The sequence below is a fragment of the Giraffa tippelskirchi genome, chromosome 9 (genome assembly GCF_054371585.1).
Source record: "Giraffa tippelskirchi isolate mGirTip1 chromosome 9, T2T-mGirTip1v1.2.pri, whole genome shotgun sequence".
In the NCBI taxonomy this organism is placed as follows: Eukaryota; Metazoa; Chordata; class Mammalia; order Artiodactyla; family Giraffidae; genus Giraffa; species Giraffa tippelskirchi.
The window spans coordinates 103,736,048-103,880,226 of NC_137283.1; the positions used below are offsets into that span (position 1 = coordinate 103,736,048).

At 38.6% G+C, this 144,179-nt stretch overlaps 1 protein-coding gene and 2 long non-coding RNA genes across 3 annotated transcripts; 2 read left to right on the forward strand and 1 right to left on the reverse strand.

Annotated features, from left to right (window-relative positions):
* Positions 1-21,733: 21,733 nt before the first annotated feature.
* Positions 21,734-27,813, reverse strand: MARCKS (myristoylated alanine rich protein kinase C substrate). The gene is made up of 2 exons (XM_081529607.1): positions 27,302-27,813; positions 21,734-25,492 (listed from the first exon to the last, which is right to left on the reverse strand). Exons 1-2 carry the CDS (start codon positions 27,401-27,403, stop codon positions 24,593-24,595), a joined length of 1,002 nt encoding a protein of 333 aa, XP_081385733.1. The 5' UTR covers positions 27,404-27,813; the 3' UTR covers positions 21,734-24,592.
* Positions 26,032-28,002, forward strand: LOC145521253 (uncharacterized). The gene is made up of 2 exons (XR_014065268.1): positions 26,032-26,708; positions 27,078-28,002. It is a non-coding gene; the product is annotated as an uncharacterized LOC145521253 (long non-coding RNA).
* Positions 28,003-29,933: 1,931 nt separating this feature from the next.
* On the forward strand, positions 29,934-103,983 carry LOC145521252 (uncharacterized). Its single transcript, XR_014065267.1, has 8 exons — positions 29,934-30,523; positions 31,020-31,141; positions 34,640-34,771; positions 91,227-91,297; positions 93,131-93,231; positions 93,852-93,981; positions 101,554-103,239; positions 103,799-103,983. It is a non-coding gene; the product is annotated as an uncharacterized LOC145521252 (long non-coding RNA).
* Positions 103,984-144,179: the final 40,196 nt, after the last annotated feature.

The following is a 144,179-nucleotide window of genomic DNA, read 5'->3' on the forward strand; positions in this document are numbered from 1 at the left end:
GGATTATTAGGTGTTTAACACTTGCCTTCCACTATAATTTGAATGGAATATAACTGGGCCTTAAACATCACCATAGACACTTTGCTCTAAAGCAAACCTCCCCATGTTTATCATTGGTCTTGGAATCTAACCAAGGGAGCTTAGATACTGAATTGCTGACAGAACTCCCTTGATGAACTGATTCTCCTTGTTAAGCAGCCCTAATAGTGTCAGAATTCAGTTATTTTCCTATAGATAGTAATATGTTTATGTCAAATCGCTATACTCCATATCCAATTAGAAGGACACAGAGAAGCTTCAAAGTTTATTAATACCTTGTTAAATGACATCAGGTAGCTTTGCTTTGTAATTTCCAATTCAGCAAGATCTTACAGTGCAATGTGCAGGAAGTCTACAAACTTGAAGCCTAGCCTTTCCCGCTATAAGTTAAACCTGTTTCCTTATTGGTATAAGCAAAATACTTAATGATCACTCTCTTCTTTCACTATCCTTTCACAGCATTCAAGACTCTTTGGTCTTATTTTTTTCACCTCTAGAAAAGGATATTTAAAAAAAAAAAAAAAAACTTTCACCATTTTAAGGACTTGCCTGGAAACCAAATCTAACTTAAAAACTGAGTAGAGAATTCCCCATGATATCTCAGTGCTTGCTCCGTACCAGGCACTGTTTGTAATATTGTACTATTACATATGTTATTAGCTCATTTAATCCTCACAACAACCCTAAGAGATAATTCCATTATTGTTATTTTACGGATGAGAAACCTGAAGAGGCTAAGTAGGTTACCCAAGGTCACGTCATTAGAATTCAGCAGAGCAGAACCTTGCTCTTAACCACTGGTCGCCACTCCCCATCCCCTCTTTGAGCTTACTTATCTGGTAGCCAGATTTCTAAACACTGATGATGCATGTAACTTATTGCCTTCAGAACACTATTCTGGTAAACAGTGTTATTACAAGTTTATTATAGTGTTACTACAGGCTTGCTAACAGAACACACTCATCATCAGTGGAAAAAAAAATGATGCTCTAAGTGTGCCTATCCTGGCACTGGCTCCTCCCAGAGTGCTCCCACCCTGTTTTTTTGTTTGATTGTCTGTTTTGCAGATGGTGCCTTTGTTATTCCTTTTTCATGTTGAATACATTGAATTTCACTTTAACTCTGAGATATTGTCTGTACAGCATTTTTAAGGGAACTAAAATATAGAGATTGCATAGAAAACAGACTAGAATTGGTAGTCGAAAAGTAAAAAAGAAAATCAATAAAATTACAACATAAACAAAATATAGTGTTCTGAATTTTTCATAAGATAGGCTAAAAAACTTCCTCAGAAACAATTTGCTATACGTCATTCTTATTCAACCATTACATGGGACAAATGTATATTTTCAGATAATTGGGGCAAAGCTAATGACTTCAAAATGATAAAAGCCTACACAAACATAGTTTGAAGGCTAAAACCATATTTTCAGGAAGTCTAAATGTTAGTGTTTAAACTGCCCAGGAGTGCCTTTGCCCTTTGGATTGAGAGTCACTGCACACCAGTGGCCTCGTTGTGTCACTGGTGAGCTTTCCTATGGCCCCATTCTACCTCATATCTTGAACGTGCTTCCACTCAAGTGCCGCAGACATTCTTGCAAAGGCCACTGGAGGTCATGGCTTTTATCACAGAGAATCTTTTCCCAAGACATAAAGTATTCAGGATGAAAAGAACGCTCCTGGCTAATTTATGTTGCTTAGAAAGCTGAAACAGATAAAGGAATTGCCTCTAAAAATCACCACCACACTGTAATATAATCAGGAACTGGGTGAACTCAACAATAGAAGGAAGTTGAATAGGCTGACCTTTTCCAAGTTGTTTTTAAACTGACATGTGAGTGGAAGTTACTGGTGTGGTTTAGTTGCAGCTTCTGTTTTCCTAAGAAATTTGGAATTTGATCAGGGAAGTAGCCTTGTTCTTTAGACATAGAACAAGAAAGAATACACCCATCTGTCTGGGGTGTAGAGAGAGTAGGGGGTATTATTGTAGCTGGGATCCATTTCCCCAAAAGATACAAATAAAATTACCAACCAGTAACTTAAACAAGAAGTACTGTTTATCTCTTACTACTGACCCGCATAGTTCTACACATTGGTAGAGCTTGAGGGGAACAAGCTTTCAAAAGGAGTATCAGAGTACACTGAGTTAATAAAGGGTCTTCTTCTCTCAAGAAATTTTTACAGTTTAACTCAAAATTTTGCATTTTAAACATGTTTGAAAGTGTTTAACTTTCTTCTATCATCATTTGTCACTTTAAAAGTTATATCTGTAGTGTCTACAGAAATTATGACTCCCAGATTTTCTAACATGGTGCCAGAATACTGTGTAGGTAGTATATTGTGCTGTCTTTTCATGTAAATATATTAACAAGTCACCAAAAAGTAGGAGCTGTTGTTAAACCATGTGTTTAGCGTTGAATATAAAAAATACGGTCATTTGACCCATGCCTCTGTGTTGTAAGTGGACTTACCCAATTTATGCTTATCAGTCAAATAAAACCTTGACAATTCATTTCTAATAACCAACAGTCTATGGGGTCGCACAGAGTTGGACATGACTGAAGCAACTTAGCAACTTAGCAGCAGAAGCCGAACCCCAGTCAGTCATTCCTTGGATTGTACCTGCACCCAGAATCATCCTGTGTTTGAAATCTTTGACTTCAAGCCAAGAATCAAGTTGTTTTCTCCTTGTCTAACTTCACTGCCCTTATTCCCATTCTGGGTCCTCGCCATCTGCTCATTTCTCATTGTCTCCTATTTCTACTGAATTCCTGTCTAGGATTGCAGGGCCCATCACTTTTATACCTCTCACACCAGGGTCCTTCCCCATTCTTTTGTCTTTCTCCCATACCTGTCCCATCCATTGTCAACTGTGAATTAGTTCATTATTTTTTTTCTCTGTATCTGAGTCAGTGGAGAAAAATCTCATTGCCGTTGATGGCAGGATTGCAAGTGCAGATATTTTTTGACCTGGCTGATCTTCTTGTTCTTGCTTCTCTTACTCATTTCCTACAGAAATGCTGCCAAACTTTTTCATTCTCTCTAAACCTTCCCTCTTATCCTGAAAAACTCATATTCAAGGGATGACCTTGCCTCCTCTTTCACATAAAAAACAGAAACCATTAGCATTGACCCATCTCAATTTCTTCTCACTATAATTTACCAATATTTTCAGGCCTCTTTTCACCTTCAAGCCCTAGCATAAAAGCTACTCTGAATCATTCTCTCTCAGTACAAATTTTCAGTTCTGTTTTCTGAGCTCCAATAACGTTATGAATATAAATACTATGAAAATGATGGATTTATAGGAATATATCTTAAATTTCCTGCTGTCTATTAAACATACCTAATGAGATAACAATTCATATTTTAAGGCAAGACTTCCCTTCTAGGATGCATCATCTCAGTCACTCAGTCGTGTCTGACTCTTTGTGACCCCATGGACTGTATCCAGCCAGGCTCCTCTGTCCATGGGATTCTTCAGGCAAGAATACTGGAGTGGATTGCCATCAGGCATCTGTATTATGCCTAAACTAGATCTGTCCAATGGCAGAGATGCCTGTTCAACCATGAAGATCAAATTTTCTCCTCCTGGTGCCAGCCCTGCCGCTCCTTAAAAGGTGACCTTCTTTTCTCAATCCTGTAAAGGGTCATGATGACCTACTACTTGCCTTGTGTATGCAGATGCATGCGTGTATGCTAAGTCACTTTGTGTGTCTGACTCTTTGCCACCCTATAGACTGCAGCCCACCAGTCTCCTCTGTCCATGGGATTCTTCAGGCAAGAATACTGGAATGGGTTGTCATGCCCTCCTCCAGGAGATCTTCCTGACCCAGGGATCAGACCCATGTCTCATATCTCCTGCATTGGCAGTTGGGTTCTTTACCACTAGTGCCACCTGGGAAGCCCATGCATGTAGATACTTTCGGTGAATTTTATGTACAATGCCAAAATATTATTTCCCTTAAAGATAGCAACTGCTAGAGAACAGACTAGATCAGATGACCTGGGGAGATATTGGGCCTTACCTAACAGAAGGTCTTAGCTTAAATTCTTACTTGTGTCCTTATCAATGTTACTTGCTATATTACTTACATTCTGCTTATTTATGAAATTATTGTTTCTTGTACTACCAGATGTGTGACTGAGCTGCTGATAAAATTAATGATGATTAGATGACTTGAAATGATTAACCAAACATATAGTTTTATGAGATCAATGACTGTGTTAGTAAAACTTGAGATATGGGAAGAAGCAACAAAAGAGAAACATTTCCTGAACCATAACAGATATAGTAAGTTAAGACAAACAGTTCAGAGGCTTTTGGCTACTGTTAACAAGACCTAGTTCAGTCATAGCACATTACCTGTCAGTGAACCCCTCAGTTGACCTGGGAATAAGCAACGTGGGACAAGTTGGTCATGAAATGCCTCCCAAATCCTCATTGAAGTTAAGACTGAAAAGGGGGGGATTGTAAGAATGTTGCCCACTACCAAGTTCTATAAGAATCAAGTCATTATCCACTGCAGATGCTGACCTACAATACACCCTGACATGAATTCAGGGTGAAGATCTGAGCACTTTGTGCTCTGGGAAAACTGACAGAACTGGTCCTCAGATAGTCAGGGATTTTCAGGAGAAAACTTTTTGAACTCAGTTTCTTGCATCTTCCCGTATGTAGAAAAGCTCTTAAAGTCATTCACTAAGATATCTTTTCCTCACAAGGAGCAAGATGGGTGATTGATTACGTGCATGTGCCCCTTCTCTAAAATCATGAACATACTGGCCTCTCCCCTTACCTTTTTGGAATAGTCCTTTGAGCTATCAGAAAGACTGTTTCATGGGTTATAATCCTCAGGTTGGCTTAAATAAAATTTTCCATTTCTTTCTGAATTGACTATTGATTGTTTCATCACGTATCTTTAGGAAATGTAGCCTGTAATAATTATTATGTTATCATTTTTATAGTTTATCATTTTAAAATAAATAATACCTTCATATTATAAAAAATTCAAAAGGTAAAAAGAGAAATCACTGAACATTCTTCCTCTGGGTCTAGCTACCCAGTTTCTTGTGTATTCTCTAAAGACGTTCCTGGGTGCATGTAAACAATTAAGTACTCTCCTTCATCCGTACTTTTTATATTGACAGTAGTATCATATTATATACACAGTTATATACCCATTAATTAACAGTGCATTCCAGAAATTATTCCTGATCAGTATATAAAATATTACTTTTTGTCTTTTTGGTAGATTAAAGATGGCCACAAATTCTTTGCCATACTTTTACTTAAAGGAAAGAGTCTATTTCCCTTGCTTTTAATCTGGCCTGGCCTTCTCACTCATTTTGTCAATAGAATGAGGTAGAAGTAATAATTTCTAAGGCTGACCCTTAAAGAGAGCTACAGCTTTATGCCCTGGCCACACTCCCTCTTGGAAGCTAGCCATCTTGCTGGAAGAAGCCCAAGCCATAAGGAGAGGACAAATGGAGAAGAGCTAATGCTAATACACGATGATCAACAATCTCAGCTTACTTTCAGTCCAACAACCAGCACCAACTGCCAGCCGTCTGAGTGAGCCGTTTTGGGCAATACGGCCTCATTGAGTCTCTAGATGACTACAACCCCAGGTCATATCACATAGAACGGAACTTCCCCAGCTAAGCATGGTCACCCATCGAATTTTGAGAAGAAATCAATAATTGTTATTGTTTTAAGCCACTATGTTTTAGGGTGATTTGTGAATAGCAATAAATAACCCACAAGCTGTAGTATTCCATCACATATATATACATCCCCAGTTTACTCAACTTTTATCGATGGACATTCAGGTTATTTCTACTCTTGTTACCTTTTTGCTACTACAAACAATGCTGCAATTAATAATAATGTATATATGTCATTTCGCATGTATGGATATAATTGTGGGATGAATTCCTAAAAGTAGAATTGCTGGATACAAGGAAGTATGTGTCTATAGTTTTGATAGATATTATAAATTGTTATCATCAGAGATTTTGCTGACTTACACTTCTATCAAAAATGTAACAGGAAAGAAACTTTGTATTCTGTTACAAGTTAATCACTAATGGGATGCTGCCTTTAAGCTCAAATTATACATACATGATGGCCCTTCTCGGAGAAGGCAATGGCACCCCACTCCAGTACTCTTGCCTGGAAAATCCCATGGACGGAGGAGCCTGGTAGGCTGCAGTCTGTGGGGTCACTAAGAGTCGGACACGACTGAGCGACTTCACTTTCACTTTTCCCATTCTTGCACTGGAGAAGGCAATGGCAACCCACTCCAGTATTCTTGCCTGGAGAATCCCAGGGACAGCGGAGCCTGGTGGGCTGCCGTCTATGGATTCGCACAGAGTCGGACACGACTGAAGCGACTTAGCAGAGCAGAGCAGAGCAGATGGCCCTTCTTTGGGAAACCTGCCCCTCTGATAATGGACATTAAGCTAAAATGCCTTTGTGTAGCTCACAACAAATTCCCATGCTCACCTGGGAATGGCTGTTGTAAAGACCAAGACTTTGCCTTCTCCCTTTGGCTCAGATGGTAAAGAATCTGCCCACAGTGTGGGAGACCCAGAAGTGATTCCTAGTTGGGAAGATCCCCTGGAGAAGGGAATGGCAAAGTGAAGTGAAGTCGCTCAGTCGTGTCCAACTCTTTGTGACTCCATGGACTGTAGCCCATCAGGCTCCTCCATCCATGGAATTTTCCAGGCAAGAGTACTGGAGTGGGTTGCCATTTCCTTCTCCAGGGGATCTTCCCGACCCAGGGATCGAACCCCAGTCTCCCGCATTGTAGGCAGACGCTTTACCATCTGAGCCACCAGGGAAGTCCCACTCCAGTATTCTTACCTGGAGAATTCTGTGGACAGAGCAGACTGGTGGGCTACAGTCCATGGGGGTGGCAAACAGTCAGACACGAATGAGCAACTAAAACTTTCACTTTTAGTATAAAAGAAGCCTGAACTCTAACTCTGGAAAGAAAGTTCTTTGGAATTCTCGTCTGCCATCTTCTCAGTCTGCTGGATTCTAAATAAAGTCGCTATTCCTTGCTCCAGCAACCTGTCTCTCGATTGATTAGCCTGTCATGCAGCAAGCTTGTACAAGCAAGTACAAACTTGGACTTGGTAGCAACAATACTTGAAAATTCTCCCATAACTCTCAATAACACTGTGTTATCAGATTTGTTGATTTTTGCTAATCTAATAGATAGGAAATGGTATAATTTTAATTTGTAGTTCTAAGTGAAGTTGAATATATTTTAATATATTTCAGAGCTATTTATATTTTCTGTTAAGTGAAAGGTCCATGTCCTTTGCTCAGATTCTATTAGGATTTTTTTTTTAATTTATAAAAACTCTTCAGGGAATTTAATCCTTTATTTATAATAGAAGCTGTAAATATTTTCTCCCCAGTTTGTCCTCTTTCTTTTGACTTTGCTTAGAGTAGTTCTTGCTATGTATAGCTTTTTGTTTTTATGGGTCAAATCATGAGAATGGAGTCTTTCCCATTCTAAGAGTTTGAAATTGTGCCTTGGATTTTTCTTCATATTTTTATTTTAATTGTTTCTTTCATTTAAATCTTCTCTAAAGCATGTATCTAAATTTGTTTTCCAGTTGGCTTTCTATTGTATTTCCTAATCTATTTACAAGTCCTCCTTGTAGCTCTTGATCTCCTCAAGGGCAAGACCCTTGTCTCTTTATGGACATGTCCTAAAAGGCTACCACAATGGCTCATCTATAAGAGACTCTTGGTAAGTACTGATAACCATATGAAAGAAATTTTCATCCAGCCCTAGTTCCACAGAGAAAACCACTCTTTTTGACATTATCTGGGCAGAGTTTGTTAAGAAAGAACAAATATGCTACTTAAAAAAAAATTTATTTTAAACAATGCATTTTTTAAAAAGTCTTTATTGAATTCATTACAATATTGCTTCTGTTGTTTATGGCCCTGAAGCATGTGGCATCTTAGCTCCCCAACCAAGGATTGTGCCTGCACCCCCTGCATTGGAAAAAGTGAGGTCTTAACCACTGGACTGCCAAGGATGTCCCTGGATGCTATTTTTTAAACAAGTACATTGGAAACTCTAGGACTAAAGTCTCAGTGATGTAGGAATACTTCAGTCTTGTTTTTATCTGGATGTACAGTGTTGCTCCATGTCCTTGGTGATAGGTTCCAGGACCACTGAAGATACCAAAATCCCTCAGATCCTTAAGTCCTTTATATAAGGTGGCACAATATTGGCCTACAACTTACTCACATCCCCCCATATACTTATCTCTATGTTACTTATATCATGTAAATACTACGTAAATAGTTGACTATACGGCCAGTTCAAGTTTTACTTTTTGTAACTTCCTGGAATTTTTTTCCGAGTATTTTCTATCTGTGGTTGGTTGAATCTGAGGATGTGAAACCCACAGATACAGGAGGGCTGACTGTATTTCCTATCTATTAGGTGTAACTGCTCTTTCTCTTGATGCTAATTATTAACTTAATACCTCAAATGCCAAAGTCTTATTTTTCACCTTGTACACAGACCTCTTTTTTAAAAAAATATTTATTTATTTAAATTTATTTATTTTTGGCTGCACTAGGTCTTATTGGAGAAGGAAATGGCAACCCACTCCAGTACTCTTACCTGGAAAATCCCATGGACGGAGGAGCCTGGTAGGCTGCAGTCCATGGGGTCACTAAGAGTCAGACACGACTGAGCGACTTCACTTGCACTTTTCACTTTCATGCATTAGAGAAGGAAATGGCAACCCACTCCAGTGTTCTTGCCTGGAAAATCCCAAGAACAGAGGAGCCTGGTGGGCTTCCGTCCTTGGGGTCGCACAGAGTCAGACATGACTGAAGCGACTTGGCAGCAGCAGGTCTTCATTGCTTTGCACGGGTTATCTCTAGTCGTGGCGAGCAGGGGCTACTCTCTAGTTGTGGTGCAAGGGCTGCTCATTGCCGAGGCTTCTCTTGTTGCAGAGCACAGTCTCTAGGCACATGGGTTTCAATAGTTGTGGCACATGGGCTCAGTAGTTGTGGCTCATAGGCTCTAAAGCAAGGGCTCAGTAATTGTGGTGCACGGGCTTAGTTTCTCGGTAGCATGTGGGATCTTCCCAGACCAGGTAATGAACCTGTGTCCCATACATTGGCAGGTGGATTCTTATCCACTGTACCACCAGGGAAGTCCAGATACAGACCTCTAATAGAAGTCTGGAATGTTGGTGGGTAGGTAGGTACTTTATCACAATAATTTTAATGGTTCTTCACCCTGGTTACACGATCTCCCAACTCCTTGGTAGCTGTATAACTTTATAGAGAAAGTAAGAAAAGAAAGGAAAAAATAAAAACAAAAACCCTGATATAAACCTCTTAAAAAAAGATGTGAAATATATTTTAAACATTCTATAAACAATATGTAAGATATTCAAACAAAGGAAATGTGATGCTTCTATTGCTTGTTTTGGGTGCTGCATCTATTCTCGCAAGGAATGTCATGGTCTTAAATTCTATACCTCAACAGACACTTCTGCACCTTCAAATTTACCTAATTATCAAAACTTTTTACCACCTGGTTTCCATCCACTCTAGACTTCCAAGTGATTAACATTTTTAATGATTCCTTGTAATTGCTCTGATATGATAATGTATGCAAGCACATGTGCATTCAAAAATATTCTTTCTTCCTTCTTTTCATTCCTGTGTGTTTTGGTCAGAAGAGGAAATGTTTTAGGAATGAAGATATAATGAGAAATTTGAGAAACCACTGATATCACTTGTGATGAGCTATGGTTGAAGGGAACCCAAAAGGATGACAAGAGTAGTTCTTTCTTTCCAAATATGGCCAAATAATGATTAATGCATTTACTGAATTCCCCTTAAATGAATCAAGTACCTCTCTTCCATGGGTAAACTGTACTGTCTTTTCCTTGTGTTTCTCAAAAGACTACAATAAAAACATTCTCCTTAGAGGTTTACTTGGTTTAACTTTTTTTTCTGCTGCTTTTTATGTTAGTTGTACACACTTCACATAGTGGTTGAACATGTAAGAAAGATATATCTTTATCTTTGATGACTTGATGACATGGCTATCCCTATAGCAGATTGTATTTTTTCAGAAGGGCTTCCCAGGTGGCTCAATAGTAAAGAATTTGTCTGCAATGCAGGAGACCCCCCTGAGTGCAGGAGACATGGATTCGATCCCTGGGTCTTGAAGATCAACCTGCAGAAGGAAATGACAACCCAGTGCAGTATTCTTGCCTGAAAAATCCCATGGACAGAGGAGCCTGGGTGGTGGGCTGCAGTCCATGGGGTCCCGAAGAGTCAGACATGATTTAGCGACTAAACAACAACAATTTATTCAGAAACTATGAAGTTGTCTAATTGAAATTATCTCTAGTAAAGTTTGTTTAAATACAGCAGATCCATTTGTCAAGCTGCAATACTCCCCACCCCTCACCCTCCACCTCTGCCTCAGGCAAGTGGAGAAAAAGTGGAATTCTTAAGAAGTTCAGTAGATTCCCAATAGGGTAATGCCCTAGGAAAATAACAAATGTTAGGTTGCAAAAATAATTGTGGTTTTGTTGATCTTTGACGTTTGATATTGGAATACATTCTTAAATATATTTTAATGTGCGTTTCTCTCTTTATTTATTTATTTATTTATTTTTGCTAATGACTCATTACTTGTTGTGTATTTTATATTTATTTTAGACTAGGGAAATGATGTCAGACAAAAAGCAAATTCAAGCAATTTTCTTATTTGAGTTCAAAATGGGTCATAAAGCAGCGGAGACAACTCGCAACATCAACAACACATTTGGCCCAGGAACTGCTAGTGAATGTACAATGCAATGATGGTTTAAGAAGTTTTGCAAAGGAGGTGAGAGCCTTGCAGATGAGAAGCATAGTAGCTGGCCATAGGAAGCTGACAACAATCAATTGAGAGGATCATTGAAGCTGATCCTCTTAGAACTACATGAGAAATTGCTGAAGAACTCAACCTCAACCATTCTATGGTTAATCAGCATTTGAAGCAAATTGAAAAGGTGAAAAAGCTCGATAAGTGGGTGCCTCATGAGCTGACAAAAAATAAAAAAATCATCATTTTGAAGTGTCATTTTCTTTTATTCTATGCAATAGCAACGAACCATTTCTTGATTGTTTTATGACATACAATGAAAAGTGGATTTTATATGCAACCAGCAACAACCAGCTCAGTGATTAGACAGAGAAGAAACCTCAAAGAACTTCCCCAAACCAAACTTGCACCAAAAAAAGTTCTACCACTTCTTCAAGCATCTCAACAATTTTTTGCAAGGAAAATGCTTCCACAACCAGCAGGAGGCAGAAAATGTTTAGAGTTTGTCAAATCCCAAAGTACAGATTTTTACACTACAAGAATAAACCAATCCATTTCTCATGGGCAAAAAACGTGTTGATTATAATGGTTCCTATTTTGATTAATAAATATGTGTTTGAGCCTGGTTATAATGATTTAAAATTCACATTCTGAAATCACAATTATGTTTGCACCAACCTAATAGAATCTGATATATCTATCTCAAATGGTTTTACTGAATTATGTCCTGGCGATTTTGGAATCTTGATCATTGATGTGGCTAATACATCAATAAAAGTGGGGAAAATGTTAGTTGCTCAGTTGTGTCTGACTCTGCGACCCTATGGACTGTAGCCCACCAGGCTTCTCTGTTTGTGGAATTCTCCAGGCAAGAATACTGGAGTGGATTGACATTCCCTCCTCCAGAGGATCGTCCCCACCCAGGGACTGAACCTGGGTTATAACTAATTAATGTGGCTAATTATATCATTAATTAATGTGGCTAAAATATATCATTAAATGATATAATTTTCTATAATATACAATAATGTTGCTTACTATATGACTTTTGTGTTTATATCCATTTATAATATATCAAGGCATAACTTCTTTGAAGAACACTGCTTAATAAAGACCAATGAAAACTGAGGAGTTGATGGAAATTCTGACATTACTTCCACCTTCTCCCCCAACCACTGCTCTTACCATCCACAAGAAATTGTTCATGACCTCAATTTGGAGTCATCTTTTACTCAGGAATATCGCATCTATAGCAGGTATTTAGTGCTTTAAGATGGCGAAAATTGCTTTGACACTCCTCCGACCAAGAAGTTGTGTCCATGTCCTTCTTTCCGAGAGTCTGGATACACTCTGTGACTGTTTTAACTGAAACAGAATAGCAGGAGTGAGTTGTGCCAGTTTCTGAGATGAGGCTGTAATAGACTGGCCGCTTCCACTCCCTGTCTCTTGGAGCGTATCTTGGATCTTCACCTGAGGCAGGAGTTAGCTGCTGTGCAAGAAGCCTGACTATACTGACACAGCCATGGGTGAAAAGTACCTGCCAAGTCTTTTCTGGTCCAGCCATCCCAACCTGGGCACCAAGACCAGTGGTCAAGGAGCCATGTTAGGCCTCCTAATCCCAGCAAACATGCCAAGAAGAAAAATGAAGATCCCAGACCTATGGCCCAGTCTAGCCATCCCAGCAGCTTCCAGCTAGTCAAGCAACCCCAGCTGTGGCCATAAACATCAAGTATCAGACTCACAAGCTGTCCCCGCTGTGCTGGCTCTAATCCCTGACCCACAGAAGCATAGGCATCATGGATACGGTAAGAGTTTCACAGGTGTGTATATGTTTGTGTATATCAAATTTCGTCCTTTAAAAATAGACGGTTTATTATTTATCAGTTATATAGCAAAAAAGCTATTGAAAAAGAAAAAAATTAGATTATTGTTGTTATATACCACCTAGTTTTCAGGTGGTTTATGATCTGATAATAGACAAAATGAATATGTATCTTCTATATTTTGTTTGAGGTTTCCCTGGTGGCTCAGTTAGTAGAGTCTGCCTGCAGTGCGGGAGACCTGGCTTCAATCACTGGGTTGGGAAGATCCTGTGGAGAAGGAAATGGCAGCCCACTCCAGCGTTCTTGTCTGGAGAATTCCCCAGACAGAGGGGCCTGGTGGGCTACAGTTCATGGGGTCACAAAGAGTCAGAGTGACTAACACTTTTATTTAGTAAAATTAAAAATATAAACATAAACAATATATAAACTTAAAAGATATATCAAATAGTGTTTTTTTTTAATAATATTCAATTTGTTTTAATGTCTATGTGATTAAGACTATAAGATCATTGAATGTTTGACTTAGAAGAAATCATATTATGGATTGGTAGTAGTAGTGTTGGTATTGTTTTTAAGATGAGTGACTTTCCCACCAGAACAGATCTGAGGCATGCAATATATTCACTTGTGTGTTCCCAGATCCCAGTCCTTTCACTAGACCACAGTAGGTGTTTAACAAATGTTTACTAAAATAAGAAATGAAGTATGAGATAAATACTTAAATAGAAAACTCTCCCTTTGTTTTAATATCTTTATCTTGCACATCTTAAAACATGTTGCAAAGAGTTGCTGTGCACCAGCAGAGTGCATCTGAGGTATTCAATATTAAACCAAAAATTCAGATACATAATAACAGTGAACACTGATGAATACTTCCTAAATGCCAGACATTAGAGTTGGTGCATTCCTTCCTGCTACTTAACATTCTTTTTATTCTCAGTTTTACACACAAGAACAGTGAGGCTCAGAAAAATAATATACCTAATATTGTAAAAAGTTTTCATGTGACTTCAGCACCTAAGGGCCTAATACTGCTTCATTCTTAGACTTTTTTACACAATAACATTATTTACTAAATAAATTAACATAAAATATCAATAAATTAACTTTATTTTCTAAATAAAATAACACAATTTGACCACATTGACCACGAAGAATAGGACCTAGTGAAGAACACAAAAGCAAGAAAAGTCTGTAATCTTTATTCTGCCCATTTCTTCTTTATTGTAGGCCAGATTTATATGATGTTTATTATAACTGCCTGTTATGAAAGACTAATCAATGGTTAAAGCCAAATTAAAGATTCTCATATGAAGAATTTTCAGAGAAATAACTTCTGATCAAAAAAAATCTTCCTTTAACCAAATCTTAAACCTCATTCCATCATTGTTCTCTATAATCTTAAGAAGGATTCAAAAGATAGGATAGTATATTCCAAAGACTTCAGAGGGGAAATTCTGTTTAAAATTTTTAATGTTAATAGTAATGAGCACATTCAGATTTATGCCTGATTTTATATATATTAGATTTATAAAATATTTGTATTCTTGCTATGATTAATTTAGCATACATATATAAATTTCTGTATGAATTATATATATCTAACTTGTGAATATAGTTTTGATAACAAAATTGGTATACAGATCAATAAGAAATTAGGGAGGAAGCATGCTTTATGAGGAGAAGGCAATGGCACCCCATTCCAGTACTCTTGCCTGGAAAATCCCATGGATGGAGGAGCCTGGTAGGCTGCAGTCCGTGGGGTCGCTAGGAGTTGGACACGACTGAGCGACTTCACTTTCACTTTTCACTTTCACGCATTGGAGAAGGAAATTGCAGCCCACTCCAGTGTTCTTGCCTGGAGAATCCCAGGGACGGCGGAGCCTGGTGGGCTGCCATCTATGGGGTCGTGCAGAGTCAGACAGACTGAAGCGACTTAGCAGCAGCAGCAGCATGCTTTATGAGGAAGCATACTTTTTGGAGTAGGACGTGGCAACCCACGCCAATGTTCTTGCCTGGACAGAGGACCTGGTGGGCTACAGTCTGTGGGGCCACAAAAAGTTGGACAAGACTGAGTAACTGAGCACATGCTTTATGAACAGCTAGTTTTAATGAGTCTTCTTGATCTAAACAAAAAAGTATCAAAACTCTTCATTTTCTCAATGAATACGTTTATTCTGTGTTTTAAGTTATGGCAGAAATGTTTCACAGGAACTATTCACTTTCTATTACTGTGACTGTATTTTTTTTTATTAATTGTACTGGTTCTTTGTCCACTAAACATTAATAAGCATGAAGAATCATTGTGCTCTATATAAGAATGTTGAAAAATGTAAATTTTCTTAAAAATTTTCTTAGATTTACTTTCACTATAGTCTTGCAAATAAAATAAGCACTAGTATTTGTATATTTTTTGTTTATTTTAATACTTTTTTTTTTGGGGGGGCCACATAGTACAGTATATGGGATCTTAAGTTCCCCAATCAGGGCTCAAACCCACACCCCCTGTACAGGAAGTGCTGGGCCTTAACCACTGCACCACCAGGGAAGTCCTGTGTTTGTTTTTAATAAATACATCATTGGAGTGCTCATACATTTCATTTTTGGATCAAATGGAATTTTAAATTTAGAAGATATATACCAATATAGTTTTAAAAATTCTAATTAAAATGTTTTTATTCTCATTCCAAAATATCTACCAACAGTTTATATTTTTAAAATATTGATACATATATGAGTAAAAGAAAATCAGACATTTATTTGTACAAGTGTATTTCAATACTTGAACTATCTAGTGCCCCAGAGGTGGAAGGAAAATAACATTGTTAAGATAATTAATTTCTCTAGTTATAAATCAATATTTTATAACATGACCTAACCAAGTCCATATGCTTTTTTTCTGTATAATTTCACTGTGTTCTCTAATTTATAAAAATGTTATATATTTTAAATTATCTATTGCCTCATCCAGTGCTTGCCAATTTTTAAAAAGCACTGAAATAAGTAGCTCTAGGTGGTAGTTTGTTTAAAAGAGAATATTATCTTATGGTCACTTAAATTCAACTTTCTCAAACTTCTTTATAAAAGCAACCAATTAATCTTGCCATAAGAGCCTCTGGGCTCTACAGTGAGTACAGTTTTTCTTTAAAAATTGCCGATTTCATTGACCCATACTCCATCACAGAAGTTTTAGTATTTTGCCAGGGAAATTAGTAATGCCTACTGACCAATATGCCCTATTTAGTGTACCATTTCATCAAATGCTAACATGTATGTCTCTATGACTAGTGACTGCTGAGTCTCCTCATGCCAGACATTTTTCTTACTACGTGGAGTAAGGTGTTAAGTTGATAGATTTTGATGACATTTAAAATGATTACTCAGCAGTAATTATTGGGTAAAAGAAAAAAACTGCAATGTCTCCTGTTTCTTTGAAATTGTATAAACAGAAGCTTTCTTGACATGACACCTCAACTAAAATTTAGTAAAGTGAAGAAGTGAAGTGAAGTGAAGTCACTCAGTCATGTCCGACTCTTTGCAACCCTGTGGACTATAGTCTACTAGGCTCCTCCGTCCACGGGATTTTTGAGGCAAGAATGCTGGAGTGGGTTGCCATTTCCTTTTCCAGAGTATCTTCCCGACCCAGGGATCGAACCCAGGTCTCCTGCATTGTAGGCAGACGCTTTACAGTCTGAGCCACCAGGGAAATGTTCAAAATTTAGTAAGGAATGTTTCAACACTTAAATATGTAAATCCACTTAGTTTGAGTAAAGTAAATATCAAGTTACGTTTATTTTTTAAGCACATTCCCCAGTATCTTAATAAAATTTAAACTGATTTCATTTATTGGTTCTATAACTTTAAAATATAATCTACCATGAGTCCACCGGAGCATCAATTACATTGTTTATATCAAATAAGTTTAAATCTATGAATGTATAATGACACTAAAAAATAAATATATCATTGGTCATCTTTGGAGGATATTAGGGAACGAAAGCATTATTCTGAAAATCAGTAATTAGAAGGAAAAAAATCAAACATTTATTCTGCCTCTCCATAAAGAAATGTGCCTCAGGACAACCAAATGGTTGATGAAGGAAAGTTTCTTTTTATATAATTAGCTGCTCAAATAGTAGAAAAAGGAAAGACAATAAGAATAATGCCATTTTATCCCTCTAAATTAATTAATGGATTTAAGCAAAGATAAATTACTTCAAAAATCACAAGAAGAGAAACAACGAGGCAGGTTGCCTTCTGACTGACATACACACCATTGCCTATGACATAGTCCTTTGAACCTGAATATGATCAAGCCTCTTGATCTATTGATCAATTTACAGAAAATCCAAGAAATACAGAAAAGATGAAGGAATATATTAAATGACAACAAGAGGTGCAGTTGGCAAAATTCACACTGTGGAACTTATAGAACAAACAACTCAGTTTCTTGCACAAATAAATTGCAAGGAAAATAAACAGAGATGGATAAATTCAGACATAACATTACATAGTAGTTTTAGACATTTTTTATTTATGGCTGACAATATTTTTAATTTTATTTATTTATTTATGGGTGACAATATTTTAAAATTTTAGTTATTTATTTATGGCTGCACTGGGCCTTTGCTGCTCTGTACAGACTTTCCCTAGTTGTGGCGACCGGGGGCTGTTCTCTTGTTGCTGTGCACAGGCTTCTCCTTGTTTTGGCTTCTCTTGTTGCAGAGTACAGGCTCAGTAGTTGTAGCTCACAGGCTCTAAAGCATGGGTTCAGTATCAGTAGCCCATGGTCTTAGTTCTGGCATGTGGAATATTTCTAGACTGGAGATTGAATCCATGTGCCCTGCATTGGCAGGATTCCCAACAACTGAACCACCAGGGTAGTGCCTAGAAAATATCTTTTTTTTAAAAACTATTTGTGTTTTAGAGATTCTTCCTGTTGCTGTTATTCAGTCGATCAGTTGTGTCTGACTCTTTGTGACCCATGGACTGCAGCACGCCAGGCCTCCCTGTCCCTTGCCATCTCCCGGAGTTTGCCCAAGTTCATGTTCATTGCATTGGCGATTCCGTCCAGCCAGCTCATCCTCTGATGCCCTCTTATCCTTCTGCCCTCAATCTTTCCCATAATCAGGGACTTTTCCAATGAGTTATCTGTTCACATTAGATAACCAAAATACTGGAGCTTCAACTTCAGCATCAGTCCTTCTAGTGAACATTCAGGATTGATCTCCCTTAAGATTGACTGGTTTGATCTCCCTGCTGTCCAAGGGACCCTCAGGAGTCCTCTCCAGCACCACAGTTTGATGGCATCAATTCTTTGGCATTCTGCCTTCTTTATGCCTCAAAACTGTATGTGGCCACTGGGAACACCATTGCCTTGAATATACAGACCTTTGTTGGCAAAATAACGTCTCTGTTTTTCAACACACTGTCTAGGTTTGTAATCACTTTCCTGCCAAGAAGCAATCATCTTCTGATTTCATGGCTGCAGTCACCATCCACAGTAATTTTAGAGCACAAGAAGAGGAAATCTGTCACTGCTTCCACTTTTTCCCCTTCTATTTGCCATGCAGTTATGAGGCCAGATGCCATGATCTTAGTTTTTTTAATATTTACTTTTAAGCTGGCTCTTTCACTCTCCTCCTTCACCCTCATCAAGAGACTGTTTAGTCCCTCTTCACTTTCTGCAATTAGAGCGGTATCATCTGCATATCTGAGATTATTGATGTTTCTCCTGCCTATCTTGATTCCAGCTTGTAACTTGTCCAGCCTGGCATTTCTCATGATGTGCTCAGCGTATAGGTTAAACAAACAGGGTGACAGCAGACAGCCCTCTCGTACTCCTTTCTCGATCTTGAAGCAATCACTTGTTCCAAACAGGGTTCTGTTGCTTCTTGACCTACAGGTTTCTCAGGAGATAGGTAAGATGGTCTGGTATTCCCATCACTCTAAGAGCTTTCCACAGTATGTCATGATTCACACAGTCAAAGGCTTTAGTGTAGTCGATAAAACAAAGATAGATGTTTTTCAGAAATCCCCTTGCTTTCCCTATAATCCAGCGAATGTTGGCAATTTGATCTCTGGTTCCTCTTCCTTTTCTAAACCCAGCTTGGACATCTGGAAGTTCTTGATTCATGTATTGCTGAAGCCTAGCATGGAAAATTTTAAGCATGACCTTTCTAGCATGGAGATGAGTGCAATTGTCCGATGGCTAGCACATTCTTTGGTACTACCCTTCTTGGGAATTGGGGTGAAGATTGGCCTTTTCCAGTCCTGTGACCAATGCTGGGTCTTCCAGATTTGCTGACATAATGAATCTAAAACCTTGATGGCATCATCCTTTTGGGATTTGAATAGTTCTGCTGGTATTTCATTGCATCTACTAGCTTTATTAACAGCAGGGCTTCTTAAGGCCCACTTGACTTGGCACTCCAGAATGTCAAGATATTTCCTATCAATTCATTAATAAAGATTTAAGATAGAGATGTAATCTATTTTTCTAATTTTTAAACTATTGTTTCTCTTTTCTAGGGTAATATTAATAATAAAAACCTCAAGCTAGAAACCAGTCTCTCTTTCATTGAAGGAAGAGAAAAAGTAATCATGTAGAATTCTTTCCATCCTGACCTAAGGACAGCCTTTCCATTCTTACCCTGGAGTCCTGTATTAGTTTGCTAGGGCTGCAATAACAAATAGTAGACTGGGTTGGCTTTAACAGTAGACATTTATTTTCTCACAGTTCTGGAGACTAGAAGTCCAAAATCAAGGTGCTGACAGGTCTGGCGTCTTCTGAAGGAGATCTGCAAATCTCCTTGTTTTGCAAATGGTCACCTTTTTCTTGTGTCCTCATATGGTCTTTTTCTGTAAACATGTGTCCTGGGTATCTCTCTGTATGTCCAATTTCTCTTGTAAGGACATCAGTCACATTAAATTAGGGCTGACCCTAACACCCTTATTTGAACTTAATCACCTCTTTAAGATTCTGTCTCTAATAAGTCACATTCTAAGTCATATTCAACATGAATTTTGCAGGGATGATTCAGCTAATAACAAGGCCTTTCAAAATCTCACCATATTCGTTTGTAATATCAATGCCATGTGTGTGTGTGCTAAGTCACTTCAGTTGTGTCTGGCACTGTGACCCTATGGACTGCAGCTTGCCAGGCTCCTCTATCCATAGGATTCTCCAGGCAAGAGTACTGGAGTGGGTTGCCATTTCCTCCTCCAGGGGATCTTCCTGACCCAGGGATCAAACCCACATCTCTTATGTCTCCTGCATTGGCGGGCAGGTTCTTTACCACGAATACCACCTGGAAGCCATATTAACTGCTTAAAATGGTTTGAAATATAGAAAAAACTTCAGTGTTGATGCAAAAGCTAAGCCATCAAAGCTCATGCAATTAATTACAAAGCTACACTTTGCAAATAGTCTGTAGCCAAACATTTCTAATCATTGACTCTCACACCCTAATTCTCCAGACATGTGCCCTCCAATATGGCAGCCATATGTGGCCAGTGAACACTTGGAATGACTGGTCCAAACTGAGATGTCAGTCTAAATCCCTGAATTTCAAAGGGTTATTAAGGGAAAAACAAGTCAACTAAGTAATTTTTGTATTGATTACATGTGCAAATATTTTGGATATATAGATTATTAAAGTAACTTAATGTTTCTTAGTTTTTAAAATTATGCTTACCAAAAAGTTTAAAATTACATTGTGGCTAGAATTATATTTTATTGGATGGTGCTTTCCCAAATGCAGGTATGTATCATCTGAATTAAGACTTGCTTTGAGTCTTTCTTAGACCTCCAATTTATAATTCACCACAAATCCCTTCTCTTTTTGCATTCCCATTAATTACCCAGGGACAGAATTCTAGCACTTTATCCAGTCCTTAACACATATTTCCAACCTAAGAGACACTTGCCATTTGTTAGGAAGACAATCTGTAATGCTAACTTAACAAATTCAACTGAAATGTTATATTTATTGAAATTTCAAGTGATGAGTAATCCTATTGCCTTTCATCTTTCCCCTGAGAGAATAAGAGTAGTTGACAAAGATACTCTCGTTTCTCACTTACTAGTAGTACTAAAAAGTCTTATGTTCTAATTTCACCAAAACACTAGAACCGAGATTATCAGGGTTTCTAAAAATTTTAAGTGATTATTTTATGTACACGCAGCTGCTAGATCCTATGGTGGGATATGCATTTTGGTTTGTTTTTAAAAATGTTGACGAGTTGAGAGGAAGAACTATAGATAGTATTTGAAGATCAAGAACTTATCACTTTTTCAGGAACATAAAATATGGTTAACATTCACACCTTTTAGAAGTATTTATTTTCCATTTTAAAAATAGCATTGTTGGGTTTAATTTAAAGGAGTGCTAGAACTTGAATCCCCAAGGGGCACTGGCACATTCATAGACTGAAAGCATTTAAAAATTCCTGTTTGCTATACTTTGGTTTAAGCACTTTCATATAGCTGGAAAGTGGACAGAGGGGAAAAATGCTCAATTTGCACAGTGAATGATTACAGGAAAGACAAAAGCTAATGGCCCTGTTATTTAACCAACTTAACCTTTACTTAAAATTGTTTTTAATTTTCAAAGCTAATTGGGCTATATTAAACTATATGCCCCTCCCAGTTGGATTTACCTGATATATAGAAAAGCAAAAAGGAACCCTTCCTCTAAATCCTTAACCTTAATTGAAAAATTTTTATTGTTTATATTCATATGAGGGGGAAATGTAAATTACATTGTTTCTCAAATATATTAAATTCTATCAATAAAGTTTTTGACTTGTGAGCCTTGTAGCTCATTTTCAATGGATATAATTTTATATCCTAAGTATGATGTCAAGCATACCTTCTAAATTCCTTAAACTGAATAAGCTATACTTACCATCAACACTTAAGATGTAAAATTTTTCTCTAAAACTTGCATTTTATAGTTAAATCTGTAAAAAATCCTATTTTAGCAAGCTTGATTATATCAACTGTTAAAACTTTATTTTACAAGCAATAAGAATTGGATCAAATAATTATTATAATCCAGAGGAATTATTTTATAACCATAGCAAATGCCATTATACACACTGCCAATACAGATTTAATAGACAATACTGAACTGTACAAGAGTTATTTATTTTTCCTTAATCTCAAAGCTATTTTAGTAATACAAAAAGCCATATTAACATTTCTCCATTAGAAAACAATGTGATGTACAAAACTTTGGATGAAAAGATATATGTCAAATTTCACTTAATCATTTGGTGGAAAATCCCACTCCATCGATACCACCCAAAGTGTTTTAGGCAATGATTAAAATCAAAGTAAGCATCTTAATAAACCCCAGCTGTTAAAAAAACAGACCTAGCAATATAGTTGGCTACATAGTATTTTTGACTACTCCGGGTTACTTTTTAAAATCCATTTTTTTTTCTGAGTCTTACCACATACCAAGTGCTGTACTTGTCCAAGTAGGTATTTGAGGAAAAGTTGGTAATGTAGAAGACCCCATAAAGCAGTCCTTTGGTTACCATATTTGACTTTTAACTTTTAAACATCCTCCAAGATCAAGGAACCCCAACTAAAAGTACACACTCTTCCAAGGGTTATTTGATTTTATTAGTGGGGAGGGTGTTGGTAAAGAGGTCATCAACTATTATTTATAATCCATTATTCCAATTAAAAGCACATGTCAAAAACTAATTTGTTATTTTTCTAATGAGTTTAAGATTTGGCATTCAGTTATTACCAACGTGGTTCACCCTACAAGGCACACTGCTCAAAAACAGCAAAGCAGGTATGCATAAATGCTTTTCTTTGCATTTAGTGAAACCCACATTTATCTTAAAATGCAGTTGTTTAAGGTCCAGTGAAGAAAATAAATCCAGTTATGGGGTGGTAAAGAGCAAAGAAGGGTAACTAGTAAATTATTACTATACAAAGAAATTTTATTCTCTATCTTTTCCTTTGAATAACAAGATACTAACACACTATTTTCATTAAAAAAAAAAATGCTTGCAACTATTGAACTGAGGCAAGTACAAAGGCCCATAAACCAACAGTATCGTCCATTCATCACCATTATTTCTTTACATTAAGCTTGTTCTCCTAAAGTATAATGCATACTCTAAGCTATAACTTGGAAATTAGCCAAGCACTAAGCAATTACAATGGCAGGTTAATACACCATCAGTTTTTAAAACACATTCGGTCACTTTTCATGACCCACCTCCAGCTTGAATTGAATATATTCTCAGTATAAATTTGTTTTGGGATCTGCATGACAAAAAAAAATGTAGTTTTATGACATTTTCACATAAGACATTTAAATAGTCTTCAGATCATACCACTTTTGTATTAAATGATTCATCCTGACATGCTATATATAACTACAATAAAAATAACTTCAATTTTTAAAGAAAACTAAATGAAATAAACGTTAACAGATTTGACATGGAATGTTGTAAGATATTCCTGTATGTAATCTGATATTATTGATTATAAATTTCTGAGTTTGAAAACTTCAGATTATAAACCACAAGAAAATTTACTCTTGATGGCATGCAAGATCTTTTTTCAAAATGAAACCAGGACCTCAAAGTCTCAGTATTTTATCAGAACATAAAGAAACACAACAAATTTGTACATTTTATTCACATTTATTTTTCGCTTTTAGTGTGCTCACAGAAAATTAGAACACCTTAAGCAGGAGTTTAATAGCAATTTTTGTAAGCAAAGTTACATTCCATCTCTAAGTCAAATTGGTCAAAGCTTCTCCAGTATTTACAAAACATGATAGACAAGATGCTACACAAAACCATTGCATCTGAAGATTTTTTCCTTATTCTCAAAAGACGACTGGAAAAGAAAGCATTGTCTGCTGTAATCAAAAACATACCACAGTATAAACAGTAACCATTCCACTTATCACAGCTTGGTTGAGTTTAAAATTTGTGTTTAAAAGGTCCAAGATGACTGCAGTTTTACAAAAATGGGCAGGGTGGAAAGTTGCAAACTTCATGTGCTTCTGGATATCAAGATTTGTTTTTATACAATAGTCACAGTTAAAAACACCCTGCTGGTAATACATAATTACACTTTATTAAGGTCATAAACCAGCAATAAACAATAAAGCCTATACAACTTGTAGTTCTACTTAATCACTGACTGGTACAGCTAACATGAGATAAGTGAAAAGTTCCTATGGTTTAAATGAACTCCTAAGACTATGATCTTTTTAAAAATCTGGGTATCGGTGTTTTTTTTTTTTCTCTTTCCTTCTTAGTCAAGACTTGTAGTGTTGTAAACCTGCCTCACAAAATACATCGTAATAACTTTTCTTAAAAAAAAAAAAGACTAAGCCTTTACATCATCATTTCTAGTGGTACATTATCTTGGCAATGTTATGCACCACTTAAATTTCTCCATGGTGGCCCCTATCACTTCATCTGATATCCCTTTTTGACCCACCCATCTCCTTCATATATGGGCATGTCCATAGATTGACAAAGTTTACAATTTTGAATAAAGATGCAAAGTATGCAAAAAACATTAATACTGATGCAAAAAATAAAAATAAAAGAGAAACAAGGCAGAGGAAGGTATTTAAGCTCTCCTCGACCTGTTGGAATGGTGGTAACAGAATGATCTGAGATGGGATCTGTGGGGAGTGGGTTAAAAACAAAATCTGTTGTTTAAAAAAAAGTAAAATAAAAAAAGACATCTTTAAAATCAATCCCTGGTTGTAGACAAGTTCTCCAAAACCAGTACCTGGCACCACTCCAACAAACAAACGGGGGGAGAAAAGTTCTTCGATTATCTCAAAAAATCTTGCCCTTTTACTCGGCTGCCTCCGCTGGGGGCGCTTCTGGACTGCACTCGGGGTGGGCCTCCTGTGAGGGGGCTGCGCAGGCTGACGACGCCGGGGCGGCCGCCGCCTCCTCTGCGGGCGCCGCCTCCTGCTCTGGGGGCACGCCGGGCCCAGCGGCCGAGGGCACCTCGCAGCCGGCCGCGCTGGCCCCGGCCTCTTCTGCCTTCTCCTCAGCCTTGCTGGGCTCTTCGACGGCCTTAGCCTCCTCGCTAGCGGGCGGCTTCTCGGGCGCGACGGCAGCCTCCTCGGGCTTGGCCTCCTGCGGGTCGCCCCCCGCCGCCCCCTCCTCGCCCGCGGCTGCCTCCTCGGCTGGCGCCGCTGCCGGCTCCCCGGGGGCCGCACCCGCCTCGCTGGCGGCTGCAGCGGCGCCCCCAGAGGCCTCGTCCTTGCCGCCTTCGGCGGAGGCGCCGGCGGCCCCTTCGGCCTCACCGCCCTCGCCTGCCTCCTTCTTGTTCTTCTTGAAGGAGAACCCGCTCAGCTTGAAAGACTTCTTGAAGGAAAAGCGCTTCTTTTTTTTTTTCGGGGTCTCGTTGCTGGGCGAGGGCGTGGCCCCGTCCTCAGCCTTCGGCGAAGACGTCGAGGAGGCGGCAGAAGCGGCCTCCCCCTCGGCGGCCGTGGGTGAGCCGGGATCGACGGCCTCGCCCTCCACAGGGGCCTCCTTCTCCGCGGGGCTGGCCCCGGCGTCGGGGGCAGCGGCGGCCGGCTCATCTTTCTCGGCCGCGGCGGGCGACGCCGCTCCGCTCCCGGCGGCCGCGGGCTCCTCCTTGTCGGCAGCCGGGGCGCTGCCGTTGGCCTGCAGCTCCTCCTTGGCGCCGGGCTCGGCGGCCGCGGGAGAAGCGTCGCCGTTTACCTTCACGTGGCCATTTTCCTGCGGGGCAGAGAAAGCGGGAGGTCACTGAGGGGGCCCGGGCCTGTCACCCCCGCCCCCACTTCTGGGCCGGGAGGGTCCACCGTCCCTCCGGGCCCCTCAGGTTTTGCGCATCCTCTCCCTTATGGGGAGGCGCGGTTGGATGCCCAGACGAGAGTTCCTTGAAGACTTGGGGGCAGTGGTGTTTGGGGTGCCTAAAGGCACTGCGGGGGCCTCGACCGCGCAACAAATTCCGAGGCCTTAAGAGGGCCGAGTCCGAAACATGGAAAGCAAAGGGTAACCCACTCCAACCTTCGCCTCACGGGCTTTAGGATGAGTCATGTAATAAATGATACACCAAACGCCCGTTGGAAGGAGACACAGAGCCAGAGCCAGTGATCTCTGCCTAGGTTACACGTCCCCCTTTCTCTCTAAACTCTAAAGGCCTCTTCAAAACACCAAGAACTCCCAAGGGGGATCCCAGCGTTCCAGCCCGAAGCGCCTAGACTGCGCGCGCAAAGCCCCTAAACCCCAAAGACCTGGGGTCGGCAGGGGGCGCTGCGCCTCCACCAGCTGAGCTTGGCGCAGGCAGGCGCGAAGGGGCGGGGCCGCCGGGCCACCCCGCCCTGCCCGGTCGGGCCCTGCCCGCTGGCCGAGGCGCCCCCGAGCCCGGATAGCTCAGCCCAGAGTCCGCAAACAAAGCTCAGGTGGCATCCTGGTCGGCATAAAACCAACAAGACAGGGGGAAAACCATTATTTCAGAGGTCTTGTCTCTGCTTCCACGCCCACCTTTGCCTGTGATTCTGCGAAGCCCGGGCGCGCCCCGGCGGCTCATTTTGCATTTTTAACGGGTTCAAAGCCTCTTGGCAGAGCCTGCCTTTCCTATTAGGTTAGGGCAGGCGAAGCAACACGGCCTCTGCTCTAGGAAAAGAGGCGTGGTGGTTGCCTGGTGTTTGTGAAGCAGCCACCCTTGGCCGACCTCTCGCGCCCACCCAACTGTGGCCATCTGCCTGGGTTCGGGCAGCGCCGGGGCAGCCCCCGCAGTGGTCCAGGCGCCACGCACACCAACAATCTCGACTGAAACACACGAACTGCCTCCTGTTGACCATCTGGACAGGTTCTTCAAGGACCCACAGTCTTCCCACCCTAGGCAGACCATTTAAAAGTCAGAAGGGTGTGTAATTCCACAGACAACTACGAATAAAGACTGAGAACAGTGAGAAAAGCCCATCGAAAGGTAGTGAAACCTGCCCACCTCCAGCCAGCCAGCAACCTTTCCAAGAACCCAGGTCACGCCGCCTCGGTATACAATAAGACAGCTCTCCTTCCCTCCTCAGCCTTTCTTCACCGCCATCCCTACTGCGCTCCCCCCACCCTTCTCTACCCCCCCCCCACACACACACTCACACCAGTTTAGAAATCCTGAAGGCGACCCAGTCTCGACAACAAACACGAGAGCCACCCAAACACCTTTGTGCCCACCAAGCACAAACGCAACCTGGCTGGGGGTGGGGGTGTGGGGTAGCACCTAGCTAGTCAGGTTCTGCCAAGCTCCAAACACGCCATTTTAAACGATTTATCACTTCTTTCCTCCCGTCTACACAAGAATTCGCCAAGATTCTCTGGGAACCATTACTTTGGGAGTCGGGGGAGACCCCACCTATGAGAAATTGACAATTTGGCTATCGCTTTCCATTCAACTTTCACACTGGAATCTGGCCACGCTTCTCTCCGCCGAATGCGCCTCGGGCACGACCAAGGAAGGAAGGAGAAGCGCCAGGACTAGAGAAAGACACCAAATAAATAACCAGAACCACAGGTAGAATTTACCTGCCCATTCGCTTTAGAAGGCGACGAGGCCACAGCCGCCTCCCCGGGCCTCTCCGCGGTGGCTTCTCCCTTCGCGGCGGTCTTGGAGAACTGGGCACCCATGCTGGCTTCTTCAACAAAGAAACTCAACAGATCCAAAGGGGGAACAAAGAGCTTCGGGTTGGTGTAACGACGGGGCAAGCGGCAGCAGCAGCGGCAGCAGCAGCGGCGGCAGCGGCAGCAGCACACACACCGGAGGGAGGGGGGAGTGGGGGTGGTGAAGAGGACAGAACAGAACCGATTAAATACACGCCGGATAAAAAAATTTTAGTCGTAGAGATCAAAAAGCAGCAGCGCAGGAGGGAGGGGAAAAGGGTGGAAAAGTCGAGCACAAAAAAAGGAGCCCAAGTTGTAGTTTTTTAAAAAAAAGAAGTAATAAAAAAATCCCAGATTTGTAGCCGCACTGTAGACAAGAGGAAAATGGAGAAATCTCCCTGGTTGCTAATAAGATGCGGGGTCCAACGCCCAAGTGCACAGATGAATGGGCTCGCGGGCGCTGACGCGGCCCCCGCGCTCACCGGCCAATCCGCGCGCCGCACACAAAGCAGGGGGCGGGGTCTGCGCGCCCGGCGAACAATGGAGCCGCGCTTTGCAAACGGTTTGAAAATCAGCCTCAGACCGAGAATTAATGTCCTCCAAATAAATAAATCAATTAAAAAATACATGCCTTTCGCCTCCTTCTGCTTGAAAATAATAATGCAGTACTGAATTGGCTTGCTTTGTTTGCAATTAATTAACGCGGGGGGGTAATTGTGGATGAGGGCGGAGAAAGCGTTAACTTGACTCGCTTTGGCTCTAGTCGGTCTATAACCGTGTCTGTCTCCTTCCACTCCCTCCCCTCCCCCATCTTCCCGTGTGTTTATGTGTATGTGTGTATGTACGCAAGTTTTTAAGACAATGGTTGGGATTTGGGTGCAGCATGTTTTCTGTGTCTGTTCTATATAGGTTTCACGATCTTGCACAGGGTTTGTTCTTCTAACTGTTGCAAATGTGAAATCGCCCCAAATCGAAAGGTATTTAAACCAAGAAGATCGAATTTCATCAAAAGAGATCGCTAGTTAGAATTAGGTCTGTAGGCCAGATGTGGAAAATGCAAAACCAGCAAGCAGACGAAGCCACACTCTCTTCTCTATCCCACATTGACATGAAATAAAATATTTCGAGATTGGCCTCTGCGCTCATCAACCCTCGCCCCTCCCCCATCCCTTATTAGTGATCCCCCCAACACACACACAGCAATATAAAGTGAGAATCATGAACAAAAGATCGATAAGGCTTGCATTTTATCACTGTATGAAATGACGGTTTTCGTCTATGGTGAAATGAGACACAGTCTAGAGTGTGCGAATCCATATTTACAGTTGGGATGCGGTTCGCGTCGCTATGAATCTTTTTCAGTCTACTGCCAGGATCAGATGGACTCTTTTTTTCTGAACGTGTGTGAATGTGCAAGCAAGCGAGTGGGCTCCTGGAAGGAAGGGAGGCAGCAGCGATGAAATTCTGAACATCCGGATTGATTATTACAATTTCTAAGGAGAAATTACATATTGAGAAATAGCAAGAAGATCCCTGAACGCTCCAAGCCTAACTTGGGTTAGAGAAATAGCTTCTATAAGGAAACCCAGGGTATCTCCAACTGCACCTCTGGTCGCGGAAATACCAGACGCTATTTGTGCGTGAAAGACAGCGCGCTGATTAAATAATGGAGGGGGAGAAGGTAGGGGCAAAAATCAAGGATACATACACTTATACATCCTCTTATAAGCATTCTCCTACCACCTACATTTTTGCTCCCAAAGTTTTCACTCGTGTCCAAATCAGACTACCTTTTTTCGTTTACATTTAGTGATCTCGAAAAGAATAACCTTTCGTTTATGGAGGTGAGAAGCAGTCGAAAGTATGGTTCATTTCTCCTGGTGCTGGCTCTGAATTCTCAAAGTTTTATTTTTCTGCTCATTGTAGGGACATGGGTCACACTCTAGAGTGAAAAAGACGGTTAGTTCAAGCCAATAACTCTTTGTTCAAGTATTGCTTTGAAAGTCACCAAGTTGCAGATCTTTACAAGCTTAGTCTTCTCACTGTCCACTTCTTCAGATGCATCATTATTCCATCACGAAGTCATACTCCCCAGAGCCGACGTTAAGGCGTTTCCGTCGAGGTGTATCTTGCCAAACATGTTATCATCCTTAAGGGAGCCCGCTGGCCTGGACCAGGACCCCAGCCGCCGCGATGGATACGAATCCCTTGTAATAGCGGAGTTCCAACTCGAAAAGCAAACCGGTTGATTCGAAAACCACCATCCAGGCGATTCTCAATAGCTCTTTTAAACCGTTGACATCCACCCACCCCCAACGTGAATCGTGCCCCTTTCTTCTGCATCCCCCTCCCTGTTAAACTTGGGGTGATTGCTAGCTAGCTGTCAGATTTTTTTCCAGACGTGTTCTTAGCCCTCCATTTGGGGGCTGCTTTTATTGCTCCTTTGTTACCAGGCTGCCGGGTAGCTTTCCCCCCTTTTCTTTCTCGAATGCCTATTTGCCTAGTATCGGCTTGTCTCCTTGACAACGGCCGGGGAAGATTCAGAGCCCAGGGCGGGGGGAGGGGTAAGGGGCGGAGCCGGCGAGAGGGTGGGCAGGGAAGTGGTAGAAGGGAAAGAGATGCAGAGCGAGAGACAGGGAGACAGACAGCAAAGCAGATGGCCGCGCGAGGGGGCGGGGCACAGGCGGGGCGTGGGGGGACCCCGAGCGTCGCGAGCGCGACGGAGCCAATCAATTCCCTCAGCTGCACCGGGGCGAGAAAACAAGTGTAAACACGTAGATTCCCTCGCCGGGAGCGGTCGGGTAGTTTAGGGTAGAAAAGAGTTTTCCTTAGATAGGAAAGCGCATTTTTAGCGCAGGTTGGAAAGCCGACAGGCCCCAGTAACTGGCAGCGGGAGGCGGTTTGCGGGACGCTGCCGAGGGTGGAGGTTGCTGAGGGCTGCGCCAGGGTCCCCTCAGACTCCCCCGGCGTCGGGCCAGACGGGGGGTGGGGCGGGGGGAAAGCCCGGAATGCTCGAGGGGGTGAAGGCGGAGGATGGGGGAGGAAGGAAGGCCTGGGAAATGGGAAGAGGTTGCTCTGTCTCGGAAACTACATAATGGCTGGGAAGGACTGCCAAACAGGACTGAAACCGGTAGGAAGTTGTACAATGTAAGTACACAGTTCCTCAGGAGTTCGGTGTTCACACACCCAGAGCTAAATGTTTCAAATCCTCCTCTAAGTTAAAAAAAAAAATGTGAAACAGAACACCATTCCATGTTCGATGCATGAGACAAGGGCTCAGGGCCGGGGCAATGGGATGACCCAGAGGGATGGGATGGGGAGGGAGGTGGGTGGGAGGTCCAGGAAGGGGAACACATGTAAACCCATGGCTGATTCATGTCAATGTATGGCAAAAACTATTACAATATTGTAAAGTAATTAGCCCCCAACTAAAATAAATAAATTTATTAAAAAAATAAAAAAATAAAGGTAATTTATGTAAATAAGACTAAGGAACCCAAGCGGTCATAGTGAAAATGTAAAACTGGTAACCACACACTAGGGTATTTCTAAGATGTTAACGACCTGTATATAGTTTTCTCTAGAAGAAGAACGCTTTATTTTGTTTAAGATATCTCAAAATTATTTTTTTCCCTTATGTTAGCAGTAGAAGGAATTTTTAGAGATGGTTCCACAGATTCTTGAGGGACTACTGTATGCCGCACATACTGATGTAGGCCTTGTTTTCCCGTCAGTGAACAAGAGAGAGAAGTTCCTGGCCTCAAGGTACTTACTTCCCAAGCCTCCCCCGCACCCCCACCCCACCTGCTGCTTGCAGGTTCTTAGTTCCTCACAAGGTATGGAACTCTTGCTCCCTTGCTTTGTGTAGTGGAAGGGCAGAGTCCTAACCACTGGTTTTGTTGTTGTTGTTGAGTTGCTAAGTCATTTCCAACTCTTTGCGACCCCATGGACTGCGGAACGCCAGGCTTCCCTGTCCTTCACTGTTTCCCTGAGTTTGCTCAAACTCATGTCCGTTATGTCCATGATGCCATCCAAGCATCTCATCCTCTGTAGGCTACTTCTCCTCCTGCCCTCAGTCTTTCCCAGCATCAGGGTCTTTTCCAATGAGTAAGTTCTTCGCATCAGGTGGCCAAAGTATTAGAGCTTCAGCTTCAGCATCAGTCCTTCCAATGAATATTCAGGGTTTATTTCCTTTAGGATTGACTGGTTTGATCTTCTTGCTGTCCAAGAGACTTTCAAGAGTCTTCACCAGCACCACAGTCCGAAAGCATTAATCCTTTGGCACTCAGCCTTCTTTATAGTCTGACTCTGTACTGCCAAGGAATTCCCAAGGAGCTTGCATTTTAGTAGATAGTCTGCTTTAGAGGAAGTGGATTATCTAGTTTCATCTCTTCTCTTACCAAATGAAGAAACAGTCCCAGATATTGTCAGTTGGTAGAAATGGGAATAGAGCTCACTGCCTTGATGATTCCAAGTCTCCAGCTTCTTCCACTACTTCTGGTGCTTACCTTCTTTTGATGGCACAGATTTATTGGTAAGTTGCTTATTCATTCCCAGATTACTTAATTCAGCTCCTGCTGAGTACCTGGAAGGTGCTAGACATCAGCTGACACCCCTGACACAAGGGAAGAGGATGAACATGTCTGTCCTCCCTTGTAACTTCGACTTCACATTATTATCTCTTAAAACTTCTTAGAATATGAAGAAAGAGAACAAAGGATGGAATTATGTGTGGTTAAAAAAGAAAAAAGATGAGGGCCACTTTCTAGATTCCATTAAATATACCTTTTTCATTTGACATTCATTTAGCATTCATTGAACATTCATTTATTCAGAAAATACAAGATCCCACTGTATTTATGGTGTTATGCTCTGTTTTTCATCTTAGATTTAATATTATCTGAACTTTAATTCCACATAAGTTGATTAGTTTGAAATATAGTGTGGCTCAAAGCAGACACAGCCTCTCATTCATTCAATAGGTATTTTTTGAGTTCCTATCACGTGCTAGGCATGTGAAACATATCAGTGAACAAAAGAGACAAGAAATCTTTATGGAGCTTACATTTTAGACTAGGGATAAAAACAAAATTTAACAAATATAAGTAAGCAATTTATCTTTTTACCTTTTCATACTGTTCATTGGGTTCTTGAAGGAAAACTACTGGAATGGTTTGCCGTTCCCTTCTCCAGTGAAAGAGAAGAGTGAAAAAGCTAGGTTGATACTCAACATTCAAAAAACTAAGATCATGGCAGCCTGTCCCATCACTTCATGGCAAATAGATGGGGGGAAAAGTGGAAATAGTGACATATTTTATTTTCTTGGACTTCAAAATCACTGCAGACGGTGACTGCAGTCATGAAATTAAAAGACACTTGCTCCTTGGAAGAAAAGCTATGACAACCCTAGACAGTATTATTAAAAAGCAGAGACATCACTTTGCCAACAAAGGTCTACATAGTCAAAGCTGAGTTTTTTTTCCAGTAGTCATGTACAGATGTGAGAGTTGGATCATAAAGAAGGCTGGGCGCTAAAGAATTGATACCTTCAAATTATGGTGCTCTAGAGTACTCTTGAGAGTCCCTTGGACAGCAAGGAGATCAAACCAGTCAATCCTAAAAGAAATCAACCTGAATATTCATTGGAAGGACTGAGGCTGAAGCTCCAATTCTCTGGTCATGTGATGGGAAAAGCTGACTCATTGGAAAAGACCCTAATGCTGGGAAAGACTGAGGGCAGGAAGAGAAGAGGGTAACAGAGAATGAGATTGTTGGGTGGCATCAGTGAGCAAACTGGGAGGTAATGAAAGACAGGGGAGCCTGATGTGCTGCAGTCCATGGGGTTGCAAAGAGCTGGACATGACTTAGCGACTGAACAATAACAAGAAGCAGATTATATGGAATACTAGCAGTACATTAAGTGTTGGAAAGGGGGTGGGTCCAGAACAACGTAAGGAGGATGTGCATGCAGGATTGAAATTCTATATAGGAGGGCAGGAAAGGCCTTGCTCGCTGAGAAGATAAACTTTGAGCAGATTTGAAGAAGTGAGGGAATTGATGAGGTGCTTCTAACCTAACAAGAGAAATAAAAATTGAACAAAAAGATCACAAATAGGTAAGTAATTATAAATAATCACATGTGCTCTGAAGGGAAATTTGAGTTCTATAAGATTGTTTAGTTTAGTTAAGAGGGTTTAAGAAGGCCACTTTAAAGTAGGAAACCTAAAGTATAAGTAGGCGTTAGCCTGGTAAAGTGGTGGAGGGTTGTGTTCAGATGGAGGAAAGCCCCTGAGGAGGGGAGAGTTCAAATGGATTTTGGGGGAAGGTCAAGAGATTGGTTTGGACATGCTTTTGGATGCCTGTAAAATATCCTAGTGAAAGAGGTAAATGTGCAGATGTCAGAGTCTGGAGCTCAGAGTTTGGTTTGGAGTGTAAATAGAGATATGTGATCATTCCGTATGTAAATACTTTCTGAAGCCAAGTCATGAAAGTATACCAAGAGAGTGCAGAAGCACACCCTAAATACCTTCTACCTGAAGAGGCTGGGTAGATATTTGTCAATTATACCTTAATAAAGCATAGCATAATATAACAAAGTAATAAAAAAATAATTGAACAGTAAAAAACAAAAAGAGAGTGAGGCTGGGTAGAAAAGGAGGCTAGCTGGCAAAGAAGACTGAGAAGGAACCTCTAAGAAGGAGACAGAAAACCAGAAGAGTGTGGGGTCTGGAAAATCAGTGAAGACAGTGTCTCAGGGAGTGGTTAGTTTTGTCAGATGCTGTTGAGAAGTCAAATAAAGACTGAGAAGTTTCCATTGGTTGTTGCTGGTTACAGAACAGTATTCTGTATGCAGAATATAGAAGTTACTAGTTACAGGCTGCAAAGCAGTTTTTATCTTATGTCGAAAGTGGCATCCAGATTTAGTATGTTGAAGAGTCAATGGGAGGTAAAAAGAAGATGACAATATAAATAGTCCCTTCTTTATGAAGTTTGACTGGGTAGAGGGTGTAGATAGACAGGGCAGTAGCTATAAAGGGATGATAGAATATTTTTTGTTTGGATTTGGGTTGTCTTGGATGGAAGATAATATAGCAAAGTTGACTGCTTTGAAAATTAATCCAGTAAAAGGGAAATGTAACCGATATAACAGTGAAAAGGAATAATGAATGGAATGAGGCCCCTAAGAATGCAAAAGGGGGTGGAGATGTAGGGCACATGCTGAAATACTGAATTTTGAAAGACTCTGCTCCTTTCCTGTGACAGGGGAAGAAGAGGATGGTCAAGACTGACTCCCAGGAAGATGAGAGAGTTTCCTTCTGATGGTTTCTACTTGCCTTTGAAATTCATCAGCTAAGGGTGAAGAAGAGAAGTTTGAGTTTGATTATGTTACAGAAGGTATGAAATAGTAATTGGGAAGCATAGTATTGAGACTTTTGGGTGTAGTGAGATTTTAAAGCAGTAATGAGTGCCCATTTGATGTTGATAAATCCCGATGATGATTACTCAGTATATCAGTTTCTCTCTTGGTAGAAACTCTTTAAAAAAAAATTATTTAATTTTGGCTGAGTCTTTGTTGCTGCATGCAGACTTTTCCTAGTTGGCGACGAGCAGGGGCTACTCTAGTTGTGGTGAGCGGGCTTCTCATTGCGGTGGCTTCTTTTGTTGCAGAGCACAGGCTCTAGGGCGTGTGGGCTTCAGTAGTTGAGACTGTAATAAATATAACTATTCAGTTAAGAGTTTGTATGAGGGCTTCCCTGGTGGCTCAGTGGTAAAGAATCCACCTGCCAATGCAGGAGACAGAGTTTTGGTCCCTAATCCGGGAAGATCCCACACACCGCAGAGCAGCTAAGCCCGTGTGCCACAACTATTAAGCCTGCGTCTTTAAAAAATGATGTTAACCTTTAGAAATCACTTGTTGCAATCAGTAAATTGACAAGTTTTTATTAAACTACTGCTAAACCAGACCTCTGTAAGACCCCCTCCGTGTAATGGACATTTCAATGTCTTCAGTGCTCTGTTGGGCTTTCTGATGGAATGATTGGGAAGGATGCTGATGTTCATTTGCTCAACTGGTATTTGTTAAGCTTCTACTTTACACCAGGCACTGGGTAATAGTGCTTTACCTATAATAGCTCACTGAATCCCTAGAGGTTACATAATATGCTCAAATTTTTTGTTGCTTGTAAGTGGTCTGGGCTGGATTGGGTTGTGAATCCAGCTCTTGGTGGTTCCAGGGTTTGTGACAGTGTTTCCCTGGATACCATGCTGTCTTAGAGTAAGAATTTTATGAGATGTTTCCATTTCTCCTGGAGGTTATAATAATGCCCAGGAGACACTAAAAATTAACCAAAAGGCATTCAAGTTCATTTATGCATTGTGAGAGAAATACTTAGGGCCAGGTATAAAATGAGAATTAGTATTCAAAAATCACACACACACACACACTCAGAATCTGACAAATCAGATTCTTGAACCTGGCACCATCCTTAGAAACTTTATCCATAATATAGTTATTGCAGAGTAGATATTGGTATAATTAAATTAAAACACTTAAAAAATTAAGTTGCACTCAGAACTTACCTTTATCTTTTCTGGAGCCAAAAATGTGAGTCTGGCTGAGGGCAGAGTGAAGCCATTGGAATGTAGGTAAAATAGAGTGTAGAACTCAAGAGGAAGTTACTGTTGGGAAGGAAATCAAGACATGAGATGTGTCTGGGAGCTGAGACCAGAGATGAGAAGGTACAGACCTTCACAGCACTACTGTGGGAAGACTGTGAGCGTTCCTGGGAAGAAAATTACAACAGAGAATGCAGGGGTGATAAGAATGGGGTATTCTTCCATTAAGTCTGCAGTTGAAATTTGATGTACATTTTGATTGTATGTGCTGCATCGCTCAGTCGTGTCTGACTGTTTGCAATCCCATGGACTGAGGCCCCTTCGCCAGGCTCCTCTGTCCATGGAATTTTCCAGGCAAGAATACTGGAGTGGGTTGCCATTTCCTTCTCCAGGGGATCTTCCTGACCCAGGGATCCTACCCACGTGTCCTGCATCTCTTGCATTGGCAGGCAGATTGTTTACCATTGTGTCACCTGGGAAGCCTCTTTAGTTATATGATAGGTTTTAAAATGTAAAGCAGTATTATGTATATTTCATTTAATACTCACAGTAAATTCAGGCATCAGTTAATTCCCAGTTATAAGAGAGCTGAATAATTTGCCTGAACTCCTACTTATGGCTGCTCACACCAGCCAGTATCTTGTGGTCAGCTGGGACAGGCAGGGACTGTCTCAATGGCCCATCCTGCTGTCTCTGCCCTTGTGTAGAGGGCTCCCATTTTTCCATTCCCATTCCACCTTGATAACTTAATAAAAAGAGAGTCATGCCACATTTTAATTGATTTTGAGTTTCATTCTGATCGCTTCAAGTATTACTTCTATGCTAGTGACATTAAAATCAGAAATTCCTGTCCTAACTGCTACCCCACATTCCAGATCTGTATTTTCTGTGATATCATTACTGATCTGGGCATTGCTGTGGGTATTTCTCACCACTCTCTCAAACTCAGGTTATCATTTTCCCACTTAAACTAGCATCACATTATGAAAGGATTTCTTTAGTTTTCTTGAAGACATTTTTGACTCATTCCTCTCCTTCACTTTCCAGGCTAAGAATAGAACCATATGTAAGACCTTCTTCAGGATTCAGTATGACCAAACTAGTCTACTACCAATTAGAATTAAAAACTAAAACTAATGGTTCCATGTTATGTATGTATGTATGACTGAGTCCCTTTCCTGTTCACCTGAAATTATTACAACATTGTAATTGGCTATTCCACAATACAAAATAAAAAAGTTAAAAAAAAAAAACTAAAACAAACTAACCATCTAAAACAAAACCTGAAGCTTTTATGTGTTTGGTCAGCCCATAAACTTCTCTTTCCATCTCTACTATCTTTCTTTCACATTTTTGGACACAGTTTTTCTATGTTGACTATTTTCTCTTTAAAATTACCATTCATTAGACTTTATAAAATATAAAAATATTTCAGTAACAAGGAAAGTACTGGGATTTTCATTGTATAATTTATTGAAACTCAGAATACCCCATAGATCATCTTTCTCAAGTTATGTTGATTTTTTTTCCTTTCAAACATCTTTCATATTTTCTCAATACGTGATAAAACTGAAGTCAAGGTTTTTAATGCATCTGCCTAAATTACCTGATTGCTAGTTTCTCCCCTTTGTAGGGCAGTCTGTGCCACAAATATCTCCCTTCTACCTCCATTGATCAAAAACTGACTTTCAGTTACCCAGGATCTAAGCCTCCCTGCGTGACTTCCAAAATACTTTATAATCTGCAAATCTCCAGGCAGAGGATAGTTTGAGAGCCAATTTATTAAACTCTTCTCTATAATTGTTTCATCTGCCTTCTGGCAAAGAATTAGTAATTACGAGTTTTTAGTATAGCCCCATTAAATATTCTTTGTGGAGAGAAGGTTGAAGAACTTCTTCAAGGTATCTCATAATTTAAATCAATTTAGGAAGCAGTTCTCCATTGGCTTCTCTTTTTTAGGGGTGAAAAAGGAGCAGATTTCAAGGGGATGGTAGACTGATCTCTCTTTTTGACAAAGAGAGTCTTAACTTTGAACTTCTCATGTCCTTTTCTAGTCTCATATGTTTGACCCAACCGTAAGAACAATTGCACCAGAAGGGGCGAAATGTCCCCCTAAGAGGGAGAGAAGAGAAAACAGCAGCTAAAAAAAATCATAGACATCGCCTTCTGAGTATGTGGACAAGAACAGTTTTTCCTTCTTCACGAAAAAATTTTTTATATCTGTAACATTTCTTTTTCTCACATTGACACTTAATTTCCTTGGCTGGATCTCTCTCTCTCTTTTTTTTCTGCATTATTTTTTAAATGTCCTAAGTACTTATAGTGAATTTAAACTACACAATGTCTGTTAATTGACTAAAACAGGTAATAATTCTCCCTATATTCTTTTTTTAAAAAATTAATGTATTTATTTTAATTGGAGGCTAATTACTTTACAATATTGTAGTGGTTTTGCCATACATTGACATGAATCAGCCATGGGTGTACATGTGTTCCCCATCCTGAACCCCCCTCCCACCTCCATCCCCATCCCATCCCTCAGGGTCATCCCAGTGCACCAGCCTTGAGCACCCTGTCTCATGCATCGAACCTGGACTGGTGATCTGTTTCACATATGATAATATACATGTTTCAATGCTATTCTCTCAAATCATCCCATCCTTGCCTTCTCCCACAGAGTCCAAAAGACTGTTCTTTACATCTGTGTCTCTTTTACTGTCTCACATATAGGGTCATCGTTACCATCTTTCTAAATTCCATATATATGCGTTAGTATACTGTATTGGTGTTTTTCTTTCTGACTTACTTCACTCTGTATAATAGGCTCCAGTTTCATCCACCTCATTAGAACTGATTCAAATGCATTCTTTTTAATGGTTGAGTAATATTCCATTGTGTATGTGTACCACAGCTTTATTATCCATTTGTCTGCTGATGGACATCTAGGTTGCTTCCATGTCCTGGCTATTGTAAACAGTGCTGCAGTGAACATTGGGGTACACGTGTCTCTTTCAGTTCTGGTTTCCTTGGTGTCGCTGGATCGTACGGCAGTTCTGTTTCCAGTTTTTTAAGGAATCTCCACACTGTTCTCCATAGTGGCTGTACTAGTTTGCATTCCCACCAACAGTGTAAGAGGGTTCCCTTTTCTCCACACCCTCTCCAGCATTTATTGCTTGTAGACTTTTGGATAGCAGCCATTCTGACAGGCGTGAAATGGTACCTCATTGTGGTTTTGATTTGCATTTCTCTGATAATGAGTGATGTTAAACATCTTCTCATGTGTATGTTAGCCATCTGTATGTCTTCTTTGGAGAAATGTCTGTTTAGTTCTTTGGCCCACTTTTTGATTGGGTTGTTTATTTTTCTGGAATTGAGCTGCAGGAGCTGCTTGTATATTTTTGAGATTAATTCTTTGTCAGTTGCTTCATTTGCTATTATTTTCTCGCATTCTGAAGGCTGTCTTTTCTCTCTGTATATTCTATTTGTATTCTTTTCATTAGATGGCAAAAAATATCTGAAATTTTGAATTGACAAAATTCATGTTGTTATAATGTGATGTCTTGAGAGTATCTCATAATAAGCAAAAAACAATTATTATATTTTAGACATCTGTTTTTTGATAATAATTTGATATTTAGTTGATTCATTCAATTTAATGGGAGAAAACAGTGAAAAATTATTTGACACCGGATAGGCAAACATATTCTTATGTCTGTATCTTTCAGCTTAATTCTTTTTTTAAGTCTTTAATGAGTCTTTAGGATGACTCCATGAAACACATTAATATGTAGTTTATGTCACTGTATAAATATATATGTTCCATCATATATTATTTATATTTGAATTATATATATCACATGTAACTATTATAGTGTATGACTATGCATGGGGTAAAATAGGAAATTGAGAACATTGATTTCCATTGCCACTGTATCGACACTTATAGAAACAAGCAGCTTTCCTTTGAAATGATCACTTTATCAGAACACCCATCAAACAAATGCCAATCTTCAGATCAGTTTGGGGAACATTCCTCTTTAGTTGGAACCATATAAGAAACTGCTTCAATACTTCATAATTGTGTTTTATGATAAATTTTATTATTATAAACTGCATTATCAACTTGGATCACTCACTTTAATAATACTAACACCTTCTAGGTATGTGAAAACGACTTCAATTAAGTTTTAAAGTATAATTTTATTCACTGTGCTTTTGGTTGTCTCTAAAATTAATACTTGTCTTCAGAGAGTATGTCACTCTTGGGATGAAGTCGCTGTAGTATAGTGGAACTGCAGTATTTCAGGACATGGGTTCAGTTTCAGGGGCAATCAATTGGTAGCTATGTAATGACCTTCAGTAGTTGACAGGTTCCCTGAGCCCTTCACAAGATAGAGATAAAAATTTGTATCTTAAAGAGTTGTTGGAACAACAGACTGATTTTTGGAACAACAGACTGGTTCCAAATAGGAAAAGAAGTACGTCAAGGCTGTATATTGTCACTGTGCTTATTTAACTTACATGCAGAGTACATCATGAGAAACGCTGAGCTGGCTGAAGCACAAGCTGGAGTCAAGATTGCTGGGAGAAATAGAAATAACCTCAGATACGCAAATGACACTACCCTTATGGCAGAAAGTGAAGAAGAACTAAAGAGCCTCTTGAGGAAAGTGAAAGAGCAGAGTAAGAAAGTTGGCTTTAAGCTCAACATTCAGAAAACAAAGATCATGGCATCCAGTCCCATCACTTCATGGCAAATATATGGGGAAACAGTGGAAACAGTGGCAGACTTTATTTTGGGGGGCTCCAAAATCACTGCAGATGGTGATTGCAGCCATGAAATTAAAAGACGCTTACTCCTTGGAAGAAAAGTTGTGACCATTCTAGACAGCATATTAAAAAGCAGAGACATTACTTTGTCAACAAAGGTCCATCTAGTCAAGGCTATGGTTTTTCCAGTAGTCATGTATGGATGTGAGAGTTAGACTATAAAGAAAGCTGAATGCTGAAGAATTGGTGCTTTTGAACTATAGTGTTGGAGAAGACTCTTGAGAGTCCCTTGGACTACCAAGGAGATCCAACCGATCCATCCTAAAGGAAATCAGTCCTGAATATTCGTTGGAAGGTCTGATGTTGAAGTTGAAACTCCAATACTTTGGCCACCTGATGAGAAGAACTGACTCATTTGAAAAGACCTTGATGCTGGGAAAGATTGAGAGTGGGAGGAGAAGGGGAGGACAGAGGATGAGATGGTTGGATGGCATCACCAACTCAAAGGACATGAGTTTGAGTAAACTCCGGGAGTTGGTGATGGACAGGGAGGCCTGGCGTGCTGCAGTCCATGGGGTCGCAAAGAGTCGGACATGACTGAGTGACTGAACTGAACTGAACTGAAAGAGTTGTTAAGATAATGTATTATTGTTGTTTTAAGTTGTACTTTGTAAGAGGTTTTCTGTTGGGATCGGAGTGAAAATAGGCAGGAGATAAGAAGAATGTATTGAGATAGTACATGTAATAGCCTGGGACTCCCTAAGTCCTAGATAAATGGTGTATGTGGGGATTCTTTTTCATCTTGGAATAAGGGGGAATCACAGAGCTGTTATTAAGAACTTGTTTAAGTAAGTACTTGCAGTGAACCCATATCTTCACTTTTCCCTTGTGCAGAATTCCTGAAGAGAGAAGCTGACTTTAGAGACTAGAGGTGCTGGAAGGCAATAGAATTGGTAGTTGTCTTTTTCTTCCAGTAAGTCGGCTGCTGTCATGAGGGAGGTGAGATTATATTTCTCAATTAATATTAATTTTAATTAGCATTTAGAATTTTACATGATTAAGCAAATGCTGTATCTCCACATTTTTTTTTATAACTATCTTTTCTTAATCTGTGCTTTTCCTGAAATATCCTGCAAACCAGCGCTGTTTAATGTAAGTCAGTGTTTTGCCCTCTTCTCTGGGACATCGCTTTATCTGAGACTTAGCTGGGAGAGACAGCAGAGAGATGCCAGAATAAACAGCAATTTGAAAAATTCGAATTAGATTTTTTTTTAATCCCACCCTTTTCATAGAAAGTACAGATAGAGTAATGAGTTTCTTCAGGTTCTCTCTCTCTCTTTTTTCCTTGAGTGCTAATTAAAAATCTTATTATCAACAATCTCTTAATTATTTATTTATGTGCTGGGTTTTTCTTGGCAGTATGTTGTTATCCATATGCAAATTTAATTTCTGCAGTTTTTTCTTTTTCCTCCAGTTTTGAGAAAATATTAAAAAGAGATAATTTATAACAAACTATGGTCCTTGCTATGATTATCATCATCATCATGATTTCAAAATGTAAAACGTGTATACCAGGAGGTAGGAAGCATCAGACATGCTCTCTGGTGTAGCAGTTAAGAATTTTACAATCACATAAACTTAGCTTTGGGTCCAGGCTCTGTGAGACAAGCACTGGTATCATTTCAGTGATAGGATAGATACCAAGGCATGGAAAGCTTGAAGTGATTTTGCTTAGATCACTCTGAAAATAAGCAGTGAAAGTGTTCCAGGGGCCTGGAAACTGAGTTTAAAAATGCCCTTTCCCTTACAGAGCAAGAATTTTAGAACTTCATGGAAGATTGGATATCAGATTCAAATTGTGTTCTTGCTATGCAGAACCACCAGTATCATGTGATTCAGAGTTGATGTCTGGCCCAGAGCATCACTGCCCCAGAGCACCATGTAGCAGTGGTAGCTCTCCAGAGTTATTGCATCCTCAAGGAAAAATTACGGATTTTTATTAATAGATCATGCCTATATCCAAGGACAGCTTTAAAGGTTGGATTTGTGTATACAGTCGTCCCATAGTATATGCCTAGGTTTATATCCAGGACCAGCCTTGGATATCAGAATCCCTTGAGGCTGAAGTTCCACAGTCTGCCATTCTGTTTCTGAGGATTCCTCATCTGTGGACTCATCCGACTGCAGATCTTAAATTTAGTATGTGATCCCTGGTTGGTTACATTCATGGATGGGGAACACATATGAATACCTGAGAGCCAACTGTCATTGTTGTTCAGTTGCTAAGTTGTGTTGCGACCCCATGGACTGTAGCACGCCAGGCTTCCCTGTCCATCACTATCTCCCAGAGTTTGCTCAAACTCATGTCCGTTGAGTCGATGGTATCATCCAAGCATCTCATCCTCTGTCACCCCCTTCTCCTCCTGCCCTCAGTCTTTCCCAGCATCAGGATCTTTTCCAGTGTGTTGACTCTTCCCATCAGGTAGCCAAAGTATTGGAGCGTCAGCTTCTCCTTCAGCGCAACCCTTCCAATGAATATTCAGGGTTGATTTCCTTTAGGATTGACTGGTTTGATCTCCTTGCAGCCCAAGGGACTCTCAAGAGTCTTCTCCAGCCCCACAGTTCAAAAGCATCAATTCTTCAGCACTCAACCTTCTTTATGAAGTGCAGCTCTCACATTCAAACATGACTACTGTAAAAGCCATAGCTTTGACTATATGAATATTTGTCAGCAAGGTGATGTCTCTGCTTTTTAATATGCTGTCTAGGTTGGTCATAGCTTTTCTTCCAAGGAGTAAGCGTCTTTTAATTTCGTAGCTGCAGTCACCATCTACAGAGATTTTGGAGCCCAAGAAAATAAAATCTGCCTCTGTTTCCAGTTTTTCCCCATCTATTTGCCATGAAGTGATGGGACTGGATGCCATGATCTTAGTTTTTTGAATGTTGTGTTTTAAGCCATCCTTTTCACTCTCTTTCATCTTCATCAAGAGACTCTTTAGTTCCTCTTTTCTTTCTGTCACTAAGAGTGATATCATCGGCATATCTGAGGTTGTTGATATTTGTCTTGGCAGTCTTGATTCCAGCTTGTGATTCATCCAGCCTGGCATTTCATATGATGTACTCTGCGTATAAGTTAAATAAGCAGGGTGGCAATATACAGCCTTGACGTACTCCTTTCCAAATTTGGAACCAGTCCGTTGTTCCATGTCCAGTTCTAACTATTGTTTCTAGACCTGCATACAGGTTTTTCAGAAGTCAGGCAGGGTGGTCTGGTATTCCCATCTCTTTAAGAATTTTCCACAGTTTGTTGTGATCCACACAGTCAAAGGCTTTAGCATAGTCAATGAAGCAGAATACCTGAGAGCCAACTGTATTAATATATTCATTGAAAAGAACAGGGGTATAAGCAGGCTCACACAGTTCAAAATTTTGCTCTTATAAAATTTTCAGTGCTTTTGTATTAGCCTGACCTTTATAAAAACTAGAGCTATTTAGGTAAATATGAAAAATAAGGAAAAGAAATGAGTGAGTTACAAAACATAGCTCTAGACTTAAGACTTTATAACTCTGCTAGCCTATTACCTGACCAAATAGTTCTGTATAAGGTGGGAGCTATGTTAATAAAAATACTGCACATTGCTAATTCTGTTTTTTTTTCTGTAAAAATGTTTAATGAGAAGAGATATATGTTTGTATTGCAATTTTTAAAATGGGATAGGAAAATATAAAGTAACTGAAAAAAATTCCCTTTCACTTTTCCTTATTTTAGGAATTCCTTTACTCTCTGTTAGTTGCTTGTAATATTTCTTTTTGAGTTTTATTCCTATTCATTTTCATGCTCACAGACCAATATGTACATGAGTTTTACAAATGGAATGAATGAAATTATTTTCTATAATCTATTCTATTCTGTGACTTTTTAAAACTTCATATCTTCAAGAATGCCCTTAAGAGTCCATGTAGAAAAACCTCATTCTTTTTTTTTTTTTAACCTCATTCTTTTTAAGAGGCACATTATGTTTCATAGTTCATATGGAAGTATTAAAATGTATTTAGTTATTCTATTTGTGAATATTTAGGTTGTTTTAAATTTGTCTCTATAATATCATTGGCTTCCCTGGTGGCTCAGATAGTAAAGAATCTACCTGCAATGCAGAAGACCCGGGTTCAATTCCTGGGTCAGGAAGATCCCCTGGAGAAAGGAATGGCTACCCATTCTAGTATTCTTGCCTAGAGAATTCCATGGACAGAGGAGCCTGGCAGGTTACAGTCCATGGGGTCGCAAAGAATTGGACATGACTGAGCAACATTAAAATATATATATAGATTTGTCCACATCTGTAAGTATTTTTGTAGGATGGCTTGTTAGAATTAATATTATCAAAGGTTATGATTAGTTGTCAGAATCTTTAACATATTGGTAGATGTTGCCAAATTGATCTATGAAAATATTTCAGTTGTTTGTTTTCAGATGTATAGTGATAAAAATGCCTATTTCCCCATTCCATTGTCAAAACTGCATAACACCAATTGTTTGGTTTTTTTCCTTATATGATGAGAAATTACTCATAAGATTAGCCACTCTTCATATTCTTTGATCAGTTTTTCTTTTGCTCATTATTATTCTTTTACCTTATTATATTGAATTGTTTGTTATTGATTTGAAGGAGCCTTTTGTTTTCTACATATTATAGCAACTAGCCTCTTTCTGTTATGTGTTGCAAATATTTACTTCCAGTCTGTCTTCTCTTTTAACTTTTTATGTTGTTTTTTCTCTTATGCCTTCTGGGTTTTCTGTCTTGTTTAGAAAGGACTTTGTTGCCTTAAAAATGCATATGTATTCTCCTGTATTTCCTTCCAGTTTTCTTAAATTCAACTAGTTAGTATTTGCCTAAGTTCAACTAGTTAGTAACAGAATATTTGCCTAAGTTCAACTATTTAATAACAGAATAAAGATTAGAATCCAAGTCTTCTGACTGGTGTTAACCCACCATAAGGCAGCTTCTTCTTCGTGCCCATTCTTGGTGCTATCTCTCTCTCTTTTTAAACCTGCCTTCATGTTGAATAATGAACCTGATTGAAGGAAATATAGCATAAGCTCATAAGTCTCTGAATCTTAAGAAATTGGAACAGTGGACTCTTAAAAGGTTAAAATTTCTCAAATTCAAGTAATACTTAGGTTGATAGAATTTTAGAATTTATTTTTAACCTAATATTTCTTTAAAGGCCTCACATAAGTGAAACCTCAGCAAAACTTCTTAAATACCTTCGTCTCAAATTTCACATACAAAATAAAGCTATAAAATGTCATCACATTCATAACATTGAGAGATATTATAATTAAGGTTAGCATTTGTCTTGCATTTAGTGTTGTTGCAAAACAGAATTGTTTGATCACCGTCAACACTTGACAAAAAGGTGGAGTTTTAGCAATTATTAGTACAATGTGACTCTATCATCAAATGTTTTGACACTAGAATAAATCTGCAAATTTCAATAAATAAACATGATACTAGGGATCTCTTATCAAAAACTTATATGGAAGTAGATTCTGACTTAATGATGCATCCTAACAGTTTCTACAGGTGGTTAGTCAAGAAGCAAGCCTGATGCATTGTTTGTGTCCCTTCATTATACAAAGATCTCCAGCACTTTCTCTAGAATAAGTAGGTGTGTATGCTAATTCCATGTCATAAAAAGAGTAACTCTGAAAGATTTAACTACCTTTGTATCATTTTTTCCCTATTTTTAAGCACAGGACCTCAAGTAAAATGCAGTTATGCCTGTTAGATTAGAACAAATATAACAGTAAAAATTTGAAGTGTGTAGTGTAGTCAGCACATTTAAATGTTGATCCAGTCAAAAACAGATTTGATGGTGGCTTAGTCGCTTAATTGTGTCTGATTCTTGTGAACTCATGGGCTGTAGCCCACCAGGCTCCTCTGCCCATGGAATTCTCCAGGCAAGGACTGGAGTGGGTTGCCATTCCTTCTCCAAAGGATCTTCCTGATCCAGGGATTGAACCTAGGTCTCCTGCATTCAGGCAGGTCTCCTGCATTGTAAGCAGAGTTTTTACCGATTGAGCCACCAGGGAAGCCCAAAAACAGATATAGTAGGTAATAAAAATGTGACTTGTTCTAAATACAAGAAGGTTAGGAAAGACCTTGTCTGAAAATCAAAGATAGGAGGAACCAGGTTGCCCAGAATGGAGGCCAGTTGAAGAAGTGAAGATCACAGAATAGAAAAAATATGGTTTGTCTTGACTCAGGAGGTACCTGAATTTCTATTCCTTGTGGAGACAGTCATCAAATACTAGAGAAGGTTTGGGTATCTTTTTGAAGCAATCTGTGAGAAGGAGGGTTCTGACATGCTTGTTTTGCAACGGGATTGCTCTTACCTTAATAATGAACCAGTTACGAACCTTCCATGACACCTGTTGTGCAGAAGCCAAGGGAGTGTCCCACAAGCGAATTATGGGACTTAAATAAGTATTGCATTTTAGTGAAATCCTTATATCACTCTACACAGGGGTCTCACAGAATATTCTGACTCCTGCTTTTGGTGTCTGTGGGTCTTCTCTGGTGAAACTGATAATGGGAAGTCAAGGTGCAGAAAGTGATCCAGTACGTTAAATACCATTTCTGCTTTGTCTTGGTGTCTTTAATCTAGGTTCTCTTGACAGGAAATTTATTATTTTAAAAAATATTTCATTTTAAAAATGAAAATGTTTACAATAATTGTGTGTCAGCTTCAATATTTCTACTATGTGTTCCTTGTTCTCATTGCTGTTCATGTGAAACCCTCAAGCTCAATCAGGCAAACCTCCACTCTTTCATGAGGCAACCACACATGGAAAGAGAACACTTATTACCTGATACCTGATAGACAGGAGTTGCAGATAGCTCTCTCAGGATACCAGTGTCCCAGCTTTTCACTGAAGAATTGATGCTTTGTTGGCTGACCCATGTTTTCTCTCCTAAAGAACATTTGGAAAAGAGCTTTGCCTATGTAACTTGCCTGGTTGGCAATTTTGTTTCTTTCCTAGCCAAGAAGCAGGGGATTCATCAAACCAAATTTGAACCTTCAGTTCCACTTGAAAAATCATGGTGGTTGGTATAAGAATCAGCAAAGTCTTTGAAGTTCTCTAGCATGCAAGACAAATTGTAATTTGCTTCTTAACTGAAATGTAACTTTCCTTTTGAGTTGTTTGGTATCCTTAGCACAGAGTTCCCAGACTTCTGTAACCATCATCATGGGTATTTTTATATTAAAATTATACATTATGTTTCTTCTTTCTCTTACTAGGTATGTTTCATCCTATATTTGAATAATTAGGCCTAGAGAATACAAATTTAGTCTTGAGTTGAAGAAATTGAAGTTACAAAAATTTGAGATTATTGAGAAAGAAGTGTTGTATTATCCTATTGCAGAAGTGTCTTATTATCCTCATGCTGTATTTTTATATCCAGTAGAGCACCAGCAATGGAGTTTAGTGTAATCAAATATGATAGAAGTTCACTAAAAACATGAATCTTCTATAGAAATTACCAATTAATGGAAATGGATATTCCATTTAAAGTTACTATATATATATAAAATATTGGCTATATTCTGTGTGCTGTACAATATATTCTTATAGCTTATTTGGTTTATAATAGTAGTCTGTGCTTCTTAATCCTCTATCTTCCCCATCTCTCTTCTGTCTCCCCACTGGTGACCAGTTTGTTCTGTGTATCTGTGAAACTGTTTCTGTTTTATTATATTCATTCCTTTGTTTTATTTCTTTGGATTCCACATATAGGTGATAGTGTATTATTCTTACTCTATCTGATATATTTCACTGGGTGTGATATCCTCCAGGTCCATCTATGTTGTTGCAGATGCAGAATTTCATTCTTTTTTATGGCTAAGTGATAGTCCATTGTGCATGTGAGTGTGTGTGTGTATGTGTGTGTGTGTGTATGTGTGTGTGTTTGTATACCACATCTTCATTTTCCATTAACCTGTTGATGCACGCTTGAGTTGCTTCCATGTCTTCGCTATTGTGGATAATGCTGCTGTGGGCATTGGGGTGCATGTATGTTTTTGAATTAGCACTTTTCTTTTTCTTCAGATATATGCCCAGGATTGGGTTTGCTCGTCGTATGGTTGCCTGTTTTCAATTTTTTGAGGAGCCTTCATGCTCTTTTCCATGGGGCTGTACCAGTTTGCCTTCTCACTGACAGTACACAGGGATTCCCTTTTCTCCTCATCTTTGCCAACACTTGTTGTTTGTGGTCTTTTTATGATGTCCATTCTGACAAGCATGGGGTGATATCTCACTGTGATTTTGATTTGCATTTCTCTAATGGTTGGTGATATACAGCATCTTTTCAGATGCCCATTGGCTGTTTATATATCTTCTTTGGAAAAATATTTATTCAAGTTTTCTGTCGGGTACTGCTTTTTTGCATTTCTTCTTGCTCATAGCTTTTACTGTCTGGTGGGTCCCCAGGATTTCTCTTCACTCTACTGTTGGTTAAGTCTATGCATCTCAAATGCCCCCAGTCAGGGAATCTTCTAGCAGGTCAGTCACTACCCATAGAGTATGTCTGTTGGACCAAGCTCTAGCACCAGGTTAGCACCAGCATAGAGATTGATGGTTATCCTGGTTTAGTAGTTGTTCCAGACTCTGCCCCAAGCAAATGTGACCAAGGGATTGTTGTCGTGTGATGTCTGCATTTGAGAAACTTCTCAATGTGTTGTGTGGTCACACTTGGCACCAGTGTAGCTGGCAGAAGAAAATAATCACTCCAGGAGAATGACCTTTGAGGTCACTCCTATCTCTAAGAGTCTCTGACTAATTCTAATGAGATTTAATTCTGAATGAGATTCAGTTAGTATGTGTTGGATGATTGCTGCATGCCAGGTGTTCTTCCATACACTGTCTCATTTATGTCTTGTAACAAACCAGGGAGTTATTTTTACCTTCATTCATTGAATCTAAGATGCTACTCATTATAAGCCAAACCATTATTTTATGTACCATTAAGATTGAAAGAATATTACCAGTTAAATTTTGACACAATATTCTCTTATTCCTTAGCATTTGATTGAACTGTATATATCAAAAGAGCTTTCTTACTTATATAGACATAGTTTCTTATTACATATCATTTGTTATGCATGGAAAAGAAAATAAAGTAAATTAGTTAAGGTATCCTGGAAAAAATAAATATGGATATTCAATCAATCAATCAACACATATTTATTTAGTGCTTCTGAGTTTAAAGATTTTAAAGTGCTGCTATCAGACTTTTCTGTGATGACAGTAGAGCTTCCTATAACCTGGAAGTGATGGCATTCTCACTGCACCAGATAGAGGATCATTCTTTAGTGAGAGTTAGTTAACCAACCCCTCCCCTCTATCATTGATCACTAACTTCACACACTGAAACATTGACTTCTTGTTATGCTCACAGAAAACAGAACCCATGACGTGCTCACAAACTTTTAAGTTGAAGTACCATTATTGAAATTCATGCAATGTGATGTAACAGTGTGTGATCTACAATTGAAATAAATGATTACTTCTATGAGATTAAGAAAAACTGTAAGTTAAATATGAGCATATGTGGTAAGAACTGCCTCTCTTCTAATAGCCCTGCTGACTTTAAGATCTTTTATGCTCTTTCTAAGCCCACTATTGCCCTCACAGGTTGGCCTGTGGTAACTTACTCTGTGGGAGTTTTCTTTCAGAGCACAATCTTGTATACCAAGAGTTAGCACCATTTTTGTGAAAAGGTTCTGATATATTAGTTTTCTAAGTTGCCACTAAACATACGACTAAACAACAGAAATTCATTTCTGTTCATGTTTGAAAACAACAGAAATTAATTCTCTTATCGTTTTGGAAGCTCTAAGGAAGAAACTGTGCCTCTTTTTGAGTTTCTGGTGATTGCTGACAATCCTTGGTGTCCCTGGGCTAGTAAATGCCTCACTCCAGTCTCAACTTCTGTCTCCACAAGATTCCTTCCTTCTGTGTATCTCTGTGTCTTTTCTTCTAATAAGGACACAAGTCACTGATTTAGGGTCTCTGCGTGAGCGAGCTATTCTAATATGACTTCATCTTAATTTCATCCACTAAAACCCTATTTCCACATAAGATTGCATTGTGAGGGTTGAGGCTGACATGGATTTTTGAGAGATTTTGTTTCTGTTGAACCCATTACAGAGGACCAACTTTGTGGTCACACAAGAGCAGCCATAGACAATACATAAACAAATGAGTGGGCCGTGTCCCAATAACATTTAATTTATAGACACTGAAATTTGAATTATATATAATTTTCACATGTCCTGAAACATTGTTCTTTTGATTTTTAATGCAACAATTCAAAGACATTTTGTTGGCCATATAAAAACAGGCGGGGGGTGGGGCTAGCCAAATTTGACCCACATGCCATAGTTCGCCAACATCGGATACATAGTATTGGCCAGCAGACAGAGGTAACAGTAGGGTAGTTTTTCTCCCTTCTGCTCTTAAACAAAAGACCAAATTCTGAGAAAATCTGTTTGTGATTTACATCAAGCAATTTTTGTTAGATAGCTTCATGTTTCAGCCGAGAGGAAACCAGACTGATCAACAGTGATGGCTGTTTGGCAGTATCATTCCCGGTATGCTTGCCAAAATTTTGGTGAGGATTTTGCTGTCAAGATTAAGAGGTGATGCAGGCTTAAATAAAGAACATGACCTGGAGTCTTTATGTTGAAGGATTAGAGCATTTCCCTCATGGACTCATAGTACTGTTAATGCCAAATATTTGAGTATGCTTTTAAGGTGATTTTAAATTAAAGGCATTTTTTGATTCAATACTACATGGCATTCTGGTGAGATGTTGTCAGTCCCTAGATACTCATTCAAGGCCAGATATTAGATAATACTCTGCACATCTGAACAGACTTTATCTTCTAATGCTAAGAGTTGTTCAGTCATTCAGGGACAAAAATAATCTAAACATTCGGGTTTATCATGCATATTGTTTCTAGTAAGATTTCTATAGTAAAAATGTGTTGAGGCTGTTATTAAAGATTGTGATTATCTATCTGCTTTTTCTAATTATAAAACCAATACATGATCTTTGTAGAAATTAAACTAATGCCTGAAATTAATAATATATAAAGTGAAAGTTTCCCATAATCTCAATTCTTAGGGAGAATTTTTGAAGAGATGTTGGTAGTTATTTTTCCAAAAATTTCCACCCCATGTTATTATGGAAAGCAAATGAAAAAATACACTGAATAGATATTTTGTATGTTTTAAAGAGAATTGGGGACAAATTTTATGAACATAAAGACAAAGTATTATTAGATATAAATACCTAATTACACATTAAACTCATAGTATGCTGATAATAAGATGTGAAAAAGTCCTATTTCCTGATCTTAAGACATTTATCTTTGGCTTTGTTTTGTTTCCAAAAAGTAGAGAATGACCCAGTATAACTAATAACTTTCATATACACATACATAATGAAGTCCTGTTATTTGGACATTTATTCTGTCTTGAGTTCAGTGGTGGGTCTTTTCTCTCTACTGTAGAGAGACTAAACAGATACCCAACTTCTTTGATGACATCAACATTTTAATGAGGTTTCCCCATCCATAAAGCATATTAGCAAACATTTTATCTGGCTGGGAATTGAGAAAATCCTGTGAGCTCCAATTTGGTGTAGGGAAGAGTTGATTGCCAGGATCTCGAGTGGATTTCAGTGATGACTGGTGTGGTTTATGCACTAGCAGCCCGGAACAGAATGGCTGACTTACCATCATTCCTAACTAACATGAAAGTCTTGTATACAAAAGTGGATAGATAATTCTCCACTTGTGCACAAAAATGGGTAGATAATCTTAACACTTAACAGTATGCCTACAAGATGCCAACGTGCTCTAATTACTAGTGTCATATGGGCTTTGGGACCAGACAGACCTGGGAATGAATCCTAACATTATTATTTTTATCTACGGGGAGCCATAAGTTACTTAAACTGAGTTTTGGTTTCCTTATCTACAAAATGGGTATAAATAGTACCCACTTTGTAGGAGTGTTATAAAGATTAGTGCTATTGTCAGTAAAGCACTGAGCCAGTGTCTCACATTTAGGAGGAGCACAAATAATTTCTTTTTTATTGCTACTATTTGAGACATCTTTAGATGATTGAATCCAACCCTCTTATTTAACAGAAGAAGAAATTGGATTCAGAGGGCTTATTGCTCTTAGGTTGCTTAGGTAATTGGTGGCAGAACAAAAAAGATAATTTTGACATACTGATCCTTTTTCAGTTTTCTTTCCATTATTCATCTGTTTATTCTTTAGTCACCATTTATTATGTACCCCTTAAGTTCCAGGTATTGTGCTGAACCTTGAGAATATAAAGGAGAATAACATATAGAATGTGTTGGAAAGCTTACAATCTAGTGAAAAAAAAATGCATGAACAGATAAATTATTGGTCAGTTTTTTAGAGGCTATAATGGAATGATTTTATACATATTTATAAAAAGTGGTAAAGACCGTGGTCTAACTCAGCTTTGGGGAACCATTAAGGCTTCATAGTGGCAGCGTGATATTTGAGTTTAGCCTTGAAGTATGTTTTGAAGATTGCAAGGCAGTTATGTGTGTGTTTAGGAGAGGATCGGTGGTTGGAAGTGGTATTTTAGGTAAAAGAAATAGCCTGTGCAAAAGTGATGCAGGTGTTATATTGTGGCATATTCATGATAGCTTTGATAGCTTGATGTGGTTTGAGTTGTGGGAAGAGGTGAGACCTGAGTATGTAACGCAGCATTTCTTATTCTACTGAAATGCTGTCATGCATTGTCTGGCAGCTCGTGTACTAACAAGAATTAAGTGTATATAAGGGGACAAATGAACGTCTGTGAACTGGTTTGGGAAACTGCTTACAGTTAATAGCACTGGTCCAACTTCAGAATAATGGGATGAAAATAAACATTTGGAACCCAAATTGTACAAAGCAACTCCTTATAATGGTTATCTACACATAGTAGGTGCTGAATAAATACTGGCTAAATATTTTTACACAGTAGTCCAGTTATTATAGAGTTACTTTTGATATGAAACTTTAGGATAACATAATAATGTATACAGTTCCATAGAGTACAGTAAAACTATATTGACCTATATTACAGGTCTTTGGTTATTACCATTACAATCTGATTAATGTTGTTTGACTCATTTTCTTGAGACTTAATCAAGATAAATTTGATTTTTGATGGTTGCTAATTGGGCAAGGGGAATAGTCTACCTATGTATCCTTATTTCTTTACATTATATCTCCATGTCCAGTTGAAATTTATGTGTTGTGTGGTTTCCCTGGTAGCTTAGACATAAAGAATCTGCCTGCATTGTGGGAAACCTGGGTTCGATCTCTGGGTTGGGAAGATCCCCTGTAAGGAATGTCCACCCAATCCAGTAGAATGCCTGGAGAATTCCATGGACAAAGGAGCCTGGCAAGCTTTAGTCCATGGGATTGCAGAGTCGGACACAACTGAGTGACTAATGCTTTTTTCTTTCACTCACTCTTTTACTACCTTTGTCTATTCCCTGTTTTTTATTTTGTGGAGGTGACTTACAGACTTTTTTTTGTTGGTATGTGCGTGATTAAAAAGTCCCACCATGTGTCTCTTTTCAGTGTAATCTAAATTATATCATCTTTAGAAAACACTTTGTTTCAGTCTATTGCTCTAGACTTGATAACCTAACATAACCATTTTCCACATTCCTTTTTATTTTGTTGATTCCATGATTTGTTATATTTCTTCTTGGTTTTTCATGGAGTTTTCACTGGGGCATGTTTATTGTGTTGCTTTATTGTGTTGCTGGGCATGTTTATTCAGAAAATCTTACAACTTTGTGGTATAATTCTGAATATGATTTGATTATAGATACTTTAGGCTTTGTTTTGTTGAAAAGGGTTTCTTATTTACATTCACTAATGTATATTAGTCAGGATCATCCACAATTCAAGAATAAGAATATCTAGACAGACTAGAGGGAGCTGCTCAGAACTTTGCTGTTTGAGGGGCAAGGGGAGGTGAGGAATGGGCAAAGAAGTTGATGTAAAATGTCAGTGTCAGGGTTTAGTAAAAGAAATGTCAGGGGGTCTCTGATAACATTTTTGCAATTGGTTTTATTTTTTTAAGGATTTATGCTGTAAGTTTATTTACTAACATGCTAAGTTCAAGAGTTTGATCCTTTTTTCAGAGATTGCATCTCTTAAAATGCCCTTCATATCTGCCTCGTGGATTATTCTTTAAGCAGTTGGTGTCTTACAATTAACATAAAGAAAGATGCAGCAAATCCAGACCTAAAGTATAAAGTCATCATAGATGGTAACCTCCACCTGTTTTCTGCTGAAATTGGTATATTCTTCCCTGAAGCCTCCTCATTGTGCCTCCTACAGACCACAGAGGTTGTGAACCTCTAGATGCTCTGTCCCGAAATAGCCTGTTGGAAGTTCTGCGAAAGGCACAGAAGCTGAGGGTGGAAGCACACCAAGCACTCCTTTCCTCAAGACTTTGTTCCCCTGTGTTGCAGTTGGTTTTAAAAAACTTAACCAAACTATTGTTTACTTCCTGGGTCATCTTTAGGGATTCTGAGTCTTAAAGGATTTGCTTGGTCCCAATGGCTCAGTCAGTAAAGAATCTGCCTGCTTTGTAGAAGACCTGGGTTGGATCCCTGGGTCAGGAAGATCCTCTAGAGAAGGGAATGGCAACCCACTCCAGTGTTCTTGCATGGAGAACTCCATGGAGAGAGGAACCTGGTGGGCTATAGTCTATGGGTTGCAAAGAGTCAAACACAACTGAGCAATGAACACTAACACACTTGGTTCCATTAGTTGAGTAACTTTTTTCAAGTAAAATGATAACTGCTCACAAATACAGTGTTTTAAAGTCTTAGAGGTCTTTTGAGCATAGGAATAATTATTCCTTGAATAAGTCACTGAAGAGAAGTTTCTAGAAATTTATGTAGCTATGGCAACCATTTTAGACAAAGGCATCAGTTATCTTTTGCTACATAACAAACCACTGTAAAATCTACTTGTTTGAGAAAACAACACTTGTTCCTTCTCCTGTTTTAATAGGCTGTCCTGATTAAGGTTGGAAGGTTGAGGATGGCCTCATTCACTCACATGGCGGGGACTCGTCTGGATGATGTGGGATGATTGAAATGCCTGAGGCCTTTCTCCATGTGGCATCATCCAGCAGGCTATCAGGTCTCAGTTCAGTTCAGTCGCTCAGTTGTGTCCGACTCTTTGCGACCCCATGGACTGCAGCACGCCAGGCCTCACTGTCCATCACCAACTCCGGGAGTCCACCCAAACCCATGTCCATTAAGTTGGTGATGCCATCCAACCATCTCATCCTCTGTCATCCACTTCTCCTCCTGCCCTAAATCTTTCCCAGCATCAGGGTCTTTTCAAATTAGTCAGCTCTTTGCATCAAGTGGCCAAAGTATTGGAGTTTCAGCTTCAGCATCAGTCCTACCAATGAATATTCAGGACTGATTTACTTTAGGATGGACTGGTTGGATCTCCTTGCAGTCCAAGGGACTCTCAAGAGTCTTCTCCAACACCACAGTTCAAAAGCATCAGTTCTTCAGTGCTCAGCTTTCTTTATAATCCAACTCTCACATCCATACATGACCACTGGAAAATCCATAGCCTTGACTAGACGAACCTTTGTTGACAAAGTAATGTCTCTGCTTTTCAATATGCTGTCTAGGTTAGTCATAACTTTCCTTCCAAGGAGTAAGCGTCTTTTAATTTCATAGCTGCAGTCACCATCGGCAGTGATTTTGGAGCCCCCAAAAATAAAGTCAGCCACTGTTTCCACTGTTTCCCCATCTATTTGCCATGAAGTGATGGGACCGGATGCCATGATCTTTGTTTTCTGAATGCTGAGCTTAAAGCCAACTTTTTCACTCTCCTCTTTCACTTTCATCAAGAGGCTCTTTAGTTCTTGGACTTGTTCATAAGATCCTAGCAGGAAAAGAACACAAATACCGGTGAGCCTTTTTCAAGTGTCTGTTGTGTCATGTTTTCTAATATCCCATTGGCCAAAGCAGATCATGCAGCAAAGCACAGATTCTCCCTTCTTGATGGCAGAGACAGCAAAAGGGGCTTGCATAGAGGGCTTAGAGAAGTTTGTAATCATTTTGAAATTGATCTCAGCCAGTTACCATAGAAATTATTCTACATGTTTGTTAAGAGGTTGTAACAGTGAACAAAGCTGTCTATGGCTTCAAAAATTGCTACATTCACATGCAATATTTGCTGCAAGCTAAGTCTGTAAAACTTAAAAAAGAAACAAAACAGCTATCAATTTATAAGGCATATAAAATTTATACCAATTTTAAGTTCTTCTGAATTTAAGAAGGAAAATAAGAAAATCCACTAACATTTCTATATTGCTTTTCATTTTACAAAGTACATTCACATATATTGCTTTAAAAAAATATTTCAAGCTTCTTGGAGAAGTATTAGATCATTATCCTCATTTCATAGGTGTACACTGATGCCTATACATGTTAAGAATCTTACTCAGAATCACTTAACTAGTAAGAAAGGTGGGTTTTGCACTTAGTTCTTTTGGTAGCCTTGCCTCCAAGCTGTACCCAGGAGTCCCTGGGGGTGCCCCATTGATCATTTAATGCAGCAAAGGACAAATAAAAGTAGTTAGTAGTCATCTCTGTAAGTTTAAGCCATACCACATATATATATATATATCATGCTCTCATTCAATGAAAAGTCTGAAGATCTATTTTTTTAAGGAAAAATATGTATATAAATGATACTCTCATTAATAACGTAGTGATTTCTTTTTCTGTCTGTTTCATTTCTGCAGACTGTTAATATATATTCAGTTATTTCCACATTACGCTTATATGTTTACTGAATTTCACAAATTTTTCTGGATCCTAAATATTAACAGTTCCTATATCCATTTTACTGTAAGAAACCGGTTTATCTTATATACACACATATACTGAAATTATGCATATATATGTATGTATGTATGTATGCATATATGTCCATATGTATAAATAAATATCACGTTATGTCTTTTATTTCACCCTGCACAGACATGGTTTTCCGACAGAACTTGTAGACTTTCCACTCATTCAATGTATAGCCCCAGAGACAAGCAGGTTCCCAAAGATTTTTAAGTGAGAGATCAACATTGCTTAAGCCTGTACTTTCACACAGTATAATACCTTACATACTTGATGGGAGGTTCAGATGAGGTAATATAGGTAAAAATCATTTGTAAATGCTTAAAAGCTATAGAAACATGAGCTATTAATATGAGCTTGCCTTAAGGAAATACCATTAAGAGTAGCCAACATAATTATTTTAAATTCTTAATTACTGGATTTACACAAATTCAAGGATTTTTGGAACCACTCTCTGTACCTTTCCTATTTTTTTAGGCTCACTGACAAGAAATATCCCTGGTCTGGGAATAATCATAACTGCTTGTGACTATACAGAGCTAGGGACTTAGTCTAGCAGTGAAATTTTATGGTTAACTTCTCTTCCCCATCACTGGGCCTCACCCCCCAAAAGAATGGAGAGTGCCTGCAGAATCTCCTCAGGGGTCTGTTTGAGAGGCAATTAACATTCCTACCTGACCACTCTTCCCTTCACACTGTGCAGTACTTAGACCCGTCCTCACCCTTGGTCTGGATTCTTTTAGTGAGTCCTAATTATATTCATGGCCTGACTTTCAGGCTGAAGTAAACTTTATAGCCAATTTATGGGCTATTTTCAAAGAAATTTCGTAGTGTTTTACAGGGACTTTATTTACTTTCAGAAGACTTCATCAAGGTATTCATTATAAAGAACCATATAGGTTTGCTTTTCTACTCTTTTCCTTCATACTGCAGCCTCTACAGGAAATTACCTTGCAGGCAGAGGCTTCACGCAGAGAAAAGATGTCTCCCTATTCAGTGGAAGTAATTTCTGTCTTATGTGTTACTTTGACTGTCATAACATTCTCAGGCATGAACTTCACTCTCTTGATTAATATTTATAACCTCCTCTTTAGGCACCTGTAATGTCAGTGCCTGTGAGGGGTGGGAAGCTTAGTAAGTACATGGCGGGTAGAAGAGTTGATATGGTTAATAGTTAAAGAGACTGGGGTCGTCAAAAGGTCCCACTGTCAAAGGAAGCCCTGGGTCTAGTTCTGGCTGCTCTAAGTATTCCTAATTGGAGGTGACATGACCCACTGGACTCAGGGCAGGAGATCCCAGCCCTTTGCTGCTATATTTGCTTGCTGCTGTTTGCTCTGTGACTTTTGGCAATTCTCTTATGTTTGAAACCTTTATTTCTGCAACTGTAACATGAAAAGTATCTAGATGGGGCTTATTATCAATAGGACAAATGGTCTGTCTGCGTAGCCGCTCTCAAAGCCTCCTGCTCTCAGAAAGGTTAAGGCTAGAGTGTTTGCCTCCGCCTGGAGTGAAGAGATTTCCTGGAGCAGTGTAGAATTACAGGCACTGGAAAGACATGTCTGTATCTATCACTCCATGGGCTCTCAGATACTGCCCACTTCTGGAATGACACAGCTGTGTTACACACCTCTAGTAGATCATGATGCAAGATTTGGGCAAACTTAAAGATTAAGGAAACACAAGGGGATGGAGTGTCTATTGGATCGATAACTGCTCATGAGTCATTTACATAAACTTTTCTACTCTTTGTCATTGACATAGCGGGTGATATTCCCAGGTGACTCAGTGGTAAAGAAAGTAAGTGAAAGTGAAGTTGCTCAGTCCGACTCTTTGTGACCCCATGGTCTGTAGCCTGCACCAGGCTTCTCCATCCATGGGATTTTCCAGGCAAGAGTACCGGAGTGGGTTGCCATTTCCTTCTCCGGGGGATCTTCCTGACCCAGGGATCGAACCCAGGTCTCCTGCCTTGAAGGCAGACACTTTACCCTCTGAGCCACCCGCCTGCTAATGTAGGAGACGTGGACTCGATCCTTAGGTTGTGAAGATCTCCTGGAAGATCTTCCTGGAGAAGGAAATGGCAACCCACTCTAGTATTCTTGGCTGGGAAGTCCCATGGACAGAGGAGCTTGGCAGGCTACAAGTCCATGGAGTTGCAAAGAGTTGGACACAACTTAGGGACTAAACAACAACAGTTTGATAAATCACCTTGTTTTTTGTGTTCATTTTCATTATTCATTAGTTAGTTAATTCATGGTTACTCAGTCAGCACATATTCTTCTAGAAGCCAGTATGTCTGAGACACCATAGAACACAATCCTAATTTGGGGGTTCAGGTCTAATGCTCCATGAATTTTTTCTCTGATACTCTCAGTTGCAGATAATCTTTCTCTGCTCTGGTTTTCTGCTTTCTAACTTTAGTATAGTACTTACCATGTAATGATACATATTGTTATTTGTGTACATGTTTCTTTCCAATACATAATTCTTATATATAATTAAATACCTAAACTGCCTAGTACATCCCCTTGTAGTTCACAGATAAATATGTAATGAGAAACATAGAAAAATAGCAATAATATAAAAAGTATATGATGTTATATGGGAATATGGTGCTACATGTGATATTAATAAATGCTTAGGGAATTAAGAGAAGGTGAATTGATGAGCAGAGAAAGATAGCTGGAGGAAGTTAAGGTGGTAACAGTCAGAGATGGAGTGAAGGCAATCCAGGTAGAGAAGAGGCATTAACAACTGACCCATGTATGGAAACCATACATCTTTGGAGAGTCAGGGGACATGATAGACAGTAGCCCCTAGAGGACAGGACATTGCAGTTGCCAAGCTAAGGCAATTAGATTCTTCTGAGAGCAAAGGTTACTACTCAAATATTTTTAAGAAAGTGATCTTTTCTTTTTGAAAAGATCAGAGAGGTGTTTTAGAAAGATTCCTCAGGTAGTGGTATCCAAGGTACTGAGACAACCTGGAACCAGGGGAAATTAGACGAATTAGTTATGAGCGCAGGAGTGAGTGAGAGTATGTGACCACCTGGGCACAGATGTAAAGGCTTGAGGCAGTGAGACTAGAGCGGACTGTGGAGAGTGGACTCCACAGAGCATGAAGCAGGGGTCAACAGGACAGTTGTGATCGAGGATAAGGAAAAGTGTGCAATAAAAGCTAACTACAAAGTTTTGTGTTTGAAAACAGTCATACCATTTGTAAAAATTTATAAAAATCAGAAAATAATTTTAGAGGGAAAATGATGCATTCAGCTTTAGACATTTCAGCTTGAGAAATGCATTAGACTGTGTGGATGCAGAGATCATGGGAGTTAAGCAGCTTGCTCAAAGCTCAGGATGGGAGCTTAGGAGGGAGGTCAAGAGTTAGGAAGTAAGTGTAGATGAAATAGAGTTGTCTAGCTACTTGTCTTTGTTATAAGCTCCTTGATGGCAGGACCAAGTCCTACTTGCTTTTGTTGTCTACCTGGCACATAGTAGGCATTTTGTGAATTATTTTTCTTGAAAGCTACATAATCATAGGGAACTCTGTGCTCCCAGTGCCTGTGATTGAGGTACAAAGAAAGCACTTAAATGTAAAATGCACAGAGCAGTGAAATACTCAGGAAACAGTCTCAGTCTTTTCTGTCTCCTGGGAAATATTTTAATAGTGCAAGTTACCAAATTAAAATTTATATTTGATTTAAATATAAAATAAGTTGAAAGGCTTTAAGCCAGTTACAGTTTGGATCCCTCAGTTAATTAGTATTTTGTACTTGCTGACTTCTCAGGTTCCTTAAAATTCTCAGAAATCTATGTTCCTCTAAGTAAGATGGAAAAAAAAAAACCTCGCTTAGATAAATCTACTAATCCTTGAAATGTTGAGAGTCCATTACAGCAAACATCTGCCTCCCCACCCCCCACCCCGCCATGTTTCCTCTTTAATTCGTCCAGCGCTGAGAAATGATTGCTGATCCTTGAGAAAGGGCACTTTTGGGTTCAGCTTCTGTAGCTTCTTAATCTGCTTCTCCCCTTCCAGCCTAGGAGAGCTCAAGCCATGCATCTTTCCAAGCGTGGAGGGAAGAAGTCCGCTCCCCCAGCTCCATCGGTTCTCAGAGGTGCTGGACTGATGCCTGGTCGCCCCTGGAGAATTGTGCGGCCGCCAGTGCAGCTGCGTTCCTAGTTACATGGTGACCAAGAAAAGTCCCTTTCTATGCACTGATTTCTTAGCCCATAGACACTGAGGCACCAGGATGTTATGGGGATTGGGAGGCCCTCTTCCCTATAAATACGTCCTCCTCAGAGTTGCCCCTCCTCATTGTGCTAGTCCAGCCTCTAGTTTACACTGTAACACAGCAAAGAGACAGCAGCTGTCGTTTCTCTCTTCAAGAGAGAGACACTCACCCCGGCTGAAGTGCAGAGAAGGGAAGGAGGATAGGATAGTAGAGAAGGGGCTTCTTTTGGTGACAGAGCCTTCAGTGGCAGAGCCCTGGATTAGGACACAGCAGAAGGTCTCCTCCTTCTGGCTGTGAGATACTTGACAAGTCACTCTACCACTCTATCTCCCATTTCCTCTTCACAAAATGAGCAACTCTAACTAGATGATCTCTAAAGCCTATTTCCTCTCCTAATATTCTAGTTTTTAAAAATTTTATGGGATGAAAGAAAAGAAGCATTCCAAGTTAGTCTTGTCATAATCCCATTGGAGTACTGGGCAATGCCTATTTGGCAGATAAACACTTCTTTATGCTTTTTAAAGTACTTTGGGCAGAAGCAAGTAAAGAAAAATTAAAGTTCAGAGAATGAAATTGATCCTGACGATTGTATTAAATTCAGGGAACTACAGCCTTGAAGTAGTGTTCATAAACTGGCCAGAACTTGAGTTCTGGGGAGGTAACCACTTCCAGGCTGAATTTGCAATTTATACTGGCTGGCCTTGAACAAGCAAGGGCTCCCAGCATGAAGGACTGTGATACAGCAAGGAGGTAAACTGGCTTTGAATTAAACTGCTCCATCTAGCTTTGCTTCTGGTTGTTAGGGGGTGTGCTGTCAGTTACCACTGTGAGGGAGCAGTGGGGTCTGTGTAGATACTTGGCAAGGGATGGCATCTATAGGGTCATGTGTGTTGTTTGTGCTGAAATTCCATAATATCCCCAGGCAGTTTAATTCTGTGGTAGAACCAACTTGAATAATTAAACAAAGTGAAGATTTGACAACGCTGTACTTGTGGTACAACACAGCTGTGATTCTATGAGCTCAGCTGAGAGAAGGAGTTGGGGGCATCTGTCATAGCAAAAGCATGCTTTGTAACAAACAATTTAGTAGACATCCAAAGTCCTACAGAACAGAGGCTACAAAGAATATGGTCTCTCAGGAGTGAAAGGGTGGTGGTGTCTGGGGAATGTTAAAGGGATAGTTGATGATGTTTGCTAGGTCACCAGCATCTTTTGAAATGAAACTGTGCCAGAGAAGAGGCAATACACCTTCCTTTCCTTTTATAAACACTTTTACAAACTTGTTTATAGATGATTAGTAAGGAAACTGCTTCAGGGAGGAAAGATCACTCTTTGGAACAACTAAAAGTTTGACACCTTTTTTGTGATAATCCTAAAGATAGGAAAGACTACAGACTATTACATGTAGCAGAAGTTTGTACCTATGAAACGATTTCTTCCCTGCTGCCTTTTCTTGTTGGGTAAGGCTTTTTAAAAAATTAAAAGTTTCTTAAGAAGTAACTAATTTTTCTGATGCTTGACCATGAGATCGCTATCCCCAAAGGACTCTCTTTTATCTTATCCTGAATGTGATGGCTCTTTGTGTTCCCAAGGAGTACAGGGGATGCTTCCCAATAGGTGTTTGCTCCCCAGTCACATTCATTCCTACAGAAGACATTTGTGCAAGTAAGAACTGGAGCATGTTAAGCATCAGAATAATTCTATTGCTTGGTATTTCCACAGAGCAGAAATGATCTTGGATCTTAATGTTTAATACCTTTGAACTGTGGGGTTCAGTTTCATAAATAGATCAGCATATGAGTCTAAAAAGCAGTCGTGTTATTTGCATATTTTGACTTCAGAAATCTCCAAGAATAATTTACTGTCATACTTTTGTTTTGTGATTAACATAACTGCAGTGACAGTTTGTTAAAAAAATCAATTTACATCAAAATTCAACTTTTTCTCACTTTTAACATGGGCAATGCATGTAATTTGAGATCACAATAAAATGAAATGACATATTTCAGATTTTATGGAAGATGTGTGAAAACAAATATTAAGTATTGATTTTTAAAAAGCTCTCTAAAGTCTTTCTTTGTATCTGGGCTGTCATGGCATTGATTTTTTTCTCCTTCCGTTTCTGTTTGTTTTTCACTTCTTAACTCCCTGACTCATCTTTTGGAGACATTCCCCTGTCTATGGAATGAGGTTCCAGTGTGAGTCCACATTCTGTTCCTTGCACGGTTTCTTTTTTGCGCAGTACATTCTCCTGGTTTGGTGACTGCAGCACCATCCAAACATCTGTCCATCTCTCCAGTTCCTCCTCCATCAGACTTCCTGCCTCTGCTGCATAACAGGCTACACAGTCCAAGTTGTTTTCCACAGAAAGTTCTTCACTTTACTCAGTTCCTGTAGTTGGCTGCACTCCTTAAAATGCTTAGCTGTTCTCACTCAGTGGATCCAGAACTCTGGCCTTTTTGTGTCCCTGACAGCACCCTCCCATTCTTAGTTCTCTGACACCTAGATATTTTCACTTGGTCTCCTGGTCTGAGCTTTCTCAACTTTGATCACTGCAAAATGTTTCAGAACAAAAATTTCTTTTCTCTCTGTTATATTTGCAGCCCACCTTGCTTCAGAATCTTTCATCAGATGTTTCTCATCTTTACCTTGATCTTTGATTTATCCATACATAATTTTTAGGGCAAAGCTCCAAGATTCCCACGACTTAAATATCTTCATTGTGCTGCTTGTACCTTTTCTATAAAGCCTTGCCTACTGTTGGACACATTCCTTCCACAGGCTTACTTCCAAGTGTGTTAAACATCTTTTCCTCTGTTCTGGAATGTACTCCTTCCTTTTCTTTGCCAAACTAGCACCTAGGCTGGGTAGTGGTTTAGAGCTTGGATGCTGGGGCCAGATTGCCTGGGTTCCAATTCAAGCTCCGCCATTTACCAGCTGATCCATGTTGTAGAGGACACTTGATCTCTTTCAGCTTCTGTTTCTTCATATATAACATGAGAATAATAACAACAGGCCTTACTTAATAAGGCTGCCGTGAGGAGTTTATGCACATGAGATGCTTAGAATGGGTCTTAACAGGGTGAGCACTGCTTACGTGTTCACTCTTATTCACCCGCATTCAGTGTTTCACTGCACTTTATACTCTAAGGTTGCATATGTCTGCCTAATCCGGTTTGTTTTCACCCCCTGAGGATCACACACAAGATTCTGTACATCAGAGTGGCTCAACAAATATTTGTTGAAATAATCTAGACAGTGTTGGGAGACAGCTGAATTCCTTGGATTTGGAACTTGACTTTTAGTTGTCTGAGAACGAAATAGTCATATGTCACTGTCATATGTAATATGACATATTGTATACATTTAATCTTTTCTTCAATTTTCAAAAGTACATAAATATATATGTAAGTATATACATAAATTATATACATATGGTGGTGGTGGTTTAGTTGCTAAGTTGCCCCTGTAAGAGGGTCTGATGTATGGTAAATGCTCAAAATATATTGTTTTAAATGTTTGAATAAATGAATGAATGAAGTGAATTGTCAGATTTCTCCAGGTTTAACTTAGGAACCTCTTAGGTCACAATGAAATAATACATTTTTAAGCTAAAATAATTTTTATTATTAGTAATAACAGTATATATAATATAGACATTATATATATATAATTATATATATAAAATATGCATATGTACAAAATTTAGTATATGTGATTAAGTATATATTGTAAAACTATATATATAGGGCTTCCCTGATGGCTCAGTCTGTAAAGAATCAGCCTGCAATGCAGGAGTCCCAAGTTTGATCCCTGAGTCAGGAAGATCCCCAGGAGAAGGAAATGACTGCCTGCTCCAGTATTCTTGCCTGGGAAATCCCATGGACAGAGGAGCCTGGTGGGCTAGAGTCCATGGGGTTGCAAAGAGTCAGACACAACTTTGCAACTAAACCACCACCATATGTATATAATTTATGTATATATTTACATATATATATTTATATACTTTTGAAAATTGAAAAAAAGATTACATATACATAATTCCATAACCAAAAATATCTATTTAGTGTATAATTTTTTCAGGTTTTTTCCTCCATGTGTAAGTGTAAATTTTTAAAACTAAATTGGATCATACTGTACTTAATATTTTATAAACTATGATTTTATTTAAAACTGTAGTGTGAACTAGATGTCTACTGTATAATGAGCGCCAAAAGTGGATTAATCAGGCCATCAAGCTTTTGTTCTTCTCTTTTGCCTTTACATTTACCCTTTTAGTCCTACTTTCTTACCCTTATGGTGTCTACTTCGAAATACTGTAATTTAAAATGCAATTTCCAAGGCATAGGGAGGTGAGGGTAGGTCTAACTTATACTAGAACATAATTAGCATTTCAGAAAATACACTTAATAACTTTGTTTTACTCTACAACTTTGATTTTCCTTTTACAATTATTTTTTAATAATTTTATTTTACATGAATCTATAGCTGAAATTCCCCATTGATTTTAGAACAAACACTGAAATTAAAGATTTAATAATAAAGTATAGATGTGATACACACCTAGATAGATATTTTCAAGGGGATCAAAAGCATTTTTTCTTTTTTCTATTCAACATCTATACAGTTCAGCTATATTGGGGGCCTCACCACTAGCTCTCTCTCCCTCTCAGTAAGTGTCAAGAAAGACCAAGGACACTTGTTACTTCTTCCAAATTCTGTTTTTGTTTACAAAGGACCCTCCATTTTAAAGTATAATGTCAAAATGGCTAAGCAGAAGGGCACTAAAATTGACAGAAAAATGACTATGATTTAACCAAGAAGCCACATACATTGTAACTGAGATAAAGTAATAGAAAATGTGCTGGATCAAGATGACAGTTTGGGCCACACTAATGAAATCCTCAGATGGTAACTCCTTCAGTGAGCATGCTCCTTCGCCTGGCCTTGTGACTCAGATCTGGGAGAGCCACAGCTCTGTGCTGGGAACCAGGAAGTGTCAAGTTGTCCGTAAGCTATCTTTGCGTTCACAAATATTTACCAGCCACCACCCTCTTCTCCTCATTGCTACAGAAATGAAAAAAACAAGGGGGAAAAACAATTGAGAAAGGAACATGATTTCAGGTTTATGAGGTATGAGAGATAAGGAATTAAGGGAATAGTTAACAGGACTTTTTAAAATTTTATTTTAAAGCAGTAAGATTTTTGACTCTCATGATTCTCTCAAACAACATAGCAAGTAAATGTTTAACAAAAACTCAAGGTGTAAGGAATAAATCTTAGGTAGAATCTATAAGTGAAATGTACATAAATATCTGATTTACAAGTTAAGCTGACTTTCTAGTCTGGAGGCTAAGAGAACAGAAGGAGGGAAAAAAGTAATAATATACATTACATTAGGGTTTATCGATGTAATTAGTTATGATAGACATAAGTAATATTTAATTAAATACCAAAAGTAACCAATCTTGGAGAAACAAACAAGTTTTATAAGATCCCTATACTAAACTATGCCTTTAAACAAAAATTACAGTGTATATACCAATCAGAGTGAGCTTGTAAGACTTTGAATTATTGTTTGTGGCATGTTTTCTTAGTCCATTGGTTAATATTATGCTCAAGTCAGAGGTATTTATTATTCCAAAGGTTTTATAAAATGAGTTTTTGGTAATGTCTCTATAGCTACTGGTGGAAAAGTACATTTTTGTGACATTAAATTTTATTTTCTTAGAGTTTGTCTTCTAAATATGTAATGTCTGAAGAAAATGACAATCTGAAAGGACAGTGCTGCTTCAGCTGGTCAGTTTCATTTCTCCCTCGCTTTAAATATGTCTTTCACTTATGAAACACCAACAGAATGGACTGACTTCAAAAGTGTTTATTTACTTTATAAAGAAACTGATTTTTCAACAGACTTCTGATATATCAAAAGGTCCTCGGGAATCAAACCTTATCTCTCTTTTTTCTCTCTCCCTGCCCTACTCTGTTTGGTAAAACTTGTAAATTGTTTCATTGACCTTGAACATTTTGTTCATATCCTTTGAAGAAAGGCAGAGATACAAAATAATGTTTTTGAAAGTACTATGTTACAAAAGAAAGAGTGCCTGTTAGCCCGTGTCCTGGATAATAATACTTCTTAGGCTTCTAATTTGGGAATGCACAAATAACCAGAATATTAAATCTAGGTAGAGTTTTAATGATAACTTCAAAATCCTTAGATTTACTAGAAATAAAAGAGATTTTAGAGACCACTAAGGTCTGCTCTGAACCAAAACAAGATATCAGACATTTTTTCTTATTGTAAATATAATATAGATGTTTAGTGCAAAGATTTGTGAAAAATAAAAAATTTATGTGTACTCTGTCTAGCTTGAAATATAAAACATTATCCTGATCAATATGTGGTTTAGTATTGTGTGGTTTTTCAACTTGATGTAAACGAGGATCATAATTAAGTGCCACTAGCAGTGTTTTAAGTTCTGATTGTTCCATACCTTGCCAACACTTGATATTGATGAATTTTAAAATTTTGCTTTTCTGGTGTATGGAAATGGTATTTGCAATATTATTTTGCATTTCCATGATAATTAACAGATTGGATGTCTTTTTGTATTTTTTGGAAACATTCCTATTTTCTTTTCAATGATGCCCATTTTTCTGTTGGGTTATTTATATTCTTCTTACAATATATAGAAAATTTTCATGAATTTTGCATAATAATTCTTTTTCAGTTATGTTTTACAAATATATTTTCTCAGACTTATATTTTCACATCCTTTGTCATACATATTATGGAGGTCTTATCTAAAATATGTAAAGTAAATTAACTTAGTGTGCAAAACTATTATATATTTACATAAACATATAGCCATCACCTAGATCAACATATAAAACATCTCCAGAACTGTAGTAGAATCCCTTTATACCTTGTCTCTAGTTAATGTTATTGCACTTCCCATCCTCAGGCTACCCTGGTGGCTCATACATAAAGAATTTGCCTGGAATGTGGGAGACCTAACCCACTCCAGTGTTCTTTCCTGGAGAATCCCGGGGACGGCGGAGCCTGGTGGGCTGCCGTCTATGGGGTTGCACAGAGTCGGAGACGACTGAAGCGACTTAGCAGCATAGCAGCGGCAGCAGTGGGAGACCTGGGTTCAATTCCTGGGTCGGAAAGCTTCTCTGGAGAAGGGAATGGCAACTTACTCTAGTATTCTTACCTGGAAAATCCCATGGACAGAGGAGCCTGGCAGGCTACAGTCCATGGGGTTGCAAAGAGACAGACATGACTGAGCGACTATCCTTTCACTTTTGGCCAATGCTCACAGTATTCTCTTCTCTACCACTCTGGATTGCTTTTTCCTGTTCTGTAATCTTAATGAGTGAAATTATATGGTATGTTTTGTACAATTGAACAGTCATATAATTGTATCATACAATAACCATACAAAATGTATTATTTTATAACTGGCTTCCTTCACCCAGTATTCTATGAGCAAGACATTGTATGTAAAAATATTGTTCTTTTTCATTGCTATGTACTATTCTACTATGTGACCATTTTACAATTTTCCATTCTACAGTTGACGCACATATGGGTTCTTGTGTTAGTCTATTAAACGTTTCTGCTATAAGCATTCCTGTACTTACCCTTTGATAGACAGTAGCCCTTACTGTCCTTAGATTTATAGCCATGAGTGGAATTTTGGGGCATAGTTGTATGTATGCTTGGCTTTAGTAGATATAACCAGAATGTTTGGCCAAGTGGTTACATTGATATTTACTTGGAATAACAGTATGTGAGTTTCAGCTGCTTTATGTCCTCATCAATATTTGGTATGGTCATTCCTTGAATTTTAGTCACATTTTTATCAGATTGGTCTATATGCAATCATCTTCTCATAGGTTTGATCTAGTAGATTCTCGTTTTCTCTTTAATTTTCATTCTCTTGGTGACTAATGATGTTGAAAAACTTTTTGTAGGCTTCTTGATTATTCATCAATTTCCTTTTATGAAGTGCTGCTGTCTGTTGCTCTTTTTTTTGGATTGTCAGTCTTTCTGATTTTGATTCATATTTCTTTATATATTATGGATTCAAGTCCATTATTATTAGATATGTAGTTTCTTCTTCTGGTTTATTACTTGCCCTTTCATTTCTACATGTTATCTTTTGAAAAACAAAAATTCTTAGTTTTAACAAAGTCTAATTTATAAATTTTTTATGGTTGATGCTTTTTAATGAGATCCAATTTGTAAATTTTAAAAAGTTAAAATATTTAACATTTGGTGTCAATATTGACATGATTGTAAAATTTTGTTCAGAGCTAAGCTAAACAGTATACTTTAAATACATTTCCTTTCTTGTACAATCTTTTGTCTTTTTTCTTTTGCTGATTTTTTGTGTGTATGTATACCTATTCCTAATTAAGCCTCAGACTTCTCAACAAAGCTATAAAATTTATTTCCGTATGTTCAATTTAAGTAATATGTATATTTCACTTCTTTCAAAAATCTTCCCTTTCAGCCTGATTTCTAAGTCTCCATACTATGCAGAGATTGTCTGCTAACCAAGTTAATCTACAATGGGCAAGTAGAAAGAGAAGTTAACCTCTGATGTTTTAATTCACTGAGATTTTGGGAGGGGTTGTATATTACTGTAGCATAACTTACCCTGTACTGACTGTCAATAGTATTCCTTTGCTGAAAATAACTGCTTTGTTGCAAGCTGAACTTCAGCCATTCCATGCTTTGCCTCTGCTATCAATCTAGGAAGTCCTTTGATCTCTTTTATTTTCTTGCATCCTTGTTTTTTTGAATCTCAAGTCTTCCTTTTTCTTATTTTACTCCATTGTTTTGGTGGCGCATATTCTTCAGTAGCTTCCTTATAAAAACTTGTGGAAAGTAAAGTTTTTGAGACTCTAAATGTTGAAATATGTCAGGATAGATATGGTTTATAGCTTAGCTGAATTAAGGTATTTATGTTAGCGATATTTCCTCTTCAAAATTTAGAAGACAGTTCTTTAATTACTTGCTGAAAGTGTTATTATTTGAAGTCCACTGACATTTTAACATACCTGTTTTCCTTTCCAGAAGTTTTCAGAATCTTCTCTTTGTCTTGAGTGCTCTGAAATTTCAGAGTGATATGCCTTGGTATACCTTTATGCTTTGTAATTGAATCTGGAAACCCATGTACATTAGTTCTGGAAATTTTCTTATATTGTTTCTTTTGTAATGTTTTCCCTACCATTTTCTCTGAGCTCTCTTTAGAATTCCTGTTATTCAGATCCTGGATCTCCTTGATTGATCTTCTAATTATTTTATCTTTTCTCTACCATTTTCAAACCCTTTATCTTTCTCTTCTTTTTTTTTTTTTTGGAGATTTTCTCAATTTTATCCTCCAACCTTTCTCTTAGTTTTGCTTTTCATATATATTTTAAAATTTCCAAATCTCTTTTATGTTGTCTGAAGGTTGTTGTCCTCCCTTTCTTCCTTCCCTATTTTTTCCTTCCTTCATTCTTTCTTTCCTCCTTCTCTCTCTCTCTATATTTTTAATCCTTTTATTGTTCTTCTGCTCCCTGCATTTTTTCCCTGTGTGCTTGTTTATTTTGTTATTGTTAGAAATTTTAATCAAATGTCTAAGAATCCTTGACTCTTCATTCATATTAGGAATGTCTGGGAACATGGGGTTCACCATGATAATTTTTGTTGTAGAATTCTGGTAGGTTCTATACAGCACATTTATTTAAGAACATTTATTTCAATTACTAGCTGGCTAAGGTGAAATAAAAAGTAAGAATGGATTTTGTATTTAGACAATGCTTTCTTAGCATCTATTGAAATCATCATGTACTCTTTAACATTTAATTTGTTAATATAGTTTCTGAATGGTAGAGTTTCTAACAGTAGTGTTTCAGAATGGTTTTGTTGTCTTTCTTCAAGGAGAAGCTGGGGTGGGAAGGCTGACAGTGCTGTCCATGCTGCCAATGTTTAGGTCTGGGTTTGCACTCTCTTTACTCTGTGCAATGCAGAAGTTAAGATTTTACTTTTCAAAACAAGGATTTGACGTAGGAAGACTGTGGCATATTTTAAGGAGTCAACTAAGTTTGTTGTTATTCTTAGACTTTCTGTGTTTAATATAGTTTTTGCTTTATCAAAGCCCAAATGGAATTACATCTCCTTACTAGCATGACATCTAAGGTATTTGGTTTGACATCATTTTAAGGGTAAGAAAAGGTATTTATAAAATGTTTTTTCAATGAGCTCTTCATCTGTGGTTTAGCTACTTTCCTTACCACAGCATAGCTTTCCACCTACTCTTTATTGTCACATGGCAATCAAAAGACCAACATTCTTTTTCCTTCTGCAATATTTTACTCTTTCACATACTTCCCCAAAGAAGAAGGAAGAGTTAGAGGCCTGTTCTAATCATTAGCATCAGTTGCAAAAGAGTGTCTGAGTTCCCTGAAACGCCAAAGAATATTTAGCTAGGATTTTTCCTTAAGCTAAGAAATTTTATGCAGAAGTCTTAAAAATTATTGGTATACTGAAAAAATGAAAAGCAGCCTAAAGGTATCATGGAAGAGACAGGTCTGGGAACCAAGCCAGGAAGTGTTAGGCTCACTTCTCACTCACTAGCAAGTCACTAGCCTCTCTGAGCCCTCGTTTCTTTGTACATAAAATAAGAAGGCTTGACTTCCCTAGATTGGTCTTGGTGGTCTTTTGGGACTCTAACATTCTTTTGTACTCAAAACAATAGCAACTCTAGGAAATATTCAGTAAATGGACTTGTGCAGTTTATTGCTTAATTAATGTAAACTTCATTAATGTTATAATATTTCAGAATTAAATATTTTTTCTCTTTTCGTTATGAACACTTTTGTTTTTAAATACATGAAATAGAAGGTTTCCTGGGGAACCATAAAATATCCCCAGAGTAGGCAGAGTAATATCCTAACCTAAGGTGTCCCATGTCCTAATCCCTGAAATTTGTTAATGTGTTACCTTCCATGACAAAAAGACTTTGCAGATACGATTACATTAAGGATTTATGTAGAGGTGGAGAGGTTATCCTGGATTACCCAGATGGGTAAATCTAATCACAAGAGGCCTTATATGTTAAAGAGGGAATTCATAGAATTCATAGAATGTTGGATCTGGAGTGCACCATAAATATAATCTAATGAAGTCTAGCACTCTCTTTTCACAAGAGAAGAAATTGTAACCCGTTGAGATTAAAACTGTGAGTTTCTCCATAATCATTGAGCTAAATTCCACTACACTATAGTCTTTCCAACCGAAAGTGCGAGGACACGAAACTGTTTAATAAATACCTTAGTGTGAACTATGGTGGAGTATGAAATTCAAATGCATCTTGTATGAGTCAACTCATTCTCACTTGAGAAGCAGCTTAACAGAGTGGATCTGATCTAGGATGTGTAGCGAGATTGCCTTTATGCAAATCCCATCTCTAGTACTTCCTAGCAGTGTGACCCTTGACAAGTTATTTAACCTTTCCATGCTTTTATTTCCTTGTCTGTAAAATGGAGATGGTAATACCACTAACTCGTAGGGTTGTGAAAAAGTGAAAGTTAGTTGCTCAGTCGTGTCCAGCTCTTTGTGACCCCATGGACTATAGCCTGCCAGGCTCCTCTCTCTGTGGAATTCTCCAGGCAAGAATACTGGAGTGGGTATCCATTGCCTTCTCCAGGGGATCGTCCCAACTCAGGGATCTAACCTAGGTTTCTGCATTGAAGGCAGATTCTTTACTGTCTAGGTTGTGGAAAGAGTTGAATATATTAATAACTGTAAGTCTCATAGAACAAGGCTTGGACCATATTTAACACTAAATAATTATGAGAAATTACTGTTTTGAGCAGCAGGCTTTATAATAAAGACATGCTATTTCAGTTAAAACATATTTCTTAATATTAAAAAAATTTAATTATTAATACTAATATTTGTTCCTCCTGTGGTTATTAGCCACCTCCTGTGGTGAAGGCATGAACACATAACCATGAAACAAGGGCAGAATGTTCTGGTAAGGCTGAAAGTCTTGTCTTCTTCCATGCCCCCAGACATTTTGTAGACAGTGAGCACATGACTATCATGAGTGCTCTTGCTAATTAAAGTCTCATTAATACCAAAGAACTGTACAGTGACTGGTTCTATACTGTCATTTTTGCAAGCTGCATTGTTTGAAGAACAAAGCAACAAAGCAGCTGATGTTCTGTTTCGTTTCTTCCATAATGCTGAGCATGGGTATCTGATAGAATTGCTTAGGTTGGCAAACTTTGTGAGCAGAAGTGCTAGATCTGTATGCATCTTCAAGAATGAGGCAGTTCAAAGCTAAAGTGAGCTGGGAAAGAAACAGGAAGTGAAAAAGTAGAACGGAAAGACATAGGTAGATAGAGGAAGAAAAAAGAGGAAGGAAGAAAGAAGGAGCCATGAAAGGACATGAAAGATAAATGAAAACACTTAAATGGAGAAGAGACTTTTAAGAGGCAGTTTGGGCAAACAGGAGACTGTTTTATATGAAGTGTTTCTGATGCCTAAACCTGTCTTCTCAAACTTTAATGTGCATTAGAATCACCTGGAGGACTTGTTAAACTAGTTTCCTGGATCCCATTGGCAGATTCTGATCCAGTAGCTCAAAGTGGAGCCCAGTAATGCAGATTCTAACAAGCCCAAGGGTGGTACTGATTCTGTTTGTCTGTGGACACAGAACCTTTGCATTAAACCATATTCACAAAAAATAAATAGCTTTTAGCATATTTTTAAGCTATATTTTATATGTAGTAAGTAGCACAGATATTGATGTACTTGGTTTTCTAATGTAAGTTACACCCTACTAGGTCATAAAAAGATCTATCTGTTCCCATATACTGTCTCTTCAAGGATACCAGTAGATTTTTTTTTTGAATGAAGTCCTAGTGGCCTGATGTTATATACCATCAGAATGATATAATGAACTTCATTAAGGTTTTTAGCTTTTTAAAGAACAACATGTATATCTATAATCTGGAATTGAATGCCAAAGAACTAGAAATACCTATATTACTATGATTACACCTGGAATTCTCCTGGTCTCATATAAACTATAGCCCATTTTCTATCTCTTATTTATGATCCCATTTGAAAGGAAGATATTTTGTTGTGTTATATTGAATTCTCTTCCCATTCTTTGGATTAGCAATTTACAGGATTTCTGTAATAGGTAATCTGAGATGTTGGGCAAGGAAGCTATTGAGTTGAAATTCTTGAGTGTGCTTCTTGAACTTCATGTGCATCTAAATCCCTAGGAATCTTGTTAAAAATGCATATTCTGATTCAGGGGGTCAGATGTTGGGTTCTAAGTTTCACTTGTGTAACAAGCTTCCAAATAACATCAATGCTGCCAATTTACAGCTCACATTTTCAGTAGTAAGGCCTTGTATGGTGTGTGAAGGTGGTTCTCAGACTTTAGCGAGTATCAGAATCAATGGAAGCCTTGTTAGAACACAAATTTTTGGCTTTTACACCTGAGTGTCAGAGTTAATGGGAGTGGGGCCTAAGAATTTACATTTCTAAGTTGCCAGATGATGCTGGGGAAAGTGCAGGGAAACACACTTTGACAACCACTAATCTATTAACCAATCTCTTCATCTTGCTGATACTCATAGATTTGCCAGAAATTTATACTGCTGATTACGATTGCCCTCAGATGTCTCTGATAAAGTCACCAATGATCTCTTCATTGACAAATCCAATAGACTTCTCTCAGTCTTACCTGGCTTCTCAGTGGCTTCTGACTTGTTACTATGCTCTTGACACCCCCATCTCTCTTGGTTACTATAGCAGTATTTTCTTTGTTTCCTTCTTACTTCTCTAACTCAGACTGTATTCTGTCTCAGATTCCTGTAAAAGTTTCTCTTTAATCCACCCCATGCTCTAATCTCACAAGTCAGCCTCTTATCATGTTACCTTAGACCACATCAGGGCTCGTCTAACCAATCTCTCTGCCTGGAATCTCTAAGCCTCTCTTCCCACTTCTACCAGTGATCTTTCTAAAATACAAGGGTGGGGATATTTATTACAGTGCTTAAAATCCTTTAGTAGCTTCCCACTTGTTCCCATTGTTCCCTTTGGATACATTCCAAACTCTTTAGCTTGGCTGATGTGGCTCTCTGCAATCTAGTCCTTATCTGCTCTTTTCACTTACATCATGCCTACTTTGGAATCTTAGTTCAGTTCAGTTCAGTCACTCAGTCGTGTCCACCTCTTTGTGACCCCATGAACTGCAGCACACGAGGCCTTGCTGTCCATCACCAACTCCCGGAGTTTACTCAATCTCATGTCCATTGAGTCAGTGATGCTATCCAACCATCTCATCCTCTGTCATCCCCTTCTCCTCTTGCCTTCAATCTTTCCCAGCAACAGAGTCTTTTCTAGTGAGTCAGTTCTTTGCCTTAGGTGGCCAAACTATTGGAATTTCAGCTTCCACATCAGTCCTTCCAGTGAATATTCAGGACTGATTTCCTTTAGGATGGACTGGTTGGATCTCCTTGCAGTCCAAGGGACTCTCAGGAGTCTTCTCCAACAACACAGTTCAAAAGCATCAATTCTTCAGTGCTCAGCCTTCTTTATAGTCCAACTCTCACATCCATACATAACTACTGGAAAAACCATAGCCTTGACTAGACAGACCTTTTTTGGCAAAGTAACGTCTCTGCTTTTTAATATGCTGTCTATGTTGGTCATAACTTTTCTTTCAATTTCATTGCTGTAGTCACCATCTGCAGTGATTTTGGAGCCCCAAAAAATAAAGTCTGACACTGTTTCCCCATCTATTTGCCATGAAGTGATGGGACCGGATGCCATGATCTTACTTTTCTGAATGTTGAGCTTTAAGCCAACTTTTTCACTCTCTTCTTTCACTTTCATCAAGAGGCTCTTTAGTTCTTCTTCACTTTCTGCCATAAGGGTGGTGTCATCTGCATATCTGAGGTTATTGATATTTCTCCCGGCAGTCTTGATTCCAGCTTGTGCTTCATCCAGCCCAGCCTTTCTCATGATGTACTCTGCATATCAGTTAAATAAGCACAGTGACAATATACAGCCTTGACATACTCCTTTTCCTATTTGGAACCAGTCTGTTGTTCCATGTCCAGTTCTAACTATTGCTTCCTGATCTGCATACAGATTTCTCAGGAGGCAGTTCAGGTGGTCTGGTATTCCCATCTCTTTCAGAATTTTCCAGAGTTTGTTGTGATCCACACAGTCAGAGGCTTTGGCATAGTCAATAAAGCAGAAATAGATGTTTTTCTAGAACTCTCTTGCTTTTTCAGTGATCCAGTGGGTGTTGGCAATTTGATCTCTGGTTCCTCTGCCTTTTCTAAAACCAGCTTGCACATCTGGAAGTTCACATTTCAAGTACTGTTGAAGCCTGGCTTGGAGAATTTTGAGCATTACTTTACTAGTGTGTGAGATGAGTGCAATTGTGAAGTAGTTTGAGCATTCTTTGGCATTGCCTTTCTTTGGGATTGGAATAAAAACTGGCCTTTTCCAGTCCTGTGGCCACTGCTGAGTTTTCCAAATTTGCTGGCATATCTAGTGCAGCACTTTCACAGCATCATCGTTTAGGATTTGAAATAGCTTAACTAGAATTCCATCATCTCCACTACTTTGTTTGTAGTGATGCTTCCTGAGGCCCACTTGACTTCACATTCCATGATGTACAGCTCTAGGTGAGTGATCACACCATCGTGATTATCTGGGTTGTGAAGATCTTTTTTGTATATTTCTTCTGTGTATTCTTGCCATCTCTTCTTAATATCTTTTGCTTCTGTTAGGTCCATACCATTTCTGTCCTTTATTGTGCCCATCTTTGCATGAAATGTTCCCTTGGTATCTCTAATTTTCTTGAAGAAATCTCTAGTCTTTCCCATTCTATTGTTTTCCTCTATTTCTTGGCACTGATCACTGAGGAAGGCTTTCTTATCTCTCCTTGCTATTCTTTGGAATTGTAGTAGACAGACTTAAAACCAATGAATTTCAGTAGAGGCTGTGTGATTTCATGCCTCTGCATCTCTGTTCATGTTCCATTCTCCTCCAAGAATTCCCTCCTTCCCATATTTGTTTAGGCAGCAGACATCTCAACTTTCATATGTCCCTCCTCTTTGTACTCTTGATGACCACCCCAGGAAGCAGTGACCACTTTCTTCTTGTGGCTACACATTATAATGACATCAGCTATACTTTATTGTACTTAGTATATGTGTCTGATTCTCTTTATTAGATTATCAAGCTCTTGAGAACAAAATTATTATTTTTCCAACTCAGACTTTATTTTCTTGGGCTCCAAAATCACTGCAGATGGTGACTGTAGTCATGAAATTAAAAGATGCTTGTCCCTTGGAAGAAAAGCTATGACCAACCTAGACAGCATATTAAAAAGCAGAGACATTACTTTGCCGACAAAGGTTCATCTAGTCAAAGCTATGGTTTTTCCAGTAGTCATGTATGGATGTGAGAGTTGGACCATAAAAAAAGCTGAGCACCGAAGAACTGATGCTTTTGAACTGTGGTGTTGGAGAAGACTCTTGAGAGTCCCTTGGACTACAAGGAGATGCAACCAGTCAGTCCTAAAGGAAATCAGTCCTGAATATTCGTTGGTAGGACTGATGCTGCAGCTGAAACTCCAATACTTTGGCCACTTGATGAGAAGAACTGACTCATTTGAAAAGACCCTGATGCTGGGAAAGATTGAGGGCAGGAGGAGAAGGGGACAACAGAGGATAAGATGGTTGGATGACATCACTAACTCGATGGACATGAGTTTGTGCAAGCTCTGTGAGTTAATAGCGAACAGGGAGGCCTGGCGTGCTGCAGTCCATGGGTTGCAAAGAATTGAACATGACTGAGCAACTGAACTGACATGTTTCTTGTTTGTTTTCTGAACAAATGAATGAATAACAGATTGAGGAGGCAGTGACTGATAAAGACATTGGGTGACTGTAGTAGCATATTAAGTCTGCTATAACAAATTACCATAAACTTGGTGGCTTAAAAAAACAGAACCTTAGTCTATTGTAGTCCTGGAGGCCAAAAGTCTCAAATCAAGGTGCTAGTAGGGCCACACACTCTCTGGAGGCTTTAGGAGAGATTCTTTCCTCTCTGCAGATCCTGGGGTCTGTAGCTTTTCCTTGGGTTGTGGCTGAGTCCCTTCTTCCCGTCTCTATTTTCCCTTTTTCTCCTCTTTCTCTTCTAAGGACGTTTGTCATTACCTTTGGGGCCAACGTGGTAATCTAGGATGATTTCATCTTGAGACCGTTAACTTAATTTCATCTGCAAAGAATCTTTTTCCAAATAAGTTCACAGTCTCAGGTAAACACACAGGCATAGCCTGTGGGGGCCACTCTTCAACCCGCCTCAGTGACTATGGGGAAGATAAGGATGGTATGCATAAACAGAAATAGGAAGGAGGCAGAAACTCCTCTTCTGCCCTCTGAATCCCATTTAATAACAATGAATAGAAGGTGGTAGGCACGCAGTCTCTTATTCTAGTTTTCTTTAAACCGGTTATCACCCACAGACAAACTCTTACTTCTTGAAAAAAAAAAAGATACGTGTATGTGTGCCTATGTTTTAGGAGGCATGGGTCAAGCACTAATATTCTCCTTTCTGCCTAAATTACACCAAATCCTCCTTAAGCTTCAAAAGAATAAAATAAAAAACAACAAAAAGCACAAGGGTCTCATCTATTAGTCTTTAAAAAGTAGCACTTGCTGAACTGATTTTTTGTTTTCTTTCACTTTACATTTGTCCTGAAAGAGAAGGAACTGTTTCATTTTTTTTGAATAGTACCAGGCCTTCTTCACCAATTAGACACTTAAATACTTTTGATGAAAATATTAATTTGTATTGGATGAGATCAAGGAAAGAAGTAGGGTTGGGATAAGCAGTTATGGAAATTATGGGGGTGGGAGACTGGGCAAAGGCTTGGGAATGCTGGTCCAGATTCCAGCCTCAGCACTTACTCTGCAGTTTGCACATGATCCCCCAGCACTGAAGCCAGGGTTTCCAGAGCAAACAGCTTTCATTTCCATTAGTGACTGACTTACGGCCGCCAAGATCAAACCTTTTCCTCTGACTTTGCAATTGAAGGTCGAGGGCTTTCTCATCTAGTCTACAGATATGGGAGAGCTCAGAAAAAGTGGAGAAGACAGAAAAATACAGGATGAAGAATCTATAGAGCTACATTTCCCTTTATTTTTCCACAAGACAGGAGAACAGCACAGGATACTGTAATTTGTCAAATCCCCAAACAAAACAAAACAGGTCTGTTGTTAATACTGACAAACGGTCACAGCTGCAGAAAAGTTTCCACATGAAATCTTTCAGTTCTAAATAGTCGTTTTGCAGTTTTATAATTGCTTTTCCAGGGTACTTTTTCCCCTCAGTGTTTATTCGTGCTAACTGTTTGTTCCGTGTTGCAAGGGCCCTCCTGTTAGTTAGATTTCTGACAGTGCTGCTTTCCATACAGTAGTTTTTAAATATTCTATTCAGTTTCATCAGTACATATATATCATTTCAATTGGCACAATAACTTTAGCAATGAATGTTTTAATTACATAGAAGAACTACTGTTATACTCCCTCACTGTACCCCCATTCTCAGCATTTGGGTGATACACCACCACCACCCACCCACCCCCCCGACCCTCAGAAGCTTGTGGTTAACTGTTGTGCCACAAATTAATGCAGTGAAGCTTGAAACCCAGGTTGTCATGCAGCTCAAATGTAGGCCAGGTGTTGAGACTTTTCCAAGTTTTTGACTATATTTTGGTTAAGTTAAATTTTCTTAGCTGGCTTGAATTGCTGTAAAAAGTGAGAAAGCCAGGCTGAAAGAACTGGTGTTTGATCATTTAAGGCTGAAATTTAAACCTCAAGTAAAACAGAATCCAAAACTGATTCAAAACAGAAAGAAAAAAGTTTTATGTGACTTTGCTGTGATGGAAACTGATGAGTTACACATTTTTACTGTTGATTCTTAGCTTGTCTTCCTCTTTTACCAGAATATATTCATCTCTTCAGGAGTAATACCATGTTACAATAAAACCACTTTCATTTTAACTGCATTTGTGATACTCAGACACATAGAGGTTGATGTTTAATTTTGCACTAACGAGAGTTTCCAAAGAATGGTGTATCAGCTTGTGAGATAAATGTTTAGCCCTTGTAAGAGAAAAGGAATCTCTGGGCCTTTGTAAAACACTTTACCAGCACAGAAATAATTTGAATATAAATAATTATAAAATCAAAATGACAGAGTATTCGTATCTGAAAGCAGAGTCCAAATTTTCTACTTGGCAAATTTTATAGACATTCAGAATTATTCAATATAAATTAAAGTAATAAACATTTAACTTAAATATCAAATAATTTTTATAATACTTTTTACAATGTGTTCACTTATTCAGATGAACTTTTATCTGAATTTGTAAGATATTACTGTCTTTGTACACAAATTTTCTAAAGATACACTTATTTACATGCATTTAAGCTATAATTTTACATATTTTATGGTACAGTTAAAGAAGGGAAAATAAACATATGAAAATGAAAATTAAACAATTCATTTTTAGGTATAATGTATTACAAATGGCTTCCCAGGTGGTGCAGTGGTAAAGAATATGCCTGCCTATGCAGGAGATAAAAGACATTTAGGTTCAATCCTTGGGTTGGAAAGATTCCCTGGAGTAGGAAATGGCAACCCACTCCAGTATTCTTGCCTGGGAAATTCCATGGACAGAGGAGCCTGGCAGGCTACAGTCCATGGGATTGCAGAGTTGGACATAAGTGAGCACACATACACACACACAGTATTACAGGTTCATGGTCAAAAATTAAGGAAATACAGAAGACTCTAAATAAAAACAAGACACTACTTCTAACTCTACCACTTAATAATAACCATTATTAAAATTTTTAGGATTACTTTTAACAGTTTTACATATATATTATCTTTTTAAAAAATAAATCAAGATTAACTAATGTGTCAATGCTGCTGTAACAACTGAGTATCCATATAGAGGAAAATAAATGAGCTTTGATCCATATCTCACTCCATACACAACAAATTAATTGAGATGGATCATAGACTAAACTTAAAACTGAAAACCAGAAACATAAAGCTTCAAGAAGAATAAAAGGAGTCTATGATCTTGGGACAAAAATTTCATGGAAACAACCCACAAAGACCATTAACCACAAGAGACATAATGTTTAATTGAATTGTGCAAATTTTCTTTGCTTGTTAGAGGTCATCATTCAGAAATGAGCAGACAAACCATAAACCAGGAAAAAAATATTCTCAGCACATAGGTGTGATAAAATAGTTACATTTACATCCAGAATATATAAAGAACCCCCCAAATCAAAAATAAAATAATACTATACAGTAACTATTGATGTATAACAAATCACTAAAGTGACCTGAAAGCAACAAACATTTATTATTTCATACTTTCTGAGGATCAGGAATTTGGGGGCAAATTAGCTGGGTGGTTCTAACTGAGTATTGCTTATGAGGCTGCAGTTAAAGTATTAGTTGGGACTGTAGTCAGAAGGTATGATTGAAGCTGGAGGATTCATTTTCAAGAGATGACTCATGTGGCTTCTAGCAAAAGACCTCAGCTCTTATGCTACATCAGCTTTTTTATAGGTTAATGTCCTTCTGATATGGCACCTGTCTTTTCCCAGAGTGACCAATCCAAGAGAAAGAGCAAGGAAAAAGTCACCATGCCTTTTATGTTCTGGTTTAGACATCCATACCATCAGTTCCACCATAATCTATTTATTAGAAGCAATAATAATTGTGCAATGAATCTGGACTTAAGATTTAAGAAGTTAGGCTTCACTTTTTGAATGGAGGAGTATCACTACAGACACATCAGAGAAGAAGATATATGTAAATGAGCAGTAAGTATAGGGACAAAAGTGGTCAGCTTCATTAATCGTTAGATAAATGCAAATTAAAGCCACTATAAAATACTATTCCAACCCACTAGGTGGGCTAAAATGAAAATGATTGGCAACACCAAATGTTGGAGAGGATGCAGAGCAACTGAAGCTCTCATCATTGCTGGCAAGAGTGTAAAATACTCACATACTTTGGTGAATTTCCTAGTGATGTCTTATAAAGTTTACACTTAACTCATTCCTCTTGTAATAGTTTCCTGAGAGAAGTAAAATATATGTCCACAAAAAGCATTAGACATGGGAATATTAAGTTTATTCATAAACACTTAAAACTGGAAACAGCCCAATGTCTGTTAACAGGGAGAAGGAAAAACAAATTTACACAGTAGAATTCTTACAAAATGCATATTTATACAATTGAATATTACTTAGCAATACAAAAAATGAACTCCTAATTTGAATCTCAAAATGTAACTATATAATGTAATTAATTATTAAGCAGAAGCAGCTAGACACGAAAGAACAAATATTGTATGATTCCATTTATATGAAATCCAAGAACTGATGAAACTAATCTATAGAGATAGAAATAAGGAAATTGTTGCCTAGTGACAATAGAGGAAAGGAATTGATTGGAAATGAGCAGGATAGAATCTTAGGGGGTGGATAAAAATGCTCTATTTCTTGTCTTGGATGATAGTTACAATAGTGTATGCAATTTCCAAAACTCATAAAACTGAACACCCAAGATCTTTGCATTTTATTGTATTAATAATGCTGTAATGAGATGATATAATGTTTTATTTACTGCTCTTTTGACTAAAATTACATTGTGTTATTCTATTTCCTTTATATTACTTTTTGAGAAAGTGTTGGGTGGCTACATATTGTTTCAGGATATTGACACCATGCAAATATAAGTATCATGATATGTATAAAATTATATATCATGATATGAATATACCAATATTGAATCTATAAATATTAAGATTAATCTCATATTTTGTAATAAGAATGAGTAAATTTTCTTATATCTCTAAGTATCTTGTTTTGAAGGTTAATGGTCTTTCATCATTAGATGTTTCTTACTGAATCTTTCCCTCTTCCTTCATTTCTCCTTCCCTGCCTGTCTCCCTCCCTCCCTTCCTTCCTACTTCCTCCTCCTCATCCTTCTTCTCTTTCTCTCCCATTTTGTGTGTATGTGTGGTTTTTTGGGGGGTTGGGGGGCATGCCACATAACTTGTGGGATCTTAGTTCCCCAACTAGGAATTGAACCTGACCCACGACTGTGAAAGCCCAGAGTCCTAACCACTAGGAAACCAGGGAACTCCCCCACTTTGTGTATTTTGCCTAACTTTTAATTTAAAAATACTTCAATTCTATAGAGAAGATGAATGATGAGTATCATGAAACGTGTATACCTTTCCCCTAGATTCACCAATTCTTAATGTTTTGCAACATTTGCATTGGATATGTGTGTGTGTGTAGGCACATACACTTTCTTAAGTTGCAGATGTTACTTCAGCATGTGAAAAATTCTGCAAAATCACAATAAAATGATTACTCTTAAGAAATTTAATATGATGCAATAATATTAATTATAGAGTGCTTACTCAAATTTTCCAAATGAGTCCCAAACTTTCCTTTATACTTTTTGTTGTTATTGTTTCAGGATCCAAAGATAAGGCATGTAGTTCTTTCCTTAGTTGCCTTTGATCTATTCTAGAACAAGCTGTCTACCTTTTTTTATTTGACATAACATTGATATTTTGAAGGATCTAAAATGATTGTTTTATAGAATGTTCCTTAGCCTAGATTTTTCTGATTAATTCCTCATAATTATTTTCAGGTTAAACATTTTTTGGCAAAAATACTATGAGTTATATGTATAATGTGTTGCATTATATAATGTCACTGTGTACCTTTACTGGTGAAGTTAAGCTTGATCCCTTGGCTAAGATATTTTCACCAGATCATTCTCTCTTAGAAACTTAACAGTAATCTGTAGGATGATCATATGAATATCATGTCCTCTAATAAGTGATAGTTTTAACTTTTGTTAGTGATCCTTACCTGAGACTCAGTTATTACAGTGATGGTTACAAAATGGAGGTTGTTCTAGTTCTGTCCTGTTTTTTACACTTTTTAGCTGCATTCTTTGGCATAATAATGCATATCTCTTTCTCCCTTCTATATTTTAGTACCATAGATTCTTTCTAAACAATTGTTTTATTTAATGTATTATACTCTCCTTTGGACCTTTTAGAGTTCAAATTGCCCCGAATTGGGCCAGTAGAGAATAGAGGTGATAATTTTAAGTCATTTTAGGTTGTTTTAGGTCATTCTAGGCTCCCCCAAAATTTCTTCATAGATTTTCTTTTTTTCTTGTTTTTTAAAGCTTTATTTTTATTTATTATTTTTGGCCGTGCTGGGTCTCCGTTGCTTCACGGGGGCTTCCTCTAGTTCCAGTGAGTGGGGGCTACTCTTTGTTGTGGTGCATCAGCTTCTCATTGTGGTGGGTTCTCTTGTTGCAGAGCACAGGCTCTAGGAGTACTGGCTTCAGTAGTTATGGCTCAGGGGCTCAGTAGTTGCAGCTCCTGGGCTCTAGAGTGCAGACACAGTAGTTGTGTTGCATGGGCTTAGTTGCTCTGCGGCATGTGGAATCTTCCCGGACCAGGGATCAAATCCTTGTCCCCAGCGTTAGCAGATTCTTATCCACTGCGCCCCCCACAGGGAGCAGGGACTACTCTCTAGCTGAGTGCTCTGGCTTATCACGGTGGCTTCTCGTGTAGAGCATCGGCTCTAGGGTGCACAGGCTTCAGTAGTTGCAGCACTTTGGGCTCAGTAATTGCGACTTCCGGGATGTAGAGCATAGGCTCAATAGTTGTGGCACACGGGCTTAGTTGCTATGTGGCATATGGGATCTTCCTGGATCAGGGATTGAACCCGTGTATCCTGCATTGACAGGTGGATTCTTTACCACTGAGTCACCGGGGAAGCTCCTTGTTACCTACCTTTGGTATTTTTCTTGAAAATCAATTTTGTTACCTTTGTTTTTAATGTCATTTGTTTGACAGTAAGTTTGTATAGTTTTTCAGTTTTAATAATATCTGTGTTTAACAACTGGCTCATCATATTTCCTGCCAAAGTTTAACAATTGGCTCTTAGAACAGGTACAAACCAACTTCAGTACCCGATCCCACTGTCTATTGCCAGTCAAGGTCTGAGCCTAACTTTTGAATTCAATATTAATTAAATGTCAATAAAATTATACTTAAAAACCAGATTGGAAAAATCTTAGCATATTTTTTTCCCCAGAGAAATCACTTTGTCAGCGAAATCAATTTCCTTCCCTCTTTTCCTTCTATGCTTGATGCTCTTAGTTTAGTAGTGTCAAAAACCATTAAACCATCTTCAATTTACTGAACTGGAAAGTGGGTAAGAACTTCAGGTAATTTGTGAAGGAGAAATGAAAGACCATTTAGGGACAAGAGGCCCTCGTGTAGCATCCTGTCCAGATATTCTGTAAGGGAACATACTCTTTATTGTGCCCAGCTTCCATCCCTTTTAGAATCAACTCCCCTTTTCCTGGTAAATGTCCTTCCCTGGTCTCAGCTCCCATAGTTTGTTCTTGGGCATTTTTGAACTGAATCTGGAAGAGTGATTCAGCTCTTCTCTGGAGGACAAGTATGATGAAACATGGGAGAAACTGGCAGGAGTTGTGTGACCAGATTTCCCCTCAAGTCTCAGTTCTCTTAGCACCATCGCGAGGCACCGCCGCATGTGCTCTGTGTGTCTCACGGTCTGAGGATGCGCCTCCGGAAAGTGAGATGAAGAAATTAGGGTTGAGCCCCAGACTGCGAGGCCCTAAACACTGATTCTTAAGAAGATAAACATAATCTGATTCAGCTCAGATCGACTTCATTAAGTGGTATCCTTGTGCAAAGAAGCAGTTTATATGCTGGGGGTAGAGGAGGAGAATCATATTTTTACCTTAGAGGATCTAGTGTAGTAGGAGAGAAGTGTGTGTAATCAAATACATATAAATAAATGGCGTGTCTTACTGCTTATCTATACAGTGAACACTTAGCAGCCATTTAAAATGATAATCTATATGTTCATACATTTGTGAAATACTACATAACTACTAAATCACATCTCTGAAGAGTATTGCTAGAGGAAAGAATGATTTTATGCTCATTACATACACACATATTATATATATATGTATATATATTCTACATATACACATATGCATATATACATATAAACATACATATACACAAAGCATGCATGTGTGCTAAGTCGCATGTCCGACTCTTTGACTCTATGGACTGTAGCCTGCCAGGCTCCTCTGTCCTTGGGATTCTCCAGGCAAGAATAGTGGAGTGAGTTGCTATGCCCTCTTCCAGGGAATCATCCAGACTCAGGGATCGAACCCACATCTTTTCTGTCTCCTGCATTGGCAGGTGGGTTCTTTACCACTAGTGCTGCCTGGGAAGACCGTCCAAAGCTTATATATGTATATAACTAAAATTAAAAAACATACATGATGGGGTGATTCCAATTTTACTTTTTTAAAATATATATACATAGGAAAAGGAAAGAAGGAAATACTATAAAGTGAGGAGTAGATGGTGGATTGTAAATGACTTGACTTCAACATTTTTTTCTGTTTTCACAATTTTCAAAATTTTCAGAGCGAGACTAATGTGACTGACACCAGTGCTCAAAATATTTTATTGTTGCTCAGTTACTGTAAGTCTTAATTTATACAGTGTATAAATCTTCTAGGATTAATACAAAATACCAGAGACTAGGTGGCTTAAACCCAAAAATTCATTTTTCACAATTCTGGAGTTAGAAGTCCAAGATCCAGGTGTCAGCAAGTTTGGTGTCGCCTGTGGCTTCTCTCCATGGCTTGCAGACCACCATATCTTGCTGTGTCTTTCCCCTCTGTGGTCACAGTGCCTTGTGTCTCTTCCTCATTTTATAGGGACCCTAGTCTGTTGGGTTAGGACCCCACTTAGAAGACCTCATTTAACCTTAATTACATTCTTAAAGGCCCTCTCTCTGAATGGAGTAACATCAGGGTTAGAACTTCAACCTATTGAATTTCTGGAGAACACAAGTCAGTCTATAACATGATTTCTAAAATGAACTCAAACTCAAAAAATTGATTCAAGATGAAACAATGAAAGTTCTCAAAGTAAAAGAAATTTTCATGTAGCTTATTTTAACTGGTGATTATTTTTAACATCTTTGTAGACTTGAAAATTAGTGTGTAGCTTCTAAATAAGTGTTTCCATCTCCATTTCCCATATCCACTACCCAAGTATTTTCTTAATTATATTGTCATCCGATTATGTGAGTACCAATGATATTATTGTTAAAATACGCCATACTTTAAAATATGAGTTTATGTTTGAAACTTTTTTTTTTACTTCAACACTTTAATTTTCTAAAACACAACCAGGTAAATTCTCTTCCAATTGAATTGATTTAATTACATTATAATGAATGAAATTTTACATTTAGACCTATGGAAATTCAGTCCTAATTATAAGAAGAATTTAGAAAACTTATTTTACCTGCCTTCTCAGTATAGATGGTGACCTGATGGTGACCAGTTTCTCTAAAATAAATGTGCCTGCACACAAATAAACATATATGTATGTGTGTATATACATGAGAAGTGTGAAAGTGAAAGTTGCTCAGTCGTGTCCGACTCTTTGTGACCCCATGAGCTATAGAGTCCGTGGAATTCTCCAGGCCAGAATACTGCAGTGGGTAGCCATTTCCTTTTCCAGGGGATCTTCCCAACCCAGGGATCGAACCCAGGTCTCCTACATTGCAGGTGGATTCTTTACCAGCTAAGCCACAAGGGAAGCCCATAGATAAAGCACATATTTTTCTCTGATTTAAAAGTAACATTTGTATGGGACTTCCCTGCTGGTCCAGTGGTTAGGACTCTGGGCTTCCACTGAAGGGGTCATGGGTTCTATCCCTGGTCAAGGAACTAAGATCCTGCAAGCTGCCCAGCCTAACCAAAAATAAAAATAAATTTAAAAAATTTTGTTCAGTGTAGAGATTTTAGAAAAAACAGAAAAGCACAAAGAAGAAAAGAATACACTTTATCCTAATATCCAGAGATATCTGATGTTATTGTTTTGCTATGTATTTGTTTCTGGCCTCCAAGATGGCATCTAACAATTCTCACCTCCCAACAGTCACATCCTTGTGTCGCCTCCTACCCTGTGGAATCAGACTGGTCAGTGTGAGCATTAAAATCACTTGAAAGTGACTGTGTGTGAATTCTGAGACTACACCATTAAAGAAACCACAGCTGCTGTTTTGTTCTCTTGAGAATCCAGTCACCATGTGTCGAGATACTCAGGCATCCCTAGAGAGGCCCAGAGGGAGAGGAACTAAACCCTCCCTCCAATAGCCAACATCAACTTGCCAGACACAGGAGTGAGCCACCTTAGCAGTGGCTCCTCCAACCCTGATCAGTCAGATAACTATAGTCCTGGCTAACATGTGCTTGCAGCCTCATGAGAGAACCTAGGTAAGAACTGCAAACTCTGCTCCTCTCAAATTCCTGGCCTATAAAAAGTGTGAGAGATAATAAGTGATTTTTGCTTTTAAGCCCTTAAGTTTTAGCATGATTCATTATACAGTAGATAAGTAGTAGAATATTCTTCTAGTTTTCTATTATATTTATTTTTTTCTTTTGACAAGTATTCATTGAACACTTGCTGCATGTCAGGGTTGACCCAGAGAAACAGAAAACAAGGGAATACATGTGTGTGTATACATACATGTGTGTATACATACGTGTGTGTGTGTGTGTGTGTGTGTATAAGATGTGTGGGTGTATTTATTATGAAAAACTGACCTACATATGCTCTCATGGTGGTCACTAGCAAGCCTGAAGTTCACAATACAGGCAGGCAGGAAGGAGAGGTCATGAGCAGGTTGGAGCCCTGCAAGCACAGGCTCAAGCTTGTCTGTAGGCAGCAGGCACTCAGGAAGGAAGATCTGGGGGAAGGGAGAGGAATTGGACTGCCAGCTGCTGTTTTGAAGTCTTTTAGCTCAGTGAAGTCGTAAGTTTTCTTTTAAAGGCCTTCCAACTGATGAAGCCAGGTCCCCTAGGGGTAATCTCTCTTTGGATTAATTTGAAGTCAACTGACTTGGGACTTTAATTGTATTTGCAAAATCCCTTCATAGAAGCACCTAGCTTAGTGTTGATTGAAAAACTCAGAGAGCAAGAGCAAGAGAGAGAGAGGAAGGAAGAGAGGTTTTTATTATGAGGAATTGGCTCACATTATTATGGAGGCTGGGGAGCTCTGTGATTTACTATCTGGGAGCGGGAGACCCTGGAAAGCCAGTGGTATAATTTAGGCTGAATCTGAAGTCCTGAGAACCAGGGGAACAGATGGTATAAAGCCCAGTCTAAGGGCTAGAGAAGATGAGATGAAGTGTCCCAGCTCAATCACTAAGGCAGAAAAAAGGGGCAATTCCTCTATCCTGTGCCTTTGGCCCTCGATGGATTCGATGATGCCCACCCACATTGGGGAGGGTAATCAACTTTGCTGAGTCTGTTAATTAAAATGCTGCTCTCATCCAGAAACTACCCTCAGACACATACCTGAAGTAATGTTTAATTTGGGCAGCCTGTGGCTAGGCAAGTTAACACATAAAATTAACTATCACAGCTGGTTTCTCTGGGCTTCCCCTGTGGCTCAGTAGTAAAGAATCTGCCTGTAATGCAGGAGACCCAGGTTCAATCCTTGAGTCGGGAAGATCCCCTGGAGGAGGATATGGTAACCCACTCCAATGTTCTTGCCTAGAGCATCCTGTGGACAGAGGAGTCTTTCAGGCCATAGTGCACAGGGTCACAAAGAGTCAGATGTGACTAAAGCGACTTGAGCATGCACGGACAGCTGGTTTCTCCCCATATTGTCACAAACCTGTTGGCTAGTTAACATGCTACTAGTTGACTAATTTTGTTTATTCAGATTCATATAACATGAACCAGTACATAATATCCTACGTCAGTTCTGTGTCTTCAATCTGTGACACGTATAGTTTTTTAGAAAGGTTTGTAGAAATGTTCATTCTGTTTTGTATACTGATTAATATATTTAAGTCATCAATACAGGGCTATAATAACTAACTTAAATCATCCTTAAAAATTAAACATTGTTCAAAGAAAGCAGTTTGCATTGTTTATTATCTATAGATTAATATTGTGTCTTACTTTTGCAGTGAGATTTTCTTCCCATTTTCAAAATATTTTCACATCCGTACCTTCCATGATTTCCACAGCATCCCTGAAGGTCAGTAGAGCAGTATACTAATATAAGACTTAGAAGGTACAAGAGTAAGGAAGACTGTTTCTATCTTAAGGAGTTGTTAGTCTTGTAGGGGAGAATAATATGTAAACAGATAGCTCTAAGAGAAGATTTGATGTGACAAGTCAGGTTATGACTAGCAGACAGGGATGGGTTTCGGGAACATGATGGCAGAAGAATCGGATTGAGCAAAGTTACAGAATATGCCTAAAATTCTTCACCTAGAGGGCATATAACCATGTTCTTGGCACAGGTTTGCAATGAAAAGTTGAGCCAGTGGAAAGTCATGAATGTAAATAACAAAAGAAATATTTGAGTCTGTGTCAAATAATATTTCTTTGCAACTAAGCAGAGAAGATATTATTTTACCCTGTGGGCTGCAGTCCATGGGGTCACAGAGAGTCGGACACGACTGAGTGACTAACACACAACCCTTCTAAGGTCTTGATTACACTATGAATTTTCTGTGGCTGAGAATTTTCATTGGGATTATTAATGACATTGAGTAACATTTGATTTGGGAGAGGACTGATATCGTTTAGTATTTGAAATATACTTATGATTATGTTCATTAATGAAATCTTTTAGTATTTGAAAACCTATGAGGCTGAACACAAGTGGAGCAGGACCAGAGAGAAAATAATAATGGCAGGAGTGTGGAGCTTGCTGACCAAGCTCAAGACAAGGCCTGAAAATGTATTCCTGGCCCTGGAGTGGCTGACACTACCAACATGCCTCTGGTGGAACCACAGTGCCTGCTCCTGGGACTCATCGTGCAAGCACTAGCAGACAAGAGAGTGCATTTCTTCCAGCAGGGTAACTGCATCCACTAATTGTAGTCAGTGGAGCCTACCATCAACAGGAGCGATAAATAGGCAAGCCCTGTCCTCTCTGTGGCAGGCGAATGAAACTAGTGGTCATTTACCTTACATATTTATCTTTTAAGAGGCATTTTTTGTTCTCCAATTGTAGCTAAATACTATTGTCAGTAAGTCAGAGTACTCTTGTCACAATATGCTAGAAACCTCTCACTCAACATGGTGGTTCCTCTACTGCTATTCTGAGGTGTTTTATGGGCACTGTTTTCTTAGATTGTGCTCAGGACTAACCCCATCAAATCAATGCATGTATACATGTATACACATATGTATATGTGTGTATGAATGTATTAATATGTATATGAAATTCCATCACAATAAAACTGGTTAGGTTGTAGATCTCTATGGGATGAAACTGTTTTGACAGCTTGCTTATTTCAAGTATTCTTTCCTTTAATATCTTAACCTTCCATAAACTTAGACTTTCTTAGATCTCAAAATACATAAAAGGTTATTTCTAATATCTGAAAAAATAGTTATTCTTGAAACTATTAATATTCAAAGGAAAACCATGAGGGAAATATCCAGAACTTAAAGGAATGCTCTGTCCTTTTTTTATATAAGTGAGTGAGTGAAAGTCTGTTATGTCGGACTCTTTGTAACCTCATGGACTGTACAGTCCATGGAATTTTCCAGGCCAGAATACTGGAGTGGGTAGCCATTCCCTTCTCCAGGGGATCTTCCCAACTCAGGGATCGAACCCAGGTCTCCCACATTGCAGGTGTATTCTTTACCAGCTGAGGCATCAGGGAAGTCTTTATATATATATATATATAAAGGACTTGAATAATAAATATAGGTAATTGCATAATAGAATTCAACTAGATGAATCAAGAAAGAAGCCTTTTATTTCATGTGTGTGTTACCTTAATTTAGAAACCCTTAATTAACTTGAATTCAGTAAAGTGAAATTGTAAGGAACCATATTTGCTTTCTTAAGATTTCTCTACAAGAAGAAAGACAAATCATAGAAATGGGCAGGCTGCATGGTGATCCAGTTGAGAAAAGAATGTGACCTCACCATACTTCTGCTAAGAGTCTGTGAGTAGATCTAAAATTCAAACAAGAAAAAGCAGCTCATTTCAAAGACTTTAAAAGGCAACAGAATAATTGCATGATATTTCTTAGGATCAATGTAGATTAATATCAGTATGTCATATTTTCCCACTTATATCTGCACAACCAGTTAATTGTAATTGTCATCAATGACTCTAAGGCACTGTAACATTTTCAGTCATAAAAGGGATTAAAGCAGCAATTTTTACTCTGTTTGCTAAAGTAGGAAATCTATTAGAAAATATTAGAAAGATTATCAGCTATTAAGTTTGAAACAGAAAGGGATTTCATTTAAGTCCCTCTGATGTCTTCATTATTTCAAAGTTCTTGTTCCTCTAACTTTAGAAAATCACTGCGTTAACTTTCCATTTTGTTTAAGTCTAGGTATTGCTACTTCTAAAATAAATTTCAGTAGCTAAAAGCTTAATCTATTTAGGAATTACTAGAACGATTTCCTGAAATTCTGAAAAAATTAAAAGTTTCAAAATAAGAGTCTTGTGGATTTAATCACCTTTCTGCTCCCAAATTAATTATACATGTAGTCAGGATCAAATGATCATGTATATACTGTATGTATTTTGTTTGTTTGTTTTTACCATTATCAGTGCTAATTCACTCAACAAGGGACATCCCAAATGTGTGGAAAAAGAGCCAGACATCCCATTCTAGATTTGGTGTGAATGACAGGTTTGACAGGAAGAATATGATTTACAAATTGAAGAACAGAATATCAAAGTGAGTAGATATTTGAAAAAACATTTAAAATATACTATATAGAAAGCTGATGAAAATATTGTATTAAAAATAGGAGCTCTCTCTTTAGTTGATTTATGTGGTCTGTATTAGCTTTCTAATTTATTTTTTAATTGGAAGAAAATTGCTTTTCAAAATATATCATTATTTTATATTCTATAGTTCTGTGGTAATCTTCTGTTCTCATGGGCAAACTCAGTATAAAATGTGCACTTATTGGCAGTAAATTCCATCTTCCTCTTACACCAGAACTATTTAAAACTAACCAATACATTCCAGATTTTAGGTATATGTGCTGTGTGCTTAGTTGCTCAGTCATGTCCGACTCTTTGCAACTCCATGGACTGTAGCCCACCAGGCCTTTCTGTCCATGGGGATTCTTCAGGCAAGAATATTGGAGTGGATTGCCATGCCCTCCTCCAGGGGATCTTTCCAATGCAGGGATCAAACCCAGATCTCCTGTACTGCAGGCAGATTCTTTACCATCTGAGCCACCAAGGAAGTCCTTGTATACTGAAGTTGGTAGTCTATACCTTCTCAGGGGATCTTCCCGAACCAGAAATCAAACCAGGGTCTCCTTTGCAGGGTGAGCTACCAGGGTAGTGGTTATTTTTCCCCACAAATTAATTATTTTTGTAAAGATTCTATAATGTTTCCTTCTTATTGTAAGTATTGTGAAAGCATGCATAGAACCTGGCGGATCTTCCCTCTAATGAAGACCATTTTCTGCTGGTGATTAACTTGGCATCATCAAGCCTTTGGAGAAGGCAATGGCACCCCACTCCAGTACTCTTGCCTGGAAAATCCCATGGATGGAGGAGCCTGGTAGGCTGCAGTCCATGGGGTCGCTAAGAGTCGGACACGACTGAGTGACTTCACTTTCACTTTTCACTTTCATGCATTGGAGAAGGAAATGGCAACCCACTCCAGTGTTCTTGCCTGGAGAATCCCAGGGATGGCGGAGCCTGCTGGGCTGCCATCTATGGGGTCGCACAGAGTCGGACACGACTGAGGTGACTTAGCAGTAGTAGCAGCATCAAGCCTTTGGGTTCAGTTTCCTGATCTGGGAATTGAAGTCATTTACAATGGCTAGTTGCTAAAGATCCTTTTTATGATTCTATAAGGACAATTATTTTTGAAATTTTCTTTTAAAATAAGAAATATTGGAAATCTCAGATATTTTAGTGTAAGAACTTCAGAAAATAGGGATCGGGAAGATATTAATGGATGTTACCCTAAGATACACACTTTCATCATAAAAACATTCACTCAGAACTAGGTAAAATGAGTCTCCCAGCCTCAGTATCTGCATGTGTTTTTTTTTTTTTTTTTTTGGTTTTAACATGGTTTAATATGCTGTTGTGCCAGCACTAACAAAATGAGTTTTCAAGCAATAATGTATCCTCTAAGGAAAAAATTAAATGCCGATTTTGTCTGTGTAGGAAGTGTGTAGGCAGGACTCTCAACTTTCAGGAAAATTTCTGTCTTCATAGATATTTTTCAGCTACTCTTTGAATTACTTCCCTGAGAACAAAGAAAGGACTATGAAAATGGAGTTGTCACAGGACTTGCTTGATGGCAGGGGTGATCTGTGGCTGCCTCCACCTTTGCTGGAATTGAGAGCAGAATCTGAGAGGAAGACAGAGGTGATGTCACAGTGGGGCTGGGGAGGCAGTGGGAACAAAACCGCTTCAGAAAATTGTCTGATTGACCAGATCTGCGCAAAAGACCCCAAATAGCCAAAGCTGTCTCGAGAAAGAAAAAAGGAACTGGAGGAATCAGGTTCCATGAGGGCTATTAAATTGTCGACACCTGTTGTAAGTTGAATGAGTGCCACCAAAATTTGTCTGTTGAAGTCCTAATGCCTAGCACCTCTGGATATTATTTTATGTGGAGATGGGATCTTTACAAAGTGTAATCGGGTTCAAGGTCTTTAGAGTGGGCAGTTAATCCAGTATAACTGGTGTTCCTATAAAAGGGGGAATTTGGAAACAAAGACATATACAGGGCGAATATCATGTGAACATGAAAAAGGCCAAGGAGCAAGGCTTGGAACTGATCTTTCCCTCATACCCCTCAGAAAAAAACAACCCTGTCAACATCTTGTTTTTGGATTTCTAGCCTCTGGAATGGGGAGATAAAAAATTCCTGTTGTTAAAGTACTCAGTTTGTGGTACTTTGTTCAGCAGCCCTAGCTAAATAAAACAACACCCAACCTGAATAAATTTTAAGGAATAAGTAAGTAGCAGAAATTCTGATTTATATGAGTCATTCAACAGAGTAAAGTGAAATTTTGTTTGAAATGAAATTGAGAGTTTTTGTGATTTTTATTTGTGGTGAAAAGAATTTTACTAAAAACAATTGCATTTATATATTCACACACATGTTATTTTAAAAAGTTAAGCTATATATAAATGTACAATATAAACTGAGAGTCAACACTCTCTTCCTCCAGTTTTAATCATCTGCTTCATGCTGTTTGAAATCTAGCATTGTGTTTGTACAGTGCTGGATTCTTAATATTACAGTGTACAAACTTGAATAAAATTCTAGTCCAAGAGTAGAGTTTTGCTTAAACATCACATTTAGAGTCTGTGCTGTGGGACTATGTTGTAAGTTGAATCTTACACTTCTTTTATTGCAGCACCATGGATAGGCTGTAAAGTAGTTAGGCTTGTTTTTTAAATTCTATCCTATGTCACATGTTTAAAGTTTAGTATATTACCAACCAAGGGTGAATTTTTCAGAATCACCTATCATTTGAAGTTTTTCCTGACTTTGTTTTGTTTACTGCTTAAAATATTGTTATTTTAAGTAGAATAACTGAATATGTTTTATTAAAGCTCTTTCCTAGGAATCAGTAATAAATAAATAACAAATCAATACCCACCTTCTATGAAGTTTGAATCAGTTATAGCAGAGTGATACCCTTGTGATGGAGAATTCAGTGAATCATCAGCTCTCCTACTTGATATAATAGTGCAGGACTTGAGCTATATGAAAACCTCTGAATAGACAACACATATATTACAAAGTCCACATAAGAAAGCTCAAAGCTTTGTTGGCAGACATGTCTGAGTCCTCAGCTGGTGTTTGTGTACTCATGGTTTGTATGGAGTACCAACAACTTTTCTTGGTATAGTTCCTAAGTTCAAAGCAGAGAAACAGTAATAAAAAGAGGGCACATTTTACTCCTCCCATGCACAATGACCAGATTCAGAAGGAAAATTTAAGCACTCACTGACTTGCAGGGAATTGCAAACTATAAAATGCTACAGTAAGTTGAAAACAATTGCCTGGAGTCATTTAATAACAGAGAAAAGAGTTCTTTAGGTTTTGAGGTCATTTTTATATTAGAGTGTGATATTATAATTGATGCTCAAAGTGGCCTCAAGGCATTTTGAAAAAATGTTTCTTGTGGTCAATATTCCATATTTAAGGTAGTAGTTGTTGTTCTGTAGCTCAGTCATGTCTCACTCTGCAGCCCTATGGACTGCAGCATGCCGGGCTTCCCTGTTCTTTGCCATCTCCCGGAGCTTGCTCAAACTCATGTCATGTAGAAAGTTGTGTAATATGTTTAAGAATGAATTCCATTTAAAATTGTTAAAATATCAAAACGATTTGGCATTTACAGAGGGAAAGATTTGTAATACGAAAAAAATTTGCTGTCTACATAGTTGAGGTTTTATTAGTATACCAATTAAAGTATTTCCTTTGCTTAGATGCCTCTATTTATGATTGTGCCTTAACTTACTGGACCTTTATATGATATATAGAGTGTTTACTCCACTGGTTGAAAATAAAATGAAGTAATACTTAAATCTTTGTGGAAAGTGTTAGTCACTCAGTCGTGTCTGACTTTGCAACCCCATGGACTGTAGCCTGCCAGGGTCTTCTGCCCATGGGATTTTCCAGGCAAGAATACTGGTGTGGGTTGCCGTTTTCTTCTCCAGGAGATCTTCCTGACCCAGAGATTGAACCTAGGTCTCCTGCATTTCAGTCAGATTCTTTACTATCTGAGCCACCAGATATCTTTGTAGTACTCATATTTATTTAGGCACGTTGAAGTGTATTGTATCAGAATAAGGGATGCCTACCATATCAGCATACAGGAGAAGTTCACCAAGATGAATGGACTTCAAGTGAAGAGACTTTATTAAATGTATATCTCTCATTGTTGGAGCTCTACAGCTAAAAGAGAAACAAGAGACCATAAACAAGGTGGTGTACTTAGGCAATTTTACAGATACCTCCTTTTCCTCAGCATCAGATCAATTGGTACACTATTTTTCAAGTTATATTCAAATAGTCCAATAATGTTGATTTAGGATTGAAAAACAAAGGCCAAGACCATATCAGATGAAGTTCTCAATATTGTAATTAAACGAAGGCAGTATTTGTCATATTAAACAAAGAAACGGTCTTATAAAATTTACCCCAGGTTTTGAACAAGGGGCTTACACTTGCCTGCTCTTTGGTGATTCCGTGATAACACGTCTAAGTGTTAGGTGCTCCATGCTAACAAAGGAGAACAGCTTATTTACAACAGCCTTGCAGGCAGAGGTCTTTCAAAGTTCATATCATCTTTCCTTCCCAAGGAGCAATTGCTTTGCACATATGCTCTACAAATACCAAATACAAGGAACCTGGTTTTTAATTACAAAGTAAAATATCATTCTAAAGTTGCATAATTGGTGGTTGCCTTTTGCAATGCAATGAACATAAGGGAACCTGACATTAAATCTTTGATGTGTTGCCATGACATTTTCTGAAATTTTATTTTATGCCACTTTTAAGCTGCAAACTATGTTAAATTTGAATTCTTTGGTGGGTAATAGAGTGATGCAAAATTATAGAACCTAACTCTGATGTTGGAATGTCTAGGCCCACAGAGTGTATATTTCAGATTTTAGAAAAAAAGTAGATACAGAAATAGAGACACACTGGGGTCTTTATTCTCTCCTTATAGTAGTTCCATGTTTTTCTAGATATAGAGGCCATTTAGTCAGGGAGGGATGTCTCTAGCTTCCCCTTTGCATGAAGGGAAACATAATAGAGTGGAGAAAAAGACAGTGGCAATCAGTGTCACCACAGTTGAATGTGCAGGCCACTGAAACTGAGAGAGAAATGTCACAGACTATATAGTGTGTATATAGGTATGTGCAGGGGGTGGGGGTGGGGAACTGGTTTCAGGACTTCCTGTGGATAACAAAATCCACAGATGTTCCAGTCCCTTAAGTAAAAGGGTGTACTGCGGTTGGCCCTCTGGATCCACACATTCAACCAAATGCAGTATCCTTGGATGAGGGGACCAACTGTATTCCTCCATGTTGCAGAGTTGCTGGAGGAAGGAGCAGGAGCTATAGTAGGAGGATGTTGCTCTGGTTCTCTCTTCCAAAGTGCCTTTTGGAGTAAATATTATTTGCTTAGCAGGGTTCAGTACCACTGCAAATGTTGGCACAGCCCCATACAAACCAGAGGATATTAAACACTAGTTTTTCCCCTCTCCACATCTGCATTTTCTACACCTGCAACCTTTCTTTGTTCCTTACCCCGCAAAGATCTCTGACATTCCGAAAAGTGAAGAACCCAAATCTTAGAACTGAAAGACACTTTTCAAGGCATCTTCTGTTCTATCAGTGAGAGAGGAAAAGGCAATTAGGTATCATAATTATAATTTGGGCTTATACAAGTAAAACCTAATATAAAAAGCGGGATCATACTACTTGAAATGATTTTCAAAGGTTCAGTATGGTCCCAATGCCTTTGACGTCTAAAACCCCCAATACCAGCTAACCATGACACAGTAAATTTAGTAAGTGAATTGTAACTATTTTGTAGATTATTTTGAGCATGGTTGTTACAGAGACTTTAAAAATTGATTGTCTTGTTTTTAAATTTCACACCAATAGTTCATTTATGCACTTTAACTCCAACAGTCAGCTAAATGTCTGGAAATAAATTCTTATTTCTTTCTTCAGCCCCACCTAGATTGTTCTTGCCTTCCCCCTACCTGTCCTGACCTTCAGAGTGAGTCCAAAAGGTCAGTGTCCATGGGCTTATCTCCATGAGACCTCAGTATTATAATTTTGATTGAGCTTTTACTCATTTTCTTATATTTCACTGTGCCTAACAGTGTTTTGCACATAGCAATTGTTAAACATTTGCTGACCTCAGTTAACAGCTGCCCTCTTACCAACCTTAAGATACAATTTAGAATTTTTTTAGGATCAGGAACTAAGTCATCTGCTTATTGACCTCCTCCTACTCCACAATGATAAAATGCATTCTAAAATAGAGAGACTGAACTGACTTCAGTGCTTTGCTAAGAACTACGTACAACAGTATGCTAAAATTACATACAATAAACTGAATCACTTTGCTGTACAACTGAAACTAACACAACACTGTAAATCAACTATATTCCAATGTAAAATAAAAATTAAAAAGAATTCATTCAATAGCTAACATTCAGATTTTCCTGTATATCAGGCACAGCAAGGTCACTGTGCTGAGACTTATTTTGTGTGTGTGCTAAGACTTCTATAATCATGATCTTACTTATAGCTCATAATTTTGTTAAAATAGGCAACAACATTACCCCATTGAGACCCAGATTCATTAAGGGATTTGCTTAATGCTTTTCAGGTCATTAATGGCAAAGACTTGAAACCACGCACTTGACTGATTCTGTTGTGCCTATTCAAGCACCCAAAGCAAATCAAGAAGTAGGAAGTACTAAGAGAGGTTTTAGTGCATGGTTGAACAAACAGGTCATTTTGATCTTGTAATACTTTTTAAAAAAAGGATTGTAAATCCAGTAGTACGTCTATACTGCTAGGTACATAGCGGTGTGTAAGCATGCATGCTTAGTTGCTCAGTCAAGTCTAACTCTTTGCAACTCCAGAGACTGTAGCCCGCCAGGCTTCTCTGTCCATGGGATTATCCCAGCAAGAAAACTGGAGTGGGTTGCTACTTCCTCCTTAAGGGGATCTTCCTGACCCAAGGACTGAACCTGTGTCTCCTGCATTCCAGGCAGATTCTTGACCACAGAGCCACTTGGGAAGGCCCAGCTACATAGAAACCTTGTGGAAATATTAAACCATCTTCTAAATATGGCGTTTATGGAAACATGATATTTTAATTCAATTTTTAGTCTAAGAATTATGTTTCATTTGTATCAAGTGCTGTAATTGACAAAGTATTTTCATATATACTATGTTATTGGATTCTTACAGCTGTTGAGTTCAGAGACTATATATTATCTGGTTTTACCGTAGAGGATTTGAGTTTAAGAAAGTTGAGATAACTTTCTTCAAATCATACAGCAAGTAAATGTGTAAGAATTAGTTCTTTTTATCACTATAATGATTCTGGAATATCTCAACATGTAGTAATATCTCAACATATATGTGCATTTGTAGTCAAGAGTAACCTACTAAAAGTGATTACAATTTACTACTACTAATAATAGCAACTTTACCATTTGCCATCAAGAATAAACTACTAAAAATTTTTAGTTTACTGATAACAATAATCACCATTTTCACACAGGTTGAACACATGAAATGTCATCCAAACCAGGACCCTCTGAGAATGACAAGTGGCAAACTAATTGGGAAGTTGAGACAACAATCATAAATGGGACCAGCTCAAGGAAAGAGGGATGTGTGATTCCCCAATTGAAACAGCACCTGTCTTGTGCTGTCCTATTCTAAACAATTTGCATGGATTAATGCAGGAATTATACATATTTTTCAGATGAGCATTTTCTGATGTGTTTAAGGTCACACAGCGTTCATGGATTCTTTTCAGTGCTCTGTGCTCTACTGAATCCCTTTGCTTGCTTAAAAGTAGGGGAAGGGAGAGCCAAGGCCAAAAAAATAAAGACCTGGCGAAAGGCAGGCAATGCTTATGAGAATTTTGTAGCTGAAAGAGACAGCTAGTTGTTTTCTAATGCTAGTGGCAGAGTTGGGGAAATAGTTTGTGGGAAAGTGGAAGTGTTAGTTGCTCAGTAGTGCCCTACTCTTCAACCCCATGGACTGTAGCCTGCCAGGTTCCTCTGTCCATGGAATTCTCCAGGCAAGAGGACTGGAGTGGGAAGCCATTCTCTACTCCAGGGAATCTTACTGACCCAGGGATTGAACCCAAGTTTCCTGAATTGCAGACAGAATCTTTACCATCTGAGCCACCAGGGAAGGCCCTGGTATGGGGGAAGCAGTGGCAGTTAACTGAGGAAGTATGGATAATATATCAACAATCTTGCTGGTTACTGTGTTGTTTTTTTTTAATTTTTGGCTGTGCTGGGTCTTCATTGCTCCGTGGGCTTTTCTCTAGTTGTGGTGAGTGGGGGCTACTCTCTAGTTGCGGTGGTTGGGCTTCTCATTGCAGTGGCTTCTCTTGTTGTGGTCCCTGGACTCGAGAGCACCGGGCTCAATAGTTGTGGCATACAGGCTTAGTTGTTCTGAGGCATGTGGGATCTTCCCTGATCAGGTATTGAACCAGTGGCCGCTGCATTGGCAGGCAGATTCTTTACCACTGAGCCACCAGGGAAACCCCTTGCCAGTTATTGTTTTTTTTAAAATTATTATACATTTACACACATTAAAGATGGTTTTGATGTACTTGGTACTCTTGGATAATTATTTAATGACATGTGAACAATTAGGTGAACTCTAAGCAGTTGACTTTGTTTCTAGGTAAGATGGGTGAACCAATCAGGATTAGTTTGTTTTATTAATTGGATCCAGCCTGGGATAGATCCCAGTTTTTCACTGTGAGAAGCCCTCTGGCTTGTCTTGCTTCTGCTGAGGCTAAAGTTTGTTTGTTTTTCCTAAGTGGGTGTCATCTGTGTGAAGTCCTGGACCCTTTCTCTAACTACATTCCTTTTCTTCTCTGCTCTATCCCCTCTTAGTTTGTTGAGAGAAGTCTGTTGGCATTCCACTTCACTTGTCAGGCTGCATATAAAGGCAAAGATTGGAGATCTACAAGTGAAAAGAAATATTTCAACAGACAATGCCTGGTACTTTCAATCTGATCACTTGACAAACAAGCAGATGCTTTCTCTATTGTACGGATGACCTCATCAGGGAAAGTGGATTAAGCTCTGGATCACTCGACTCAGAGCCATCCTCCAGCACTTCTCAAATCACAGGCCTATTCTTCTGCTCTACTCTTCCCTTAAAAAAAAAAAAAAAGGACAATTCTAAATAACATTCATCTCATTAATTAAAAAGACAAGTAAGTAAGTATTTATACCCGTAGTTGAATGTAAATAATGTTTCAGTAAGTATGAATCATTAAATTGCTTTCACAGTGATTTTAGAGCAAACTCTATTTGGGGCAGGCATTATGCTAGAAATTCTTTCATGGCTTATTTAATTTTCACAATATTCTAGAACTGCTTTCCCCTTTTTAAACATAAGATAAGCACTGGTTAGAAAGATTACATAAGTTGCTAAAGATCAACAGTAAAAAAATCTGTTTACAGCTAATCAGTTGGCTTTGACTGATACAAACAGTGTAGGTTTTTGTATTACAAAGGCACTAAAGACAACACATGACATACAGTTGCATTTCATTATCAGTCATTAACTCCACCCTCTTCCAGATTATCTGGCAAAATATGCCATTTAAAAGATAGGAGCCCACTTTTCCAGAATGACCTGCCTTTTCTATTTTGTTCTTGTTGATCACCTAACAAAATGAAAAAGGAATGTACCTTGTCTAACAACATATTTTAAAACAATGTCTTTCACTGTTGTTTTTAATGTTTTTTCCTTTTCTTCTTTTTTTGCAGAACTCTCTTGCTTAAACATCTATTAAAAAAAATTAGCATTTAACAGATAAAGGACTTCACTGGTGGTCCAGTGGTTAAGATTCTGTGCTTCCACTACAGGGAGCACAGGTATGATCCCTGATTGGCCACAAGACATGGCCAAAAATAAATAAATAAGTAAAATAATAAAATAAATGAAAACAGTATACCAGTTGTAAGATCAATTTATACTATTTCAGTTCAGTTCAGTCGCTCAGTCGTGTCCGACTCTCTGCGACCCCATGAATTGCAGCACGCCAGGCCTCTCTGTCCATCACCAACTCCCGGAGTCTACCCAAATCCATGTTCATCGAGTGGGTGATGCCATCCAACCATCTCATCCTCTGTCGTCCCCTTCTCCTCCCGCCCCCAATCCTACCCAGCATTAGGGTCTTTTCCAATGAGTCAACCCTTCGCATGAGGTGGCCAAAGTATTGGAGCTTCAGCTTCAACATCAGACCTTCCAATGAACACCCAGGATTGATCTCTTTTAGGATGGATTGATTGGCTCTCCTTGCAGTCCAAGAAACTCTCAAGAGTCTTCTCCAACACCACAGTTCAAAAGCATCAATTCTGTGGCGCTCAGCTTTCTTCACCGTCCAACTCTCACATCCATACATGACCACTGGAAAAACCATAGTCTTGACTAGACGGACTTTTGTTGGCAAAGTAATGTCTCTGCTTTTAAACATGCTATCTACGTTGGCCATAACCTTCCTTCCAAGGAGTAAGCGTCTTTTAATTTCATGGCTGCAGTCACCATCAGCAGTGATTCTGGAGCCCAAAAAAGTAAAGTCTGACACTGTTTCCACTGTTTCCCCATCTATTTCCCATGGAGTGATGGGACCAGATGCCATGATCTTAGTTTTCTGAACGTTGAGCTCTAAGCCAACTTTTTCACTCTCCTCCTTCACCTTCATCAAGAGGCTCTTTAGTTCTTCTTTACTCTCTGCCATAAGGGTGGTGTCATCCGCATATCTGAGGTTATTGAGATTTTTCCCAGCAATCTTGATTCCAGCTTGTGTTTCTTCCAGCCCAGCGTTTCTCATGATGTACTCTGCATATAAGTTAAATAAGCAGGGTGACAATATACAGCCTTGATGTACTCCTTTTCCTATTTGGAACCAGTCTGTTGTTCCATGTCCAGTTCTAACTGTTGCTTCCTGACCTGCATACAGGTTTCTCAAGAGACAGGTCAGATGGTCTGGTATTCCCATCTCTTTCAGAATTTTCCACAGTTTATTGTGATCCACACAGTCAAAGGCTTTGGCATAGTCAATAAAGCAGAAATAGATATTTTTCTGGAACTCTCTTGCTTTTTCGATGATCCAGCAAATATTGGCAATTTGATCTCTGGTTCCTCTGCCTTTTCTAAAACCAGCTTGAACATCTGGAAGTTCACGGTTCATGTATTGCTGAAGCCTGGCTTGGAGAATTTTGAGCATTACTTTACTAGCATGTGAGATGAGTGCAATTGTGCGGTAGTTTGAGCATTCTTTGGCATTGCCTTTCTTTGGGATTGGAACGAAGACTGACCTTTTCCAGTCCTGTGGCCACTGCTGAGTTTTCCAAATTTGCTGGCATATCGAGTGCAGCACTTTCACAGCATCACCTTTGAGGATTTGAAATAGCTCAACTGGAATTCCATCACCTCCACTAGCTTTGTTCGTAGTGATGCTTTCTAAGGCCCACTTGACTTCACATTCCAGGATGTCTGGCTCTAGGTGAGTGATCACACCATCGTGATTATCTGTGTCATGAAGATCTTTTTTGTACACTTCTTCTGTGTATTCTTGCCACCTCTTCTTAATATCTTCTGCTTCTGTTAGGTCCATACCATTTCTGTCCTTTATCAAGCCTATCTTTGCATGAAATGTTCCCTTGGTATCTCTAATTTTCTTGAAGAGGTCTCTAGTCTTTCCCAATCTGTTGTTTTCCTCTATTTGTTTGCACTGATCGCTGAGGAAGGCTTTCTTATCTCTCCTTGCTATTCTTTGGAACTCTGCATTCAGATGAGAATATCTTTCCTTTTCTCCTTTGCTTTTCGCTTCTCTTCTCTTCCCAGCTATCTGTAAGGCCTCCTCAGACAGCCATTTTGCTTTTTTGCATTTCTTTTCCATGGGGATTTTCTTGATCCCTGTCTCCTGTACAATGTCACGAACCTCTGTCCATAGTTCATCAGGCATTCTGTCTATCAGGTCTAGTCCCTTAAATCTATTTGTCACTTCCACTGTATACTCATAAGGGATTTGATCTAGGTCATACCTGAATGGTCTAGTGGTTTTCCCTACTTTCTTCAATTTAAGTCTGAATTTGGCAATAAGCAGTTCATGATCTGAGCCACAGTCTGCTCCCGGTCTTGTTTTTGCTGACTGTATAGAGCTTCTCCATCTTTGGCTGCAAAGGATATAATCAATCTGATTTCGGTGTTGACCATCTGGTGATGTCCATGTGTAGAGTCTTCTCTTGTGTTGTTGGAATAGGGTGTTTGCTATTACCAGTGCGTTCTCGTGGCAAAACTCTATTAGCTTTTGCCCTGCTTCATTCTGTACTCCAAGGCCAAACCTGCCTGTTACGCCAGGTGTTTCTTGACTTCCTACTTTTGCATTCCAGTCCCCTATAATGAAAAGGACATCTTTTTTGGGTGTTAGTTCTAGAAGGTCTTGTAGGTCTTCACAGAATCGTTCAACTTCAGCTTCTTCGGCGTTACTGGTCAGGGCATAGACTTGGATTACCGTGATATTGAATGGTTTGCCTTGGAAGCGAACAGAGATCATTCTGTCGTTTTTGAGATTGCATCCAAGTACTGCATTTCGGACTCTTTTGTTATACTATTTGCTTACTATTAAATCAGTCATGTTAAGCGACTGTTCCTGTGAACATTGGTATTCAAAATCAAGAGTTAGAAAAGATTAAAAAATAAAAAGAATTAGAAAAGATAGTTGCAGGGTTGTATTATTTTTACTGTCCAATTGTTTTCTGTATTTTTATTTGAAAAGTAAAATTGACTCAAGAAAAGTTATAGTTCATACTGTTAAGAATTAGTATCTGAATTTACACTTTTAGTTATACAGCCAAAATCTTTCTGGAATAAAAAGAAGAAATTCAGGCACATTTATTAATTATTAATAAATGACACATTTACAGTAAATTTAGATATCTGTATAGAGGTGTCAAGAAAAAGTGGCTCAAGTGAATGTATTGGTGGTTTCTTATTTAGAATGTATTTCAGTGTAGTATAGGTTTTCTTTTTAAATTATAAATCTATGTGTTATTGAATGTATTTTTATCATATTTTTTATTTGAAAGCATAATTTTATAATGAAATGGGAGCGCAATATTTATAGAACAGATGAATCACCAGGAATTTTCAGAAAGACAGTTTGAAAAGTATAACCTTAGTTTTCTTTTTACTTATTCAAATTCCAGTGATACCTGTGAATCAAAACTGCAAAGAATTTTATCATCTATATTTAGTCATTTTCATAGAGTTTGGTGAGGCACATGTGAAATACTATGGAATGGCACTTAATTTTTTTAAATAATAAGTTAAAACCCTTTTTTTTTAGCTCCTGTTATGAAGGAAGCTCTGAGTACTTATACTTTATTTTTTCCATCTATGTTGCAAATTACTTCCTCCAAATTTTGAAAAACTTTTATGTAAGCTTTTTAAAAAATAACTATTTCAAACTTACAGAAAAGTTGCATGGATAGTTCAGAATATTTCCATATTTCATGTAGACACAATATTGAAAACTCTAGTGCACATTTCTCAAAAACAAAGATATTCTCCTCCTAATCCCAAATAATCTTCCAAATTAAGAAATTGATACACACTACCTTTTAGTCCACAGACCCCATTCAAATTTTGACAGCTTTTGCAATAGCAGCTTTTTCCTTTAACATCCAGAATCATGCATTGTGGTTATTTTTACCACTCTTTAGTTTTCTTTAATCTGGAGCATTTCCTTAGTTTGTCCTTAGTCTTAGTCATGGATTCATGACCTTGATAGATTGAAGAGTACAGACATTTCATTTGATAGCATGTCCCTCAACCTGGGCCTTTTATGAGGTTTTCTAATGAGCAGATTCAGATCATTCATTCCTGGCAGGAAGACCTCAGAAATGATGCTGTGCTCTTCCCAAGTTGATCACACGATGGAGGCTCAGGATGAGCACCCATCCCACCCCAGGTGATGCCAGCCTGGAGCACTCAGTCAATTGCTGGCTTTCTCCACCTTAAAATCACCATTTCTCCCTTTTGTAATTGATAGAGATTTATGTTGAGATAGTTCACACCTATGCCAATAGCCTCAAAATCTTTAAGCCTTCACTCACCAACTTTGGCATCCTTTTCTGATTCCTGCCTGAGATAATGACTTCATATGACTGTCAAATGATGATTTTCTATTTCCATTGTTTATCAGTTGGCATTCTAGGATTAGATAGATTTTCCCCTTCTGCTTCATTTATTTATTCATTTAATTATTTATATCAGTATAGATTTATGGATTCCTGTTTTATTCAGTGGATTGTGATATGTTACTATCATTATTCTGATGTGCAGTTTTCCAGAATTGGCCAGTTGGAACCTTTGTAAATTTGCTCCCAAGTCTTTTTGACAGTGTTTGTATCATTCTTTGAACACTTCCTTACCTCTATGACAAAAAAGATAATCCAAGCCCATATTGTATCTTCTTCACCCAAGTGCTGGAATCAGTTGTTTATCTAAGGAGTCCTGGTTCCTTTCAGTGGAGAATGGTATTGGAAGCCAAAATCTGTTCTCAGAGTGCTCATTGCTACTGGAGTGTCATTGCTTCTAGACTCTCTTGGGAAACAGAACTGAAATTCTATATGTATTGATATATATATACAGATGCATATATAGGTATGCATATATATTTATTTGTATGCATATATATTATGCTCATATAATTATTATTTATGTACACTAATCTATATCTGCCTATCATCTATTATCTAAAACTACAAGCTCACCTAGTGTTTCCAATTCCAGTTCATAATGTCAGGGTTATTTCTAGCTTTCTCATTTCTCTTACTTTCTTTGACAGTGAGGAACCTGACTCTCATTACTGACAATATAATTACATTTTCTCAAAGTGATTGTCTATAACTAATCTTCCTATTTTGCTTTGTTCCTCCTCCACCATCTTCAAGAAAGAGAAGAAAACTGAAAGCAGCTATAGTTTTCAGTTTACTTGGCAATTGTAGCCCTGAGCGTTCTGCACAGTGCACCTCTAGAAGTATTTCCTAATCATTTTACCTGTCTTTCAATTTCTTTCTGCCTCCAAATGTGGTAGAATGATTATAGAATATCTTTGTGGAATTAGGGAAACAGTTGTCCTCAGTCTAGCTACTATTTCTTCATTTTACCCCTGCTTCTTCCTCTTCTGTTCTGCCACTGCTGTTGACTTATTTCTTGATTGAATTACTTTAACAGGTTCCTAAATGCTACAAATCTTGTTGCCTTTAAGATCTTATTCCCCATAAACACCAGAGTGATCCCTTTAAAACACAGAGCTGAGTACAACATTCTATTGCTTTAAAATTTCTCAATGGCTTCCCTGTTGCTCCAAATTCATTAATGTTGTTTATAAGAAAATCTATAACTTGATAGATTCTTGTTTTCTCTCCAAATTCATCTCTCATCACTTTCTTCTCTGAACTTCCTATGTCAGCTACGACAAGTGATTGTATGTATACAAAAAAGTCATTGAATGAGTGTTTTTTGATACCAAGCTTTCTGGATTTGAATTCCTTTTTATTGCCTGATTATATATATATATATATATATATATATATATATATATATATATATAATTTATTTATTTATTTATTTTTGACTGTGTTGGGTCTTCATTGCTGCATGGGCTTTTTCTCTAGTTGTGGCAAGTGGGGCCACTCTGTAGTTGTGGTGCACAGGCTTCTCATTGGAGTGACTTCTCTTGTTGTGGAGCACAGGCTCTCTGGCATGCGGGCTTCAGTAGTTGCAGCACATAAACTCAGAGTTGCATCTTCTGGGTGTCTGGAATACAGGCTCAATGGTTGTGGCACACGGGCACAGTTGCTCCACAGCATGTGGGATCTTCCTGGATCAGGGATTGAACACACGTCTCCTGCATTGGAAGGCAGATTTTTTTACCACTGAGCCACCAGGGAAGCCCCAAGCATTTTTTTTTTTTTTTTTTGACCCAGTTACTATTGCTATGAAACTAACCACCCAAAACTTAGTGATATAAAACAATAACTATTTTAAAACCAGATTCTGTGGGTCCAGATTCAGAAAAGGGTCAGTGGGGCCAGTTCTATGCTGGGTCCAGAGGATTCATTTCTAAGATGACTTCTCACAAGTCTGGTGCCCAGGCTGATGGATCAGAATGGTTTCTGCTAGTAGCTGGACATTTTGCCAAGCAGCTCAGGGATCCAACGTGTGTTGTTTCAGCAAACTATGTGGAAGCTGCTTGGCCTTTTATGATATGGCCCCAGAAGTCGCATAATGTCACTTTCACTGAACTCTATTGATGGTAGCAAGATTCAAGGGTAGGGAACATAGAGTCTTTCAAGATTTTAAAACTGTTGCACCTTGGAGGTAAAATGGAGGTACTAGAAGCCTGGGTTAAATGAGACTTTTTATAAGGTGGCCAATACACAGTAAGTGGTTGATAAATATTAGATATTTTTGTTTTTCAGTGACATTTCTTCCTGGAATTCAAGTCCTGTTTTCATCGTCTGATGGAGATAGATTAGCCCCTTTCCTTGGAAGTCTCTCTTAAAAGTTGCCTCAGGGAGTTTCCGGGTTGTCTGACCTCTACAATGAGTATAAATGCCCATTTATGTGTTTATTTTTCCTACTAATCTGAGGCTTCTAGGGCAAAGATAATTAATGCAGTATTTCTAGCATGCAGGGACCCAGGACCCTGAGACAGGATGATCATATATCCAGTTTGCCTGGGACATTCTGCATTTACATCTGCTGTTGTAGCACAGTTATTAATAGTGCCACACTTTATTCTCAAAAAGTTCCCAGTTTGGATGATAAATAATGCAGTATCTACTCAAAGAGACTTCTAGAGCCTCAGTCATGTTGCTAAAGGAAAGACTGCCCTTGACCCTCTGACACACTTTGCAATTGTAGCAGCAGGACTTGAGGGTAACACTGGAGCCTGGAAACTTGCCTCTCACCCAGGGGGCTGGGGAGGCTGTGAGGGAAATGTGCCTATGATGTCCCAGTGAGCCACCCTGTAGTGCTTCATCACTGTCAGCATTTCCCAAAAGTGAGTTAAGAAACTATTTACCACTGACTCAAAGGGTGTGCGCTGTCACTGGTCCATACTGACTAGAACAGAATTACCTGATTTGTCTTGACTTCTGTTGAAAAAGTAGTCTAAGTCTACTCTGAAACCCCATTCGTGTTGTTCTCTAAGGATCTTCAGGTATTGCCCCCAGATGTCTTTCAGGAAATATTGGCTGGTGAGTGCTCTTCAGTTGTGCTACAGAGTTTTGAAATGGCACAAAGTTGAATTTGGACTAAATTGTAAATGAGCTAATGCTCTGATGTTTGTACTTACCTGGAAAAACAGATTTAAAAGATCCAGGAGATCAAGCCATATGATCACTCAAGAAAGGAGTTTGTAAGAATGTGTCATCACCTTGGATAGCCCTGCCAATTGCCATTTTCGGAAGTGAATGGGGACTTTTTTGCCTTTGGGTTGGTCTTCCGCATTTTTCAAGGCCCAGTTTAAGTCCTGCTGTGTCCAAGAAACTTTCCTGAGTTCTCACAGACAGCCTCACCTCTCCTTGACCTCTGCTTTTCCTCAACTCCAGGTATTTAAAAAATTTACTTATCTGGCAAGCCTCCTGACCTTTTGGTCAATACCTCTGATACAGTATTTGTGTGCCAAGCACTGTGCTGAATTCTTTGCAGTAATCATTCCTTCTAATTCTTTACCACCAGGTAAGTACTGTTATGTATATTTTATAGGTAAGGAAACACAGGTCACATTGCATTATTATTTATGTTGTTAGATTACATTGCTTCTCACCACCTACCTGTACTCTTCTCAAGAACTGCAAACAGGTTGCTTATCTCTTGGTATCCTAGTTTCCCCCCACACAGTAGCAACTCAAAGGAGCAAACTGTTGATGTTAATAGCCAGTATTACTTTCTATCTATTCCACAAGATGGAATTTTAAGCGTGAATACATAGTTGTGCTCTATAGGCCATCTTTAAAGTCCTGGAAACCTCACATCAGGCCAGGGAAATTAAGTGTGAAGAGGAGGAATAATGTATATGTGAGACTTGCCATTTTGAGAGTCCATGGATGTTGGTTTTGAGACACGGAAAGCTTTGCTTCAACATTTGTTTCAAAGAGGAAGAAAATGTTGAAAGTTTTTTAAATGTTAGGCACATTGTGATTATTTGAATGTTCTCTCGTGTTGATTTCCTGCATTACATATTTGAAAGTGTCCTGATTTTCATAAGTATTCCAGTGCTGAGTGGTATTTCCTGTCTCAGCCTAAAAAATGGGTTTTAACTCTCAACCGGAAGTGTCAGAATCAGCTACAGCGACAGAGATGTTGAAGCAGTGACGAGCTCGTGGAAACACATTTGAATGTAGATGTTAATGCACACTGAATAAGTCTATAAATGTATATGAAATAAGTATGAGTGCCTTATCATAATTTTAAGTCTGATTTTTATTGTCAAGAATGTTTCCATTTAGAGTCCTTTAACTCTTGCCTTAAAGTGTTGGCCAAAGTTCATTTTTGTGTTTTTTAGTCTCTTTTACTCAAATTGTCAGGTATTATGTGTGATGAGGCCAGTCAAGGCAGAATTCAGCAATACGTGAACCGTGAACTTCCAGATGTTCAAGCTGGTAGAAAAGGCAGAGGAACCAGAGATCAAATTGCCAATATCCGCTGGATCATCGAAAAAGCAAGAGAGCTCCAGAAAAACATCTATTTCTGCTTTATTGACTATGCCAAAGCCTTTGACTGTGTGGATCACAATAAACTGGAAAATTCTGAAAGAGATGGGAATACCAGACCATCTCACCTATCTCTTGAGAAACCTGTATGCAGGTGAGGAAGCAACAGTTAGAACTGGACATGGAACAACTGACTGGTTCCAAATGGGAAAAGGAGTACATCAAGGCTGTATATTGTCACCCTGCTTATTTAACTTCTATGCAGAGTACATCATGAGAAACGCTGGGCTGGAAGAAACACAAGCTGGAATCAAGACTGCCGGGAGAAACATCAATAACCTCAGATATGCAGATGACACCACCCTTATGGCAGAAAGTGAAGAACTAAAGAGCCTCTTGAAGAAAGTGAAAGAGGAGAGTGAAAAAGTTGGCTTAAAACTCAACATTCAGAAAACTGAGATCATGGCATCTGGTCCCATCACTTCATGGGAAATAGATGGGGAAACAGTGGAATATCAATAACCTCAGATATGCGGATGACACCACCCTTATGGCAGAAAGTGAAGAAGAACTAAAGAGCCTCTTGATGAAGGTGAAGGAGGAGAGTGAAAAAGTTGGCTTAGAGCTCAACGTTCAGAAAACTAAGATCATGGCATCTGGTCCCATCACTCCATGGGAAATAGATGGGGAAACAGTGGAAACAGTGTCAGACTTTACTTTTTTGGGCTCCAGAATCACTGCTGATGGCGACTGCAGCCATGAAATTAAAAGACGCTTACTCCTTGGAAGGAAGGTTATGGCCAACCTAGATAGCATATTTAAAAGCAGAGACATTACTTTGCCAACAAAAGTCCGTCTAGTCAAGGCTATGGTTTTTCCAGTGGTCATGTATGGATGTGAGAGTTGGACGATGAAGAAAGCTGAGTGCCGCAGAATTGATGCTTTTGAACTGTGGTGTTGGAGAAGACTCTTGAGAGTCCCTTGGACTGCAAGGAGATCCAATCAATCCATCCTAAAGGAGATCAGTCCTGGGTGTTCATTGGAAGGTCTGATGTTGAAGCTGAAACTCCAATACTTTGGCCACCTCATGCGAAGAGTTGACTCATTGGAAAAGACCCTAATGCTGGGAAGGATTGGGGGCAGGAGGAGAAGGGGATGACGGAGGATGAGATGGTTGGATGGCATCACTGACTCGATGGATATGGGTTTGTGTAAACTCCGGGAGTTGGTGATGGACAGGGAGGCCTAGCGTGCTGCGATTCATGGGGTCGCAAAGAGTCGGACACGACTGAGCGACTGAATTGAACTGAACTGAACAGATGGAAAATTAGGTCCTTTTCTTTCTTCTTTTCCAGTACAGGCTACTTTCCTTACAGAATATCCTCAAATAATTTTTCCTTCCTCGTTTAGAATAATGTACACAAATGATGGGGCCATTGCAGATTCCCCTGGGAGGTTATTCCTCAGAATAATGGGATTTGTTGCAGGTACATTTTTTTACCTAATTTTTAATCTAAACTTTTGTTTTGCTCAATTTCATTCTTTTACCCCTTGGACCACCTGTATAGTTCTTCACAGAAGTTTGCAGAATGCTTTTTTTGATAGGAATACTCATAATAATTAAAGGGAATTAGGTTCATTTATGTTTGCTGTGCATAGGTCTGCTTTATATTTTGTGTGCTTATTGACATGGCCTAAGGAAGCATAATGGTAGTGGGCAATTCTTAAACATAATCACAGAACTGGATTAGAAGACGTTCATAAATATTCTTTTAAGTAGGTGTACAAAATATTAGGCCCTTTCTTTTAGGCATATGCTAGATCTCTCATTTATGGGAAAATGAATGAAATAAGCAACCTGATCAGTCTGGTTTTGGATTGTCTAGAACTTTTCCAGTAAGTTAGACTTGCATACGTATGTTCAGTTTGATTTCATCCTCTAGCCATAAATTGGGACATTTCGATTTGCTGTATTCCAGAGACACCAACCTTGAGGCTTCATCTGGCCTTTATGGGTCTCTGTATATCCATGATTGAGCCCATGCCTGGCAGATGTCAGGTGTTTTGTTGGATAATTGAATGATGAAGTATGTGCCAATTAAGAAAAAACTAGTAAAGCAGCCATGTATTAAGTATTTTTGATACCCAGTGCCTATCATTTTTAATACCCTTATATGAAAGATGTATTTCAGTAAGAATTGTGCTATGAAATGAATAATAATAACAGCCAAAAAAAACATAAACAGTAAAGTTTCATTAAACAATATATAATCATGCAAATAAATTAAAAATAAAAAACCAAACAAATGTTATAGAACAAAAATATTTTAGTTTTATAAAGTACAAGACATTAATGATTTCTTGGAAAAAAGGAAAATATTTTATACTGCCATGTACTCCATGACTTCCAAAGGGAGGATTAAAGTAACTAAAGTTTTCCTTCTTTGTCCTTACAATCATTGTTTGTTTTGAATCTATTCTAAACACTTGAAGCTGTAGTACCCTAGGAATTGGAGTTGCTAACTGCCAACCAGGCAAGCTCAAACGATTCCAAACCATTTTGAACTTACTCTCTATATCTATGGCTGATTCATGTTGATGTTTGGCAGAAACCAACACAATTCTGTAAAGCAATTATCTTTCAATTAAAAAATAAATAAATTTAAAATTAAAAAAAAAGAATGTGGACAGCTGAGTCTCTGGGTGTACAAGTGGAGGTTCCAGATTAAAGTGTTTATTTATAAATGATGTTTTATATATATATGAACATTCATATGTGTTATTAAAACTCAGCAGTAACCACAGCAATTGTTTAGAACTTGGATGAACAAAAGGTATTTTAAGTGGGAGGAGTATTTTATCATTGACTTTGTTTAGGGTTGACAGAGCATAGGGAAAATAGAAAGCAGTATGCCTTTGAGCTTATTTCTTTTAGTTTATTATTGAAAAATTCTTAATATTTACAAATTTTATAATTCTCTACAGACAATAATGACTTGCCTGCACCTGGGGCACACTGTTCCCATTTCCCTGTCCTGGGTGCACTATTGTGGAAGATAGGAATTTTGCTTTGAATACAATTTTAGGGGGAAAAAAATGTTAAAAATGCTCCATGGCTTGCAGGTATCCAATATATATTTTGAATGTCTAACTAGAAGAGAGAATGGAGGATGGGTGAAATCTCTCAGAAGGAGACTGGGTATTGGAGAGTAGCCGGCTAGTATCAGGCCCCTGGGGCAGCACAACATAATATCAGCATTTTACAAAGGGAAGTGAAGAGTAGAATAATGAACTGATGTTCCATTCTGTTGGTGATTGTTTTGGGTTGCTGATGGGAAGAGCAGAAGCAAGAGAGTTTTTCTAGGCTTAACTTCCCATCTCATTCTTTTAATTTCTGCCTTTGACCAGGGTTAGCCATACATACTGTTTTCTCCATTCCCTTGCTCAGTTCCTGAGAAGACCCCTCCTACTCTTCCTTCAGTGGCTTATCAGCTTCTGTCAATAATCTGGAAATTTTATAGTGAAACTGTGTAAAATAGGGAAACACTGAAATGCATCTCAGGTCATACAGAACATTTGTATGCCAGATGTGTGGTACAAGTAGGGAGTACTTTGCATTAAATTCTTTCCACCATTGTTCTCTTCTCGGACTCAGTCTTCTCTTGCTGACTTAGAGCTGGCACGGAAACCCCCAACATCCTTTGTAGGCATTTTTGTACACTTCCTCTCTGGTCAGAGCAAGGGTATCCAAGAAGTACAATTCTCTGAGATGGCCCTTAGTCATTCTGTTTTAGTCCTCATCGCTCTGTCCAAGAGAAATCTCTATATGAGAATGTCTTGTACCCTGTTTCATGGCACCTCCATCTCCTACTCTCTTATCAAAAATAGAATTCCAGCATACCCATTAGGACGGCTACTATTAAAAAAATAGAAAATAACAGGTGTTGGTGAAGATGTGGGGAAATTGGAACCTTTGTGTACCATAGGTGAGAATGTAAAATGGTGCAGCCACTATGGAAAACATGACAGATCCTAAAAAAAATTTAAAAAGAGTTAATACATGATCCAACAACTCCACTTCTGGGCATACACCTAAGAGAATTGAAAGCAGAGAGGAGACATTTTGGCACCCATATTCATAGAAGCATTATTCATAATAACCAAGAGGGAGAAGCTGCAAGTCCATTGATGGATGAATGGATAAACAAAATGTGATATATCCATACAATAAAATATTACTCAGCCTTAAAAAGGAAGGACTTTCTGACACATGCAATGACTTGGATGAACTTTGAGAACACTATGCTAAGTGAAATAAGTCAATCACAAAAAGACAAATACTATATAACTTAATTTATAGAAGATAGCTAAAGTAGCCAAATTCATAGAGATAGAAAGTAGAATGGTGGTTACCAAGGGTTAGGTTGAGAGGGAAATGAAGAGTTGTTGTTTAATGGGTACAAACTTTCAGTTTGGGAAGAAGAAAAGTTCAGGAGATGGGTGGTGATGATGATTGCACAATATGAATGTACTTAATGCCACTGAACTGTATACTTAAAAATGGTTAAGATGGTAAATTCTCTAATGTTATGTGTTTTTAACCTCAACTTAAAAAAAGAAAAGAAAATATGACAAAATTACATACCTAACTCTAACCCTAATCTCAGAAAACTGCATGTGAAAAATAATTATGGGTATTTTACCACAATAAAAGATAATTTAAAAAATAGAATTTCAAGTTTGTTACACGTCACTCTTTTGTTTTGTTTTGTTTTTTTTTAATTTTTGGCTATCCTGGGTCTTTGTTGCTGCATCACTGGGTTGGGAAGGTCACCTGGAGAAGGGCATGGCAACCCACTCCAGTATTCTCGCCTGGAGAATCCCATGGACAGAGGAGCCTAGGGAGCTATACATCATGGGATTGCAAAGAGTCAGACATGATTGAGCGACTAACATGCATGTGCACATACACGCGTGCACACACACACACACACTGCTGGGTCTTTGTTGCTGGACAGGCTTTTCTCTAGTTGTGGCAAGCAGGGGCTTCTCTGTGGTTGCCATGTGCTTGCAGTGGCTTCTCTTATTTTGGAGCAAGGGCTCTAGGGTGCAAGGGCTTGGTAATTGCTGCTTGGGCTCTAGAGCACAGGCTCAGTAGTTGTGGCGCATGGGCCTAATCGTTCCGTGGCATGTGGGATCTTCCCTGATCAGGGATAAAACTCGTGTCTTCTGCATTGGCAGGTGAATTCTTTACCACTGAGTCACCAGGGAAGCCCCATGTCACTCTTAATATAACAAAGAGCTGTTTTAGGGATGTTAGAGTCTGATGCTATGGGCCACATGCTCTGCCTCATTCCAAGCAAGTTTTGAAATCATGCTTGGTGGTTGCTGTGGTTTGAATACAACATATGGTTAAGCAGTATTACCTTTTTCTTTCCAGGTCAGAGACGAACAGAAGAGTAAATCAGAATAGAAAATGACCACCACTGTCTATGAGATCAGATAAGGAAATGGCAACCTACTCCAGTATTCTTGCCTAGAGAATCCTGTGGACAGAGGAGCATGGTGGGCTGCCATCTATGGCGTCACACAGAGTCGGACATGACTCAGGCAACTTAGCATGCATGCATGCATTGGAGAAGGAAATGGCAACCCACTCCAGTATTCTTGACTTAGCAGCAGCAGTCTATGAGATGGTACCCTCTTAGATGGAGAGCTTACATCCCTAGCTCATCTACATCAGATTTAAAGATCTGAATGTTCACTTCAGCTCCAAGTGGAGGCTGCTTGTGCAAAATGATGTTTGGTAAAATGAAGTAAGCAAATTGGGTGTCATAGTGAATTAAAAGCACAGTTTTGAAGAACAGAAGCCTTCAAAACCTGCAATGCAATATCTACATTTTGACATTTAGGTTACCAGGCCAGAGGTAGCATGGGTTATTGGTGAAAGAAAACTATGATTACCATGGAGACTATTTGGCAGTAAGAAATAGTAATAATAATGCTTTGATTTAAGCCATTTCTCCCCAGGGCTCACATATATAATAATTTATTTTCACAATATACCAAGGAACCAGGGAGGAATGGGTATTATTATCTCTACTTTATAGTTATAGAAGGTGAAACTGAGAAATAGAGAAATAATTTGAAATTGAGGCAGTGACTCATTGGCAAGGTAGCCTTAGAAAACAGGCTTCTAGTTTCCTAATCCCAAGGCCTCTTCTTATGAATAGCTTGCCTTCTATTGATCCTGTTGAACAGAGCTGCACCTCTGTGTCCCCAAACATGACAATAGTTGGCTCTCTGAATAAGTTTTTTAAGTAAGAAGACACACAGGAAGATTGGGATCTTTAGGCCCCTCCAGAAGCAAGCAAATATATGGATGATGACCAAGGAATTTCAATGTTGGCTGGAGAACTTCAGTGTCCTTGACTGTCACATTTCTCTGTGTCTAACTTCATTTGAGAGGAAAAAAAGACAACTGGAATTTCAGTAAGCTCCATTTTCTTGGCTTCGAAGTCACAAGCTCCAGTTAAGTGCTGCCCTGAATAAGTGGCTCCTCTGTGTTGAGGGAGAGACCACCCCCTGTTGCAGTTTCGCAACACGCATATGGAGGTTTCCAGAAGCCCTCAGCTGGAGCAACTAAATGTGACTGAGACAACACAGTCCCAGAGACAAAGGTCAGACCTATTTTAATCTCTGAGTAAGGCTATTACTGTGGGACAAGGCCCTTCTTGTCTGATATCCTGCTATTTTCAGTGATTCACAAGCTTGAATCTCTTTCATCTGGGAGCTCAGAGTCCCATCCCCCTTTCAGATTTGTTTGTGAGTTAAAATACTTCCCATCCTCAGTCTTCTCAGAGTGTCTTCTTCCAGCCGTAGAATTCCTCAAGCTGTGACCTGGAGGAGTCCCTGGGAGGAAGAGTCAGGGCAGCTTGGAATGTGAGCCCAGGGGAGGATCTGGAGTGTAGCAGGAAGTGGGGTTGCGGCTTGCTTGGAAGGTCCCGCAGAGGCTCTGAACCAGTAGGTCACTGGGCATCTGACTCTTCTGACAGTGCTCTGGGCGGCTTGCTCTGTACTGTCTGAGGTGTATATGTCGTGCAGATGTTTCAAAGTCCAGTCACTGTAGAATCCAATGGAATTAGGAAGAAAGATTCTCCCTTAGTTCCTTGATGACACAGCCCCCGTATTAATTACTGATCTGTTTGGATTGATCACCCTCATATTTATGGGTTATTTCTCCAAAGTGAGTGTTGCAATATAGAAACCTGCTTATCCAGTTTTCCAGTTTATATCCTGTGGTTCTTGAGTTTGCCAGTTCCCTCCTTTCTTAAAAGCAGTTTTTTAATGACTTCATTTACTATGGAAACATCTCAAATCTCTGTTTCTTAATTGTTTAATTTCCCAGTTTGGTGTAGACAGAGAAGAGTTTGAGAAATGCAGTCAAAGCTAGCCTTCAGAGAATCTGCCCAGAGTAATAATAATAATGAATTACCACTTAACTGATTTTGTACTAGGCAAATACTTTATACATATTATCTAATTTAATCTACATAAGATCATTTTACTGAATACAAAACAAGGTTTAGGGTAGTTAGGTAATTTTCCCTAAATCACAGTTAGGTTATGACTAGAACTAAGTAAGATTCCACCTCAGATCTTCATGCTGGTAAACACAATAGAACAATTTTACTGAGACTTTGAAAATAAATGTTGGATCCTCTTCAATATCATGGTCTTTGTGAATATCATAAAATTAAATATTTTCTAAATTTTCTTTTCTCTTATTCTTTTTAAATAAAAGGTCCCTGAAGTCAGTGAGAAATTGGTGCGTTGCCCTTTTCATTTGTTTATAAGAGGAAACATGAACTTCTGTGATTATTCCACACATTCTTGCCACTTCCCTAAACCAAGAAAAAAAGAGCCACAAAGCATGGCTGTAATGCCTGTTTTCATATCAAAAGGTCAAAAACTAAAGATCCTTTAGCATGCCATGAGGAAATAGTGGAAAGAAAGTATTGTCACAAAAATAACAAGAGTTGCGTAAATAAATAGGAGTTTTGAGGGGTAGAGAAAAGGAATTAACATTTTGTTTCTGAATTCTGATCCAGTTCTAATGTTTTCAGAAGTAAATTCATCCAGCAAAAGACTGAAGGCTTTTGGATTTGGTTGTATCAACATTCCACCCACAAAGTAAAATTAGAAATTGATTACCTCCCCTCCTGTTCTCTATTGAGGTCAAGCAAACACTACCTTTGCTATGGACTTTATCTATACCCCAGAGCAAGGGGGAGAGATAAGCTAATTATCCAAATTTTCAAGCCAAAGAAACAGCGATTTGGCTTTAATTATTCGATAGAAAGTGTTTGGAAACCTGAATTACTTGCACATATTTTTATCACATATTTTTATCTTTGCTTGATATAAATAGAGTGTGTTTAGGCCCTTTCACTTGATAGTTATTCAAGATTTCCTAGTTATTGAAATTATCTCTGCTCATGTAAAGAGAGGTAGCTTCATGTTCCACAGGGCGATAAGGAGAAATCAGAAATTTGGTTTTTAGGTCACTGCCAACAGTAGAGAAGGGTGCAAAATGGGGCTTCTTAGCCCCAACTTTGCATGCGAATCACTTAGGGAGCTCTTAAAAGTGTACCAGTGGCCCTGGCCTCATATAAGGCCAACCAAGGCAGGATTTCTGAGGTTGGAGCTGAGGCCAGTATATTTTCTAAAAGCTTTTTAGTGATTTGAAAGCATCCATGGTTGAGAATCATTGGATTTATCGTGGATATTATCATGCTGGTGATAAGTATAAAAAAGATGGAGAATACATTGGTTCTGTTGTCCAAATTATCCATAGACAATTTATTTTTAAGAATATATCAAAAAAGAGATAAAGCAAAATGACAGTGTAAGTTTATCTCCCTGCCCTTTTCACTAGTATTGTGGTCTCCTGTATCTGTCTCAAATAAAATGTCTTATAGTTCCCAAAGCTAGTTATGAAAGCAAATTCTAAAGTACAAAAGCCTCCTTCAGAGAGACGAGAAAGAAAAATCTCTATTTTCTGACTGAATACAGAACAACATTAATCAAAACACCATACTTTCAAATGATTCAGGAGTCACTGTCACAAATCCTTTGGCTTCATATTTCACTGTTCACACAGGCACAATTGTTTTCCATACCCATTTGATGTTTTAAAGAAGTAGTGGTTCTTAGACTTTATTGTGCATCTGAATTACCCAGGGAACTTGGTAAAATCCAGGTTGCTGGGTCCTGTTCTTGGGTTTTCTGGTTAGATGGGCCTGGGGTGGGAATCCAATAATCTCCATTTCTAACAAGTTCCCAGGTGAGGCTGGTCTTGGGACCACAGCAATCTAAAGTAGAACTTAAACACCTCTCCCCAAAAGCTCATTATAATTGTGTAAAGAATAATGTGAATATTTACTTTAGTGTTATTTTGATTCCAAACTAGATTTGATCAATTCTCTAAAAGTATATAAATAAGTTAAACTTTTAAATTAAAAAAAAAGGTAAAGGAGACTTCCCAGTTGTCCAATGGCTAAGACTCCACCCTTCCAATGCAGAGGGCCTGGCTTCGATCCCTGCTCAGGGAACTAGATACTACGTGTCAGAACTAAGACCCAGTGCAGCCCAAGAAAAAAAAATGTAAGCAAATTTGAGTGAAAAGTAAAGTTTGAGTAGTAAAATAAAACCAAACAGCATATGTATATAAAAGCTATTTTAAGACGACACGGAAAATAAAATATATTTTACTATTTAATAAAACATACATTTGAGAGTATTAATTCTATACAGTAAATATGTCATTGCTGGGCTTTTTCTTACTTCTAAATTCCTTAGAAACTTAAGTGATATAATATTTAGCTATTCCAAAGTAAAAGAAAATGGAAAATTGCCTCACCAGTCCTAGGGATACTGGTCAATGATGTGCGATTCCGTTTTGCTCCTCCGTATGTGCATAGACTGCTTTCAAGCAGAATACAGTAAAATGAAATGAGGGGTGACATGCCTGGTTTACTTAGTAAAACTGTGTATAGTAGATAACTGAAAAAGTGATTTGGAGGCTTGAAATTTTTAGATTCATTATCCACATGAAACACAAAGTCAAAGGCAGGAGGCAATCTGAGCAAATGAAGCAAGTCAGGTAGAGACTGACATGGTGTCCTGACTAATGGGAGCATATAGCCCAGTGCTGTCAGGTAGTTGATTTATTGAGAGAAGCTAGAACAAATTTTTATACAAAGTGTTATGCATTTTAACTGTTGGCAACAAGTTCAATTAAAATAAATAATACTATATGAGTCAAACAAAACAGAGTTGGGCCAGCAAGATTTGGCCTTGCTAATTTGTAAACTCATCTTCAGGGATTCATTTTTCCTGGTTAATTACCAACTCCTCTTTGCATTCTGAGTAGATTTCTACCCAGGCAGCTAATTGAAGCAGAGCCAAACAAATTATTGACTCTTACTTGCATGGCTTTCCTTTAACCCACTGATTCTCAAAGTGTCGTCCAAAGTTGTATCAGTGTCTTCTGGGAACTTGTTAGAAATACAAATTAAACTTGCCCATCTGAAATGGGCTAATTTCAGATGGCCTGCCCCAACCTTAGTCAGAAACTCTGGGAATGGAGCCAGAAATCTGTTTAACAAACCCCTCCTTGTGATTCTGCTGCCCACTAAAAGTTGGAGAGCCCCAATTTACTTGAAGAGAATTTAAGACATCCTATTAAACCAGAACAGATCTACTGGTTTGGTAATAAGATGAACTCCTTACCAGCATCCAAGGCCAGAGTGCTCCATTTCAAATGGTGCTGGGTATCATTACCCCATTAATTGATACTTTGGTATATTTCTTTTTAAAAATATTTATTTATTTACTTCACTGCATCAGGTCTTAGTTGCAGCACTCAGGATCTTTGATATTCATTGCAGCACTTGAACTGTTAGTTGCAGCATGTGGGATCAAACTCAGGCTCCCTGCATTAGAAGTAAGGAGTCTTAGCCACTGGACCACCAGGTAAGTCCCAGACACTTCTGTATATTTCATTTAAAAAGATAATTCCAAAGTAGCATGGAGAGTCTCATTTGAGAAGTTTGCTAAAGAATATGTTAGTTTAGGGGTTGTTGTCATTGATTAGTCACTCAGTCATGTTCAACTCTTTCATGGACAGTAGCCCACCAGACTCCTCGGTCCGTAGGATTTCCCAGGCAAGAATATTGGAGTAGGTTGCCATTTCCCCAGCCCAGGGATCAAACCCAAGTCTCCTGCTTGGCAGGCGAATTCTTTACAGCTGAGCCACCAGGGAAGCCCCTAGGGATTGTATCAGTGCTTATTTACTCTTTTTTACCAACTACTCCAGTTGTGGTTGGCGTCCGATGAAAATAATCTCACTTCCTTCTGTCGCTCACATTTACCAGTTTTCTGAGGGTCACTAGAATGTGAGTATAGTTATAGATCCTTGCAACTACCCTTCCAATGGAAAAACAGCTTCAAATATACAGAGTCAAGGTATATCTAAAGAAGCACATTTATTCTCAATAAAAGAGAATTTAATCTTAAATTAGTATATTTACCAATATCCAGATGTGTGGCAACAAACACTAGCATTTGAACTGCACATGCTGTTTTCTTCCCTATGTTAGACACCTTAGAGTTAGCTGGAGTGACATAAGAAGTGCTGATGGGCACTGAGGAGGCTTGGTTTCTTCATGTCTCTCCCTGTCCCTCCATGTACCTTCAGTGGGTCATTTGTGACATCCCTTTTCTCAGCCTGTAAAAGGAAAGCCTAGATCTGAATGATCTCTTCTGAGAGCCTTTCAGCTCTGAAAACATTCTGTAATATTAAAGGCTTATTGTCATGTGGGTTATGAGTCTTAGCTGAAGCTTCTTTAGTTGTTTGGCTATCTGTGGATTGTGTATTCACAGGCATTCCATTTAAATCACATGCTCTGAGCTCATTTACTTGTACTTTTATAGTAATACTTAAGCATTTATATATTGCTTTTCATCTTCAAAGCACTTAACATAGTTAAGAATCCTTCCAGCAACACTTTGAGGTAGCTAAGTATTACTAAAATAGAAAGAGGAAGAGGACAAGGGAGAAAGAAGGAAGGAGAGGGAGAGAGAGAGAATTTTAAGTCCTTTAATGATTTGTCTCTGGCTTAAGGAAGAGAATATACCAAGGGGGCACAATTAGAAATTTAAAAAAAAAATTTTTTTTTTAAATAGGGGTGGGGGAAGAATAATATACCAGGGCCAGAATTAGTATACCATGGCCAGAATTAAAACTACTTCCCTGTTTCGTATTAGACTTGGTATCAAGCTTTTTTCCTTCCAAACGTTCTTAAGGGTTTAGAATCCTCCCTGCACTGCTCCAGGATTTTCTCGAATCTTTGTAGGCTGAAGGCATTTTGATGTTGTCTACCTTCTTGGAGGGCAGAGACACATCTAGCACAAGTACAGTGCTCAGTTTATAACAGAAGTTTGCTGTTGGTGATGGTGTTATGGATCCTTTCCTATTTTAAGCTGATGTAACCAAAAGCAGAAGGGAAAAGTGAAGATTTCTATTGCAGCAAAATCATGGAGTAGATGCTTTGGGCTGCTAGCTTGCAGGTTTGCAATCTTAAATTTCCCTGTAGCTTACTAGAGACCAACGCCTTTTAGAAATAATGCCAAACACATGTTGAACTTGAGTAACCTTTACTATGTAATGAAAATGTAACTCTGAGCAGGGTGTATAATCAAAGACCTAATGATGAAACTATTGCTTAGAAATTTAAAGTTTGGTTTGAGGATTCTTAATGCTGACACAGAAAGAACAGTGTGAATGGAGACAGAGGTTGTGCGGAAGGATGGCAGGGAGAAAAGGGCAAATGGAGGGAAAGGAAGATGGGTTTTCTGGAGGAGACTCTGAAGAACAACTTCAGCTATCACTACAGTGTCCTCCAGACATGTTCAAAGACAGGAAGACCAGTGCTGAGAGGTAAATGTCAGAAGTACCCATATGAGTGAGTCTCTTGTATGAAGTTAGATCACTTTTAGCATAATGCTATGTATTTTACTTCACAAATTAGATCTGACTTTTTTTTTGCAATCCACTTTAATCCAAGAATTCATTTCTTTGTAAATTTCTAATCCACTCTATGACAGTTTTAGAGGTGTTACAGAAATTTGTGAAACAGCTGCTTAGGCTGAATTTTTTTTTTTTCATTAAGTTCTGATAAAATACGCTGGCACACAAAACAACCTGAAGCTAGTTCATCAATATTTAATGTTAGGATGCAAAAAATGGAGTTTTGCTGAACCGTGTTTCTAAGTTGGACAGTCTTCTGACAAATATTTTAGATGGCCTGCCCTGGGACTTTTTATAATTGCCTTGCTCACACTGTTGTTAAACATGCATTTGCCTCAGAAAATACTTTCTTGTTTTTCTGTTTATTTGCTCACTGAATTTTATTTTCCAAAAATACTAAAATTTACTAAGAGATGAAAAGAGTCATAGAGGAGGGGGCTAAGTGTGGCCTCCTGTTTGTTTCTGGCTGAGCGGCTTCTGTTGCTAGCATTTCCCTGAAGTCCCAGCAGATCTTGTGCCTGGAGCTCATCTTCTCAAGTTCTGAAATGGGAGGTTTTCTATTGATTGAGGGTTGATAGGGCTTTGAGATGACCCACTTTCTCATGCTAGTCTACTCATAACAGATTTGTTCATACAGACTTTAGTAATTTGCAGTGTGAAATGGAGATAGTTCATATTTGTAATTAGTCTACTCTAAAGAATTCCTGGTTGGACTTCCTTGGTGGTGCAGTGAATAGGAATCTGTCTGTCAATGCCAGGGATGTGAGTTCAGTCCCTGGTCCAGGAAGATCCCACATGCCACAGAGCAACTAAGGCCTTGCATCACAACTACTGAAGCCCAAGCACCTAGAGCTTGTGCTCCACAACAAGAGAAGCTACCACAGTGAGAAGTCTGTGCATTGCAACCATGAGTAGCCCCTGCTCATTGCAATTAGAGAAAGCCTGTGTGCAGCAACAAAGACCCACTGCAACCAAAAATATTAAAAAACAACAACAACAAAGAATTTCTGGTCTTTAAGACATCCTAGGTCAGTAACCAGAAAATTTCTCATGGTGAAAAGAATCACCACATAATAAAGGACACCAGTCAATATTGGAGGTTATTTTGTCCAGGCAGTTGTAGAGCCAGAGAAATTGTCTTCATACATGACCAGAAGTCACTTAAAGATCAAGAAGACTTGAAGACCCCATCTTCCTTATATGGTGCTAAAGGAATGCTCCTAAATTTTTACTTTACAATTCTTGGTTTTTTTTTTTTTTTTTTGACAGTGCAGCTGTCCAAGTTATATAGCTCTGTGCTCTGCAAATCTGTTCCTTAATAGCTTACTACATTCTACTTTGTATTTTGATGTACTGTCTTACCTATCTTATTTGTTGTATTAAATTTAAGCTCTTGTTAATAGGAATCATATTTTAGTAATCTTTACAATCTCTCTTTGTGCCTATAGTTCTGCTTTGCACTCCATAGAAGTTTAATACCTAGGATTTATCTATTCTATGTATGTAAGTATGTGTCTATGTATCTTTATATATATGTATTCTACTTATTGCCAGGCCCTCTTTTTTTTCTTTTTCACCAAGTAGTTCCTTCCATGAGGTGCCTGGTTAATGATCTAACTAGAAAATAATCTCTACCCTTAGTGTTTAAAATATATTATATCATGGATCCATAATAATATCCAAAGAAACACAGGGCATCCCTCCTCCTATTATATAGCCATCAAGTGTGAAACCATATGATTGGAAATAGATTATCTAACCAATACAGCTCCTCCTGCCCTGTGCCAAAAAAAAAAAAAAGAAAAAAAAAAGAAACAAAAACAAAATGCTAAGTATTTCTTCAGACACTGTGGGAAATGTATCAAAATATCAAAATATAAATTGCCATATCCCCAAATTCTTCTCACATACTTACTCTTAAAAGAGTGCCAGGAAATAATGTTCAGGCCTCATGTATTTAAAATGTGTTAGAACATGCTGCATTGGGGTTTTGGCTGACAGCATTGTGAGATGCAATTCAGTTTAGTGCACAACATTTCTCTAGAGTGAGTTTTAAGAAGAAAAATATCTAAGGCTCTGTTTATTGTCAAATAGACTTTGAAAACTAATTCATCTAATTTGCTTTCCTAACTCTTAATTTACTGACCTTTTAAACCATATTTTTTTGGTCCTAAAATTTTTTGAATAGGTAATATAATTCCATGTTTCAAAAACTGAAAGGTATAACAACCATTTGGAGGTAAGTCTCCTATTCTTATCCTTGTCTGGCTGCTCCCCATCCCTACCTTTTTTCATTACACAATATTCCTCAGCTATCTTTTCTTATTGTGCATAAGCAGTTTTCTCATTCTCTTTTAGTGTTATAGAGTATTTGTAAGGATGTACCACAATTAGTATAAAGTCTTCAACTGATATACACTTAAGTTGTTTCCATTGTTTTAGTATTATAAACAAATATTCAATGAATACATTTGTACAAATGTCATTTTGCAACTTGGCAAGTTTATTGGTCAAATAAATTTTCAAAAATAATATTACTGGAAATTTTCTGTATGCATTTATTAATCAGTTAATATTGACAAATTATCATAGAGATTTTGTCTAAATTTATACTCATATAGGTATATTTTCAAGTCATTGAATTTTTGTCAATCTCCTAGATGAAAAGTAATATATGAGTGTAATTTTAATCTGTATCTCTCTTATGATGAGTGAGGTCAGTATCTATTTATATGTTTAAGAGTAATTTATAATTCCATTTTTGAACACTCTCATCATATAACTTACTTTTAGGTTGTCATGGTTTTTTATTATTGATTTTTAGGTGCTCTTTGTATATTAGAAAAATTATTTTTCAATTTAACTTGAAAAGTTTTTTTTTTTTTTTGCCAGTTTGTAAATTTACTTGGCTGTGTATGTGTGTCTGTGTCTCTGTTTCAGAATTTTTTAAAATGTTATTGAATTTATCAACTTCTGTTATGGCCTCTAAATTTTGAGCCATATTTGAAAATCCTTCCACACTCCAAAGTTAAAAAATATTTTTCTATGGTTTAATTTTTAATATTTATATCTCTGATCCCCTTGGCATTTATCTTGGTGTACAGTATGAGATTGGATCAATCTTTTGACATAATCAGAAAAACTAAGATAAAACCTTCCTATAGTTTAGAGTAAAAATTGAACCTCTTTATTAAATAATGGGTCAGATTGGTTGTCTACAATGATTACTCACCCAAAAATACCCTCCACTGCATATTAGCTGTATAACTTCCAACTTTACCAAACTCAAGATTCCAACCTCAAATTAACCAAAAATAGTTAACTTCTCATAAGACAAGCCTAATTAATCATATTATATAATTATTCAGCATATCTTTGGCCACCTAATGTGAACAGCCAATTCATTAAAGAAGACCTTGATGCTGGGAAAGATTGAAGGCAGAAGGAGAAGAGGATGACAGAGGATGAGGTGGTTGGATGGCATCACTGACTCAACGGATGTGAGTTTGAGCAGACTCAGAGATGGTGAAGGACAGGGAAGCCTGGCGTGCTGCAGTCCATGGGGTTGCAGAGTCTGACACAACTAAGACTCTGGATGTTAAAAAAAGTGAGATTCAATTCTGGTTCTGCCATTTAGCTGCCTGATTGTGTAAACTTGAGCAAGTCACTTACCCTTTTGGTTCTGTGTTCTAAATTATTTGTCTTTGCTCTAGTAACGAATAACTGTACTAACTGTACCATGAATAACAACAACATTCAGCATATAATTAATGCCTTCAAAGGTCTATAGCACTGAACATAGTACCTTAGTTTTGAGTTCCACATTCAAATTCCTATAGTCTAATATGACTGATAGACCAAGTGAATACAGAACAAATATTGAGTTAGATATAGAAAATCTACATCATATAGTTCAGATGTGGTATAAGGGTCCAAAAAAGAACATAATCAGTAGATAAAAGGTTCTAGTTCTAACCAGATGGGCTCACTGAAGACATATATTTTGAAAAACCTCCTGAGGGAAGTGGCTACAGGACCAAATGGAACAGGGGACAAAGTGGCCTCATAGTAGAAGGAGCTTCTGGAAGTGCCTAGACAGATTTTTTACTGGAGAGGACACAAAACAGGTGTGAGTTGTTGACAGAATTTGCCATCACTTTTAAAAGCCTACTTAGGGAAACCAAGTGTGAAAGAGTCTATATGTTCCTACGATAAGACTATACTGATACACTGGAGCTGTTGCTGGAATCCAGTATCTCACCCCAGATAACAGGCACTTGAAGATGACCAGACTAACAAGAACAAATGTAAAAGGGCAAACCTTACTCAATCCCCAACTCCACACCACCCAGTTCACATCAAGAGGAGTGGCTCCTGGTTGGTATGGTCACTAGTGACCACAATGAGAGTTTCATGGATTGCTAGTAGCCTGTTGGTTGCATATAAGGAACAGTTAACTGGACAAAGCCATAGTCTTGGAGTAAATTGCTTTTGCAGATGTTCTAAATATCTCAGTAAAGTATTCTGTGTGGATATTTATATCAGTCATTTAAGGAGTTCTGAAATATGGAGAGAAGACTAGATTGGATGTTAAAAGAAATGAGATTCAATTCTGGTTCGGCCATTTAGCTGTCTAATTGAGTAAACTTGAGCAAATCACGTACCCTTTTGGTTCTGTGTTCTAAATTATTTATCTTTGTTCTAGGAATGAACTATACAATCTCAGTGGCTTACAACAATAGAAAATAAATAGCTTTTCACCAAGTGAATACAGAACAAATATTGAGTTCTTGATGTGTGAGAAGATGGATCATATGCATGTCTGTTTCCAGTGTCCACTTCATTATAGGCTGAAGAGTCTGTCTCTTCTAGCATATGTGAGTCTGTGGCAGAGGGAAAAGAATAGGGAGCTACAAACATCACACGGTGACTTTTAAAGTTTCTGTTTGGCCATGGCATATGCAATGTTTCTCTTCATGCCAGCAACTGAAGCACATGGTCAAGCCCAATGTCAATGGAGTAGAGGTATATACTTCTGTACCAGGCAATGCATGTTATATTGCAATGGGTGGAATTAATTGAACCTTTCATATGAAAGGGAAATGAATATTTGGAATCAGAGATACAGTCTATTTCAAGTTCTAATCATAATTTTATCACTGCTTCCTGAATATGCAACACAATACTTTCTCTGATCTTCAGCTATTAAATGGGGGACTTAAATGATCATCATCCTTTCTGTTTGAAGTTCTGTGATTCTGGGAAACAGTCATTTCTATTTGCTATCGTAGTGTGGCTAGAAGAAAGAAATGGTGCTTCTGGACTGTGATGACCTAAAGACAGGGTTCTTCATTCTATCTCTGCCCCTGTAAGTGCCTAGGGTATGACGAATAAGTATAACTGGTTATACTTATCTGGATGATCTCATTTCACTAGATGATAACTAGTGGAGTTTGGATTAAAATTCAAAGTTATTGAGTTCTCTAAGCTCAAATGTTCTTGTATGTTTAGGTCTGAATTTCCCAAATTGATTTGTCAATACAATACTTTCACAAGTATAACATAGTGATGAGACAGCAACTGGAGTTCATGAGAAATAGAGTTGAATTAACAGAAATCGTAAAAGGGTCTCATGAAAAAAACTCATGAAAAATTTCAATTAGAAGCTATCAGCATTTAATTTATATGCAAATATACAATTGACATTGGGTAACATTAAAAATACATGCTAAAATTATGATATACCTAACATAGACTGGCAATAATAATAGATAACACAGTTTGATCCCAGCTGCTGGGTAAGTATAGCTTGTGTAGCAGTGGCAGACCTCACATCACATGGACTGTGATATATCATTTCACTTGACTGACATTCTTGCCACACTCTTTTTAAAGGAAAATTATCACAAAGAATAAAAAGGTAATGCCTACATGTTTGACATTTCTCTTAAACATGTTCTAGAGTAATTTGAGAGAAAATACTGCTAAAGCTGAGAAGGTTTTGTTTTGTTTTCTTCTGTGGAATGCCCATGAATATCTCACAGAGTAAGGCTTTACTTTGTTAAAACATAAACTGAGGCATGTTAGAGATTTTAAGAGTTTATTTGAGCAAACACCCATTCAAAGTGGGCAGCTCCACATGGGAAGTGTTTAGGAACGCTCCACAGGCAGGAGCATGTATTATTGGCCACTGTAGATGAGCACTGGAGAAGGCAATGGCACCCCACTCCAGTACTCTTGCCTGGAAAATCCCATGGATGGAGGAGCCTGGTAGGCTGCAGTCCATGGGGTCGTTAAGAGTCAGACACGACTGAGCGACTTCACTTGCATTTTTCACTTTCATGCATTGGAGAAGGAAATGGCAACCCACTCCAGTGTTCTTGCCTGGAGAATCCCAGGGACGGGGGAGCCTGGTGGGCTGCTGTCTATGGGGTTGCACAGAGGCGGACACGACTGACGCGACTTAGCAGCAGCAGCAGCAGCAGTAGATGAGCATGAATAGTAGTTGGTCTCGCTGAATTCTGGCTCTGTGCCTGATGAAAACAGGTTTTTTTGAGGGGGGAGGTGAGCAGTAAGGAAATGAACCATTAGTTAACATTTGCCCTCTTTTTGGAGATAAATTATAAGTTGACTTTAGAGTTCACAGCTAATAGCCTGCAATATGTAGATAGAATCAAAGGTGCAACACATATATCTATGTTCCTTTATTAGCATTGCTTAGCTTTAAAATATATATACATATATATACACAGATGTATAAATATGTATGTATATACATATATATATAAAATAGTAAAATACATTAATTAAAATTTGTTTTCCATCAGGATATATATGCTGTAACATGTAAGGAGAATTTTGTTTATTTAGCTGTGTCAGGTCTTAGTTGTAGAACACGGAATTGTCCCTGAAGTGCACAGGTTTCTTTCTAGTTGTGCTGCACGGTCTCTATAGCATCAGGGCTCAGTAGTTGGGCACGCAGGCATAGTTACCCCGGGGCAAGTGGGATCTTAGTTCCCTGACCAGGGATCGAACCTGTGTCCCCATGTCCCCTACACTGCAAGATGGATTCGTAACACTGGACCATGAGGGAAATCCTCAGAATTTTGGATCAACTTTTAACTAGAATTCTTTCCTTTTATCCAAATCATGGGCTTCATACTTGTGAACATTTCACTAAAATGTGAATAGGAAGAAAGATATATCTTGTTTGACATTATTCTAAAGGTTGATAAGATTTTTAAAAGTAATATTTATTTATTTATTTTTGGCTGTGCTGGGTCTTCATTGTTGCACTAGGTTTTCTCTAGTTGTGCCGAGTGAGGGCTCCTGTCTAGTTGCAGTACGCAGACTTCTCATTGTGGTGGCGTCTCTTGTTGTGGAGCACTGGCTGTAAGTCTACTGGGCTTCAGTAGCTGTGGCTCCCATTGTAGAACACAGGCTCAATAATTGTGGTGCATGGGCTTAGTTGCTCTGAGGCATGTGGGATCTTCCTGGATCAAGAATCTGAGCCCATGTCTCTAATACTGACAGGCAGATTCTTTACCCTGAGTCACCAGGAAAGCCCTAAAGATTGATAAGATTTTAAGCTTCTGCCAGGAATTGAGAATTGGTTGCCTATAGGCAAGTAGATGACCTCTAAGATGTTCTCCATCTCTCTGATATGACTTCTGATGTGCAGAGGTAGGAAATGTTAATTATAGGAGAAATGCTTGTGTAGTATGACTTTTTAAAAAATAACAGCTTTATTCGACTATAGTTTAGATAAATGAAATTCACATCTTTTAAAGTATACTATTTAATGGTATTAGTGTATTTACACTAATACACTATGGCACAACCATCATCCTTGTTGAATTTAAAATATATTCTTCACCTCCAAAAGAAACCCCATATACATAAACAGTCACTCCTCATTCTCCCCCATCCATATCCTTGACAACCACTTTTCTTCCTTACTTCCTTTCTTTCTTTCTATTGGCCATGCCAAGAGGCTTGTGGGATCTTAGTTCCCAGGTCAGGGCTCAAACCCAGATTCTGGGCACTGAAAGCCCAGAGTGCTAATCATTGAACCACCAGGGAATTCCCAACCACTTATCTTTCTATCTCTCTGAAATGGCTATGGGCTATGTAAATACTAACACAGGCACTAGTTTAGTTATATATATACACATACACATTTTGTCTGTCTCTCTATATCATACACACAAATACATACATACATATGCATACATATATGTACATTTATGTGTGGGTGTGTGCTAAGTCACTTCAGTCGCGTCTGAGTCTTTGTGACCTTATGGACTGTAGTCTGCCCATGCTCCTCTGTCCATGGGATTTTCCAGGACAGAATACTAGAGTGGGTTGCCATGCCCTCCTCCACGGTATCTTCATGACCCAAGGATCGAACCTGCATCTTTTATGTCTCCTGCATTGGTAGGCAGGTTCTTTACCACTAGCGCTACCTGGGAAGCCCATGTACAATTATATGTATGTACACAAACTTACCAAAGAATGTTCAAACTACTGCACAGTTGCACTCATCTCACACAGTAGCAAAGTAATAATCAAAATTCTCCAAGCCAGGCTTCAACAGTACTTGAACCATGAACTTCCAGATGTTCAAAGTGGATTTAGAAAAGGTAGAGGAACCAGCAATGGCACCCCACTCCAGTACTCTTGCCTGGAAGATACCATGGATGGAGGAGCCTGGTAGGCTGCAGTCCATGGGGTCGCTAAGAGTCGGACACGACTGAGCGACTTCACTTTCACTTTTCCCTTTCATGCACTGGAGAAGGAAATGGCAACCCACTCCAGTATTGTTGCCTGGAGACTCCCAGGGATGGCGGAGCCTGGTGGGCTGCCATCTATGGGGTCGCACAGAGTCGGACACGACTGAAGCGACTTAGCAGCAGCAGCAGAGGAACCAGAGATCAAATTGCCATCATCTGTTGGATCATAGAAAAAGCAAGAGAATTCCAGGAAAGCATCTGCTTTATTGATTATGCCTTTGACTGTGTAGCTCACAACAAACTGTGGAAAATTCTTCAAGAGATGGGAATGACAGACCACTTGACCTGCCTCCTGAGAAATCTGTATTCAGGTTAAGAAGCAACAGTTAAAACCAGACATGGAGCAACAGACTGGTTCCAAATTGGGAAAGGAATATGTCAAGGTTGTCACCCTGCTTATTTAACTTCTATGCAGAGTACATCATGCGAAATGCCAGGCTGGATGAAGCACAAGCTGGAATCAAGATTACTGGGAGAAATATCAATAACCTCAGATATGCAGATGATACCACCCTTATGGCAGAAAGTGAAGAAGAACTAAAGAGTCTCTTGATGAAAGTGAAAGAGGAGAGTGAAAAAGCTGTCTTAAAACTCAACATTCAAAAAACTAAGATCATGGCATCCGGTCCCAATACTTCATGGCAAATAGATGGGGAAACAATGGAAACAGTGACAGACTATTTTCTTGGGCTCCAAAATCACTGCAGATGGTGACTGCAGCCACAAAATTAAAAGACGCTTGCTCCTCGGAAGAAAGTTTATGACCAACCTAGATAACATATTAAAAAGCAGAGACATCACTTTGCTGACAAAGGTCTGTCTAGTCAAAGCTATGGTTTTTCCAGTAGTCATGTATGGATGTGAGAGTTGGACTATAAAGAAAGCTGAGTGCTGAAGAATTGATGCTTTTGAACTGTGGTGTTGGAGAAGATTCTTTAGAGTCCCTTGGACTGCAAAGAGATCAAACCAGTCAATCCTAAAGGAAATCAGTCCTGTTCATTGGAAGGACTGATCCAAAAGCTGAAACTCCAATACTCTGGCCGCCTGATACAAAGAACTGACTCATTGAAAAAGACCCTGATGCTGGGAAAGATTGAAGGCAGGAGGAGAAGGGGATGGTAGAGGATAAGAAGGTTGGATGGCATCACTGACTCGACAGACATGAGTTTGAGCAAGCTCCAGGAGTTGGTGATGGACAGGGAAGCCTGGCATGCTGCAGTTCACGGGGTTGCAAAGAGTCAGACATGACTGAGTGAACTGAACGAAGACTTTTATGAAATGACCTCTTTCAGATTGTAAAAATGGGAGACACAAGCAGGCATTCATGTGCATTCAAGTGTTAGAGAAAGCATCAGATCCCATGGCTTAAGGGCTCAGTGCTATAAGACTCCCCCTCCCTGCCCCTGTTCCAATGTACACACTACAGACTGCTATAGCAAGTCTAGGTTGTCCCTGGCAATTCTGATCCATGGGCTATGGAGGGAACAGGGAGCAGGGCACAACCCTCAAAAGAATGGCATTGCCATGGAGGATATGACAAAAGCTGGTTAGAACCAGTTAGGCCCAAGATGGTGGAAGATTCAACTTCCAGTAGACCTTGAGCCTCATTATGTGTGTATTAGTCGCTCAGTCACGTCCGACTCTCTGCGACCCCATGGACACTGCCAGGCTTCTCTGTCCATGAAATTCTCCAGGCAGGAATACTAGAGTGGGTTGTCATTTCCTTCTCCAGGGGATCTTTCCAACCCAGGGATTGAACCTGGGTCTCCTGCATTGCAGGCAGATGCTTTACCATCTGAGCTACTAGGGAAGCCCAAGCCTCATTATATGCTCATTGTAATACATTTTCATATGCTAAGTGACATACCCACAAATGCCATGACAGTTCGACTGACCACAAAAGGCCAAAAAATGGACAGTAGCCCAATTCCTGGAAATCACTGCACTTTCCCCTGAAGTAGTTGGAATAACCCTCACACTTGTTTGCCTATGAAATTACTCAGCCCATAAAAACTAACCACCCAGTATTTCAGGATCCATTTCGCCTTTTGATTTGGACCACGTTCTGTCTGTGGAATTTGTATCTTTCAGGGCCTCTTGCCTTCTGAGATGGTTCAAACTCATAGTCGATGGAGTGTATATATCTCTCAGTAAATCTGCTTCTTACCCTTGAACCTGAGCTTCATTACATCCTGAGACCAGATGTGTGATTTCAATTAAAAGACAATGGGTTCAAGACCCAGTCTGAGTTTTGGCTGGATTTGAATCCCATCTGATGTGGGATTTCTGATTGTGTGGTTTCAGGTATAGATGAGAGGTTCCCACAACTCCTTTTTTGTGTTCCATTAATTTGCTAGAATGGTTCAGGAACTCAGAGCAACATTTTACTTACTAGATCAATCTAATTATTACAAAATGATATAACTCAAAAATGGACAGATGGAAGAGATGCAGAGGGCAAGACATGTGAGCAGAGATGCAGAACTCCCGTGCCCTCTCTGGATGGACCACTCTCCTAGAATCTCTGTGTATTCATCAACCCAGAAGCTCTCTGAACCCTATGCTTTTAGAGACTTTTTGTTTTAAATATTTATTTATTTTTTTATTTTGTTGTGCCAGGTCTTAGTTGCAGCACACAGGATCTCTGGTCTTTGTTTCAGCATTTTAGTTGTAGCATGTGTATTCCTATTTGCCCCATGTGGGATCTAGTTCCCCCACCTGCTTTGGGAGCATGGAGTCTTAGCCACTGGACCACTAGGGAAATCCCTCATTTAGGTTTTTATGGAGGCTTCTTTGCATAGATGCAATTGGCTAAATCATGATTTAAACCCTGTCTCTAACCATTTTCCCTTCTCCCCTCCCCAGACTCAGAGAGGTGGGATTAAATTTTCCAATCCTCTAATCCTGTGGTTGATTCCTCTGGCAACCAGCCCTTAACTTTTAGGTGCGTCTCAAATTGCCTCATTAACATAAACTCAGTTGTGGCTGAAAGGAGTTTGTTACGAATATAAAGGTCCGTTAACTTCTCTTATTACTTAGGAAATTACAGGAGTTTCAGGAGTTCTGTGCTGGAATGGGGGATGAAACCCAAATGTATTTCTTATTATAAAAAAGAATATTACAGCCATGGAGCCAGCCCTCCTGAGTTTGAATGTTTGTCAAGTCACTTAACAGCTTTGCTCAAGTGTTTCCTCATTTTTAAAATAAAGGCAATAATAGAACCCACACTGTAGGAATGATGGGAAGGTTAGACAGAGGGACAAACACGGAGAACAGAGAACATTGCCTGGCATGCTGTGTTATTTAGATATTAATACTGAGCTCTTTTCCTTTTGAACTTTTTATTGGTGTATAGCCAATTAACAATGTTGTGATAATTTCAGGTGAACAGTGAAAGGGCTCAGCCATACGTATTTACTGAGCTTTTAATATATCTCTGCTGACTCAATTATTTGATCATTTTTTGAAAGCGACTACCTGTTAGTATTTTACACAACAGGGTGACTCAGCTTAATTTCAATGAGCCACAGCTTCTCTCTACTCCACTCCTTACATCACGAGTTGTATTACCTTTTCTGTGATTTTCTCTGGGCTTCCCCATCACTCCACCAATCACCAACTCTTACGTTGTAAGGGTGGCAGCCTGTAATAGAAAATATGACAGATTTGACAAATCCTAATAGAACAGAGGGCTTCCTAGGTGGCTCAGATGGTAAAGAATCTGCCTGCAATGCGGGAGACCTGGGTTTGATCACTGGGTCAGGAAGATCCCCTGGAGAAAGCAGTGACAACCCACTCCAGTATTCTTGCCTGGAGAATCCCATGGACAGAGGAGCCTGGCGGGCTACAGTCCACAGGGTCGCAAAGAGTTGGTCACAACTGAAGCAACTTAGCGCACATTCAGTAGGACAGAGAGAGTGTCCATATTGAGCACAATGTCAACCCTAGTACTGAATCAGGTTATGGAAGCAGAGCCACGTGACAGAGAGGCTGGCTCTGCACACACACAGCCACACCTATCCACCCCCCCACACACACCTGGGCTTCTGAAAAGAGGGAGGTATAATTTTCCGGCACCTTTCAAGGAATATCAACTACATTGTTGTGATATGGGAAGATACTAATATTTACTATATTAAGTGAGAAAGAATACAAATTTATACAACAATTAAAACAATGGGGAAAATTAGAAGAAAACATACAACTTAAAAAATAATTTTGATTTAGTGAGTTAATGCTATCTTTTTTTTTTTGGTCGCACTGAGCGGCTTTCAGGATCTCAGTTCTACAACTAGGGATTGAACTTGAACTTGGACCCTTGGCTGTGAAAGCACAGAATCCTAAACACTGAGCCACCAGGGAACTCTCTAGTTTTCTTTTCTAACCTTTAATATAATAAAATTCTATCTCCTGTGCTGATACTGCTTTATATAATATACCTTATAAGTAGTGAGTCTAAATGAAAGTTTTTTTTTTTTAAAGAATAACTTTGTTTTACTATCATGATTTGTGAAAGAAAAAACAGGGTAGATAGTTCAAGAAAGGACGTAGACAAGTGCCCTGTTTTAGGTCTCAAATTTCTTCTTTTTGATGGGTTGTGGGACCTGATGTCATCAAGGGGCCATTCTGCTGTGACCAGTGTTCTTTCATCCAAAAGATCTATAAAGAGTAGAGGCTTATATATCAGAAATTTGAAAAGCATGTGCTGTAATACATTCTCCAAAATGCAACCCTTTCTCCATCTAAGGAGATGTACAAGAAAAGCAGAATGGCAGTTAACTGCTTAAGATAATTGAGTTGCAGATTTTATAATTGAGAAAGAAAAAAAAGATTTCAGATCAGATTTCTCATGTTGTCCAGTCCCTCTTTTTGTAACTGACACAATTATATAGTCCTCACCATGTTTATTTTCATCATCATGGAGACCATGTAAAGTCCTTGGTTCTACCTGCTTGTTCTGGACGTGCTGACTCTTCAAAACAGAGGTTTTTTTTGTTTTTTGTTTTTTTTTAATCTTTCTACTTGGAGGAATCTCTGACATATGGCTCTCAGTTTGTTTTCCAGCTGTTTTCTGTTAACCTTGACTCTGAGGATTTTTTCCCCAAAATAATTTATATATCAAGGCAGGATGTAGGTCAGGGGGAAGTTGTCCTTTGAATGTGAAGGTGCTGAGGCACAGAGTGTGAAACGAGAGCACAATTATTTTAGCAAATTATACATGGGTGACTTCGACTTTCAGTTCTTTCTCTCTCTCACGTAGTTTTCCTTCTCTTTCCTCTTTTGCCTTTATCAAACTTTCAGATGCACTGTGTTTTGCCCTCACCTGAATAACTTGTTTCTGGAGTGAATCTTAACCTTTCTGAGCAGCACCCCTTTTAAAGCCACAAGATCACAGGAGCAGTTAATTAAAAGCAGCAGGCTCTTACCTGATGTCTTTGGGATGACTTTTAATTACACAAAATGCTCTACTTTTCCCAGTGAGGATGCTCTGTAACCCAGCACATGGTTTTCCCCCACTGCCTTTGCAGACAAACTGTGTCCAGCAGGACTGCTGCTGCCTGCCAGCCCAAATCCTTTCTTTGTGACAAAGCCTGCCATTGTGTCCCTCATGCAGCCCCACTGATCTTTCCCAAAGGGCCTTTAAGAACATGTGCACACTTATTTCCATTCCCTGATGTGCTGGACGCAATAATAGTCAGAGAACCATGGTAACTTGCCTGGACTCACTGTCTAGTGTTCTCTGAAAGAGAACTGGCATATCTGGCAGCTGGACGTGTGTGTGTGTGTGTGTGTGTGTGTGTGTGTGTGTGTGTGTGTGTGTCTGTCTAGTTAGGGGAGGGCAATCTCTGGCGCTTTTGTTGGAGGGTGAGGAGGGAATAAAGAGCTTGAAGGAGTGACAAGGTGTCAGTGTTCTCCTAACTCAGCTGTTCAGGGGCCTAATCCAAGCCCACAACTGGATGTCTAAGGGATTGAAGGAGAATGTTCCTCCTGGCTAATTTCCAGCTGTTTCCAAATGCACTTGATAAAGTTCCATGCGATTTTTTTTTTAAAGTCACACCTGCTCTAGCAATCCCAAAGCAACTCCCCCCCCCATTATACTGTACATCTGTTATTTTGCTGACATGGAAGCTAGCATAACAATTAGATTCATTAGTTGCCCAATAAATTGATTCCAGCTAAGCTTAAAAGACCTCAGTGTATTCTTTGAGCATTTACCCAATGAGAGAACACATTTTAAAATCCTGTCTAAAAAGATTTTTTCGAGTTAGACCAGTAACATGTCATTAATATAAGCTTGTTTCATTTCAAGGTTGTGATGAGATGAAATTAGAAGGCCTGAATGGTGGGTAAGAAAATGAGAGGTGGCTGGGAATCATTTTCACTTTCTTTTAAGCTAAAGCAATTTTTGGAAGGTCCTTAAAAAAATTCTAAATTTTCTGCTTGCAGAACAGTTTTTAACAAATGAAGAACTTGATGGGGTGACAGTTGCTTTTTTTTTTTTTCTCTTCACTTCTTTCCAAAGATAAAAATAAAGAAATAGGTTCTTCTTTAGAATTAATTTTTTTCAGAATTAAAAAACATATACTTGGGACTTCTCTGGTGGTTCCATGGCTAAGACTCCATATTCCCAATGCAGGGTGCCTGGTTTTGATCCCTGGTCAGGGAACTAGAATCCACATGTTGAAACTAAAGATCCTGAATTCCACAGCGAAGACCTGACACAAATAAAATAATTAAATAAAAAACATACTTTATTTGGATAGGGCAGAGATGAGGAGGAAGGAAGGTAATTTGTAAGTAATTTGGTTCTGCCCCAAACACCATCTTTGTGACTGTGTAGTGTACAGTAAAATTTCACCAAATAGAACATCTGAGAGAAAGAGATTAAATAAACTGGCTAATCCAAGGGACACATACAGACTGAAAGTGAAGAGCGGGAAAAAGGTATATCGTGCAAATGGAGACCAAAAGAAAGCAGGAGTAGCAATACTCATATCAGATAAAATAGACTTTGAAATAAAGGCCGTGAAAAGAGACAAAGAAGGATACTACATAATGATCAAAGGATCAATCCAAGAAGAAGATATAACAATTATACATGCACCCAACATAGGAGCACCACAATATGTAAGGCAAATGCTAACAAGTATGAAAGGGGAAATTAACAGTAACACAATAATAGTGGGAGATTTTAATACCCCACTCACAGCTATGGATAGATAAAACAAACAGAAAATTAGCAAGGAAACACAAACCTTAAGTGATACAATGGACCAGTTAGACCTAATTGATATCTATAGGACATTTCACCCCAAACAATGAATTTCACCTTTACTCAAGTGCCCATGGAACATTCTCCAGGATCACATCCTGGGCCATAAATCTAGCCTTGGTAAATTAAAAAAAAAATTGAAGTCATCTCAAGCATCTTTTCTGATCACAGTTTTGTAAGATTAGATGTCAACTACAGGAAAAACAACAATTAAAAATACAAGCATATGGAGGCTAAATAACACACTTCTGAATAACCAACAAATCACAAAGAAATCAAAAAAGTAATCAAAATATGCATAGAAACACATGAAAATGAAAACATGACAACCCAAAACCTATGGGATTCAGTAAAAGCAGTGCTAAGGGGAAGGTTCATAGAAATACAAGCTTACCTCAAGAAACAAGAGAAAACTCAAGTAAATAATCTAACTTTACAGCAAAAGCAACTAGAAAAAGAAGAAATGAACCCCAGGGTTAGTAGAAGGAAAGAAATAATAAAAATTAGGGCAGAAATAAATGAAAAAGGAGACTATAGCAAAAATCAACAAAACTAAAAGCTGGTTCTTTGAGAAGATAAATAAACCATTAGCCAGACTCATCAAGAAAAAAAGAAGAATCAAATCAACAAAATTAGAAATGAAAATGGAGAAATCACAACAGACAACACAGAAATACAAAGGATCATAAGAGACTTATGATCTCTGATGATCATAAGAGAAACCTGTCAGTAACTATATGCAACTATATGCAAATCTATCAGCAACTATATGCCAATAAAATGGACAACTTGGAAGAAATGGATAAATTCTTAGAAAAATATAACCTTCCAAAACTGAACCAGGAAGAAATAGAAAATCTTAACATACCCATCACAAGCATGGAAATCGAAACTGTAATCAAAAATTTTCCAGCAAACAAAAGCCCAGGACCAGATGGCTTCACAGGTGAATTCTACCAAAAATTCAGAGAAGAGCTAACACCTGTCCTACTCAAACTCTTCCAGAAATTGCAGAGGAAGATAAACTGCCAAACTCATTCTGAGGCCACCATCACCCTAATGCCAAAACCAGACAAAGATGCCACAAAAAAAGAAAACTACAGGCCAATATCACTGATGAACATAGATGCAAAAATCCTCAAAAAAAATTCTAGTGAACAGAATCCAACAGCATATTAAAAAGATCATACATCATGGCCAAGTGGGTTTATCCCAGGGATGCAAGAGATATCTCCAATATTTGGAAATCAATCAATGTAATACACCACATTAACAAATTGAAAGATAAAAACCATATGATTATCTCAATAGATGCAGAGAAAGCCTTTGACAAAACTCAACACCCATTTATGATAAAAACTCTCCAGAAAGCAGGCATAGAAGGAACATACCTCAACACAATAAAAGCCATATATGATAAACCCACAGCAAACATTATCCTCAATGGCAAAAAATTGAAAGCATTTCCTTTGAAGTCAGGAACAAGACAAGGGTGCCCACTCTCAACACTACTATTCAACATAGTTTTGAAAGTTTTAGTCACAGCAATCAGAGAAGAAAATGAAATAAAAAGAATCCAGACTGGAAATGAAGAAGTAAAACTTTCGCTGTTTGAAGATGACATGATCCTCTACATAGAAAACCCTAGAGACACCACCAGAAAATTACTAGAGCTAATCAATGAATATAGTAAAGTTGCAGGATATAAAACTAATACAAAGAAATCCCTTGCATTCCTATACACTAACAATGAGAAAACAGAGAAATTAAGGAAACAATTCCATTCACCATCGCAACAAACATAATAAAATACTTAGGAATAAATCTACCTAAAGAAACAAAAGACCTATGTAGAAAACTATAAAACACCGATGAAAGAAATCAAAGAGGACACAAATAGATGGAGAAATATACCATGTTCATCGATCAGAAGAATCAATATAGTGAAAATGAGTATACTACCCAAACCAATCTATTGATTCAATGCAATCCCTATCAAGCTACCAAAGGCACTTTTCACAGAACTAGAACAAATAATTTCACAATTTGTATGGAAATACAAAAAAACCTCGAATATCCAAAGGAATCTCGGGAAATAAGAAAAAACTGGAAGAATCAACCTGCCTGACTTCAGACTATACTGCAAAGCTACATTCATCAAGACAGTATGGTACTTGCACAAAGATAGAAATATAATCAATGGAACAAAATAGAAAGCCCAGAGATAAATCCACACACCTATGGACACCTTATCTT

What these genes read in the sequence shown, in the direction of transcription:
- MARCKS (XM_081529607.1), bottom strand. Translation starts at nt 27,403, where the DNA reads ATGGGTGCCCAGTTCTCCAAGACCGCCGCGAAGGGAGAAGCCACCGCG. An exon ending in CTTCTAAAGCGAATGGGCAG is followed by an intron (nt 25,493 to 27,301) that starts GTAAATTCTACC and finishes TCTGCCCCGCAG; the next exon opens with GAAAATGGCCACGTGAAGGT.